This window comes from Notothenia rossii (assembly GCF_949606895.1).
Source record: "Notothenia rossii genome assembly, chromosome: 9".
Taxonomy (NCBI): Eukaryota; Metazoa; Chordata; class Actinopteri; order Perciformes; family Nototheniidae; genus Notothenia; species Notothenia rossii.
The window spans coordinates 20,801,059-20,908,146 of NC_136907.1; the positions used below are offsets into that span (position 1 = coordinate 20,801,059).

Genomic DNA, 107,088 nt, shown 5'->3' on the forward strand with positions numbered 1-107,088 from the left:
TTTTGACAAATAAAACGTATAAATATACCTCATATAGGTATGGCCCTACAATATATTATTCAAATATAGCATGATAGGTCCACTTTAAGTTAGAGATGTCCCGCCCCTTAGCCTATCACGCGCAATGTGTCTGAGGGCTAGCCATGGAAACACAAGTGACACGTATTGATTGAGGCTTTGGGATGTTAGCCTTTGCAGACCATGGATGTGCACAAAAACACTACAGGAAAGGGAAAACCCATAAAAGGATAATAGGGCCCCTTTAATATTTGGAGTCTTTAGAGCAGTGAAAACATCAGCAGGCCACTAGCATTTTTCTTTTGTCGCAAGTTGGAATAAAAGGTGAGATGTGTCCTTCAAAACATCTGTTAAACATTTGTACTTCTGGTAAAGAACGCCAACATTTCACAGCTGCATTCCAAATTACACTGATCATCCTAAAGAGAAACTGCAATTACAGCCGCAAGCGAGGGGACTGATTGGCACAGGTGGAGAACTCATCATGAAAAGAAGAATTTATTTGCAAATTATGGTGGAAAATAAGTATTTGGTCAATAACAAAAGTTAATCTCAATACTTGGTTATATACCCTTTGTTGGCATAACAGAGATCAAACGTTTTCTGTAAGTCTTCACAAGGTTTTCACACACTGTTGTTGGTATTTTGGTCCATTCCTCCATGCAGATCTCCTCTAGAGCAGTGATGTGTTGGGGCTGTCGCTGGGCAACACAGACTTTCAACTCCCTCCAAAGATTTTCTATGGAGTTGAGATCTGGAGACTGGCTAGGCCACTCCAGGACCTTGAAATGCTTCTTACGAAGCCACTCCTTCGTTGCCTGGGCGGTGTGTTTGGGATCATTGTCATGCTGAAAGACCCAGCCACGTTTCCTCTTCAATGCCCTTGCTGATGGAAGGAGGTTGTCACTCAAAATCTCACGATACATGGCCCCATTCATTATTTCCTTTACACGGATCAGTCGTCCTGGTCCCTTTGCAGAAAAACAGCCCCAAAGCATGATGTTTCACAGTAGGTATGGTGTTCTTTGGATGCAACTCAGCATTCTTTCTCCTACAAACACGTCTAGTTGAGTTTTTACCAAAAAGTTCTCTTTTGGTTTCATCTGACCATACAGTATGACATTCTCCCAATCTTCTTCTGGATCATCTAAATGCTCTCTAGCAAACTTCAGACGGGCCTGGACATGTACTGGCTTAAGCAGGGGGACACGTCTGGCACTGCAGGATTTGAGTCCCTGGCGGCGTAGTGTGTTACTGATGGTAGCCTTTGTTACTTTGGTCCCAGCTCTCTGCAGGTCATTGACTAGGTCCCCCCGTGTGGTTCTGGGATTTTTGCTCACTGTTCTTGTGATCATTTTGACCCCACGGGGTGAGATCTTGCGTGGAGCCCCAGATCGAGGGAGATTATCAGTGGTCTTGTATGTCTTCCATTTTCTAATAATTGCTCCCAGTTGATTTCTTCACAACATTTTTTTTTGTTGAGCACATTTCTTATTCTATCTGATAGGACACATTTTGTTGTGAACACCTTTTTAGTGAAAAACTAACATTTGGAGAAAAGGTTATCAAAACACATACTTTCCCTCTGCAATACATAAAAGATCCACATTTTAAATATTGCTCTATTTTTCATTTGTTGTAGCCATAGCCAGGTAGGCTGTTTTATAATAAGTCACTCATGTGACTTCACGATGACCCTTATGATGGAAATGGAAGTGTTTTCTTTTTTTTTATCCCTATATTGTCCCATCTCATATTCTTTGTCAATAGTACAATTCTTCCTCATTACTACTGTACTACATGAAAATATGTCACGCATTCCTGTAGTTTGAAGTCAACTATAAAGCACACATGTCAAACTCAAGGCCCGCGGGCCAAATCAGCCCCGTGGTGGATTTAATTTCGGCCCGCGGGATCATTTCTAATTACTATTAGATCTGGCCCGCCGGTATATTGCACGCACGTCTTCACTCAATCCTGAGGATTTCCTCAGCTCAGAGCCTGACCCTAAACATTGATGAACTTGCACCCAAGATGAGATGCCAAGTGTCTGGCTTGAACTATCACCACAGCAGCAAATTGAGTTTCAATGGATGTTTCTTTCTGCACTTTCTTTCTCACGACAATAGGGCATGTTTGGTGTTTTCATTGAGGGAAATATTTTTTTTGTAGCTGTTGTTGGCCTGTGGAAAAATGTAATCCTAAGAAATGACTCCAGAAAAGCTGCATAGAGCCATAAGAATTGAATGCAACTGAATATTTAATTTTTAATGTTGTTTTTATAGGCAATCATTTAAGCTTTGTTAGTTCCAGGTTTAATATGTGCAATAAGTTCATTTCAATATGTTTTGCAATAAACATTGAACCAGTCCGGCCCTCGACTAGTACAATTTTTTTTATTTTGGCCCACTGTGTATTTGAGTTTGACACCCCTGCTCTAAACAATGCCCCACATTGCATGCATCCATTTATATGGAAATTAATAAATTGGTGTGACTTAATCCTCTAATCTAAAAATAACTGCACAGAGTTCCAGAGATGAAATAGCATAAACTAAGTTCTTATATTTTTGTAGCATTATCAACTCACTGGCAGGAGCTAAATTGAATGAGGTCTGGCCCCAAGAGGACTCGACTTTAGGGACATTTGGCAAACTGTGATAGGAAGTTTTGTAGGTGGAGGATTAGGTGGGTTCGATGTTGGCTATACAGAAGTTAAGAGCACAGATAGAAAAGTTGAAAGCAAAGGGTAAAACAACAAGCTGTGTATTTGAATATCGTGAACAAACTCCACTGCTTCTCATCCGGACCAAGGAGATGTTTCTCTTGATCTTTAGTCGAAATGTCTCCATGCGGTGGACACGGAACTCTGTCCATATCACAGCATTTGTGTAAGAAATTGGTTTCTATTTGTAGTCTGATACATTTTGAATACACGGTTAAGCAATAATAAGGCCATTAATCATTTCTTTAAAAAAAGAAAACAATACTAGGCAGAAGGGAACAATTATTTCCACAGCATCCAAACGGTGGAAAGAATAGAACTGAGGCTTGACACAGACACTTGATGACAGGCCGGGCCGCTGACTGCAGATGTTTGGATTTGACACGCTGCACTGTGACAGCACAGCCTCCCAACCAGAGAGCGGAAATACTTTGCAATCTATCAATAAAAATACATTTTTAATACCCGCTGTCAGAGCTGCTGGGAGTCAGATATGTTTAAACACAGTCGGTTGGCATTCACGTGTTTGCTTGAACCACTCATTGAACATGCTATTAATTCTGAATTGTTAATACAAATCTTTCAAGAGCTTATTGATTGATTTTGATTACCCCATTTATTTCATGTCTTGTCTGGATTGCATTGCAGCATTAAATTATTTATCAGGTTAACCACAGCTGTGCACTTCTCTCCACACTGCAAAGGCAGGGAACATGTATGAATACATTTGTAAGGCTGGATATTGAAACATAAAACACATGGGACTGAGCAAAATAGGTGCATTGCCTAAAGAAATGTACCAGCATCATGTTGGTATGTCTGTTTTTTTTACTTGTGGAGGAACACAGTAGGCTATAACTTGAAATAGCTCTAGAAAGGTTTTCTGAATTAAAAGATGTAGGTTAAATACTGAAAATATGGATATAGGATTCATTTTCATTACATATGCACACGGCCACCTTCACTCACAGGCCTATGTGTAGCTGCAGGGAATGAATACTTAAATATCCAATGTGAATCATATTGGTCTTCACCCTATTCTATAATATTCCAAAACAGCACTTTACAAAATAAAGCCCAAAGCAAATCCTTGAAACCCCTCCATGTGCTGCTCTCATCTTTGACAACGTCGCCCTCTGCTGGTTTTTAGCTGCACATAAAGACTGATATTTTACATTACTTATTCATTTCTTTCTGCAGTAGGCCGACGTGAACATTTGCTATCATGTCTCACAATTATAAATAATACAGCAGATCATACATATTGAATGTATCACGTGCATGCTGTGATTCAATGTACAAACCCAATGGTTGAATATGGAATTTTACATTTAGTGGCAAATTATTTTAAAATGAACGTGATGCATATTGGAGCATACATAATTCCTTCCCTCCACATGTTTTTGTGTTACTGGCAACTCTCAAGCAGTAGGTATAAGGGAGAATGCCTCGCTGGATTCCAATAATATTCTTTTAAAAATATCTAATTTGAAGCATTTATCCTCTGCTTGCCGTGATGAATCACCTGGGGAGCGATGAGTGTGTCCCAGCAAATTATTTTTGATGCTCTATTCGACTTTATTTTTCTGTGCTCTCCCTCGGTACTCTGCGAGATGTTTTTACCCAGAGGCTTGAAACTTCGAACTATTGCAACATTTATTAGCTCTCATGACAACATGACAAATTACACAATTATCTGATTCATCATGATGTTTATCATCATCCATCCAATGACTGCAAAGTCATTACAATTGACCTCAATAAAGGAACTTCAAATGGAAAATATTGATTTCTTCGCAATTGTCCCTATGTAATATAAGAAGTAACAGGGAAGAAGCACCGATGGCATCAACACCGGCTTTACCATAGCAAAGTGCACACTGAGCTAATGAGGAATCCGAGGAACTCCAGTGTATTTTTAATTAACCGATGCAACCATCTTGTTTCATTAAAATATATGACTTTCTTACAAACTCTTGTAATATGTTAGTTTATCTATTTTTATTTGGACCTTGCCATTGAAAATTCAATCCAAGTAATGATTTGATATGAATGTAAAATAGTTATTTCCCAAAATACGCCACATAATCGCAATATAAAAACACTTTTATTAATGAACCAAAAGAACAAAGCGTTTTTAAGACCATCACATAAACATCTAGGATCAAAGTCCCCTGAACAGACTACTGTTCACTACAGCAGGACGAGGGGGGTTATGTCAGCTGTATTACATTTATTGCGTTCTGATAAATAACCTGACAAATATAGTCACATATTTGATTTGGAAGTAATCACCATCTGTCCAGTCATAAACATTGATTTACTTGTAGTAAAAATATAAACGTTTCAAGCATTTGATTTAATGGGAAAGGCTCAAGCTATTGATGGGCCTTTATAAAAAAAAAAGGGGGAATATTATTCAAAATAAATAAGAAAATATAGGGAACAAACAGTTTTTTCCCAATGTATTCAAAAACACCTTTCATTCTATTTTGGCTTGAGTTAAATATTATAATTGACTTTATCTAATTTCATTGACTTTAAAGTATTCGCTGTTAGTAAAAGTCATCCTGGAGACAGAAGCATACAAATGTAAATTATATTATGATTTAAATGTCAAGCATACTGTGTCTGCTTTCATCCATCATTCTTTGTATACACCCAGTGGCCGTGACATGCGTGGTTTTCTGATGTTCGGCTCAAACTAATTATCCCCAGCAATTTTTTTTCCCCAACACTGCCCACCTTATGTACAAATGAAAGGTGCTTTCACTGGCTCCAGTGAGTGAGTTATCATCAGCTGTGTGGACTGTCTGTCGATGGTCCCACGCTGTCAGCCTGTCCCCTCTCCTCTTCCTCCTCCACAGAGTCGTCAGAGCTGTTAGCCACCGCCACACTGAGAGAGTGGAGCCCCTCCAAAACAGACAGCAGCCTCCCTGACAGGAAGCAGACAGGCCGCTGGTCAAATTAGTCATGTCTGTATGGATATTAGGATGTGCATGAGGACACTACCTACCGTCTGCAGCTACTTTTGTCTCCAAAGAGCGGGCCGGTTTTTCTTCATGTTCTCTGTAAGCAGCAGCTTTTTCTAGAGCTCTTGTATACTCACGTGTCAGCCCTCTGCCAGTGACAGTGTCCTGGAACAGATTCAGTTCATCAGCAGAAATGAACAGAGTAACAACATTTTTTCCCAACTGTCTTCTGCTCTAAAAACTCTCACCAGCAGTCGTTTCCTGTCCATCTCGGTCTCCTTTAGTTGTTTATTCTGGACTTTCCTCTTTGTGTGTTGCTGGGTTTCTCTCATCTCGTCCTGTTTCCTTGATGCCTCTCTCTCAAACTGCCGCAAAGTCATAACTGCAAGAGACAACACAGACAGTTCAAAAACCGGGGGCATATGCTGCTACATACTGTGCAAACATTTCCAATGATATTATATTTGAGTCTGCATTACAGATATGAATCCCCCCCCCCCTTAGTTTAGCTGCTGTGGGCATCAATCCTGCTACCTGCTTTAGTGTGCTCTCTCCTGGCAGTATTGACTTGAAGCTCAATCTCCCTCAGCTTCTGAGCACAGCGGTCCTCTATCTCAGACACTCTCTCCTGCAGGGCTGAAGGGGAACAACAAATGCACCATACTTAAACATTATCTCCCACACTGAGAAACAGAGTCTAATGCGTCATTTGTGTGTACCACTGGGGATAAACTGGATTTGATAGCATCTGATTGCAAATGTTCCTAGACACCAAGCTGGTTAAATCAATTCAAGATTGATCAATTGTTATGATGTAACCACAGTAGAGCATAAATGACAGCAAAACAGCAAGGTGGCACAAGCCTAAAGGCAAGAAAAACATCATCATCATTTCTTTGTTTTTTGTTTTTTTAATCACAGCTACTGGCAAACATTTGTTCAGCTTTTCTTTCAATAAGGACACAGAAACCTCTGAGCAATATAAGACTTTAACATAAATGAAATCCAATAGTGCGGATTTGATGTCTGTATCATTGAAGCAGCTATAAACTCATTTTAGATGAGTTTATAGCTCATATATATATATATATATATATATTTCCCATGACGACATGTTGAGTCGATCATAACAAACCCCCAGAGTAAATGAACAACAGACTTAAAAGACTCCTCATCGACTTTTAGATTGATGTTTTCTTTTTTTCTCCAGCCTGCAACTTTACTGATTTGGTTGACAGAATCTGAGCTACTTGTCCACCACTTTCTGGTTAAAATGGTTCAGCATTTGGCAGCTAAGGAGCCAGATATTTCCCTCAGGAGTAGGTGTAAAGCAAAACAGAGCTAAAGGTAGAGTGAGTATTGGACCTTCATTCATTAGGTGGACACAAACACTATGGCCAAGGAATGCTAATGTTGCTCTGAATTTGATGAGTGTGTGTATATGTGTATATGTGTATATGTGTATGTATGTATGTATGTATGTATGTATGTATGTATGTATGTATGTATGTATGTATGTATGTATGTATGTATGTATGTGTGTGTGTGTGTGTGTGTATGTGTAGGCCACTGGATGCTCTTAAGAGGAAAATACATGTATACCAGCAGTGTTTACACTTGTTTCTGCCCACAAGTGGACAAACAATTAGTCAAGGGATAGGTTTGCAATTTTTCAAATATGGATCTCCCAAAGTTAGTATTTTTAGAAGAAAATAACCAAATTGTGTTACTATCCTTGCACACCAACAGGAAAACACAATAATTGTATTTATGTAACCTGTTTCTTTAAGAAGATGATTTGTCTATCCCAGATGGCTCAAGCATTTATTATCTTTAGATAACCATTTAGCTTTTTTGAAACAAAAGCCTTGTTTTTTGGTCTCCCAACACCTCAGTAAGGGATCTTTTCATAAACAGTATGAACAGAGAGAATGATTACAGCCAACAAACCATGTTACAACGAACGCCTAAGCCACGTAGGTCACCTGACTATTGTTTTAAGAAACACTTGAAAGAATTCATCCCTATTCTTTAATGTTAGTTTAAAGCCAAAAAGCTCTCTAGTAGTGGCTAAGTGAAATCCTTGAAACAACTGGAAAAAAGGAGACTCAGTAGCTCTCCATGAGCGACTACAGTCAAGGTGCTCTTGAGCATGTCACTATATCCCCAGCTGGGCCAGTGAAGCTACCAAGGAGAGCAGAGAGGCCAGGTGTGAATGTGTAGAGAGACATTGATGAAGGGCATTTCTGAAATAGAGCGGGAGTGCTCGGTCTGCTTTTCCTTGATAAGTTGAGTCTAAAAAAAACAGTCATGCAGCTAAAGGTGGCCGCTGCCTCACCACATTCGCTGTGTTCCTGCTGGCTGAGCAGCTCAGCGCCGAGCTTCTCCAGGTTGACCTTGCTCTCTTCCAGCTGAGCCTGGATCTGCTGCAGACTCTGCTCGGCCTCCTCTCTGCCAGCCACGGCCTGCCGGACCTCTGCCCGGCTCAGCTCCAGCGCCTGCTGCTGCTGCTGCCTCAGCCTGCTTTCATCTGAGGACGATGTATAAAGATAAACTCAGACACAGCTGCCAAAACATGGATACCCAACAGATAATGTGTTATAATAAGATGTCGTGAGTGGTAAGGGTGCTCACACTGTTCTTTCAGATCAGCCAGAGCTCTCTCGATGAGCTCCGGGGTTCTTTTGAGCTCCTGTGTGAGCTTGTCTCTCTCTTCACACACCAAGCTGAGCTCCGTCTGAAGGTCTGTGGTGCTGCGGGGCAACACAGACAAGATGGCAGAGCAAATAAAGGAGCGGAAAGTCAAGCAGAGGCAACTGCACGCACGGTGTATAAAAAGAAATGCAAAACTCTTTTATATGTAGACTACTATAATAGCCACTTTGCATACAAATGTCATATTGTGACATAAAGAGGTAACATTTTTATAATTATAAGGCAATTTTGATTTCAACCGTGTTGCCCTGCCCCATTTCCAGCCTTACAGAGCCAAAGGAGATAAGACCACTTCTTGTTTTTATGCCTGCTTTGTTAAGCCTTTATTTTGGAAATTGTAAACATTAAGCTTATAAAAACAATTCTTATAAATTCTCAGAATGAATGCCAAAATGGTTCTTTGATTAGATGAATGCTCTCACAACTAAAGCACTCCACAGTGGATTTATTTTAATCAAGGAGCAAGTGCTAAAACATCTGCTGTTAACAGCTTTTTAAAAAAGCAAAGAGATGCTTTACTATAGTCATTCCACAATTTAAGGACTGTGGAAAGATGTACATAGTGCATTGCTTTTGTCAATACAGAGTATATTGATCGATTAGTTTTAAATAAATCATTGGTAGTTAGTTGCAGACATAAAAACTAAGTACAAAATCTCTTCTAAAAGCACACATATTGACAAATACAAAAACAATTAATACAGACAAATACCATACACCACTGCAGTCATTTGTAAATTACTTGCATTTAGTCTCAGAAAGCTTTTTATTTTGTATGTAATTGTTTACTGACTTCTTTGTAACAGAAAGAAAGCTTTTTTGCATAGGGTAAAGATTGTTAAACTTCATTCAATACGTATGACTGACTGGTAAAACCTCTCACCTGTCAGCAGCTTCTTCTGTCTGTTTGCTGGCCTGCTGAACTTTCTGCAGAGCCACCTTCCTCATGATCAAACCTGAAAAACAATGCGACATTCTTTCTTTCCCGGGAAAACATGCAATTCAAACTATACTGCGATCACCTGCTGAGATAAACCCATCCCCCTCCAGTCCCGTATGACTGCACCTTGGATTGTCTCCACGCGTCTTTTAGCAAAAGTTAGCCTCTGGGTGAAAGTGTTGAGCCTCGCTTGAGCTGCGTCCACTTCTGCCACCTTGCATTCAAATGCCAGACTGAACCTGTAAGGCACAACCATAATGTGTGAAAATAAAGTGTAAGCTACATTTGAATTCTGCATTTCATTCCTCCAATTTATCTCCTCATGCTCTATTTTCTTAATTCAGATAAATGTGTTTACCTATGCACTGCCTCTGTCAGGATTTTAAGTTCAGCCTCTTCTTTCTGGCTCTGTGACTTTAGGTGCGAGTTCTCCTTTTGCTCCTCCGCCAAGTCCTGTTTCAATGCCTGGGAAGAGAATCACACAATCCATACTATAGTAAAGTTTCTCCGCACACAGCTGCTGTTCGTAAAAACTCAACTGCTTTTGGAACCTAGCAAAGTTTTCATATAGTCAGCATCCTCTGCTGTGGTAAAAATGTATGAGTGTTTATCACTTTCCTAGGCAGACCCACATTTATCGCGCATCATCAAAAATTCAGAGTCACGTAAATCACCTCTTTTTCCATTCTCTCCAGGTCCAGCTCAGCTATCCTGTCATCCAGACTGTGCTGGAACACATTGGCCCGGTGCTGCTCCTGCTGGACCTGCTGCTCCATGAATCCGACCTAGAAATACAGTGCCACACTTTAAACACAGATTCAGCACAGTGGATTTGTTTGTACTGTGGTATACTAAGAGATGAAGGTATTCCTACATTTGAAAGAATTGTATCCTTCTCTCCTCTTAGTTCAATATCCTTTGAGCGAAGCTGGACGCATAACTTGAACACTTTCTCTCTCCAGAGCTGAAGCACTTGAAGGCCTTCAGATCCATTCTTCATAAGTGGGTCTGTCATGATCTATTGAAACACACGCGCACACACACACACACACACGTATAGTCAAGGCACACAACACTTGAGCAAATGCTTCACAAGAGCATGGGTAATTATTGCATGCAAATTAGTCCTGATGTTTTCCACAACATATTAAAGCTTTTTTAACACAATGACTTTATTATCGTCAAGTGAAACGTGCTATATAAATAACAATTGATTAATCAAAACAGACATTTTTACTTAACGAACCAAAATCCACTTAGAAAGAAAAAGAGAACACATTCAGAAGTGAAAAAAAAAAAGGCCGGGGTGGTCGGGGAATATGTTAACTGCAGAGTCATACTGCACACAACATTTGGATAGAGCACCTCAGTTCGAATGTTCAGCCAACTGAAATATTCCTGCGGGGCTTTGCCATCCTATCAGGAGCCGCTCCATCATTAATCTAAACCCAGTGGTCTCTCCGAGAGATCCATTAAGTGCATCCACACTTCAGACTATTTCGTTTTAGATAAGTAAAAGACTGCTTCAAAACTTAACAGCTAAAGCCAACAACACACACCGATAGGTCGCTGCTTGGTCTAGATCAGGGGTGCCCACACTTTTTCAGCTTGGGAGCTACTTTTAAAATGACCACGCCCAAGTGATCTACTTACAGGGCCGCCCCTGCCCAATCTGTGTCGTGAGCGGGGGCGCATTTGCGCTTCAGATGAGGAGGTGAGGCCCCCTCATAACTGCATGACCCCGTATGGCACAATACAACTCAGACTGGCTTACCTGTACGTCAATCAAGTGGCAAATGCCATAGTAAGCATGGATGATAGGCTAACTTTGAAAAAAACTTTTCTTAGTTTTTTTTCAATGCCATGCGATCTACCCACACTACCCTTGCGATCGACCGGTCGATCGCGATCGACGTATTGGGCACCCCTGGTCTAGATAGAAAACCTGACAGACGCAGTGCTATTTCTCACCATGCGTCATAAGCAGAGGCATGTATCATGCATTGCTATGCGACACTTACCTTCTTTGCCATTTTCTCTTCTTGGAGGGCGAGTATCTCACTAACAGAGTTGAACCTGACTGTCAAGAGCTCTGTCGTCTTCTGAAGAGCTACCTTTTCTTTTTTCAGCCTCTACAGAATGGAGAATATGAGAAAAAAAGTTAAAAAGGATAGGATGACATGCAAATTAACTAATACATTTAACACTGCTTTTTTCCACAATCATTTCCTTAACCCGCCCAGAAGAACAAGATATCAAGTTGTTGTTTTTTTTCTTGTGCAATTACTTTACAGTCGAGTGATTGCAATCAATACTGTTTATATTGTCCTCACCTCAACAGCTTCATTTAATTGTTGCTTTTCTTCTTTCTCTGAGCCAAGTTGGCCGATGTAATTTCTGAGGCTGTGCAGAGTGGCAGATTGTGTCTCAAAAGCTTGTTTCATTTGGCTGAAAATTAAAAAGCCCGCCCCACCCCCAAGAAATGTCAGTGAATCTGGATACAAAGTGCTATAAATGCTTAGTTCTCTTCAATTTAAGATTGAATGTGGCACCTTAAATGTTCTTTCAGCCCATCTCTCTCAGTAGATGCCTCCATCAGAGTGCTTTTTAGCTGCAGCACTTCTGAGTTCATCGATTGAAGTTTATCCTGTAGTTCAGTGATTGTGTTTGTTGCGATACCCACCTCTGCACAGTGGGAAGCATTTAACAGTTGGAGCTGAAAGAGAGAGCCAAACAATTTAAATTCAAGGCAGGAAGTTATGATGATGTTATGTCTTTTTGACATGGGTTTCTTGGATACAGGGGTTTTAGCTGAAATTACTCAAATCAGTCATTTCCTTGTAGGATTTTGCCACACACCTGCATTCCCTGCTTCTTCTGCATTTCTTCCAATTGTTTTGATAGTCTAAGAGTCTGCTGTTTGGCCTCCTCCAAAACCTGTAACCTGCTCATTTCTGCCTTTAGAGTGAGCTCCTGGGCTTCCTCCTCGCTCCTCGTTGCATCCCTCCTCAGTTTTGTAATTTCCTCACCAGACTCTCTCTTAAGTCTTTCGAGCTGCAAGAAACAAAAGTGTTAAGATAAACATATATGGAAACAAACAAACCTCTCAGGTGATCTTTTTCCACACCAGTGCCTAAATGAAATGTTGTGTTTGTAAATAGTTTTACCTGTGAGCTTATGTTCTCCTTTTGTGCATTACTGTGAGTGAGCTCCATTCTGATTTGCCTGAGTTCAGTCTTAGCCTTACGCAGCTCCTCACGCACTGCCTCCAAATCATGGCTCTGTCTGTCGTAAGAAGATTATTAACCATATTTAGCTTGGTCAAAATGGCGCTTTGTTAATCTTTATTAACAAACTGTAATCACTTAATTTCACAACATAAGCATATATTTTACCTGTTGATGGTGCTGTCTCTGTCTCTCATCTCCTCCCTGTGTCTCCCTGCAGTCTCCTTCAGGGCCTCCACCTGTCCTTTCAACCTCTCAGCTTCAGCCTTGTGCTTCTCTGCCTCCAGACGCCACTCTGACTCCAATCTGGACCACTGCTCACTTCTCTCTCCACATCTGTTTTTGAGGAAGAGGAGCCTTAAATGTACCAAATATACAACATAATTGACAAATAATAATATTATTTCTAAACATATAAACCATATTATGGGATACCTTGCCATAATGTCTGATGGGTGATCCACAGAATTTTTGTCTCTTATGCTGTCTCCTTGCAACATCAGGATCCTTTGATTTTCTTTCCTCAGTTCCAATATTTCCTGTTCGGCCTGAGATAAAGCGAGCCATGGATTTGCAGGACTGTGATCCTCTGATGGTACACCTTGTTTTAACCAGGAGAAGCGTGGTTGTTTCCCTGCAGTTTGAACCCTTCTTTGTGCCCCGGCAGAATGGACACTTGATGTGAAATGCGATGGAGGTACCAAGTCATCCTGGATATTCCCTAGATTAACATGACATAATGTATATCGTTATGTGTGTGCATGCCTTGCATAAGCTATTTATGATTAGTCCTACGTAAATGTAATGGGGTTCATTCTATGTTCCCAAAGTGATCAATGTAAAAGGTTAGTAAGGGCCATCTTTTCAGTTCAGGTTGCAAATGATGTAGGGAGTTGCACGTTTCAAATGTAGTTTAAATGGTAAACATCCGCTAATTTGAAGGTAAGCCATAACATGTATGTAGGTAACATTTGACCTACAGTTGTAGAGAAAACGTTGCAGACAACATTAAACACTACGAGTTGTGATATTATAAAAGGGTATTTATCAGGGTAACGTAGTAGCTTTACCCTGGGAACACTTACACACTCCCAATGTAATATTTTCCAAAGTATTTGTTTTCATATTGGACTTTCAAGAAACATGACAACATGAACATGAAAACTTCGCTCACCTTAATACATAATACTGATACATACATGTTAAATCATAAGGCTTGAGCTCACAAATGGCGACTAACTTAGCTAGAGCTTTGACGTTAAGTTAGCTAGGTAACACTGTAGGGCCTAGTGTAGGCTAACGTTAGCTAGCATTATCTTAAAATCAACATTAGCTTGAAGTTGGCAGCAAATGTAAACCAAAAATGCAGCTACATCAATACACTTACGTGAAACGGTTGGTGTACTAAAATCATTTGGCGCTATGAGTCTTTCTGTTCCCACGTTATGTCTCTCCATGTTCAAAGCATTAGCTGTCCCTGAAAGTAACAAACTACACAGTAGTGCCTGGTTGTTTTGAGTTGTTTGGGTGACGTTTTACCGTTGATTCTCCCGCGAGATCCGTCATTGGTGGTTGCCCTTAGTTACGCGTTATAACGGCAACATCCGGGGCTCTCTCATAGACGAGTTTTAATGTGTAAATTATACGTCAGTTATATTCAACTTATTAGAATCACCGCAGCAAATGTGCATCTTTATGAACTCAATATAAATCAAATAAAAGTAGTTACCGAACATAACACATTACTCTCACGCACTGCATCATGGGAAATAAGTGGCAACCTGAACATGGTGGTGGTTGAAATCCCAGAGCTATGTCTTGTAGGTTGTTCCTCCCCTCAGGCTGACTCCAATATCCACTGCAAGAACCCTGCATTTGCCATTATTGCATCTATTGGCTGGTACAAGAACGCCAGGGGCGGTACACAAGCCCAGTATATAGCCTGGATATAATGTTACCTGAAAGACAAAATTATGGACAAAAAAGTCCATATTCGCAGTTTTTGATGCAGACAGACTTTATGCACAGGTCTGGACCATGGGAGGTTTTAGTGACACACTGTATTGTATATGATAGGGATCTATAATGGGGAAGATTTTACATATATTTATGTCAAATTTGGTTTGACGACCATGTACCACTATATTTTTCTGAAGGTGGTTTGATTAGTCTGTTTAATCAGATATCATTAAGATATTGAGAACAATTATAGTGATGATGTGCAAAAGGTGCTCAGTGAAAATGCACCTATTTATGACCTGAAACTAAGCCATTCCAACTTTACCTGTGATTCTCTCACTTCAAGAACACCCCGGGGCTATCTGACAACCAGACAGCACGGAGCATGCTTTCTGAGCAAATAATTGCAGCTTTGATTGGTAATTGCTAATAATTTGGTTATGTAATTGAAATCTTGGTTTAAGATGCATCTATAAATATGTTACCTCCAACTGTAAAATGATCAGTAGGTCTACATGAATAATTTACATGTGGCATTTGCATATTTTTGACAGTTTCTGTGTGCTTATGTTCCTCGAACTGCAGTGATGCACATATTGCACACACTGCATTTGTGCTGTAAATCTATAAACTACAACCACGAACCATCTTCAAATGAAGGATGTTAGCTATTGTTTGTTATATGTCTGGCATTATATTCCCATTTTAGATGGCTATATTCACTATACCATATTTTCTATTTCTTCTTGTGTTGTTTTCCTCTATCTTCAGCAGCCATTTCTGTTTACTCTTACCTAAAGTACACCCGCCTCGCTACAGCTACCGTGACCCACTTTCCCCATGGGGTGCATTAAAGTTTCATATAATCTAATCTATTTATGGGGAAGAAATAAGCATTTTACTTTGATTCATTTATGTTGCATATATTGATACAACCTTACAATACAACAACATACTGTAAGACAAATAAAAGAAAGTGGGGATGGCTACATAAGTATGATGTATTGAAACAAATGTACATTGAATGATGGCAGTCCAGCATGCATGAAGGACTCTGGACCTTTTATCCATAACTTAGTGAAGTGGTTTTTGGGGGAGAGCATTAGTAGTGCTTCTCTTCGTTATTTGTTCCTGTTGGTATTGTATCCTCCATGCACTCGACAGACTGCAGCAAGAACAAAGTGATCAGAGCCACCGGGAATCCAGAAAGCATGGACAATACTGAACCTGTTAAGAAAGAGAGCAGAATGTAGATGTAGATCTGTTTCTTAGAGGGCGATGAATCTACCAAGGTTGACATTTACTGATTCAAACCCATTATTCAAGCTTAAAAGAGCATTTACGATTAAATGAGACAGCTGATTAAGACAGGTTTGTAAATTGTAACTGAAAATGTTTAATATGTGAAATCCAGTTCCTTGGTGGCACAGATATTTCTCTCCCCAGCCCCATCCTACAGTTAGTCCTGGTTGACACAGGGGAGTATCAAGGTCACATGGGCGGTGTAATCCCTTTATTTTTTGTTCTGTCTGTCCCAAGCTCTCCTCCCAGTTGGATATGCCTGGGCGGTATGCTTATCATCAAATGGCCTCAACTGGATCCTTTAAATTTGAGGGAGAAGTACATTCAAAGCCCCTTTCGAAGAATGGTTCGGCAAAATACATTGCCACACAAGTTATTTTGGTCCTTTGAACCTCAGTTTTGTTGAGTACTCGTGACGACAGAAGCCACATCAACTGGATTCACGAGTTTTTCAAAGTTCCGCTTTCAATAATACATTGTCAATACAGTATTTTCTACACCTGCTTTCTATGGCATCTGGCATTGTTCTAAAATCTCTCTGAGGACTTAACGTCCTTTTTTTCACAGCATAACCAAATTCCTCCCACTCCTGAGGTTGCCCACCCAAAAAGTACCTTTCTCGAGTGAGGCCTGCATGCTTATATAAATGTCTGATGGTGTGCAATGTGTGGCCCAGCATTAGGACTGCATTTACTGTATATAGCCCTTTTCCATTCTTTTGGGACTACTCAAAGCTAAAGTCAGCATTCCCCCATTCACACACATTCTTACAGGCAGAGGCTTCCATACAAGATGCCACATTAGGATAGACATTCACAGACCGTTGGCCATGCCATCGGGAGCCATTTGGACTTCATCTTCATGCCCCCCCCTCTCAACCAACTTACTCCTGACTGCTTTTCTGTTTTGTTTTGTTTCTTTGTTTCTTTTTGGTTTTGTTTTTGCTTTGTTTGTCTACCCTCCCTCCCAAATGTAAAGCGTCTTTGGGTTCAAGAAAAGCGCTATAGAAATAAAATGTATTATTATTATCTTGCCTAAAGACACTTCGACTTGTTGACTGCAGGGGTTGGGGAACAAACCACTCCACCCCTAATCCACAGCAGGTCTTAATCTGAAAATATAGTGCAATAGTTGTAAGGCTTAAAAAGACAAAGGTAGAAGCCGTGGAAGGTACATGAGCTGGAGAAAATGCAGACATTACATATTATGGTGATTGACAGATTCACTTTACCATGCCCATGGGATAAGTCCTCTTGATAGTCTTCATCTACTTTTTAGTTCAACCCTAAGTGAGATTCTTTCCATCAATAGAGAATGAAAATATTTTTATTATTTATAGGGATATCCTGGCACACCCATGGCCATGGAAACAGCTTTGTCTTTGTCCTTTATCAAGCTGACTCAGCCCACACTTACTTGATGTGGAGAAACTGTCCATGGCTGCAGATCTGGACTGGAAATGGTATCTTTAATTAAAATGTCTTCCTTTCAAAATGTGCTTGTTGAACTTTTCACATGCCACAAGGGTAATATTGGTGAGTCCAGTACACACACACACTGAGAAATGCCCTTATTAAAAACGTAGTGTTGGGGCTGTATAAGATGCTAAAAACACCAGTGACATAACAATCCACTATCCTATACTAACTTCTTTAAAAGATGATAATAATCTCCTTGCATTCAAAATATCTTTATAGGTTTTATCTTCTTTATGTATCAATAAGACATTGTTCAGGCATTTCTTTTATCAATATAATTTCATTTCATTTTTATTTGTCCCGCTCATGGTATGCAAAACCAAATGTACAATAATTGCCACAAAACATGACTCTACCAAAACACCATTGAGCGAAAAGGAGCAGGGAGAAGAATAAAATCTTATGTGACCTGCCCCTTTCTAAAAATAAATAAATAAATACAAATAGATGGTCTGCCCTTCATAAAAATTGCTTTTTTTTTTCTTTTTTTTTCACAGCCAAACATAACAGTATCTTAGGATACTAAGAGAAACACAAACAAAAAAATACTTATTTCCCACTTGACGGTTAACGGAAAGAAACAAAACAACACCAAAACATCACATGTATAAGGAAAAGAAAAGGAAAGTGCAACACTCTCATCTGAATCCTACTGGAGAAGAAGGTGGAAAGCGACGCATGATGATAATAATAATAACAATAACAACAATAACAATGGCAATGGGACCCGCAAATACAGAAGAGACATCACATCAAAAACATCAAAAACATGAAGGACCTGAGTAAATAGACTTATTCACATTCTGCTTCATATAGTCCCATCTTTCTGAATTTATACAACTTCTTTAATTGATAAATACAAATACAATTCTTTAGATCCTTTTGTTGAGAATTCCACAATTGTACACCAACCACCGAAATACACATTTGTTTAAGATTAGTCCTTGCATATGGATGTTTAAAATTTAATTTCCTTCTGTGGTCTTCCTTGTCTGATCCAAAAACAAACAACTGTTGTAAATATGCTAGTAACATTCTGCTTTTTGCCCTGTGCATTACTGATAATGTCTGCAGCTCAGCTATGTCTTTGAGTTTCAAGAGTCCTGACTTAAAAAACAGTCTGTTGGTGTGTTCTCTTGAGTCAGCTTTATGAATTATTCGTACTGCCCTTTTCTGTAATATTGACAATGGCTGTATGTTGCTCATATACGTGTTGCCCCACACTTCTATACAATAAATGAAAAATGGCAAAATAAGTGAACAGTACAACATCCTCAATGCCTTGTAATCTAGCAAATACTTTGCCTTGTTTAGAACAGAAATATTCCTACACACTTTCGTTTTAACATGTGCTATGTGTGATTTCCATGTCAGGTTTTCATCCAGCGTCACACCTAAGAATCGAAATTCAGAAACCCTTTCAATAAAAACTCCATCATTTTTCCATAATCTATTTTTGCTTTGTAACCAAGCTTACAAAAGATATCAGGCAGCATCTCTTCCAGGAGTGTGAGACGATCCCTGGCTCTGCACATGCATAAATCATATCATCACAGCTATTGCCTCTGGGCATTATACAATAAAGCGTATGTGAGAAAAAATGTTTGCTCTGTCAGCAACTGTCTGGATCTCGCCTCATACCTCATAACATGTTAGTAGATTTCTAGTTTGTGGTTTGGGCGGATTTCAGAATTCATTTTTGTGATTTCAAGATAATCTTAAGAATACATCTGAAGAATAAGCTCTATAAAGAAATACATTTAGGACAGCAAGAAGAGCGAAGCAACAGCTACAACACAACCATTCCAAAGATCTTAAGTTTCTAGGACAAGTGTTCCAAAAAGAGAGGAGCAACATCAGAAACTGATGTATGTACTGTATGAAAGGAAAGAAGACTCAAAGAGAATGGAGGTCTTTTGATGGTGCTGCAGTGTTTATTGATGAAGATACTGATTTGAATGTGTAAAACTTCTTTATGAATAATTAGGTTTTATCTTCCATCTTATGTTAAGTATTGTATTTATTATTTTTCATCTTATTTAATCCTTTTTATTTGTACTATCATTATAAAAAGTGTCTTATTTTCGACACCATTTTCCATTCATTTGGCCTTCTATCCATGTTTTTATATTGGTTTTATGTCAATTTACCTTATTTTGAAGCCTTCTGTGCTGCATTTCTTATTTGAATATTGTTTTGCATTTATAATTTATTGTAATAATTAATTTCTAGTGTTCCCTTTCCTTCAATTGGCTGATTTTCTGTCACTTTTAGTCGTTTTTCTATTTGTGTTGCCTTAGAGCAATTCATTATTGTGTCCTAATAAGGGACGGTCTTTCTATGTATTGTCTCTATCCAACCTGCTTGTTAAACATTGTGGACCTGGTGTTCCAGAGCTGTCACTGCAAGGCTCTCCAGCACTGCTTCCTTTCTCTTTTTTCAGATACAATTCCCTTAGTGATGGGAGAACAGACGTTTCAATAGCACATTCATATCGTTTAGGACTCTGCTACAAGCAGATGAGTTGATTAGGAATCTAATTTTAAAAATATTACCAAGCCATGTGGGAAAACACATTGGAGGGATATTTTTCTTGTCCTATCTTAATTTCCTTAAAAGGATTATGCCAATGAAATAGCCTAATGTATTCCAAATGCACATCCTCCTCCTCTCCATGCAGGCCTGCACTCTGCTTCAATAGCCTCACTTGTTTATCTGGTCAAAGGTAGATGAGATTTGCAGGAGCACAAAGCGCGTGAGTACGTGAGTGCTGTCCGAGGTTACGGTAGTTACTTAATGGTTTCTAAATTGGGATTTTGTTGGTTGTTGGAGGGTGAATTCAATGCACTGGCGTATCCCGGTGGTTGCCTAGTAACGCGCTGGCAGTGGGCGCCGTACAGAGATCTCTATGGTGGGCGCTCCATTAAAACCGTTGGCGCTCCTGACCTTGGCTGTCGTATATGCGCAAAGCACACAGTCTGTGCAAAGCAGGAGATAAGAGTACAGATCCGTGCGTTTGATAGCAAACCGGGGGACATATTTCACACACAACCAGCCCCATTGTATTGTAGCGACACTGACGGGCATGGTATGGTGGAAATCTGGAGATGGAGCGCGTATCAGCTTGTGTAAAAGCAGGTGAGTTAACCTAATGATTATGCCTGTTTTTTTTTTTCTTCCTCCGTGGGATGAATGCTTGTCCAGATTGATCATTTGCATCTTAGATAATTGTAACGTTAAGAGCTATTCGCGATAGAATGTTTTGTCTTGCTATGTTTTTCATTTGATCCAATATTAAATCGTCCTAGACCTAGATTTAATAAGCTTTCCAGTCACAACGTGAGGTTGCACACACACACGCACACAAACACACGCATACACATACAGCAGTTTGTCGATGCTATCTGGGCTGTGGCTTGCTTTGTGGGTCTGGATCCGTGCATTCATTTATTAAGCTCTGATCATTATGTTGAGTGCTACCTGCATGCATCTAGAAGGTAAAGTCAATGCGTCAATCCCTGCTCCTTGTTATTGCATTGCTAAAATAAAGGGATCTGGGGAATCCACTAAAATGGGTTTGATCCACACCAGTCGAATTACAAGGGCATTGGGAGTCCAGTCCTGCTGTCTGACTAGGCTTCTTCTCAAATGCTTTCATGTCGAGGGCCCCCAGGCTAGCAGATTCTGATCGATAAGATGTTGTCCGAGAGATTTTTACAAGTGCTGAATTGGTGTTGATTTGTGTGCCTGTCGATTATGTAGGTGTATAGTAATAGTGGGAGAGAAACATGATTATAGTAATCATACTAATAGGTTTGTAAATGGGATCAAGTCAGTCATGTTTAAGTATTTTGCAGAAAATGTTTGTAATGTATTTTATAGCAAACAACATCTGTGATGCATAAACATCTGGCTGGTTCAAAATAGTCAAGTAGAATTATATGTTATGGTTGTAAAACATCTTGATTTGTTTGAACTTATCGCTCATTTACTGAGTTATTGCAAGCATTTAATTGGAAAGACAGACTGTATTTCACCCATGTTTCTTTCTTTTTCTGTTGATGGGCGTGATGCCAGTCTAAATTGCCCCAAAACTTGCAGTGCATCAAACTCGACTGAGTGATGGCTCGTGTTTATTACATGGCCCATTTGGTGTAAGCTATAAAGCTTTTATCCACATCTGCCACATCGCAGATCACAAGTTGGTAAAAGAATACTCTGCAGCGCAGGCAGCATCCAGATGCTTTAGTAAGTCTGCAGTACAATCAGTTAAACAAAATGAAAGTACACATGTCATTCACAGCTTTGTTCTAGTGATTTATATTAGAAATTTGATGTCAAATAGCACAAAGAAAGCACATCCACTGATACTAATATCATGAATGCATGGGTAATTTTAAAAGGAAATGCTGTTCATTTTAAGAATTCATTCATAGTGTCCTTTTGATCTACAGCAGCACAGGCAGTGGGAATGCTTTGTGGGCTACAGACGACCAAGTGTGATTGTTGATGCCAACTGTTCAGACCATATCTGCTATTTAAGATCACTGACAGTGATTTCCAGCAGGTTTTGTGAACATTGAGTGATTTATTATCAATTTCACTTCCGAACCATGAGATGTGCCCTGATCTAGGAAGAAAATCAGGCTCTTTATCTTTTAAAATGTGTTAATGTCCTGGGAACCGTACATCATTGTCACATAACAGATAGTAGATTGAAAAAGTTTTGTCCTTTTTTTGGCTATAGGGATTTTTCATAAGTGTTAATTAATACAGACAAATCTGGCCTAGGGCAGACTGGTACAATAATTCTCCATCGGACGTGATATTCATTTGATGTGTCTTGTTCTTTAAAAATGTGGCATACTATGGTGTTTGTATCATGTAATGTGTTACATTACCTGAAAGAGAGAACGTGCACCCTTTAGACTGCGTGGACGTCCATTCTTGTGTAAACAAAATGTTGCAGAGAAAAGCCAATGCACCACATATGCTTAATTAGTTCCTCTAAGGAGAAAGAAAATTGTCCCACTGTCCTAATAGATAGGTCCGTCAGATTGACAGAGAGCAGTTTAGTTAGTCTTTCACAAAGCTCCAGTACTCGTCAATAGATTTGATTAGTTTAACAAGCTTGTTTTTGCTTTGCTCATTGACGAGCCAGTGAGAAACCAATGCCAAGCATAATATGCTTCCTGCTACCCTACACAATAAGGACTAAGACGGGATGCACTTTGGATAACAAAGTAGCTAATTGGAAGACTTGCAACACAATTTGCTCTCCGGAGTTCTCCACGGGTGAGCTTACATTTGATACCTTATTTGAATACAGTATACACATGTGATTAGGGGTGAATGTATTCCCTTGCTTACTGAAGCATTCATAATGGTATCTTAGCATCAAGCAGTGCAATATTCCCTAGAATAATTAACAGATCTGATTTTTTCAGTGAGAAGTAAGAGAAATCAGTTGAATCAACAAGAAAGCATTTAGGGTTTCCATAGCTGTAAAATAAAGACTTACCCGTTGAAAGAAGTGGAAAAATAGGGAACAAATCGATTTCAGCAGGTGAAGACTCCCACAAATCAAATCCACAAAAATAAGTCAAAGGCTCGTTTTCCCCTGTTATTGAACTCAAATGTTTTTTGCTGCCTAAAAGCCTCCCTCAAGTCTTTCAATTAACCTGCAATTACTCTGCTTTATGAGGAGGGCGTTGGTGCTACTGCAGTCCCATCAGACATGTTTGTTCTGGGACACTTCTCCATTATGCTTCTTCAAGTCAGTCACTGCCAGTGCTGCTTAGATGTAAGACACAAAAACACATTCAAACATTCCCTATCTATGATGTGAGATATGTGGTGTTGTTAAAATACCAAAGACAAACATGTAATCAGATATTTATTTCCCAGAAATGTCATTTTAATCTGTCTTCAATGCATTTGTAAGATTTGTCTTTCCTTGCTGTTCATTTTGTTGATTTTAGAAGAAGAAAAGTGCTGCTTAACACCTTTTAAGAGGAGATGTTTTTCGCAGCATCACTCCAACATCCCAGCAGATGGATTTTTCAGATTCATCTCCTCCCCCACTGATGCACAGATCAGTATTCAGTGATTTGAACATGTCTAAGCATACATTTTCTCTTTTAAGACAGCAATTTGCCCCCAAAAGGTCATTATTGAAGCGTTACATCGGATGAGGCATACTGATATAAAGCTATATAAAAACTATGTATTTATAGCCCCAAGATACAGGATTATGATAATACATTTATCAAAACATAGTCAATTATGTAGAAACTGGCTATTTTCTCATAGTTTGATGTTTTTTTTCCTCCTGTTTTCAGATTTGTGTGCATTGCAATGAAAAGTGGAGGTGGTGGCGCTCCATACCTGGCTGAGGTGCGTTTGGATTTGATAACCGTCACTGCCAAAGGAATAGCAAGTGATGTCTGTTTGATAGGCTCAGCGCAAAGGGACTGAGCGCACACTACAGTGAGCATTTGTGCTGTGCAAGGGCACTGTCCTGCCCAGACCATGTGGCTGGCTACATTCAGAGACCATCTGTTGCCTGCACACCTGCTGCACCATCAAGGGACTGTAACCGTCACCCATTGTGCTCTTCTTTGGTGGATACTATGTTCCTGCTGGTCCTTCACCAAGTCCACAAGTCAGAAATTCTACCCGACAGTGACTACTCAGTTTGGAAAACTCCGAGGTCTTCGGGTCCCCGTGCCCAGCGAGGTGCTCCGGCCCGTTGATCAGTATCTGGGGGTCCCCTACGCTGCTCCACCAATCGGTGAGAAGCGTTTCATGCCCCCCGACCAACCCTCCTCTTGGTCCGGAGTCAAGAATGCTACCCACTTCATGCCTGTGTGCCCTCAGAACATCCACAACACCGTGCCCGAGATCATGATGCCCATATGGTTCACCTATAACCTCGACACAGTAGCCACCTACATTCAGGATCAGAGCGAGGACTGTTTGTATCTAAACATCTACGCTCCGACGGAGGATGGTGAGTTGGTTTGGTAAAAGGCAGCAATGGCTTTTCATATCTTCTGATCATTATTATCGATGTTGCTCTGTTATCATCATAAAGCATGTGTGCGGCCACTGCTCATGTCAATGCTGCCACCAAGGGCTGATTTACCATCCAAAGCAATGCTTTGTTTTACTTGTTGCAATCCATTTGAAATAACAATCATGTGCCCATTGATAAGCGGGAGATTATTCATACATTTGGAGTTGTGGCAACTGAAGATACTCTTATGCCACTGAGGCGCAACTGGACATAAATGTACCCGGGCTTGTGCTTGTTTCTTACAAGCATTAAACACCCAGCTAAATATCATATCGCAATATCTCTATTTGTCCAACTAAACTGAGGAAAACATTTCAGTATTTGATGAACAATGAGCCTGGTTTGCCATCACCACTGAGCATCAAAGTTCATCCTGAAGATTCACTAAGATCTGGTAAAGCTAGAACAAAAAAAGGAGATTGCTGCATATTTTTTAATGAATCTCATCTTTTCTCAGGCATTGTTTCTGTTGGGCCAATTAGTGGGAGTCAATTCATGTTTATCTCTAGTTGAATCCCTCCTTTGTTTTTATAAGAACTGTGAAATGAACAAGGGGACATTTTGTGTCTCAGTCGTTAACCTGTAGTTGACTAACTTAATTTAATTAATTTCTCTAATTCAGGTCAACATGTTTTTTCTCCCTCAAGCATTTATTATAACATGAAACATTTGTCATTCAAAGTTAGACCGTGTTCAGCTCTCAGCGGTTAACCTGAAAAAACAACATAACAGTTTGTTCTAAAATATAATTGTTTAGAGCGATAATAATGAACCAAGAAAGATGTATTACTCCAGTCAAAGCCGAGGCAGCTGGATCAATATAAAGACAGATAATAAAGCATTCATAGGTAGCAGTGTGTGCGTGTGTGTGTGTGTGTGTGTGTGTGTGTGTGTGTGTGTGTGTGTGTGTGTGTGTGTGTGTGTGTGTGTGTGTGTGTGTGTGTGTGTGTGTGTGTGTGTGTATACACCTGTGCCATTTCCTACAAATATCTAACAAGGACAAGAATCTGTTTAATTTATGAAAACAGAATAACAAACACTTATTTTGCATCTCTACTCTAGCTTATAACGTCATTTTGTCATATATCTGTAAAGATTTTGCATAATTTCATCTGCATTTTGTCAGTAGGAATAACAGGTAAAAGTGCAACATGCAAATGGGCTAATCTTCTTTTTGCCTTTAATTTATGGATCTTTTTAGCTCCCGGTTCAGTCAGTTTAATTGGACCGGATTTTCTTAAGCAAAAGGCACAGTCAACCATGCTATTTTGAATTTTTGTACTTCTTTTTCCTTATGTGAATCGCAGGGAGCCATCACAAGAAAAAGGGGGCGGCTTTCTCACATGCTGAGGCTCATATATCCGAAGGTATTTTTTTAAGAGTTCAAACTCTTGATGCATGGATTATTTTTATTTTAGTTAAGTGAAAAGAGATCTAACACTCTTAGCTTCTTCTTTCCTCAGAAACAAGTGGGGTTCCTTGTACTTGAGTGAGATGAGACCATTTTGATCTGGTTCTACATGAGATCGCTTTTGCTGCACATTTGAGCTCTTTTACGATCCTTTTAGTAAGAGCTACATCTCTGCTGCCATGCACATTGATTCACAGATTTGCATTTTCTATGTCTTATAGTCTTTTTAAAGACAGCCATTGGTCGTTGTAAAAAATCAAAAAATGCACCATAGATTTTCCTTTTTTATTGAAAGAAGTAACCATTCCTATTTTAGCATTTGGTAACAAGAGCTTGGTGTAGTGTGGACTTTTTCAGTCCAAGTCTACACACATGCTTTTTCTGCTTGTGCATGCTTATTATATCTTCAACTATAAAAAGTCATCATTACAGCATATTTTTCTCAACTGACATCAAACCGCGAATCAAATAAATATATGCTTCTTTCTTTTTACCTTTAATTTTAAAAATTGTCAATGAGGAAGTACTTTAGAGAGTATTTACCATGCATTTTCTAAATATCATTACACTTTCCAAACCACAAGCCTATCACTGCTTCCAAGCACCTTTTCTAATCTGTCTTTACTCATGCTTGACACTGAACAATTGATATAACATTTTGATATCAGTGCGACATTCATTATCCATTTAATTGTTGTTTGCTCAGCATACAGTATGTGTGTGTGTTGACCTTGCAGATATAAGGGACTCTGAAGCTCGACCTGTGATGGTCTACATCCATGGAGGCTCCTATATGGAGGGCACCGGGAACATGATGGACGGCAGCGTGCTGGCCAGTTATGGGAACGTTGTTGTGGTCACGCTCAACTACAGAATCGGAATATTAGGTGATGAAAACGGGTCTGTTTGCTAACAGTTAATGGTGTTTTAAATGGGGTATTTAGCCTCTTAAATGTAGGAGAATAAACATTATGGTCATTTATTTCCACTTATAGATAATAGAAGAGATGAGAGAAAAATGCACAGGAGTATAGGTTAAATACTGTATAGGCAACTGAGATATTGGCAGTGTGGCTTGATTTGCATAAACATGTTGTCCTCAGAGGAAAAGCGATGCAAATAAGTATCGTGGTATGTCCTTGTTACATAAAAAGCTGTTTTAGACCCACTTTGAAAATGCTTTTATCTTCCTTCAGATGGATTTATCTAATCTGTTATAAAAATAATAAGCCTTCTCCATTCGTAAAAGAAAACAAAATGATTTAAATACAGTTTTTGAGGGATGTAGTATTCAAAAAACATTTGCAAGGTTAAGAGTTTCCCTTGTGGTAAACATTCAAAACAGTACATTGTCGAGATCAGACTAGACAAGGGAATGGGTAATTGGATCAATTGTAAGAACACAACGGACCAGTGTGCGTTTTTTGGGGGGAATACATCTAGAGTAAAGTTAATGATTTATTTATTTATGCACATTGAATTTTATGTTAAGTCACATGCGATGAAGGAATTCAGATTCAACTAGCTGAGCCCTTATTACTTCCTGAGGGGTGCCACTGTTGGAGTCAGTATCACGAGAAGTTGACTAAAGCAGTCAAGACACTGTTGGAGAGAGCAAAGGCATATTTGCACCTGAGGGGAAACGGTGTCAGCTCACTCAGATGCCCTGCTGGGCTACAACTTTAGATCAAAGCTGTGGCACAGACTGTAGATCTCTTCTTCAGCACTTCCTCTGAAGTCTCTCTGTGTGCTTCAGGCTTCCTCAGTACTGGTGACCAGGCAGCAAAAGGAAACTACGGACTCCTGGACCAGATTCAAGCTCTCCGCTGGATCAGTAAGAACATCGGTTACTTTGGAGGAGACCCGGGTCGCATCACAGTTTTTGGATCTGGAATCGGTGCCTCCTGCGTCAGTCTGCTAACTTTGTCCCACCACTCAGAGGGTAAGTATTCCCATCTCAGTTATTTACGACTTCAGTTATTTCATAATTACTCCATTTTCACACTAAAGTTTAAGTAGCAATTAATGAAATCATTTAGCAGCAGTGTCAAAATTCAACTATATTAATTGCTCATCCTGAGAATTCCAAAGTTACTTTTTGAACAATACATTTAAATTATTTTGGACTTTTGTTCTTTATTTCAAGTGGGGCTCTAAATGGTCTGTCAGGGAGATGAAGTGTTATGATGTGGGAGTTGGGTATAGGGGGTATTTGTTAATTAAGTAAGTGATAGCTTTTGTTCCCCACTACTCAATCTAATCAGCCTAAAAGCTTTGCCTCCTAAAATGTGAAACTCTTAAAGAAGCCTACTGGCATTATAAAGTTTCACCATGACTTCACGTTCATCTGTGTCCATCAATTTCTCCATTTGGACTGACTAATATGTCCCTATTTCAGATTTGTTTACCCTTTTTTACCCATGTATTGTCTTTAAAATATAAAAATAGCACTCATTTCTTTGGCATTAGCATTTATTTGCATTGAGCAGACGCTGTTAGCCAAAGACAAAGCCACATTATTTAAATATTTTTTTTAAAGATATTTCTACTTTCTAACATATATTTGCAGTGAAAATGTCACGATGTAGTACAGCATGTTCAAACTGATGCTTTATTTTTATTAACTGAATTATTCTTTGAAACGACAATATAAACCAATATGAATTCAATTTAAATACCTCTATTTAGAGTATCAGAATCAGTATCATGAATAATTTGTTGATTGAGGGGGCATACAAGGATACTAATGCAGATGCTTTATTCAAGAAAAAACATACTGTAAAAGTTTTAAGAAAAATATAAATGAAATTAAGTAAACCTGTCTGTATGGTATTACAATATATGAAAACAATAAAACTGGAAATAATACAAATCAAAATGGGTAAAATAAAAAGTCTATGTTAATGTCGACAGTAGTGTAAACATGAATGCTGAATACCCAAAGGAAACGGATATCTGATTATCCCCGGTAAAACATTTTTTGTTGGAACATACTTTTCTTTGAAGTTAATATTATGCTATTTAGTGAACAGTGATCCAAAGCTCCTTGCAAAAAAATAGGGGTGCACATTTCAAAAGGGATGGCCCACAGAAAATGGAAACTCTTATCTTTGCCGTATTATTTCCCCGACCCTCCCATTGTATGCTGGACAGAATCACAAGAAGGGCACAAATTGCATCTTTTCGTCAATGCCAGGGAGGCTGCGGCAACTGTCCTTTGTACGGTTTGTATTTGATGCCCTAGCTCGGATGCAGTGAATGCACAAACACCTCCAGCTGTCTTTGAAGTAGACTAGCTAGCTGCTGCCCTAAAAAAAATTCAAATAAATGACAGTAAAGGAAGGAGAATGTGACACTGCCCATGCACTCTTTTCAGCGACTGCTGTGCTTTAACCTCAGCAGAGTATTTTTTGACTTGATACATATCACTTGTCATTTTTAGGTGGTAGATACAAAATCCCTAGAGACAGAGGTGGCGTGCTGCATAAAAACAATTCAACAGAGCATCGTGTTCACTGTATCAACATTAGAGGATCAGGGTTACTGCATATTCAGCTCCCTGAACAGACCGTCCACCGCACAGTTGGAATCAGAAGCCTGTATGTAAGCTATACAGCTTGTTAAACACACAGTATCACTATTCTACAATTACAGAATGAGTGTATACACTGGCAGAGGGAGAACTAGACACCTCATTGAAACAATCCTGCAAATTGATCATTAATTTGACTAGTGTCCACAGTCATCCGCACTTAGGAATGACACCACCTAAACGAAAAAAGGGATAAACAGAGAAAATACGGTATTTCTGTCTTTTTCTAAAATTGTAATGACAATGGAATGGGACAACATCCTATTAGCAGCTCATTTCTCCCACCAGCTGCTTTACTGAGCAGCTTTTCATCAGCAAAGCTCAATCTGGCCTTTTCTCTCTTTCACACTAATGCTTTATCTGCCTGGCAAGTATTCAAAGTACATGACATGTGGGCTTATTTGCTTGTATCTACCTAAATGTTGTGTGTCAACAAACCTTGGATTTAATTGGGAATAGCAATTAGTTTAAAGTGAGTCATGTATTTGCTTGGGGCGGTTCAGTAAGCTCTTAAGGTTTGCAATGAAAAAGGAATACTAATACTAACCACCGTTCCCCTGGCTTCTGTTGTCTTCTGTGTCTTTTTGTTCTGAATTTTTGTCTCCCAAGGTTTGTTCCACAGAGCAATTATCCAAAGCGGTTCAGCACTGTCCAGCTGGGCTGTCAACTACCAACCGGTCAAGTACACTCGCATGCTGGCCGAGAGGGTTGGCTGCAACGTGCTGGACACCGTGGACATGGTCTCCTGCCTGCAGAAGAAGAGTGCGAGGGAGCTGGTGGAGCAAGACATCCAACCGGCTCGATACCGTGTCGCTTTCGGTCCTGTCATTGACGGAGACGTCATCCCAGACGACCCAGAGATCCTGATGGAGCAGGGCGAGTTCCTAAACTACGATATAATGCTTGGTGTTAATCAGGGAGAGGGACTGCGCTTTGTGGAGAACGTGATGGATCTGGAGGACGGCGTGTCTGGCAGCGACTTTGACTTTGCAGTGTCAGACTTTGTGGACAGTTTGTACGGCTACCCAGAAGGAAAAGACACACTGAGGGAGACTATTAAATTCATGTACACTGACTGGGCTGACAAGGACAACCCGGAAACCAGGAGGAAGACTCTGGTGGCTCTCTTCACCGACCACCAATGGGTGGAGCCCTCAGTGGTGACCGCTGACCTGCATGCCCGCTACGGCTCGCCTACCTACTTTTACGCCTTCTACCACCACTGCCAGAGTCTCATGAAGCCAGTGTGGTCAGACTCAGCACATGGAGATGAGGTGCCTTATGTGTTTGGCATCCCCATGGTGGGCCCCACTGACCTGTTCCCCTGTAACTTCTCCAGGAACGACATCATGCTCAGCGCAGTGGTTATGACTTACTGGACCAACTTCGCCAAGAGTGGGTGAGTAACAGCAAATCAAGGGACAATCCAAAGTACATGTTAATGTTTAAAGAAAACATGAAAAAAAGTAACTTTTTCAGAGATTTTGCGTACATTTAGGCATCTGGAGAGCCTATCAACCAAAACTATTTCAAATAAGACAACCCGGGATGTTTTTTAAGGGGTCCGACTCCTATTATGCTTATTTTCAGGGTCATACTTGTATTTTGTGCCTCTACTGAGACATGTTTACATGCTTTAATGTTCAAAAAGGTCTTTATTTTCGTCATACTGCCTGTGCTGCAGCACCTCTTTTCACCCTCTGTCTGAAACCAGAGCCCAGTCTGCTCTGATTGGTTAGCTGTCCGACTCTGTTGTGATTGGTCAACCGCTTAGAGGTGTCCCGCCTCATAGCCTATCATGTACAATGTATTGAAGTGCTAGCTAATAGAAGCGCAAATATGAATTAGTGATGCCACTTTGTTGTGGAAGTAAACAAAGGAGCCCATTTGAGGCGTTTCAGGCAGGCGGGATTGTGGAGGAGATACTTTTCTCCTACTTTGGGATTTTAATGGTTTCAAGCTAAATAGGGCCCCTTTAATAGGCTGTCTACCGCAGGAAAAATGTATAATTCAAATTTGGTTACCCTTTCTATGTCCCATGTAGACTTTTTAGAATAAACCACCATCTGAGTGTCTCCACCCATGGCTTTAGAGCCAACTTAGCATTTTCTTCCGATAAGCCAATCAGAGAAGACTGTTTTTTTTAATTAGCTTTATATGTACCCTTTAATATGGCTCATTGACATATAGTAGTGCCATCAACATGTGCTTAATATGTACACTTTAAAGGTAGGGTAGGTAAGAATGGAGAAACCAGCTTGAGTGCGCTAGAATTTGAAAATACACAACTGGAATAAATCTGCCTCTTCCTTCAGACTTCCTTACAGAGCCCCTCCTCCAACACACACGAACGCGCACATGAACAATGAGGGCACGAGATAAGTTTGTGCACAGATGGAAGGCTGACAGGCAGGTAGGCCATCCACTTATTTTAGCCGGGCTGGCTAAAATGATTTACATATAGTTGCATTCAGTTTCCTATTTTACAACCCTCACATGGCCTGTGGATTAACATCACTGACCTCACTCTATTTCCGTCGACATGATCAACCTCTAACTCCTGCTGCATCCACTCTTGTTTTATCACACTGATTAAAGAAACATAGGATTCAGTAGTTCCTCCTGATTAAGCCTGAATTCCCACTGTCTTGTCATCCAGCCTCTATCTTATTCTCCCATTTGTTAGTTCACAAGAACTCTCTCATGGTACATTGTGCTTCAGTTATTATACATTTAAATTAATTTCCTCGTTTGTTAGTTCTGCCATACCATTGCCAGATTTATTCAGTTTACGTACATATAGAGAACAGTACTCTTTTACTCACATAACATTTGTTCACACTAGATATTCAATTAAGTACACCACCCACACAACTGTGGTGAGGCTTTACTGTACAGTCATAGAAAATAAGCACACTCCGTCTAATGAAAAGCTGTCTCCTTTAAATGCCCTGCTGAGCTAATGTAGGCTTTCGTACAGTATACGCAATATATATTTTCACACATAACAATTCATACGGACTTCCTGAAGGTTATATATCTAAAACTTTACAGCCTAATTATCATAAATGTTTACAGTAGTCACTCAGGGTTTTACAAAAAGGTTAAGTTGATCAAATTTGAGGAGACGGTTAAGATGTTCTCCATAAACCTCCGCCATCTTATGTCTATGTCTGCTTATATATATTTGAAGTGGGAATCCTTCAAGTAACAGTTTGCTTTGGATTATTATTAGAAGCAGTGACATTTAAAGCATTTTAAGGAGACTTTCTCTGCTAAATAAAGTTTTCTATCTTTTCACAAAAGAGCGTTTATTCTCCAAGTGAAGCTATGGCCTGGTATCGACCGGATATAACACTAACAGAGACTCAGCACTAAAGAAAAATGCTGTTGAAACAGAGTAAAGCACTACAGCTTGTTTAACAGTTTGTCATACAGAGGCACAGATTTGCTGTGATGAGAGACCACTAAGTGAGTTGTAGTGTAGTGGAGGACTCAGCTGCTGCTGCCCTGCTGGAGTCTTCCTGCATATTAAATGCAAAGCTGCAAAGAGACTCCGAGGTGACGACCCTAGCAGAGCCCGGGTCACAGTAGGCGACTGTTGTAGTGCGTATGAGGGAATGCTGAGCTCTGGAGGAAAGATGGTGATATTACATTGTGTTTGACAGATTGTATTCTTTCTTGACCCTTCAGTTTGCATTTGGAAATGATGTGGTTATCTTATCACAACTTGAATGAGCCTATTTTCCATTCAAGATATACATCATGTTCTGGCAAATATAAGCAAAATCACATAATAATCAACGTCATGTTCAAAAGAAAGAACTGTAGAAAACAAAATGATGTCAGATGTTAGTTTTTTTCATTTCTAAGAGCTATTTGTTACAGCCTGTTCTGAATCATTCAATTCTACATCAATGTTCCTCATGCAGGAAGTGATATAGGAACATATTTCCTCTAATTTCTCTAAGCATCCCTGATTTGTTCTCATCTGTTAGTACCAATTGATTTCTGGGACTCATTCATTAGTTTGGCTCTTCACTGTTGTTAAGAGAATATTTTATAGGACGTGAGGAGCAGTTTTAAAAGGATACGAAAGAAAAAAAAATGTTTTTACCATCCACAAATAGTTTGTCCGAAAAATAATAATACGAGTTTAAAATATAGGGACATAAAGGACATGAATATTATGTAATCATAATGCTTTCAGATGGTTTATTATTTTCTTGAACGCCAGTGCTGACGCTCTGGAACTTATTTTCAGTAGTATACGTCAATTTCACTGCTGCTGGTTCTTGTTTTTGCAGCCTTATTTTGTTGGCAGCTCTCCAATTGTTTTGTCTAATAACGCAAGTGTTTTTGTCTCATGTGTTTGCAGGGATCCCAACAAACCAGTGCCACAGGACACTAAGTTCATCCACACCAAGGCCAACCGCTTCGAGGAGGTGGCCTGGTCCAAGTACGACCCATACGACCAGCTGTACCTGCACATCGGCCTGAAGCCTCGTATCCGTGATCACTACCGCGCTACCAAGGTGGCCTTCTGGAAACACCTGGTGCCCCATCTCTACAACCTCCACGACATGTTCCACTATTCCTCCACCACCACCAAGGTGACGCCGCTGGATCCCACCCAGTCCAACGGTAAGAGGGCCGGCAGCACAGGCCGGACTCCTGCATCCACCTCCAACAACGGTGAAGGGGGGAGAGAGATGGGCCCTCTGATCATGCCGAACCCGAGAGATTACTCCACAGAGCTCAGCGTCACCATTGCTGTCGGGGCGTCGCTGCTCTTCCTCAACGTCCTTGCCTTCGCCGCCCTGTACTACCGCAAGGACAAGCGCAGTCGGCAGGACTTGTCCCAGCAGCACAGTCCCCAGTGCGACAGCAAAGGCAACAACGTGAGCCACACCACCACTATAGACGAGAGCCTGTCCCAGCAGAGGAACCAGTGTGAGGCCCTTCACAATCCTCTCCACGTCTCGCCAAGCATGGACTACTCTCTGAGCCAGCGCCGCTCCCCTGACGACATCCCACTGATGACCCCCAACAACATCACCATGATCCCCAACTCCCTGATGGGCCTCTCCAACATGAGTCCGTACAGCACCTTCCCAGCTGGGTACAGCTCTGCAGGCCTGCCTAGCACCCACTCCACCACTCGGGTATAGCCTGGCGGGAGAGGAGAGGAGTAGCGTGACGTACATAAAACGTGGAAATGTAAAGCTGTATTTAGGGTGTGTAGGTAAAATAGGATTGAAAATGTTTGTTCTGTCTTTTCCAAAGGTGTACAACCGCCAACATCCTGCCTTTGCTCTCTCATAATAGGAAGTCTAACTGCAAAGTCATTTTATATAATAATCATTTTCAAAGGCAGACAAAAAGAAAAGTGCATTTCATTTTCCACTTTGGCTTTTTTGGAACTTTACCTAGCAAGAACTTAGTATAATGTTTATACAGTTGGATTTGTATGGGAAGTTTTTTCTTACTCTGCTGATAACTATTTTGATCTCGAGGAACGAAGTGACATTACGACTCTTGGTGGACAGAGATGAAATCTGGGAAAAGCTGAAAAGCAGTATTATTATTCTAACTATTATTATCAAGCTATTTTATACATATTTCTCATGGTACATTGCTTAATATGAAAATGGATTTTTACTGTTATTACTTTAAAATTCCTTGTAACTCACTCGCAAGGATTTACTGTGGAACTATGGATTGAAATGTAACTGGTCACACACATGGTTAAAAAAGAGTTTATCCAACGTATTTCTATCTGCGAGTGTAAAATAAAGCACTCCAATGTAAGTGTGTGTGACTGGGCGTGAGTGTGTATGCTGAGAAGTGCGCTACAAAAATGTAATTAGGCATCGTTCAATTTAACCATTTAGTTTCGCATATGTAGTGTTGTGTAATCTATTGTAGTCTATTTGAGTATCCTTGCTATATTTTTATTTTACGTGTCTAAGATTTTGCCTAATACATTGGAGTAATATAACTTCTGCTTTACTATAAAAAGAAAATTGCTTAAAATGTGTTTTCCTACTCCAACCAACTCATGGTTCTTTTGGCTTGGCTTCTTTGTACAGAATAAATTTAGGCCAACATTTTATTTGTCGTTTGTTTATGAATACTGTAAGATCTTCGGAAACATAAATGTAATTACGTTGTAATTGTATGTATACCAACTCAATTATTCACATTTATGAAGGAGTATCACAAAACGTACAGATGAATGCGCGTACTCCCAGTGGTTTGGACCCCGTGCGTAACAGGATATATCCAGGGGTCACTCTTTACTGAATGGACATGATGGACGTCAAGCTTCGAGTTTTGATTTCTTTAAACCTACCATAATGTTGTTTGATCTAAATAAAACGACTATTAAAAGATTTTTGAAAAAATAAATGAGTCTTGTCAAAAGTTGGGTTAATAATGTGTCATTAAAGCGTACAGAAATTAAAGGGTTACTAAAAGCGTGTGAAATGTAGTCCAAAGCTTTACAGTGGGTTGAATAAGACCACGTTTGTTCCCCTCATATGGTAATGCATGGAAATAAAACATCAAAGTCTGTTTACAGTTCATGGGGAGTACTGCATATGTGCAAAATGTTGCATCAAGCTGTTCAGGGGCTCCAGAGGGGGGGCTGGTAAATACTTTTTGGGATTTTTGGATCTGTGTTAAAGACTCCAATTTTGAAAATGAAAAATAAATCTGCGTGTATGGATAAAATATCGCTTAGGAAATCTCTTCTGATATCAGTTTATGCTCTATCGATCCTTTTGTTAACTGTCCATGATGAGCCTGATGGGAGGAGAATGCTACCGTTTTGGAGTACTTTGTAAATCATAAATATAATCAGATTGGGTTTATCTAGGGAATATAATTGAATTGGGTTTAAGTTTGAGTTGACTTGAGCAAGATTATGTATATTTTGATAAATGTTCCTCTTACAAATGAAAAAATAATGAGCAAAAATATAAACTTTCAATTCCATACCCAATATGTGGGATTGGTCGTTGTGTCATTGGGCAAAGATTCCATAATGCCCTTTAATTACATTGTAATTCACGTGGTGTGAGAAAAAATCTAGACATCTGCATCTTGGTTTTGTTTTCAGACTTTAGAAAATCTAGCCGGTTACGGAAGACTTTGCCAATCACAAGTCATTTAAAAAAAAGGCTGTGTCTATTGGCTATGTAAAAATGCAAATACATTTGCAAATTCCTTGTAGGACAGCCTGCAAAAAATGTTGCCAGCAATGGAAACACCTGTCTAAAAGCATAGGTGTTTTTCAAGAGTTTTCAGAAAATGGCCCCAGCTTAAAGGGTTTACCACCAGTGTATTTGATCTGTTATGTTCAGAAGCTTATGATGGTTTATATTTGCTATGTTTGCTAATGTACTGTAAGCAACCTTTTTATTTATAATGCAGTGGGTTTCTTGACTTTTGCTTTTGTTAGATGACATGTTATAATTTACTATTATTGTGTGCGGGGGATGATTGTCACCGTGCTTACTGCTGTGAACAATAGTCTGTGATTTAAAGGGGACCTATCATGCAAAACACACTTTGTGATGTCTTTTATACATAAATATGTGTCCCCAGTGCGTCGGGGAACTCACGCAGTGTCAGAAAAGAAAACCCTCTCTTTTTTCCTCCGTACCCAAATCTTTTAAAAATGGGTGTACAACAAGCGGATACAGATTTGCTGCCGACCTGATTCAAATCGGCAGCGGACCCACAGAAAGTTGCTATCAGAAACAATGCCTGACGTGTTTTGAACGTAATCTCGTCTTTGTTTACATTAGCAAGCCTCCCTAACACTCAGAGCTAACCTGTACTGTAGAGCACATGTCTTTAAAAAGCAGGAAATAAAAAAAGGAACTCACCTTGTCAAAGCATTTGAGCTCCATACGGTTTCAGAGATAATCTTTGATGTGGTTTAGAACAGGATGGCGTTTTATCACAGCAGAATTTAACTTTATGTCCGGTAGAATTCTGACCAGGCATTAGTTCCGCCTCCTAAAATCTGCGTTTCTCTAACAGGGCTGCAAAATAGGGGTATGAGCAGTGTTGCCAACTTGGCGACTTTCTCGTTAAATTTGGCGGCTTTCCAAACCCTCAGGCTACTTATTTTTGTCAAAAGCGACTAACGAGTAATTGAACGACTTGTAATGGTGTTATTAGGGACTTTTCTGGTGTTTGGAGACTCACATATTGTTCAGCAGTTAACAAGGTGCTGCCGTGAGCCCCTCAGCCCTCCCATAGTACTCACAGGCGCTCGACTCACAGTTGCCTCCCGCAGCAGCTCAGCTGCAGTCAGAGCAGAGAGGAGACAGCCACACTCTCCCGCGTCGAGACTGCAAATGAATTGCGCATGAGCGGGATTTAAATGTAAAATGTAAATGTTTGTCACACTATAATAAATAACTGCCTTTGCTTTGCTTTGACTCACGCAGCCTCAGTCACTTAATCACCTCGTCCACTGTGTGTGTGCCTGTGACAAGCTAAACATCCACGTAGGTCATCATGTCACAGTCTAAACTGTATTCACTAAAGTACAGAAAGGAGTGGGAATCAAACCCTGAGTTTAAAGGATGGTTGAAGCCATTTATTGGAGATGACACACGGGCATACTGCCTTTATTGTAACTAAAAACTACTACAACTATTTCTACTTTCTACTTTTTCTAATAGAGACATTTCTGATCTACTGTCGTCTCGATTTACTCTGGTGGTTTCAAGTTTTGATCCTCCTTGAAGGGGGTGGAACCAAGCCCCCAGGAAGTGCGCCGGACTCAGATGAAAATATTTGTGGTGGCCAAACGGCGGTACTACACTTCCGTTTGGTTGCCAGGCCCGGAAACACTTTTCCCCATTGACTTACATGGGGAAAGAGTGGTCTGTAAATCGTTGGATAATTTTTTTAAAACTAAATAAACGACCCAGTATGAACACTTGTATAGCCCTTATTAAAAACATTCGTTCCTCAAGTTGTAATAATGTGCTAATAACGTTATTCTGAGAGCTATAACCCTCTGCATTATGAACGCGCATCTAACCCACGTGACCGCGCCGCCCGGCACGTTCATGTTACGTGTCCCGACCAGTCAGAGCACACTGTGCTCACAGGGAGGGTGGAGCTATTGGAGCTACAACAAGCCGTTAAAGGCAGAGAGTGAAATTCAGTGAATACAAGCAGTTTACAGAGATGCTGTTTGAGAAACCAATGTGAGTTGCGTTTATCCTTACCCATGGATGCACAATAAGAACGGACCCATATCGTCTTACTGCCATCCCACGGAGCTGTAATAATGGATATATTGCACATGTTTGCTGTAATTCATTATCATACTACATGGCCTGTATGATTAAATCTTGTACTGTAAACGTTGTATTAAATAAAGTTAATATTACCGACGTTAGATTAACGTCCCTGTAGCTTCTTATTGCACTAAGAAGCGTATTGCATATGCAATCATACTTTCATGCTAAATTTAGCTCTGTTGCTTGGATATCACTAGATCCTGTTACAGCGTAATATAAGTAAATAACGATTGATGTCTACATTAGCATAATTACTAGCTAGCTGCTAACTGCCGCCTCGTTAATATCAAATCCATCATAATAACAAATCATTACCATGCTGTCATGAACGTGCGGTGCTGTTACGTGTACGCAAATTGACGTGCTTGATGTGTGAACGAGCATTTTGGCTAAAGTTGCGCATGCGCTATGAGCGCACATACGGGTACTTCTCAGGCATGCCGGGTAATCTGTGAAGTTTCGCTCTCTCAAAAGTTGGGCCCTTTTATCATCATGCGCCATTGAGCAACTCTCATAGGAATGAATGAGGCCCCGCCTCCCACGCTGTATCCAGTTCTTATAGAGAGGCGAAGTCCCGCCCATCTACTTCCGACCCATGGGACCCCGGAAGCGGAAAATTATACATTGACGTCAATGGAGAGAGAAAAGTCATCTTTCGATCCCGTTTGAATTGTGCCACGAATGACACATATGATGTTTGTCAAATTAAAAGAACATTTTGCAAGTCAAAAAAATAAAAATGTGTCGTAAAACTGTTAAGTTACAATTTTTTTTGTGTGAAACCGCTCAGTGAACTACAGGTCTCTGGTCTCGCACAATACGCGTCACCATCACAAAGATGGCTGTCACGTTAGTAAATTTCACCTGTTTCTTTCAGAATGAGGCGAAAAAGTATAAAACGAGGTGAAAATCACTACAAGTCTGGGCATGTTGAGAGCTGTACATACACGAAAGGGAGCGGTTCTGTAAGAGCCAGCATGCGGGACCGGCTTTACAAGGTTTCAGTGAGTAATATGAGTGCAATGTTTAAGGTTAATGTCAGCTAGCTAACAAGGTACACTAAGGTGTTTTGTTTTAGAAACTAGTTTTCTCCTTAAGAACTTTGTGGTGTCTGTGTATGCTGTGGATAACATTAGTGTTCACAAGAACAAGATACACTCCCGTGTTTTGTTTTAGTTGCTCTTCAGATTGAAGCGGCCAGTTCTATATCGACTATATGTGTGATCTCCTTTTTACATCTCGTTGTGTCATTTGAGTTTATTTGCTGTGTGTAGATTCAAGGATTTTGGTTATCTTGTCCAGGGATGCAAACTTGTCACCTTTCGGCGAAATTCTCCGTTTTGAATCCAAAATAGGTCGTTTTTGTGATTCCTGTAGATCTGCAATAAAAATATTTTTTGGGTATGGGAGGGGGTCTGGGACCCGGATTAATGTGCGGCCGCGAGCTTTTTTTATATATATTATAATGAAGCGCGAGCTGTGTGCTCGAGTCTTCCTGCCTGTCGGCTCTGCTCATGATGTATAATAAGCCTCTGCTGCTCGGCGATGATGGTCTAGCTTCAGCAGCTACATTACCTACGGTGCGTTCGTTAATATTAACTGTGCGTCCGGAGTCCCTGTGGCACAGACTGGACCGCTGGTGAACAGCTGTTAGAACGGGCCGTTCAGGTGTTCACAATAGAGCTCCCTGTCGGAGCGGCAGAGCGTGATGTGCACTGAAAAGTTTTTTTTTCCCGTCGCAATATTATCGTTGAGCTAGCTAACTAGCATACATTGTCACTATCTGCTAACGTTAGCTTTAGCCTTCGTTTTCTAATCGTTTTTTTCATAGGCTATAAACAGAGGTGGTATAAGTATATATCTTGTAATTGATTAAAATTAGAAGTACTCAGTTCTTGTACTTGAGTAAAAGTAGAAGTACCAGAGTGTAGGAATACTCTGTTACAGTAAAAGTCCTGCATTCCAAATGTTCCTCAAGTAAAAGTAGAAAAGTATTATTATCAAAATATAGTGAAAGTAGCGACAGTAAAAGTAGTCATTTTGCAGATTGGTCCATTTCAGAATAATATGATACGTTTTATAATGATTGATCATGAAAGTGTTCTCAAAGCTGGTAAAGGTGCAGCTAGTCTGAATGACTTTGTATACTGCAGGGTAGCTTTTGGATTTACTCCAGGTGGAACTAAAGTCTGATTTAACACTTGATTATATTTCACATCATTCATCCACATCTGTAAAGTAACTAAAGGTATTACACACATGTAGTGGAGTAAAAGTACACCATTTACCTCTGAACTGTAGTGGAGTAGAAGTACAAAGTAGCAAAACATTGAAATACTTAAGTAAAGTACAAGTATCTCAAAATTGTGCCCAAGTATAGTACTTGTTGAGTTTATGAACTTAGTTACTTTACACCAGTGGCTATAAAGATAGAAAGACTAAGCCTTGCACAGAGGCCTGAAAATACATTTTCAAAATGCTCAACAGTGCTGCCAAAATTATAAACTGACTGCTACACAATTAAAATAAATGCTTTTTATATATTTCTATTAGATGTGACTCTATGGCGTTTCTGTTAATATTAACACTGCTGCTTTAGTTGTTCTGACTGCTAAAATCCTCTGTTATTCCTCATTTTAAAGCCGATATTCTGTGGGGTCAGGGGGCTCGGATCCTTGTCACCTTTTTCATACCTGATGAGTTTGCATCCCTGTTGTCAATTTGTTTGGTTATCTAGGCACAGCTGTGTGTGACTCCCTCTGGTACACTGGTATGTGTTTTCCTAATGTAGAGAGCATTGATTAATTAATAAACTACACACTGACTCTAGATCCTGACCAAATCCTTATTTTTTGATCAAATGTTTTTCAAAAAAATGTATTGTATATTATATAACAGCTGCAAATCACAGACCGGAGTCTCTGCTACTGTGGACCACGAAGGAGGGGATCATCATCCCCATCCCCAAAGACCCTGCATGGCATGGAAATCTCCTCCTCCTGGAACAATTCTACACCCAGCATATGCTCCCTGTGTTGGCCAGTAGAGAGGAGGACATTTAAATAAACATACTCTTAACACCCTCGGACTCTGCGTTGTGTTTCGTATGTGTGATGGGGTGTTATGCAGAGGGGAGGAAAACCGGACACAGCAGATTGGGATTGTGGTGGAGATGCTGAGCAGTTATTTAATTGTTGCGTGTAATTATTATTATACTGTGTGCTTCTTAGTTATTCCATCTTTTGCTGTAACATGGATCTGTATGTAACTCTATATTTAATTGTTATCTACCACACTTCCTTCTACATCATACACCATCATTATACATGATGGTGTATATAGGATATGTATTTATTTGTATACATATCTAAATTGTATAATTTTATTTTTCGTATTTGGGATTTCTCTTTTGTCCACTCAAATACACTTGGCCCTTTCTCTTTTCCATGTGGAAAATGGCAGCTGCATATTCTGCTTTTCTCATCTGCTCCCTGTCTGCTCATCTACGATGAGAAAATTATATAATTTTTATTTTTTATTTAACCTTTATTTAACCAGGATAGGTCTCATTGAGATTAAAAATCTCTTTTTCAAGAGAGTCCTAGTAATTAATTACTAATAATCATTTAAACCTGTTATTACCAATATTTCACAAATTCTTCATGTAAACTTAAGAGCACAGCTGTATGTTGAGTATGTCAGCTTTGCTTGGTTCATCTTACTGGGGGGGGGGGGGGGCTGCTACATGGATGTCGGTGCAGTCCACAATAATTTTGCAGCTGAAGGCAGAATGAATTTATTATTGACTCAGAATGAAGCACAACTTAATGTCATACAATACATTGACTTTATTTGTAATTGTGTAAAAAAAATATGAGCATTGATTAGCAAGCAGGACCTGGCAGGAACAGAGAATGGTGATGGATGGAGCTGGGAAGAGAGAAGAATAAAGAAAACAGATCAACTTTATTATCGGATATTAAAAATTCAATTTCAAAACAAGTTGCCGCTCCTACAGTTTTCTAGTGTGTAAAGATGATTTCACATGACCAATGCAAAATATCACACTCAATACATGTGTGTCTCTGAGGGGTGCATTGTGCCTTTGATGTATATAAATAATATACCATAACCAAATACTATTACGTACAGTGGAAATCAGGTTACCAGAGCAGGTCAGACCAGTGTGCATGTTCCTCAGGGTCTCAGCAGTTACAGGTGAGGTAAAGAAAATAAAAGAGAAAAAGGTCAGTAACAACACTTTAAAGTAACAACACTGAATAATTATCTCTTTTAATAATTTTCTCTCAGTAATCACTCAACTACTGTCTTTCCAACAAACAGATTGACTCACTCTCACTATCATCACAATGAAACACGTCCAGAAGAATGTCATGCAAAGCTGCCTGCCTTCCTTCCTTCGACTCTCCCTGAACTGCCTGATCTTTTAATGGTCAATGTTAACCATTTGTGCAGATAGCATTAAGTAGAAAAGATCGCTGATACTAATGTGGCGTTAGCCTACCTCCCGCCCCCTTAGCACCTGGTGGAGGGGGCGATAGGCTACTCTTCAAATGTTTCACAAAATACTTACCATCATGACTACTCTTACTGTTTAACATTTTGGTTTACTTCATGTTAAGGCTAATACAAATGACAAGGCTAAGTAATGTAATATAATGCTAACTAACATGCTCGCTACTAGCTAGGTAGCTAACTTGACTATGTTCCATGCAAAACATGTATATTACCTGATATGTTTGGTCCAACGACTCCTGGTCCTTTCATCAGACGGGAAGCGATAGAACGAGCAAGTGGTATGATCTCTTTTGTGATTACAACCTCGTACAAAGCACACAGGCATCTTGTAAAAGTGAATTTATTGGAGCAATCTCTTATATTTATTGGAGGGAATAAATCAGTCTTCTTCTTCCTCTTTGCTTTGCGAGTCACAACCAGTCTTGGAGCATTATCGCCTATGACATCACTTACGCGACCCAGAATGCATTTGGGATTTGTAGTCTTTCTAGTTGCGTATTATTCATAGTCTTATATTTCAGCATTTTTACGACAAACTGTGACTTTTTTTGCATGGAAATGATTGTTTAAGATTGACAAACATCATATGTGTCATTCGTGGCACAATTCAAACGGGATCAAAAGATAACTTTTCTCTCTCCATTGACTTCAATGTATAATTTTCCGCTTCCGGGGTCCCATGGAGGCTCCCGGAAGGGGAGGGACTTCGCCTCTCTATTATAAATCCATGGGTGGAACGTTTTTTTACCGCCATTACATGATATTCAAATTAGGCAATGACGTCATTTAGGGACTTCTGGCGACTTTTCGGACAGCCAATAGCTACTTTCCTTACTATGGAGTTGGCAACACTGGGTATGAGCAGTATGAGGCATGGCTACAATGGGTGAACTGTTCGGTATTTTAAGCAAAAGACTTCACAGACATGTTTTGTATAGGTATGGCCCTACAATATATTTTTCCAATATAGCATAATAGGTCCACTTTAAGGCAATCAGAATTAATTGACAACCCAAACCTCAATGAGTTAACTTACCTATCACTTACAATCCAATGTTTATCTACCTCTAGCAACCCCACAGTCCTCCTATTCCATCTTTCCTTAATGCTCCACTCATGCCTCTATCTGTTGTTGCTCTGCTCCTCCAGCCGTTTTAAAGTCAATCTTTAAAAATGTTGGAACATTGCGCCTGGTTGCAGTTTCCCCAGGCTTCAAACACGCAGCCAGCAGAGTCTGAGATTATCATGAAAGACAATCAAACACGTAAGCAAATAAACACGCAGTTGGAGATGCGCTCAGTCCTCCATTTGATTCATCATGCAGTAAAACAAATAATTTAGGCACTCACCACAGGAGGTCACCGCCACTGAAATCACTTCTGACTGAGCCTGACGTGTTTTGTCCTCCAAGTGCTTGTTTGTTTGTTTGATGCCTGTTTGTTCGCTTTGTCACAAGATAACGTACATTACCATAACGGGGAAGGTGGTGCATATATTTTTAACAGGCCCCCCTCCCCCTGTACAAACACATACATATTACCACCTCCAGTGTGTAAATATTAGCGAATTAATCAGAGCTCACAATTATAAAAAGGTGTGCCATATCATATATACATACTGCATGCATGCACACTGGATATATATATATATATATATATATATATATATATATATATATAACATTCGCTGCTGTCCAGGGTGCTGAATATCAAACAATTTCCTACATTATTATGCAAACATACGTTGATATATTCATCCCTTATAGCATTTGCAACTTAAATGAAAGCTCTGAGAGTAATGCGGTGGTTCAAAATCATTTCATGCATTAACTGTCAGCCAATCATATTAAGGGTTACCCAATAATTCATCATCTGAGCTGCGCACATCCCTGACCACCATCTGCATCAGCTTTGTGGAATATAGTTTATTCATAAATGCATGAATTACTCTCGTCATTCCACCCAAACCAGCAAGCCTTTAAAACGTGTTCTTCTACCAAATCCCGTCCTTTGATTGTCAACATTAAGGTTTATTCACATCTCGAAAGCAAAGCTGACAACCGTTCTACTCAGCTCAGAGGTAAATTAATGCTCCTCATCTCTTTTTCTCTCTCTTTCCCTGGCATGGTTTTCACTGACATTTCAAAGGCATCACTCCTCTCTCCTCTCCCTCACTTTATGATTTCATTCATCCTTACATGCTAATTACTTGATGTGTTATTGCTCTGGGTTTTCAAGAGACACAAGACCACAGACTGTAAACTCACACCAAGCATTTTACTAATCCTTGGGGATATTACTTTGTGAACACATCATCTTAAAAGGAGTGAATGTATGTTCAACAACCGATTAGTCTCTCAAATGTGCTGATTTGTGAGGGGACCAGAGGATTTTCTGTGGATTATCTGGCCTAATTGGTAGAATGGGAGTGTGTCTGTAGCTCCCTTAGCAATTGATGGCACCTCAGAAAGTGTGGTGTCTTACACATATTAATTTATTTTAAATGGAACATAACGGAATGAAAAAAGTAATTAAGTGTATTTTTATAACATTCAGCTATGTCCATTTTGAAAATGGTTTGGAGGGGCTTCTCCAAAAAAAAGAAAAAGATAGCATGGTGTTTTCTCCCGCTCCACACTGGCTCCTTTGTACCGAACCCAGCTTTGACATCAACTGGGTCAAACATTAGGGAGGGAGGGCAGCAGCTGGACCCGACCCTCAATGTCACCCTTGTTAGTCGACCTCATCCATGTCAGTCACTGGCACTCCGATTGATTTCCCTTCTTTTGTCTGTGCATATTATCTCTGTGTGTTTCTGACCAGGGCCCTCAGACATGTTTCTTGTTTCCTGCTGACATCACACATGTGTGTGCAGACAGGCAACACATGCATGCAGGCATTAAAAGGGTATTATGTATGAAATAATTAAACTTTGATGTGAAAACATGTAAAAAGGCTGTCTGGATAGACAAATGTTATTTCATTTGCATTGTGCACATTAAGTTAGAGAAATTAAATGAAAAATTAAATAAATCATTTGAGACTATTGACACTGATTTAATCTTTTGGGCTATTATACTGTTTAAAGTGAGCATGCAAAAACTCCCATTCTAATCTATTTATCCATATTTTTGTCAAATACATTAAATATTCTCAAATGCCTAGAAATAAAAAACTCATATGGAAACAAATAACTAATTCTCTATCCCCAGTTCTGAACCCATGGCACCATAAATAATGACTGGCAGCTGAAATGGGACTTTGTGACTTTAAGATGTGTCTCGGGGAGATGTGGTCTATCTATTGTTGATGAGACAAAAGCGTGAGTCAGATTCATATAGGAGTGGCGGGGAATAACTTCTCATATCCTCATATCACAGTCACAAAGCCACCCAGCAAAACTTCAATAACCCCCACACTTCTCTCTGGACATGGGTGAGTGCGCTGTATCTTTAATAACTCTTATCATCTATTATTAATGTGATTTCAAAATGTGGATTTCAATAACTGACTAATGTTGCCTTTAATATATCCTTTCTCTCCTTAGACATCATGTTGCCCTTGTGCACTGGGGGCATAAAGTGCTGCAAATTAATTCAGAGTTTTCATTCATCACAAGCATTTTGATATCTACAGATGGATTATAGATGTATTGATGATACACTCTGTGCCATTATTCCTAATATATGATGTACTTTAACAAACAATGATGGTTTCAGAAGGAGCACAAGGGCTCAGCCAGGATGAATTGCTTCTTAATAAAGAAAGGACTCCCCGTTTCCTTGTCTAAACTTTTTACAACAAGTATCAGTGTCTGACAGAGATGGCATTGACTCTCATCATGCCAAGGCCGTATCGGGTCACTCATGTCAAAGAGGTCGAATACTCCCACGAGTGTCACGGGTATAAATTAGCAAATGTCCAAGAGAGATATGGACCCAAACAACCTTTGCTAATCGTCTTTTTCCTGACTTTCACACATATTTAACAGCTTTTGAGTCATGATTGATAATTTGACTGTGACTTAAGTTGACTTAAGTTTTTCATTGCCATATCTACACTCTGCAATGTGCACATGAAAATAAAGCCTTGAATCTTGAATCTACTGTAAAAGCTTTAATGTATTTCAAATTGAGGCTATGGTGGCCTGATTACTTTATCACTGTAAGCACTGTTGCAGCAGGGCACAGCTGAAGCGTGGGTGTCTGCAGGCGCTATTATTTTTGGGACTCTAGCTATCTTCCTGCTGTTACTATTTATACTTTTGAAGCAGTTTGTTGAACTTCCAGCCTGTGTTTCCTCAGACTTAAATCCAATATGTTGTGAAATTGGCATCAGGTAAGCTGGCTGAAACCCTAACCCTAACCTTTGTCAGGATAAAGCTCGCATGTGTATTATATAGTTGTTTTTGACCCAATAATTTCCCCTAAATCCAAGTCAATTTTGAAGGCGTCATAAATCACCAGAATGTTTAATCGTATTGTGATGATTTAGCCATCTAAGCATTTCTAAATATGTATCGAAACAACTCTAGTTTTGAGTGGGTTTTTTGTTGTTGTTGTGATAATATTCAAATTGCCCCTCACATTCATTATGCCTCCACCCACCCTTTGAACACTTGAACCCACATCCCACCGGCATTGACACTCAGTAGCATGGTACCAGTCGCAGACAGCTGTGGGGGCAGGGTGGCCTGAGTAGAGAATTACCACTGGTGATGAGATTGTCCTGGTGACCCCCTGCCACCATATACTACGGTGCGTGTGTGTGTGTGTGTGTGTGTGTGTGTGTGTGTGTGTGTGTGTGTGTGTGTGTGTGTGTGTGTGTGTGTGTGTGTGTGTGTGTGTGTGTGTGTGTGTGTGTGTGTGTGTGTGTGTGTGTGTGTGTTTGTGCATGTGTGTGTGTGCGTGCGTGCGTGCGTGTGTGTGTGTATTGTGGCACTATGGCCTTTGTTTGTTTGACATCGCTGCCCTTTGTTCCTCCCTGAACATGGCAAAGACAATGGATATTTTATCTGGAGTCACAAAGAGACGCTTTTTCTTCGGACCACCATCTCTCTCTCGCCTCGTGACGCCTGTAATCGCCAAAAGAGAAAGAGGGCAGGACCAGAGTGAGAATAGGGCTGAGCTGTGAGGTGTTGGTACCAGCAGAGGAGCTTTTCGCATACAGATGAAGTCAGCGCAGAGACCTGTTTTACTGTAGCAGCAGCTTGCAGACAGCACTGTTCATCAGTGGTTGGCATTGGGTTCTCTCTTGTTGTGGAGTACAGGATCAGAAGCAGCAAATGTTTCCGGTCAGGCAGCCTTGGCTTTGCAAAGCCTTAGGTGCTTTCCTCTTCCCATTTCTGTCAATGCATTTATTAACACTGGGGATGTTTGCTACCTGCTTCAACAGCACAGCTTACACTGGAGGAAGTGCATGAGATTACTGTGAAGTCAGTGCTGGCTGATTTTGTTTGGACGCTTTTATTGGGAACGCTGCTTGAACTCAATTTTTTTTATTTTTCTGTTGCTTTCATGCCTGTTGGCGGAGGAGTGGTGTGTGCTCATGGATTTGCAGACCAAGCAAGGCCTTTTCGTAGCTCCCCCACCGGGTGAAAGAGTTCCCCGTCGTGTCGTAGATGTGTTGTGTGATTATTTGTGCGGTGTGTGCCGCCTGTGTGCTGATGTATTATGCCCCCTCAGGTTGCTATGATTGCTGTATCCGGTGCTTTTGGGCAGTGCCCTACCCATCCCTGGTGGCCACCCTGCTGTTATATGCCGGCATGGCGTTATTTTGTGGCTGTGGGCATGAAGCGCTGTCCAACACCGAAGTCCTTGTCGAGACTTACTTCGCCCGCAACACTCAAGACTTTACGATCATGGCCTCCTTGTGAGTGACACTTTAATGCAACTTTTGACCTCTCATGAGTTGTCTAATATGTCTAACCTGACTTTCCTTCCTGTGTCTAGCATCAAATACTTCCAATATGTGATCTATGGCCTGGCATCATTTTTCTTCCTCTATGGCATCCTGCTGCTGGCCGAGGGATTCTACACCACGAGCGCTGTCAAGCAGACCTTCGGTGAATTCAGGAGCACCCACTGTGGCCGCTGCATCAGTTTGACGGTGAGCAGTGGGAGGGCAAACATGACGTCAGTTCACTGTTTAATGCTGAATGCTGGTTGGTTTAAGCTCTATAAGCTCACTGAAGTGTTTTCTTTGAATCATCTGATTCACCTCGATTTTGAAATAATCTGTGACCTGCTTTTTATTTCGACAGTTCATCATAGTGACATACATCTTGGCCTTCATCTGGCTGGCAGTGTTTGCCTTCACTGCTATCCCGGTCTTCTTCTTGTTCAACATGGAGCAGACCTGCCACAACATCAACCTCCTGGCTGAAACCACCCCCAGCATTAATCAGCACGGCTGGATTTGCATTGACGCCAGGCAGTATGGTGCGTTGTCCTTATAAATGCTGACCCTCTACCTGATGAGAATGCTAATGTGTCCTATAAAAGCAATGAATAAATCATTTGGAGTGGATGCCAAGCTGCTTCTCTAATTAGTTATGAAATAATGCAGATAGCTGCATCTTTATCTTAATTCCTTCACACTGAGGCTGTATGCAAGCGGGAACCTTAGTGCGTCATAACTCATCATGATTCAGAAACGGTAAGAGATACTTACGTCATGTCTCCGTTTAAGGTCTGCTTCCTTGGAATGCAATGCCAGGCAAGGCTTGTGGGATGACCTTGGCATCTATTTGTAAAACCAGCGAAGTGAGTAGCTGAATATGAAATTCCCTTTCACTCAGTTCTCAGTGGTCTATTGGATACTCAATATATAAACTAACTAACCTGTGTTTATGTCTTACAGTATCACGTCACCTATGACTTGTACATAGCAACATTTGCTGGTGCAGGTGTCACTCTCTTAGCCCTGGTGAGCAATTGCTTTCATAATTGTCTTTCTTTCTTTCTTTGTTGATTTGTATTGTCCTGTGTTGTTGTTCCTTGGGGACAAATAAAGGTCATGAATATGAACTTGATTTAAGGTGCCCTTGTAAATATTACCTTTGTACTCGTAAATGAAGGGTCACTCACTCAAATACCAGAAATACATAATGAGCTTTATATAGCCATGAAGAAGGCTTTGGATTAGTGTGGTCAGGTTTTGAGATGTTTGAGGATGACTGATGTCCCAAAACAATGGTATTTTTTTTTTATTCTGTGATACTCAAACCATTGAAAAATGACTTTCAGGAGAAAAACCTCTTTTAAGGCCTAACTATTATCTCTCTCGTTGGAAATCCTTTCTGTCAAAGAAAATTGTTCCAATAGTACCAAAACTGTTCAAAGCAAAGTATGTGGATTATCCTGAGAAACAAACACACATCAAAGTTTATTTTCAGTGATTACAAAAATCCACCTGTGTGTAGTAGGCTGGCAGCTAAAATCCCAGAAATCGATTTCTCAAATCTTGGAAAGCTCATTAACAAAACAAAACTTCCTGCTTGGCTGTACCATTTGAGGGAGGTAGGATTTATTTGGTGTGGATTTGGGTGAATTAACACTTTAAAAAGATGATTTAAAAAATTTGTAGTGCGAGATGTATCCTTGCCCATGCTGTTTTTTCATCTTATGTTTCAATATTTTCCTTTGCAGTTTGTGTATCTGGCGGCCACCACCTACAACTACGCAGTTTTGCGGTTCCTGGGCAGGAAAGGGGTCCGCTAAGGTCAAGACCTCCGTCCCAGTGAACCCCCTCCTCTAGCCTTGAGATGGACAGTCAACACCAGACTTCCTCCTGGGAAACAGCACCTTCCAAACCTGCTATAATATGTCTTTATACAAATGTTTCTCATCACTGAACAACAGACAGAGAGATGAAGATAATTCTCACCCGCAGCGAGCTCCGGCCTCCTCCTCACATCCTCCTCTAAGATGATTCTCTCAGCTTTGTTGTTCATTTTTTATTTCGCAGGTTGCATTTCAGTTTATTTTATGAAGCTTTATTGGTGCTGATGCTGTTGTCAGATTGTGATGTATGACGTTTCATGAATAATTAAGAGCAATGACTGCTCGCCTTGCAAATCATAACTGCATGCACTCGGCTCAGTGTTTACTGATGCATATTTTGGATCTGAATATGATTTTGCTGCTGCCTCATTATCACCATCTTGTGTAGCAACCTCATGTGAACTAAAGCAAGGGAACCAGAGATCTATGTTTGGGTTAGGTGTATCGTCCCATCTCCCTTTGTGCTTTCAGTTAGAATACATGTACTTTGCATTCACTCAATGCATTTCTGCTTAGTTTAAATGCCACTGCTTAGGAGGGGAACAAGGAGGTGTATTCTTATGGATGTTTTGGGGTTTCTGCTTGAAAACGCTGTTTTTATGTTACTGGGGTGTTGATGCTTCAATAACGTGCCTCCAGGTGACTCGTGTTTAATGTGTAGCCCTGCTACTTAGTGAGAAGGTTGTGTTTTGTGTTTTTAATTAAGGCTGAATAAACCATTTACAATTGGGACAGTTAAATGTGATTTTATTCAATCATTATACAGTTTGTCGCAATACAAATATGTTATGTTGATTGTATTTTAGGCCAGCATCTTTGGTTATTTCTACTAAAAGTAACATGCTGCCAAAAATCATTACAGAACTCTTACATTCAATAAACTATGTTTTAAATAAACTTTCAGAAGGTAAATTGGTTCAAAAACAATACAGGATATTAATCACTTTGAGTCTTCTCCAGCGACACCTTGTCCAAGTTAGGCTTCAGATCACGAGAGTTTTATGAAAGCAGCCACCACAATGGATCACTTGGCCTTGCAAGAAAACGGCGGTCAGCAAATCTCCCAGGGCCATAGCACACACGCCACACTGCAAAAACATACTCAATATTAGCAATGCAATCAGGAAATATAATATTATACATATATGTTGCCGAACTAACAGAACAAACCTTTAGACAGTCGGGGTGGCAGGTCATCACAGGTTCATTGAGGAAGAACTTCACATTTCCATCAATGAATTTGTCACAGTACGAACAGACATTGGTATTCCTGCAGTAAGGACAAAAGTTAAAATAAGATTATTACCAATGTTAACCTTTGTGTATAAACTTACGGTCTATAATAGAGGTTTTAATAAGTTATTACATTAACGCTGTGGAATTTTGAAATATGTCAAAGATTTTAAAAAAGCATCAGCAAAAATGAATTTAACAGTGGCTCTTGAGCTTTCAGAGCTAACTCACTTGTTGGCCTCATTGGAGTTTTGGTTCTGGTCGGCAGGTTTAGGATCATCTTGAGGCTCGGGTGCAGCTGCAGTTTTGGGGTGCTCCACGTCCAATGCCTTTGACTGTTCAACGGGACTGTCAGAAGACTTATCCTGAACGTCTTCTAAAGCTGGTACAGGTTCAAGAAGAGCATCCTCGATGTTCAACTCCGTCACAAGATCTGCTGCTTTCTCAGGTGTCGGTTCAACTATTTGCTCGACAACAGTGTTATCAACAGTCTGGACTTCAGCTACCTGTTCGGCTTTGGTCTCCAAAACAGTCTCTGCTGAGGGTGCAGACTTGACCTCACACTCTACAGACTTGACTGCAGTTTCAGCTTTCGTAGGAGATTCAGAAAAAGTATCTGCCACTACATCAGGAACTTGTTCAACTCTGACTTGGAGAGGAGCCTCTGTTTCTGCGGCTAATGTCACAGCAGGTGTCTCAGGAGATGACTCCACAGCAACCTCAGCTACAGCCTCAACAATATCTTGGACAGCAGCCACTTCTCCTGGTGTTGCATTAACAACGTCACTCGTGTCAGATGGGGACACTTCAGTTACAGTTTCAACAACTTCTACTGCAGCCGGTTCCCGGGAACCTTTGTCAAAACTTCCCTCTGTAGCCATTTCAGCAGCAGGTTGAGTGGACACTAAGTCAGGGACTGTTTCAACACGGACTTGGATAGGAGACTCTTCTCCTGCTGCATCTGTAACAGCAGGCCCATCTGTTGGTGACTTCACAGCAGCCTCAGCTAACGCTTCATTTTCCACAACCTCAGCCACAGCTTCAACAACTTCTGCTGCCTGTTCTGGAAGACCTTCCTCACAACTTTCCTCTCCAGTTTGAGCAGTTGATTTTGCTCCTCCCTCCTCCAAATGTGTCACATTTGCCGACTCTGTTTTGATTGAAGGTTGCTCTTCAGGTTTCAGTTCGACCACAGGGGCCTCAGGGACTTTAGTGATGCCTTTGCTCTCCTCTGTTCTTGCCGCAGCAGAGGTTTCTGCAGCAGGATCTTCCGAAGGAGCAACTGTAGCCACCCTGGGCTCATCGAGTTCTATTTTTGGCTGCTCAACTGTTGCATCAGCTTGATCTTCCTTGATTTCTGCAGTTGCATTGGCAACTGATTGCTCAGCTGTCTTCACATCAGACACTGCCTCTGGAATTTCCTGTGTTGAAAAAACTGTTAGGGCTTCATCCTTTTGGATACGTTCTGCAAAATGAAGCTCCGCAACAACATCAATTGGTTCTACATTTGCCTTGTTCTCTGCAGCATTTTCTTGCTTGTTTTCTGCATTTGTGTTGGCAACTGATGTTTCTACTTGTGCCTCAACATTCAGTTCTTCAGTGGGTGCTTGGGTCCTGTAATAAAGGGTCTTCATTATTTTTCAGAAAATACATGAAAAAAAATCCTTAAAATCAGAAGCAGTTACAATCAGTAGAGAGATGCTCTAAAATACTGACTTTGCATCGTCTGTGGGCCCCACTGTTGACCCCTCAGGCTGAGCATCTTTTGGGGGAATAACTTCACCATTTGCATGATTTGCTGAATCGCTAAAAACATAAAGCAGAATATTAATAATGATCATGTAATATATACACATTATTTAAAGTTTACATTTTTAGAATAATTGAGAATAATAATGCATTAATGCTAGAAACAAGTGGACTGTGGATGCTTCTCATAGTTTGCATAAATTATTTTTTCATTAAAATGCAGCCCATATACTACATACCCTTCAGATGGAGCCGTTTGGAGGGTAGTGCTCGGTGGAGAGTCTACTGCTCTAAAGGGGGAGAATATGAAACAAACTTTGAAAACGACCTTAGCATTTACAACCTTAAAGCAGACAATACCAAAATAGCTAAATATATCTTGTTAATAATTATTCACAAACAATATACACAAATCAGGTTTAAACTACTAAAGCTGGAAATTGCCATTAAAACCAAATGCTCCATATCGAGATGGTTTAAATTCTGTGCACGTAAAGGTGTTATGCACAACATAACAACAGGTCACTTCTTTCTTACTGTATAATGTTAACAGATAAAACCTCATCAGTAAAGGATGTATGAGTTATGGCAGTTCCCAAATATGACTCTTCATTCTTCTTTTATCGCCTTAGTGTCAGGTTTAGCTTTATAACCTATAAAAACTTGCATAAAAAGTCTGACCTGCATTAGACGATTAGCACAACAAATCACAGAGAAAGGACACAAGCATGCAAAAAGAAATATGAAAAAAATGACCAGCTACATTGATTTATGAAGCAAAGCTGCCAAATAGAGCTTTAAATGACAACAGAAATCTTATTAACGATGTAAATATCACCAAACACCTTGAACAGTGTGGGGGTGGACCTGTTTTCTTGCACAAGTTAGAGGCATGAGTCAATTGGTTCCAGTGTTTGTCTCTCGTATATTGACATTGCTGGTAATAGATGGCAGCCGAAATTGGATTGGGTCAACCATGCTTGCAGTAGCAAAACATCTTGATGACCACTACATTAATATGATAGATGTTAAGGCCATGGTCTAGCTGTAAACACTAAAATAAGAGTGTGAACATTTGCAATGATTTAGTGACTGAAACTAATCATTCAAACGAATTGCCATTGTGTCATAGCAATGCATATGTATCTTAATCTGTCATGGAAAAACACATAGGCCTACATTGTGTAGCATCATCTATAAAAGTACAGTCTATGGTAAGGTGGTGTTAGAATGTGAGGTTATTTTGTGTTGTTGTTTGTTTGATTCTACTTAGCAATAATAGTTCCACGTCATATAAGCATTGTGATGTAATGAATAGATTTGATCTGAACTTCTATACATTTTGACAACTATTTGTGTAACAGGAACTTCAAAACTTTTATTTTGGAGACACTAACACTTTACTTCCGGTTTTCTTCCGCTTTCCCTGGCTTGTGATGCTAGCTGCTAGCCGTTTCATGCTAGACAGTGAAAACGTGCGTGCTGGTAAGACTTGACCGCCTAATTTAAACTTTTTGAAACCTACAGAAACTTAGCTACGACTGTAGACGTTACACTGCCAATGGGTTTGTATTTTTGAGCGCAATTTAGTCATAAAAAACCACCAGGCTTCACATTATTCTAGGTACCCGACAAACAGTATCGTTACTGTGGGCGACCATTGATGCATTAACAGAACTCTCAACCAGCACAAGACAGTGATCATCTGTCCCCCAGTAACTAAACATTATTCCAAAGACTCCCAAATTAGGAATCTGGTATTTTTAACAGGTTTCTCTACGCACATGGAGAGCTTTAACGGTTAAGGAATTTACTAGTGCAATATTATTTTGAGTAGGCTATAAAAATGCATGTATGCCTTTACTAAAATAACATGGAAAGTGTAAAATCGGTGGAAAACAAATGGATTTCCATTATTTTTATATAAATAATGTTGAAGATAAACATGTTTGAAACATTATCTTCAAATCTCTCAATATTATAATTTTTTTTAATTAAACATAAACAGTCAATTGTTTATTATACTGTATTTCAAATTTGACTTGACAGCATTGCATGTATCGTGCATGTGGACCTTGAGTTGTGTGTATTGTTACCACCGTCTTTTCACAAATAATCAGGACGAAAAACTGATTTCTAGGTTTTTATCCAGAGCTGGTAATGTGTTTTGGATGGATAAAAAATTGCATCCCTTTTCTGTCTTTACACAACATTACTTAATTCATAACAACCTTTAGTATAAATGATTGGTTATATTAAGCTTTGTGATTTTCCTTACACTTTTTAAAAATAATTATGCTTTTTATCATGTGTGTTATTCATATTGAGTGTCCTGTGCCTTATGTCCTAGAAAAAATGCCATCTAGAAATCATCTCGACAAAATCGGGAGGAAGAAGAAGAAGAAATGGACGGAGGAGGCCATGGAGCGTGCGTTGATCGAGGTGAAGTCTGGGAGGTGTACGGTGAGACAGGCTGCCAAAGAGTTTGGAGTCCCTAAGTCTTCCCTGGGGGACAGAGTGAGTGGACGGGTGACACCGGGGAGCCGCAGCGGGCCTGCTCAGCTTATAACATCTGCGGACGAAGAGCTGTTGGTGGAGTTTTCTTTATACATGTCCAAGCATGGCTTCCCTCTCACAAAGCAACAGCTGGTGTCTTTTGCATCATCCATTTACAAGCGGCAGCATCGGAGGGTGGCGTTTTCTAAACTAGGCCAGACCTGGTGGCTCAATTTTAGAAAACGTCAAGAAAAGAATATCACCATTCAGCCAGCAGACAATGTTGTTCGTGGGAGGACAGTGCATGTGAGAAAAGAAGCATTGGATCCGTTTTTACACTTACTAAGCACTGTCATGGACTCTCGTGGGCTCCGAGACAAGCCTCATCAAATTTTCAACTGCAATGAGACGGGCTTTCAGCTGGGCAGGAAGAGGGTGATTCTGCCTAAATCTGCCAGTCTGGGCTGCAAGCCAACGTCAGGCTCCAGAGACCACATCTCCGTCCTGGCTTGCTTTAGCGCAGCTGGAGAGGACATTCCCCCGTTTATTATCTACTCAAAGGCATACCCAGGGGGAGTATGTTACAAGACTCAAGGGCCTCCAAACGCACTCTATGGATGGTCCAACTTGGGGTGTATCAACTCTGACCTTTTCAAGAAATGGTTCCTCAAACACTTCCTCCTGCACGCACCAAAGGAGCGTCCGCTGCTGCTGATTTTCGACGGACACAAGTCTCCGGTGAACCTGGAGGTGGTGGAAGCAGCTCGTAAGGAGGACGTCATCCTTCTGTGCCTCCCCCCTCACTGCTCTCACATCCTGCAGCCACTCGAAGCAGGCCTCTTCATTCTCCTGAAGAAGCGCTTTGCTGCCCTCGTAGGCGATGGTTGTGCCCCTGATTCTCACTTTGCTGTCAGCAAGAAGGAGTTCTCAGGTGTGTTTAAAGAGACATATCAGGTGGTGAAGGAAGAGGAGGGTGTGAGGATTGTGAAGGACGGCTTTAGGAAATGTGGCATCTACCCACTGAACCACTTTGCTTTCAACGAGGGTCATTTAATGGCATCGCAGAGCATGGGCTCAGAAGCTGGATGCTCCCTGTCCCCATCAGCTGAGGGGGAGAGCTCACAGCTGCTGGACCCCCATTCAGACTCATAACTGCACAGTCGGACATCAGAACCTTTAAGGAATGAGAGTTACTGCTTTATCTAAACCTGGCCGATCATTTTAAAAACTAAAGGATGCAACACCTCCCTCAGCTTTCTCTCAGAGAGCCAGAGGCTAGCGGTGCGTTTATGAATTAAATGTCAATGTTTTTCTCAGATTTCAAATTTAAATGAAAATATTTAAATGCTGCCCATTAGCAGTTTCCAACCTGGGGGAGATTTCTCTGAAATTACATTTTCATTAGTCAATTAAGGGTTTTATTGGGATATGAATTTTAAAAATATATTCCCGCTGAAGAAATTAATATATTCTTATCATTACTGTTCTTTACATGCTTAGATAAACGGAAACATTTCAAACTTGGCAACACTGTATTCTCTTGTTTAAGACTTACAGGAAGTAGTACATTGGGGACATTTCTAAATCTATTTTGATCCATGCAGAGGATTTGCAAAGAATAAATACTTAAAAGTTGTTTCTAAGGGGTTTCTTTCCAAAATGTTGAAATCTGCTATAAAACAAACAGCGAGAACATGAGGGATTATAACAATGTCCTTTTGGTAATAATGATAGGACGCTATGAGGCGGCTAACTCATCTCAGTCGTGCATCATATTCTTCCTTTGCTTGAGCATGTGAATGTACTACTCGGCCCATTACGAAATGTTCAGAAAAGTTGAACCCTTTTAAAATTGGGGAGTGTCTCAAGATAAATGTGTTGAAATATTGTAATGTTCTCCATTCACACAGATGAATGAATAAGCACTGCAGTATTATCTCAGGGAGAATAAACAGAATAAATATATTCTTTGAATATTTCTGCATTACATATATTCCATAATATAAGCTTAACAGTGTACTATTAAGCAAACTATTTAGTCATCATTCTTTGATGTGATTACGTGTGGGTGTGTGTCTGTGTTCCATTCAGATGATGTAATCGCAATGCAAGAGGTACAGCTGGCAACAAAACACAGGTGGGGAAAACTACTGCAAACATTAAATTAATGTTTCAAAGCATATTTAAACAACTTATATAAATATGATCATTTATCATGATGGTGACTATATGCTCAGCATAACACGATTCTTATTAAACTCACACACTCAAATTGATTCCTGGTAAATAAATACATTATAATTACATTTTAAAATGTACATTTGGAGCCATGTAGGTGTGGAGTTAAAGCAGTTGTTTTTCTTGTGTGCCTTGGGGGGGAATACTGGAGTCAGAATGGCATTCAGATCAATGCTCCATCAGCCAGCTACCGTGGGCCTGCAGTGCATTGTGGGTCCTTATGGAAGCAGCAGCTGCCCATGGCTAAGTTAATGTTTATGTATGTTATCATCACAGATGGGGATTAGTGCCTGCAGCCTTCATAGTTTTTTTATTCACGGACGCAACAGTCAATAGGAAAAGTTCAACGCCACCGTCCACGGTGTATCAATATGGCTCTCTGCACAAATATGTATAAACACAAGATGTGGCAGACTGGGGTCTAGTATATAACTGTTACAGGATTCAGCTTTACTGCTTTTTGCATACCTAAAAAATAACTAGTTTGTTAAATCCATAAAAGAAAAGACCAATTATGCATTATATTTTTGAATAAAATAGTGTCTTATATGTTTACTAGTGATGTGGAGAAGCTTTCCAAATCACTGTGAAGCACTTGATGTTGAAAATAAATCAGTTTCAAAGCTTTAGATACTGTTAAGCATGGCGCCATCTGCTGGACAAACCTTGGTATGGGTTTTTATGAATGTTTTGGTGGTTTTATAGAATTACTGTATGCGTGTTCATTTGCTTTCAAGGCAACAACATGCAGGTACTCACTCAAATATCTTGACTTTGGACAGGACGTATGAGCTCAGTCTGGCCGGAGAGGGTCTGCTCTCCACAGCCTGGTTGGTACTGCAAGACAGAAAAAAGTTGTTAGTTTGCAGCATCTTTGTTGCACCATTTCTCTGTAAAAAAAAATCAATTATTGCAATGAGAAAAGATAAAGAGTACTGAGAAAAAAAACATTAACCACGCCTTGCAACTCTATAGCACATCTGTAAAGTGCAAGATAGAATCAGATTTAAATTTGTGATAATTATATTGATTTAAATCAAAATTTCATGATAAATCTAGAATCTTAACCACTCAGAATACCTTGCTAGTTCTTCCTCTTTCTTTTCCTGTTTTGCCCTCTGGATCCAACACTCATCATTCTTCAGTGAATTCCGCACCCTGGTGGTTTTGAACACCTTGTTCCTGTCAACCGCTACAAAGACACACACACACACACACACACACACACACACACACACACACACACACACACACACACACACACACACACACACACACACACACACACACACACACACACACACACACACACACACACACACACACACACACACACACACACACACACACACACACACACACACACACACACACACACACACACACACACATACACACTTTCTGTCAGCACTAGGTTGGTATCAGCAATACTCACATACTGTTTTCAAATCTTATAAATGGATGAAATAATAAAATATTGAATTCAAGTGTGACTTACCTTGTGACATGATGTTGATATTTGCTCAGATGTTTAACCTGATGAGATTTAAAAAACACAATGTTTTATCCCAGATTTGTATTTTTAAGTTAAACAGCAAATATAACAGCAATACAACTAATCTACAGTATATATCTTGTACTTTAGTTGCTTCCTTTTACCTTTTTCTCTTTCTATATGCTCACAATTCAAAGACACAACATCTCATACACGACCCGTCCTACTGCATTCTGATGTGAAACCACCTACTCTTCAAAGTGACATTCAAGCACTTGTCATGTATTACACTGACTAGTGTCAACATTTGGAGCTATGATATATTATAATTAACTATTTCTATGCTAAACTGAATAATTTCACCTTGAGTAAAAAAAGAGGTGACAGAGTTCTGTAAAATTCTCTCCCACATATTAATTCTCCATATTTACTAGTTGCTCTTTTGCTCAGGCTCTCAACCCGCTCTGTGTTTACAGCTGGTGTCCTATCAGTGTTATAGGGCTAAAAGAGAATTTAGATATATGCACAGTGTATGCATTTATCTAAATTCTCTTTTAGCCCCCCTTGACATTTTGACCTACACTTTGTGCTTTAATCTCCTTTGGTGGGGCTGTGTCAGCTCCAATTAACCAGGTCAAACCCATTATGCATAGAAAATGAAAGCAATTCTGACTTTGTAATGAGCCCTTAACCCTGCGTAGTCAATGAAAATGAAATTAGAAGTTGAAGACTTTTTCTGCACCATATTTTTGTTCTCACCTGTTCAGGTCAGCTGTGTCAGCGCAGAGTGAAGTGTAGCCTCCTCTGGGTCTCTGTCTCAGGCAGCTAGAGTCACTTCAGCCTTAGCAACCACCCCGCCTGTCACTTAAGTCCCCTCCCCCTGCTGGAGTGAAGGATGCTGCCATGCAGGTTGGGTGGGCGGGATGCATTTAAAAAAATGTGTTGTTTTATATTTTCTGTTTCCTGGAGCAAGAAAGGTAACCTTCTACAGCCTCCCAAGTTTTCACAATCACTATATCCTGACCTATAGCTTTGTTCACGCATGTGTTTTTCAAAATGTGGCTAGAAATGAAACCCTGCAGACTATGAGCTAAAAAAAATTACAAAAACATTTAAATGTCTACATGTTAATATTTGAGTCCTGCACCATTTTAGGTCTTAGATTCTCATTTTGAAATTCCATTTCATAGATTTGTATCCACTGCCAATGACTGCTTCTCTGATATGGTGCTCATATGACAATAAGGCAAGGAAACATTGTTAGTCATTTTAGTGTGGTTTCCCTCTTGGCTCCAAAGAAAAGTATTCCTTCAAAAACATGCAGTTACAGAGCGGGGCTGTCTAGGAATCAAGAAAGACCTGATTTCATACTACTAAGAATTGTATACTCCTTCATCTGAGATGTCACCTCACCTCTTTGCACTGGTGTTTAATACTAGTTTAATACTAGATGAACATTACATTTTTACATTTGTATGTGTTTTGTATAGGTTTCTAGTTATTGTACTTTTTATCATGTTTTTAATTATTGTTTTATTATTGTGCTCCCATTGTGTTATTTAATATTGTAGTTATTGCCTGTACAGCACTATGGTCAACGAAAGGTTGTTTTAAATGTGCTGTATAAATAAATAAAGATTGAGATTGAGAATTCCAGTGCAAAACATCTGGATCTTCTCCAGTGAAACTCAAACTGGCTCATCGAGAAAGTTAACCTCAGTCTTTTTAGTTATTTTTTCTGCTTTGATTTACTACTACTTATTTACATGCCCTTTTTTTAATTGACTCTACTTTGATGTTGCACACTGCTAAAGAGCTTCCAAACACATTCCCATAAATCAATGCACAATAACAATATAGATGTATTGCTGTTAATTAATTTGCCAATAACTAAATTAATTACTGTGTCTGTAAGGAGATGTTTCATATGTTTTTTTTAATGTAATTTAAGAAACTCAACAGAACCTGGAGTCAAAAGGATCTGCAAGACAAAATGACAAAATACTTCTATCCTTTGGGTAATGTTCCATAAACATGCCCTGAATCAAATGAATATTCAAAAGGATATTGCACATATTATTCAGCTCTTAAACACAATCAAGCACACACACAAACATACTCACAGCTTTTTTTAGGAGCATGTCAGCATGTCGAAACTTTTCGTGTTCTCGTGTGAACATTTGCATTTGAACCTATAAACGTATAATCTTTTAGGAATCCAGCAGAACCTCCTCTGTATGTTTTCCTCTTTGGACCTCAGCCAACAATTTCAGTAAAGCATTCCTACAGCACATTATCAAAACAAGACGAATGCACTCAAAGCCATAACATAGACAGTATAGTACATACTGCGTCATCAATCTGTTCCCTCTGTCAAGAACAAGCAACAAGAGGAATCAAAACAAGAGAAAGAAAATGTATCACTGCACCCGCCTGAGGAATGTCTTGATTATGGGAGACAAATGGAGGAGTCTCCACCACCCTGCACCCCCCCCCCCATCACCTTTGAGGATACTCTTCCTTCACCCCACAGCTCTCTCTACTCTCCGTTCACCCTTTCACCCTAGCCCACCCTCCTGGAGATCGCTGAACACACATGAAGGAGATACAGAGAGTTGGCACCAATTCCTTCCTGGAGTTCAATGACCAAATGAAGGCGATACACAGGGTTGGCAGCATGTCCTTTACCCCCGCCCCTCAACGACGGCCATCAAAATCACAGAAGCAGAGACGCGCACCATCTCCCTCGTCTTCATCACTGTACCTAAGTCAACCACCTCCCCCCCTGGCAGCATGTCATTTACCCCCGCCCTTCAACGACGCCCACCAAAATCACCGAAGCAGAGACGCACACCATCTCCCCCGTGTTCATCACCGTGCCTACGTCAACCCCCCCCCCCCCCTTCAAGAAAGCATCTGCGGTCTCCGAAGCCTGATAAGGATGTGTGTGTACAAAACGCAACAAACTCTAACTGATATGTGCTGGGTCCAGGCTCAAGGGCGTATGGCACTCTCAACTCTTTCCAGGACAAGCCGGGGCCCTGCCTGCCTGTAGCTTTGCCTATATCTGTGTTGATAGCTAATAGATTAAGGGCGGTGAATCAGCTTAGAAAGAGGAAGTGCTCAAACGTTTGTGTGAGTTTATCAAATTTAGCAGTGATTCCATGTCAGCCACAGCTTGTGGCAAAAAATCTTACTGATAGTGTATTTAACAAACTTAAACTAGCTTTATTAAATGTCAGGTATTTGCCAGGAAAAACATTTTTAATCAATGATTTTATCACTGAGCACAATCTCGATTTTGTGTTTTTAACGGAAACTTGGATCGAACAAAATAACAGTGCAGCTGTTCTTATCGAATCAACCCCTCCCAACTTTAGTTTTATGAGTCAGGAAAGAATTAAAAAGAAGGGAGGTGGAGTTGCTATTTTGTTCAATAATTCCCTTCAATGCAGGAAGACATCTTATGGGAACTTTGCTTCTTTTGAATATGTGGCCCTTCAGCTGAAATGCTCCTCTCGAGCTCTGTTCCTAAATATCTATAGACCACCCAAATACTGTGCAAGCTATTTTGATGATTTTACCGAGTTGCTGTCTTTAGTGTTTATTGACTTTGACTGTCTAGTCATTGTTGGTGATTTTAACATCCATGTTGACAACCCCCAGGACAGAGGGGCTAAAGAACTGTTTTGTGTTCTTGATAGCTATGGACTGACTCAGCATGTAACGGAGCCCACGCGACTTAATTATCTCAAAGGGTCTAAATATCTCAACGGTTGTGGTGACTGATGTTGCACTCTCTGATCATTCCTGTGTTTTCTTTGAGAGCTCTATTTCTGTTCACAAAAATGTTCAAAAAGAGGCAACCACAAAGCGATATTTAACTGAAAATACTAGGGAAATGTTTACTCAGAATTTTTCTTCCACACTTGCCGCTGCTAACATCATCATAATGCCATTACTCCAACTAAGGTAAAGGAAGTGGCTGGCAAGAAAATATCTCCATGGAGAAAGGCCATGACCGTGAAAACAGAAAAAAGAGAGTGTCGAAAAGCTGAACGCAGGTGGTGAAAAACAAATCTCCAGGTTCACTTTGAAATCTATAAAGAGAGACTTGGCCTTTATAATTTGGAATTGAAAATTACCCGACAGTCTTTCTTCTCTGACATCATTACCAAAAACAAAAACAACGCACGTGCCTTGTGTGCTACCGTCGACAGACTAACAAACCCCCCAGTGTCAGTAGTCTCTGAATTTCTATCCACCTGGGCCTGCAATGACTTTGCCTCCTTCTTCACTGACAAAATTCAGAAAATCAGACAAGCAGTCAGTTCCTCTGTATCAGGTACAGCAAATGTGTTGTCCCTATGTCCACCTAATATCCATTCAAACACCATGACACAATTCCATCAGATTAATGATAAAAACCTAGAGGACATTATTCAACTTCTGAAATCCTCCTCCTGCTGCCTTGATATTATTCCAACAGGATTTTTCAAAGATGTTTTTCATTGCATGGCCTCAGATCTACTTCACATAGTAAGTCTCTTTACTCATGTGTTTTTCCACAGGCCCTGAAAACTGCTCTTAAAATATAATAATCTAGATGCTTCAGTAATGAACAACTACAGACCCATATCAAACCTCCCATTTCTAGGTAAAATCATTGAAAAAGTAGTTTTTCAACAGTTGAGTAATTACTTGCATTTAAATAACTGTTTCGATTTGTGTTCCAAATTTTTAACCAAACCACAGCAATAAGACTGCTCTTGTAAAGGTCTTCAATGACATCCACTTAAACACAGACAGTGGCAGAACTTCAGTGTTAGTATTATTAGATCTCAGTGCTGCATTTGACACTGTTGACCACAACATAGTATTACTAGACCGTCTAGAAAACTGGGTGGGACTTTAGGCAACAGTTCTAAATTGGATTAAAGGACAGAAAGAACTTTGTTTCTATAGGTAAATACACATCTGAGTTGACAAATATGACATGTGGGGTTCCTCAAGGCTCTGTCTTGGGGCCTCTTCTCTTTAACATCTACATGCTAACACTGGCTCAGATAATGAAAAACAACAAAATAAGTTACCATAGCTATGCGGATGACACACAAATGTACGTAACCATTTCACCAGGAGACTATGCTCCAATTCAAACACTGAGTAAGTGCATTGAACAAATCAATGACTGGACGTGTCAGAACTTTCTACAATTAAACAAAGATAAAACTGAGGTAATGGTTTTTGGAGCCAAGGCGGAACGTATAAAAGTGAGTGCTGAGCTTCAGTCTGCAATGTTCAAAACAACAGATAAAGCCAGAAATCTAGGTGTCGTCATGGACTCTGACCTGAGTTTCAACAGTCACATTAAAACAATTACTAAATCAGCCTACTATCACCTAAGGAACATATCTAGGATTAAAAGACTAATGTCACTGCAGGATTTGGAAAAACTTGTCCATGCTTTTATCTTCAATAAGCGCTCAAACATTTGTGTGAGTTTATCAAATTTAGCAGTGATTCCACTTAATTATCTCAAAGGGTCTGAATATCTCAAAGGTTGTGGTGACTGACATTGCACTCTCTGACCATTCCTGTGTTTTCTTTGAGAGCTATATTTCTGTTCACAAAAATGTTCAAAAAGAGGTAACCACAAAGCGATATTTAACTGAAAATACTAGGGAAATATTTACTCAGAATTTTTCTTCTGCACTCGCCCCTGCTAACATCTCAGTAAATGAGCTAGTAGATCATTTTAATTCAAAATTTCAAAATGTTATAGATGCCATCGCTCCAACTAAGGTAAAGGAAGTGTCTGGCAAGAAAATATCCCCATGGAGAAAGGCCATAACCGTGAAAATAGAGAAAAGAGAATGTCGAAAAGCTGAACGCAGGTGGCAAAAAACAAATCTCCAGGTTCACTTTGAAATCTATAAAGAGAGACTTGGCCTTTATAATTTGGAATTAAAAAACGCACGACAGTCTTTCTTCTCTGACATCATTACCAAAAACAAAAACAACGCACGTGCCTTGTTTGCTACCGTCAACAGACTAACTAACCCCCCAGTGTCAGTAGCCTCTGAATTTCTATCCACCAGGGCGTGCAATGACTTTGCCTCCTTCTTCACTGACAAAATTCAGAAAATCAGACAAGCATTCAGTGCCTCTGTATCAGGTACAGCAAATGTGTTGTCTCTGTGTCCACCTAATATCAATTCAGACATCATGACACAATTACATCAGATTAATGATAAAAACCTAGAGTACATTAATCAACTTCTGAAATCCTCCTCCTGCTGCCTTGATATTATTCCAACAGGATTTTTTCAAAGATGTTTTTCCTTGCATGGCCTCAGATCTACTTCATATAGTAAACAAATCTCTTCACTCAGGTATTTTTCCACAGGCTCTGAAAACTGCAGTCATTAAACCGCTCTTAAAAAAGAATAATCTAGATGCTTCAGTAATGAACAATTACAGGCCCATATTAAACCTGCCATTTCTAGGTAAAATCATTGAAAAAGTTGTTTTTCAACAGTTGAGTAACTTCTTTCATTTAAATAACTGTTTCGATTTGTTCCAGTCAGGCTTTCGACCAAACCACAGCACTGAGACTGCTCTTGTAAAGGTCTTCAATGAGTATTATTAGATCTCAGTGCTGCGTTTGACACTGTTGACCACAACATATTACTAGACCGACTAGAAAACTGGGTGGGACTTTCGGAAACAGTTCTACATTGGTTTGAATCCTACTTAAAGGACAGAAAGAACTTTGTTTCTCTAGGTAACTACACATCTGAGTTCACAAATATGACATGTGGGGTACCTCAAGGCTCCATCTTGGGGCCTCTTCTCTTTAATGTCTACATACTACCACTGGCTCAGATAATGAAGAACAACAAAATAAGTTACCATAGCTATGCAGATGACACACATATGTATGTAACAATTTCACCAGGAGACTATTCTCCAGTTAAAACATTGAGTAAGTGCATTGAACAAATCAATGACTGGATGTGTCAGAACTTTCTCCAATTAAACAAAGATAAAACTGAGGTAATGGTTTTTGGAGCCAAGGCAGAACGTATAAAAGTTAGCGCTGAGCTTCAGTCTGCAATGTTCAAAACAACAGATAAAGCCAGAAATCTAGGTGTAGTCATGGACTCTGACCTGAGTTTCAACAGTCACATTAAAACAGTTACTAAATCAGCTTACTATCACCTAAAGAACATATCTAGGATTAAAAGACTAATGTCACAGCAGGATTTGGAAAAACTTGTCCATGCTTTTATCTTCAGTAGACTGGACTACTGCAATGGTGTCTTCAAAGGTCTCACTAACAAATCTATTAGAAAGCTTCAGCTGATTCAGAACGCTGCTGCTCGAGTCCTCACTAACACTAAGAAAGTGGATCACATCACTCCTGTTCTGAAGTCTTTACACTGGCTTCCTGTGTGTCAAAGAATAGATTTCAAAATACTGCTGCTGGTTTATAAAGCACTGAATGGTTTAGGCCCAAAATACATTTCTGACCTCCTGCTAAATTATGAACCATCCAGATCTCTCAGGTCTTCAGGGACGGGTCAGCTTTCTGTCCCCAGAGTCAGAACTAAACATGGAAAAGCAGCGTTCAGTTATTATGCTCCAAATATCTGGAACAAACTCCAAGAAACCTGCAGGTCCGCTGCAACTCTTACTACTTTTAAATCCAGGCTGAAGACTTTTCTTTTTGTCGCTGCTTTTAATTGAACTATTCATATCTTAGACTGTAGTGTAACTTTTATCCATGTATTTTTTCTTTTAATGTTTATTTTATTAACTTTTCTTTTGAATGACTGATTTTAAATGCCATTTTCTTAACGTCTTTCATTTTTTGTAAAGCACTTTGAATTGCCTTGTGTTGAAAAGTGCTATATAAATAAACTTGCCTTGCCTTGTAGACTCGACTAGTAGAGGACCTGGGTTAGATATGTATGCACTTAATTTAGGAGAGAATATCTCAACTGTTCTAGACTAATATGACCCCACTTAACAACTTGGGATGTGTGCCAAAATCTCTATCCGGGACGAAAAGCCCCAAAATTACCACGCCCTTTTTTTAAAGACCACGCCCCTTTTCATCGGAAGTGCTACTTCCGATATAGCTGTATCTTCTAAACCGTTTGAGCTACATATTTTCTGAGGTGCTCAAAATGTTCAGAATGGCAATATCTAGGGGGAGGGGGTATTCACGAGAACATTCGGTCCACTTATTACCATACAACTACCCAAGTACTGGAAATTGAGTTATCCTCTCATGAATTATGTGCATCTTAACTTAGGTCTTCTACTAATTAATATAACCATTGAATTATATAAAACTAACTGCAAGCGCTGCTTGTGCTAAATTTATCGATGAGCGACTCAGAAATAGGTCGATATCGATACACTCAACTATTAGCAAAATCGAGTTTACGTCCCCTAAGACCACCTTGAATTTGGCTCCCAAAGTAGACATCAAAGATGAGACAAACAAAGCTCTCATGTTTATTGAGTATGGGTGTCACCGGGGTTTCACTGTTGAGGAGCTACTCCAGCATGAGATCACCAACTCTGCGTTCTTCTTGGTTGACAAAGATGGTTACTTGAGGAAGAGTGCCAAATCACAACTTGGGACTGAGCTGCTGAAGTTGTGCCCACTAATAGATAAAAAAGGTCCAGAAACATCCCCACAAACCCACGCCATCATTATCGACTTCATGGCCTTGGTGAGAAAGGTCCCCTTAAAGAAGCTTGATCCGCCCGTCAAAACATTCCATGACTTTGCTATTGCCTTGACATCTATGGTCAGCAAAGCTGGACACAACTGTGATGAGATCCACATCGTTTTCGACACTTACAGAGAGGATAGCATCAAGAATGGAGAGAGGGAGAGAAGAGGGAAGTCAAAGGAAATGGTTGTCCTTGATGTGATATCACCGAACCAAAATGTCCCAGTGGTGTTAGAGAACTTCTGGTCGTCTTCCATCAGCAAAACTGCTTTCCAGGCATTCTATGTTGAGTGGCTCACCACCAATTACCAAGGTACCAAACCTCTATACCTTGGTATATCACCACAGGCATGGACGGTGTCAGCTGGGTGTGCTTCTCCATTCCCTCGGCTCAACTGCACACACGAGGAAGCTGACGACAGGATGATGTTCCATGTGCAGGACATTCTAAGCCACCGGTCAGGACCTACATCCATTACGCTGTCATCAGGTGACACAGATGTCTTTGTGTGTCACGATTCTCATGTTATGTCACGTTTATAGTTTTGTAGGTTTGGGTGTTTTTGCTGTTTTCCATGTCATGTTTTCCTTTGGGTTATTGTCTGGTCCTTTTCCCTGTGTTTTCCTCTTGTCATTAGTTTCCCTGGTGTGTCTAATTGTCTGATTATGTTCACCTGGGCCCCTGTGTTTTCTCCTCCCTCCTCACCTGTGTCTTGTTGTGTGATTGGTCTTGTGTTTATTTAAGTTCTGGGTTTTCTGTCTGTCTTGGTCGGTTCGTCTTGTTCCCTGACTAGTTCTGCGGTGAGTGTTCTGTTTGTGTCATTGTACATTTATCTCCTAGCCTTGAAATAAAGGAAGTTCAGTTTATATCTGCATTTGGGTCCTGCTTGTTTCACAAACCGTGACAGTACGAACCGACCTTAAAATGGACCCAGCAGATCTTTTGAAGCTACAGGCGGAACGTCTTGGATATTCTCTGGAATATATTTTTTATACGTGGAAAGGCGCCTCATCTAGACGGGGTAGAGAGGCTGCGTTGAAGGAGGCACGTCAGGAGGTTGCTCGCAAGCCCTGGCTCTGGAGCTTGTTGCCCGAGTGGCTTAGGATTTTTTCACGTAGCCCTGAGAGCCAGTCCTCATTTTCTGACCCTTTCTTGGGGTCTGGTCTGGAGTTTGGGGGTCCACGAAGCCTCCAAAAAACTCCTAAGAGACGCAAGGCCAGGGTTCCGCGCCCAACAGCCATGGTTCCGGCTCCAGCGCCAGACCCAGCAGCCGTTACTCCGTGCTCCAGTGCCGGCCCATGCAGCTTTCCTTCCATACTCCATTACCTGGCTTACACAGCCAGGGTCCAGGCTTCTGCTCCACGCCCAGCAGCCAGGGTTCCGGCTCCAGAACCGGACCTTACAGCCATGTTTCCGGCTCCAGAACCGGACCTTACAGCCATGTTTCCGGCTCCAGAACCGGACCTTACAGCCATGTTTCCAGCTCCAGAACCGGACCTTACAGCCATGGTCCCGGCTTCAGTGCCGGCTCCAGTAACCATGGTCCCGACTCCGGCTCCTCGTCACCTGCTGACTCATTGGCCGACGCCAGCTCCTCGAGTCCTGTCGGCGTACCGGCCGACTCCAGCACCTCGTCTCCGGTTGGCTGTCTGTCCGACGCCAGCTCCCCGAGTCCTGTCGGCGTACCGGCCGACTCCAGCACCTTGTCTCCGGTTGGCTGTCCGTCCGACGCCAGCTCCCCGAGTCCTGTCGGCGTACCGGCCGACTCCAGCACCTCGTCTCCGGTTGGCTGTGCGTCCGACGCCAGCTCCCCGTGTCCTGATGGCTGTCCGTCCGACGCCAACTCCATGTCTTGTCACGTTGGAGGTCCCGCAGACTACTCTTCTACCGGGGGTCCTGCCAACCCCATGTCCTGAGCCGTTGGAGGTCCCGCAGACTGCTCTTCTGCCGGGGTTCCTGCCAACCCCATGTCCTGAGCTGTTGGAGGTCCCGCAGACTGCTCTTCTGCAGGGGGTCCTGCCAACTCCATGTCTTGTCACGTTGGAGGTCCCGCAGACTACTCTTCTGCCGGGGGTCCTGCCAACACCATGTCTGGTCCCGTTGGAGGTCCCGCAGACTACTCTTCTGCCGGGGGTCCTGCCAACCCCATGTCCTGAGCCTCTGGAGGTCCCGCAGACTGCTCTTCTGCCGGGGGTCCTGCCAACCCCATGTCCTGAGCCGTTGGAGGTCCCGCAGACTGCTCTTCTGCCGGGGGTCCTGCCAACCCCATGTCCTGTGCCGTTGGAGGTCCCGCCGACTGCTCTCCTGCCGGGGGTCCTGCCGGTCCTGTGTCCTCTTCCATGGGGGATCTTGCCGACACCGGCTCCTGACCGGCCTCCGGAGCTGTCTGGTCTTCACCCCTCCTCGGACTCTGCCTTGACCCCGGGCCGTCCGCCCGAGATTCCCTCCATGGACTCTGCCTTGCCCCCGGGCCGTCCGCCCGAATTCCCCTTTTTGAACTCTGCCTTGCCCCCGGGCCGTCCGCCCGAATTCCCCTTTTTGAACTCTGCCTTGCCCCCGGGCCGTCCGCCCGAATTCCCCTTTTTTGAACTCTGCCTTGCCCCCGGGCCGTCCGCCCGAGACCCGTCCCCCAGACCCCCCCCACCCACACTGCTGGATTTTTGTTTTTTTGGGACGTCTGGAATCCGTCCCTTGAGGGGGGGGTTATGTCACGATTCTCATGTTATGTCACGTTTATAGTTTTGTAGGTTTGGGTGTTTTTGCTGTTTTCCATGTCATGTTTTCCTTTGGGTTATTGTCTGGTCCTTTTCCCTGTGTTTTCCTCTTGTCATTAGTTTCCCTGGTGTGCCTAATTGTCTGATTATGTTCACCTGGGCCCCTGTGTTTTCTCCTCCCTCCTCACCTGTGTCTTGTTGTGTGATTGGTCTTGTGTGTATTTAAGTTCTGGGTTTTCTGTCTGTCTTGGTCGGTTCGTCTTGTTCCCTGACTAGTTCTGCGGTGAGTGTTCTGTTTGTGTCATTGTACATTTATCTCATAGCCTTGAAATAAAGGAAGTTCAGTTTATATCTGCATTTGGGTCCTGCTTGTTTCACAAACCGTGACATTGTTTGCCTGTTATACCACATCACAGTCAATTGGAGAGATCTTGGTCTCAAAGAGCTCTGGCTCGTCCGCAACTCAGGAGTGAGAAGATCAATATTACCACTCCATGATATCTGCTTAGCGCTGGGAGACGAGCTCACAAAGTGTCTCCCAGCACTCCATGCGCTGACTGGTTGCGATACAACCAGCAAGATATCAACTAAACTTGCAGCCCTGAATGCTGTCCGCAAAACAGAAAATTCCTCTCTGATCCTGAATTTCGACAGTCCACAGCTAACAGAAAATGCAATACAGCTGGCAGAGACATTCTTGGTCAAGTGTCTCAAACCATCAACATGCCTGAAGACATTTGACGACCTGCGACTCGCTGCCTTTGATAGCAATGCCCTCAAGATGGACTTCGAGAGAACCACTTGCACATCAACTAATGCAAGAAAACATATCCATAGAGGGTATCACCAACAGCAGCTGTGGGTCCAAGCCCCATTTAGAGACGCCACCTCGATTATGAATGCCGAGAATTATGGTTTTGTAAGATTGGGTAGTTCATTAGTCCCTGAGTTTGTGATCTCAAAACCCGAAGGCCTTCCAGATCCCTGCACATGTGGCAAGTGTGCTCGCAAGAATGGGTGTCCCTGCAGGGTAGCTGGGATCAAGTGTTGCAAGTACTGCAAATGCAAGGGAGGTGATTGTTGTAAAAACCCTATCACTGAATGAGCACTGCTCATCATCCTCATAAGGGGACCTGGACTCTGTTGTCTTACTCTTCATGTTCCTCACCCTGGTTTACGTGACACATAAACAGTACTAATGTGGTGTTAAATAAGTATTGTTGGCTGTTGGGTAATTTATTTAAGCTCTCTACATGACACAAATGTTCTAACTTTGCTCTAAGTCCAGAAAGTTTAAATTAATAAATATAATGGCCATTCCAGTGTGTATAGGTAGTTGTATGTAAGTTGACCTATTAACGTTTTTTAGCCATTTCTAATAAAATATGAACATTTTGAGGGCCTCTAAAGCAGTCTTGTTGTTTATAATTCAATGGGTATATTAATTAGTAGAAGACCTAAGTTAAGATAGGCATGTATGCACATAATTCATGAGAGGATAACTCAATTTCCAGTACTTGGGTAGTTGTATGGTAATAAGTGGACCGAATGTTCTCGTGAAATATCAAATTAGAAATTTCTAATACCCCCTCCCCCTATATATGGCCATTCTGAACATTTTGAGCACCTCAGAAAATCTGTAGCTCAAACGGTTTAGAAGATACAGCTATATCGGAAGTAGCACTTCCGATGAAAAGGGGCGTGGTCTTTAATTTTGGGGGTTTTCGTCCCGGATAGAGATTTTGGCACACATCCCAAGTTGTTCAGTGGGGTCATATTAGTCTAGAACAGTTGAGATATTCTCTCCTAAATTAAGTGCATACATATCTAACCCAGGTCCTAGACTAATGGTGTCTTTACAGGTCTCACTAAAGAATCTGCAGAACGCTGCAGCTAATTCAGAACGCTGCTGCTCGAGTCCTCACTAACACTAAGAAAGTGGATCACATCACTCCTGTTCTGAAGTCTTTACACTGGCTTCCTGTGTGTCAAAGAATTGAATTCAAAATATTGCTGCTGGTTTATAAAGCTTTGAATGGCTTAGGCTCAAAATACATTTCTGACCTACTGCTAAATTATGAACCATCCAGATCTCTCAGGTCTTCAGGGACTGGTCAGCTGTCTGTCCCCAGAGTCAGAACTAAACATGGAGAAGCAGCATTCAGTTCTTATGCTCCAAATATCTGGAACAAACTCCCAGAAACCTGCCAGTCCGCTGCAACTCTGACTACTTTTAAATCCAGGCTGAATACCGCTGCTTTTAATTGAACTATTCACATCTTAAACTGCACTGTAACTATTATCCATGTATTTTTTCTTTTAATGTTTATTTTATTATCCTTGCTTTTTAATGATTGATTTGAAATGCCATTTTCTTAATGTCTTTCATTTTTGTAAAGCACTTTGAACTGCCTTGTGTTGAAAGGTGCTATATAAATAAACTTGCCTTGCCTTGCCTTACTGTATAGAAAATACATGGTTGAATGAGGATAGTGTTGACGTACTGCTCAGTGAAAAGTGTTGTTGATTTACAGAAGAGTACATTCTGAACTAAACTGTCTTTTCATAATATTATGCAATTGCATGCAATTTACATTCAAAATGAAAAGGTGAAAAGAGGAGAAAGAAGTATTATTTTACTGTTGAATCTGTCGTACCCTGCAGAATTACAATTTAAATATTTAGAGTTTGTCTTATTATATTCCAGAATCAGGTTTATTGCTATGTATTGCATTTACACACACATGGATTTAGCTTTGGTGTACAATGATGCAAACATAAACACTGAAGGAGGAATTGAGTTGTAAAATAAGAGCAAATGAAGAACTGTTATAACAAATGTAAAAAGTAAAAAATGTAAGTAAATAATGTGTACAGTATATTTGAATTTCAACAGTGGAAGAGTTTGCATTTAAAAGTAACTCTTCAGAAATATGCACAGAGGAATGTGCAAGCTTTCCTTTTTGGAGTTGAAAGAATGATACAAATGTGTCACAGGATTTCACAAGTTGTTCCTTGAAGTATTGCATGTACATTTGTGTGTGTGATCTGTAAAACAAATCACCCCCTGGCGACAGCAAAGTTAAGGTTGACAGATTAATGACCTTGTTTCTTTGAGCCATTTTGTGGTTCGGCTGTGTACTCTGTCATTATTACATGTTAGTTTTTGGAAATTGACACTAAAAATCTAATATTAGACCTCATTTTTAGACGTCTCGACTGGCCAGAAAATGTAATAATTTATCAACAATTTAAATCAGTGTCCGTTCAAATTTGTAAACACATTATACATTAAACACATTATACATTTGCTTCTCTCGACCCCTAATGTTTACATGCTGCTGAAATATTTCCCAATTGGGATCAATAAAGTGAATCTTATCTTGTCTTTATCTGTATTACTCTTCTCCTTTTTTTTTACGTAATCCGCATTTTTTGCTTGTTCGTTGTTAATCCTTATTGGCAGATTTTCAAGTTTGTGTTATGATTACATTTAATTCAGATTCCAATACTTTCAAAGCATCCATATTACTATTTTACACTCCCCCCCTACCTTCCCCAATACAACATTGCACAATAATTAATAAGAAAAATTAAAGCACTTTACTTGTTCTTACAAGCAAATTTAAAGATGATCAAATTGAATATACCGTAGAATAGTTATTTAGTATATTACTATGAGCTCAATTCACTTCAAATATATGAAAATCCTTCAGCACGAAGGGTTCAGACAGCGCCATGGGTTCAGTGTTGTTACATTTCCGAGGGCCTATGAATGCATCTTTTCCGGGTTTCTACAGGAAGTGACGACACGCGTTGTTTCGGCTTTTCTCGTGCGGTAGCAGCTCCGTAAGTATTATTTACCTAAAATCAATTTCTAAACTACTCTTTAAATGAATTTTAGTGAAATGAATTTTTGAAACTTTTCATTTTTGAGTGTTCACAATAGACAGGTTAAACAAATTAGTATTGGTGTCTTGTTATTCATCGTTGTTGGTCCAGGTTAGCATGCTAGCAACTTGTTAGCCGTAGTGGACAACTCGCTAGCTTCTGTTCTTTAGCAATAATTAGCAAACCTTTATTTGCCTTATAAAAGACAGCAGATGTCTCTTATGCAATAAGATAAGTATTACGTTATTTAAAGGTCTGATGAGCAAAACGCATACTGACAATACATTGCTTAACTTGTTGTTGGATGTGATTCTTCAATTAGATGAAATAACTAAAGCTACATTACCGCACAACCATATCACCTGAAATGTTTCCCCTTCAGACACTTTGTTGGTAGTTTCCGCACTTTTGTGTTAAAACAGACTTAGACGTAGGGTAGTGTAACATATGTTGTTAGATTCAAATGACGCGACTGCTGCCTCATTATTGACAAGTCGGCTTGATATTTATGACAGGAGCTTCATGTTTCTAGCGACCCCTCTCTATTTAAATGTGCTCGGGTCTTGGGTGTGTACTTTTCTGAACATCACTTGGTTTTTATTTGGTTTGTATCTGTTCTTCCTAGTTTGTATCTCAATGATGTAAGTTGCTTTGGATAAACATGTTAATGTAATCTTTGTTCTCCTCTCTTCAGATCTATTAAAGATGACTACAGCTGCAAGACCAACATTTGAGCCGGCCAGAGGAGGGCGAGGTAAGGGAGAAGGTGGAGGGGATTTAAGTGCCCTGTCCAAGCAGTATTCCAGTCGAGATCTCCCGGGTCACACAAAGATCAAATACAGGTCAGTATTACAAACATGCGTAGAATGATTTTTGTATGTTGTTATCTGTGTTTCACTGAGTCAACCGCTGATTGTTATCCAGTATGTTTGTTGCTGAACTCTTCCTACTTCACTTTCTACCTGCTCACTCTGAAGGAGGACATTTGCTGGAAATATAACAAATGTGTTTTCTTCTCAGACAACCTACCCAGGATAACCAGGAAGAGGTGCGTGCCCGTGACTTCCGTAGGGAGCTGGAGGAAAGGGAGCGTGTAGTTGCACGTGAGAAGACCCGAGAGAGAGGACCAAGAGGTTGGTATTTCTGCCGAGATTGAATGTTTTTTAACATGTCTTCTATTCTTTATTCCTATGCAAGTTACTGATGTTATGTAACGTATATACCCATCAAACCAATAATTGATATACTGCATTGACCCTAATTTTCCAGAGCACACCACATCATCATCTTCGTCATCATCCTCAAAGAGGCCCAGACTAGATCAGATCCCAGCAGCCAACCTTGATGCTGACGACCCTCTCACCGATGTAAGAGCATGCCCTGCAATATTTAATCACACTTTTTGGGGATTAGAACTCCCTCATCATTGATGCCTGGTTATTTATAGGATGACGAGGACGAGGACTCTGAGGAGGACAGCGATGACGACGACACTGCAGCGCTTCTGGCAGAACTGGAGAAGATCAAGAAGGAACGGGCTGAAGAGCAAGAACGCAAAGTAAAGTTTGAACCACTGCACAGCTGACAAGTGAAGACGCCATTTCTGTTTGAGATGAGGCCAATGTGCTGTCATTGAGTGACGTTGTTTCTTTTCCCATTTTAGGAGCGGGAGCAGAAGGCAGAGGAGGAGAGAATTCGCATGGAGAATATATTGAGTGGCAATCCATTGATCAATTTGGCCGGGCAGCAGCAGCTGCAGCAACAGCAACAGCAGGTTGCCCCGACTCAGACTACATTCAGAGTCAAGAGAAGGTATGGCTTAAAGACACATGAGTTTTATGTATAAAGAAAAATGTTCTCTTCACTTTCCACTTATAATCCACTCAAATTAAATTAAAATGAATATCTTTTTAGGTGGGATGATGACGTTGTGTTCAAGAACTGCGCCAAAGGAGTTGACGAAGCAAGGAAGGAGAAACGCTTTATCAATGACACACTGCGCTCTGAGTTCCACAAGAAATTTATGGAGAAATATGTAAAGTAAAGACTTGATGTTTTTTTGTTTTTTTTTAACCTTTTGTTTAGACTTCGCTCTCCTTTCCCTCAATCCCAAGATTGACAAATGGCATTCACATACATTCTGTATTCAAATGCATTAGTATTTGTACAGTCAACAAGTAAGATGTTGTATATAAATGAGTGGGAAAGATACATCCTTTGAATAAAGCAAATTAAAAGTTGAAAATGTCTTTCTGTAGGTTTTTCTTTTTAAATAAAATTAACATTTCAATAAACTTTAAGATTGTGTTGGCTTGCAGGAATTTATTTGAGGAAATCCATGTCATTTTGAAGGATTCTCTTTTAAAGGGCATTGTTCCTTAAATATGTATTCTACCTTTTTCCTGAAATGTGGGGTTTTGGTTTTAATGTCCAATTGTGTGCACGATAACACACTTAAAACTGTTAACAGAATGGGTTTTATGCAATCATAATTGAATGAACCTTTTGAGATAAAGGAATTAAATAGGCAAAAAGATTTGAATGATGTAATTAGTTCATCAAATTCTTCTAAGTTTTCTTCAAAGTACAGTCGCATTATTTTGAAATTTAAAAGGAAATTCATTTGGGGTGCGAGTTCTGATTTCAGGCTTTCTGTCCTATTTGTAATAGAATTGTATTTTCATTTGGCTAGTTGTGTAAAGCACTGTTTATATCATCCCTACTTGAAGTAAATGTACAACTAATATTTGGAAAGATATTTATAAATCTCTTACTTTAAAAAAAAAAAAGTGGTTATAGTTTCATCTAGTTTTTAGTGGCATTTCAACATAAAGATAGCTGGTGAAAAAAACATTTTATGTTCATTGCAGCCTATAATCACACACGCTTAATTCTATAGTAGAATGAAAACCTATGTTCCAACATGAATATGATAAAAAAAAAACAATTCACTTTAATTATACAATCATGTATTGTTAAAATGTTGGGGTAGACATTTTAAACACTTAAATGCTCACATTCAAGCTTCAATGTTTGATTGCAAAGGATATATTTAGGTCCATGTGCAGAATAAACACCAGTAAAATGAGTGCTGCATTTTTTATTCCAAGTAGATGCAATGAACCCAAAAAATGAATCAATGATTCTTTGCAACATGGATAATTTGGAACGCAATAAGTGTGTACGTGTTGTGTTTCTCGAAAACAGTTAGGATAATACAACTATAACGATAATGAGTTGATATTATCCGCGGTTTGAATGCATTTAAGTCCCTGACATTTCTTTAAAAAGCATTTGCCACCAAATGCCTCTTCCAGATGTTTCTGAATCAAATCAGAATGTCCACAGCGCATGCAGCCCTCCGGCAGGGGGCGCCCTCTCCAACAATCGCTCCATTGTGACAGGCTTTGGGAGGCTGCTGGGAAAACATGGCAGCTTCCTTTCGTTGGTGGGGATTTACTGAACTCCGAGGGGGGATTTAAAGACATTCTTCATTGTATACGGGGATCTTTAGAGCATTATTCGGTGCCAACAGCACCAGATATCCTAACGCTTGAAGCAGGAGAACATGGAGAAGAGCGGCAGCATCGACAGCCTGGGCTCGAAGTGCTCCTCGTCCCGACAGCCAAGTGTTGATTCATTGTCCAGGTAGCTAAACGCACCACAACACGCCGCTTTTAAGCTAGCTAAAAGTTTTTAAAACAAAAAGACAGCTGTGTATTTCAGTGTTGTAACGTGACTTGACATGTCTAATACTAATGTTATTTTACTAAAACTTCAGGAGCGTCCGTTAAACCACAAATAATGCAATTTGCGATTAACAAACTGCCATGAAACGAACCCTGATGTTGACAGTTGGGCACCATTTAACTAGCCTGTCATTATCGGCCATTATCCCTTATAATGAAAAGGTCCAACAATCTTTTATAATGTAGGAGGGAAAATGTAAGCAAATGTCAATCAAAACAAATCAGATTCCAGAGTAATGCCACCCATTGTGTATTTGAATATTCAATAAATAGTTTAGGCTTTAAAACTTGTGAAAAACCAGCCCAAGATGATGCCTTCAAGGTTCTTCATTCATACTTCCTCAGTATGCTTTACAGTTACACATCCTAAAGAAGAGGTGGAGGATGTATGCAGATCTTTTACTTGATTAAAAGTAGCAAAACAACAGTCTAGCAATACTCTGTTTTAAGTGAAAGTCCTGCATACATTATACATAAATACGAGCATTATAACATAGGCTACTTAAAGTACCAAAAGTAAAAGTTGTCGTTATGCAGAATGGCCCATTTCAGAATCAGAACATTTGATTATTATTAATGTGAACATCACCCACATTTTGAATTGATAATGTCTTATTTTATTCAATAATATTACACCATTTACTTGTTAATTATATTTTATATTATTTAAGTATATACTTTAGATGTAGTAAAGTGAAATGAACAATATTTGCCTTCGAGGTGTTTTGGAGTATAAGTATAAGTAACAGAAAATGGAGTAAGTACCTAAAATTATTCTTATTGAGTAAATTCACTCTCGCTGTTCTAAAGTTGCTACTCGGCTTATACTCAGCAATCATTTTTGTTAGGTGGCTCATATTTAATCAAATAATGCTTTCAGCATAAGTACAATGAGAATAACATGGCTGTAGTTACATTTTACTCTGAAAAGTTGTATTTCTTTTTTATAGTTTGTCCTGTTATCTCTCCACAGCACGTCCACCTCTCGCTCTGACCGCTCTGCCCAGGCCAAAGCAGCCTCTGCCATGTCTTGTGACTCCGGGGCCACTCCTACAGAGCTCTCCCCAGAGCTCAGGGTCAGTTACATGCACAAATGTCACTTACACAATGCTGATTTTTTTTATTTACTCATAAAAATGTCCAAAGCATGACTCTCCTCTTCTCTGCATTCTTCAGGTCAAGCCAAAAACTGCTGCCAAGGTACGCCTTCTTGTGAATTACAAACTAGACGAAGCAGTCTGAATAATAATAATTCCGTAGCTAGTTTAATATGTTCAGGTTAAGAGAGCGCTTCTCCTTTAGGTATAATATGTATCTTATCTTTTAAGCAGGTGCCTAGAGATTCAGACAAAGAAGAGCCACAATTACTTCCAAATGAAACTGTTCATGACATGGGTATGTGCTCTCTTTGCATTCATGCATTAAAGGCAAATTCGTTTTTTCCTATATGTGTTGTGCTTGGCTATAAATCATTTTTTATTTTTTATTTGTGTAGCCCAAGATGTCACCTACTTCTGTCCTTTCATCGGAGCAATGAGGGGGACGGTGACAGTAACCAACTACAGACTTTTCTTCAGATGCATGGACAGGGTATGGGTTTTAAAACATTTAAAAAACAGTATAAATTGCTCCAAAAACGTACAGTTTTTGTTAATGTGTAGTTTGTTTCTAGGAGCCATCATTTGTGTTGGACCTCCCCCTCGGGGTGGTGAGTCGTGTGGAAAAGATTGGAAGTGCCTCTAGTCGCGGCGACGTGTCATACGGGCTAGTATGCAAGGTGAGTAGGATGAGGAAACTAAACCTGCTTTATATGGCAACTCAGTAGATGGAACAGTGCACAGGCATAACGAATCTGAAATCACATTTTTTTAAGAATAAGTCAGTCTATGAACATGCTATATTTCTACAATAGCATAGCAAAGATGCTTTACTGCTATGAAATCATATTTACATGTATACAACTATAGACCTCTGAGTATGTCCATGACCTGCTGCTCTGCCTATCTGCAGGATATGCGTAATCTGCGATTTGCTCACAAACAACTGGAGGACACACTGAGGAAGTCCATTTTCGAAGTGCTGGTGAAATTTGCGTTTCCTGTTTCCAACGGGCTAGTGAGTGATTTTTAAGCCTTGGTGTCTCTGTCACTGTTCATCAGCTCTGTCTGCTGACTGAACACCTCTCCCTCTCTCCACAGCAAATCTTTGCCTGTGAATATGGCCAAGTGTTTCCTGAAAACGGATGGAAGGTGTATGACGCTGTCTCAGAATACAAAAGACAGGTATTTAAAAACAACATGGTTCGACCGGCATATCTTAATTAGATTGTTGGGAATGTTTAAATTAGGGCGGTATGAAGTAATTGCTCCATTGTTTATTTATCTCATACTGCCTGTGCTGCTGAACCTCTTTTCCCCTCTGTCTGAAACCAGAGCCCAGTCTGCTCTGATTGGTTAGCTGTCCAGCTCTGTTGTTATCGGTCAACCGCTTAGATGTGTTGGAGCGCTAGCCATAGAAGCGCGACAACACACTTCAGGAAAGGGGAAACCCCAAAACAAAAAATAGGGCCTAGTAAGCAAAAATAGCGGCTTTAGTTCCATATCAGCAAGGTCTGTCCGACATCTACTGTAGGTAATAAACTGAATGTAAATATGTAACACATTCAAACCCACTTAAAAAATCTAAAATTCCAGACGGTTTATTACATTAGTTCTTTGTCTGTTTTTATTAAATTGGTACCTTGTGTGTTTTTAAAGGGTATACCAAATGAAAGCTGGAGGGTAACAAAAGTCAATGACCACTACGAGGTTTGTGACACCTACCCATCAACCCTGGCGGTGCCTGTGAACATACCAGACGAAGAGCTGAAGAGAGTAGCTGCCTTCCGAGCCAAGGGAAGGATACCTGTGAGTGACCTTTCTTCAGCATGAACCACTCCTCATCATATTGTCTGATTGTCTTTGGTAACATTCTGTTATACTCTGTGTGCAGGTGTTGTCATGGATCCATCCGGAGAGCCAGGCCACAGTTACGCGTTGCAGTCAGCCCATGGTGGGAGTAAACGGGAAGCGCAGCAAAGAGGATGAGAAATACCTTCAGGCCATCATGGATGCTAATGCTCAGTCCCATAAACTGTTCATCTTCGATGCCAGGCCCAGTGTCAACGCTGCTGCCAACAAGGTATATAATACTGAAAATCAGCCAAAATCGGAATCAGCCAAGAAAATTGCAATAAGTGCATCTCTATATGTAAAGAAACTCAGGGTCTGCTTGCTAAATGTCTTCCCTTGTTTGTTTTAAAATGTTCTTCTTCAGATGAAAGGGGGTGGTTATGAAAGTGAAGATGCGTATCAAAATGCTGAACTGGTGTTCTTGGATATTCACAACATCCATGTGATGAGAGAGTCCCTACGCAAGCTGAAGGACGTGGTCTACCCCAACATCGAGGATTCCCATTGGCTCTCCAATCTGGAGTCCACTCATTGGCTTGAGCACATCAAGGTGAGCGAAAGACTTGGTGTTATATACCGGATCTCCTCTCAACTTAAGGAGAATAACAACCACTCTGTTGTGCATGTGTTTTTACTTTTAGTTGATCCTAGCAGGAGCCCTGCGTATAGCAGACAAGGTGGAGTCTGGGAAAACTTCAGTGGTGGTGCACTGCAGCGACGGCTGGGACCGCACGGGCCAGCTCACCTCCCTGGCTATGCTCATGCTGGACGCTCACTACCGCACCATCCGCGGCTTCGAGGTGCTGCTGGAGAAAGAGTGGCTGAGCTTCGGTCACCGCTTCCAGCTGGTAAACACCTTTTATCAAACTATTTAGACGTTTGGTAAAAATACAAGTGCTTTGTTGGTTTATCAGTTGCATCGCTGATTATCCTTTGTTCTTCTTTTAGCGTGTTGGTCACGGCGATAAGAACCACACCGACGCAGACCGCTCACCTGTTTTCATTCAGTTCATCGACTGTGTCTGGCAATTGACTCGCCAGGTAAGCAATAAATGGAGCTGCTCTTCAGATCAACACGGTCTTTCAATGACACTAAAGAAGCTGTTATTATTTTAGTTTCCTGCTGCCTTTGAGTTCAACGAAAACTTCCTGGTGACCATCTTGGATCACCTGTACAGCTGCCTGTTTGGGACATTCTTGTGCAACAGTGAACAGCAGAGGCTGAAAGAGGTAAGAGCATTTTCTTTTCTCAAAGCTTTGTTGGAGGTCTGAGTCCAACATCATGTCAACCTCCCCTTTTTATTTTACAGGAGATTCCCAAGAGAACAGTGTCGTTGTGGTCCTACATCAACAGCCAGCTGGAGGACTTCACCAATCCCTTGTATGTGAACTATACCAACCACGTGTTGTTTCCTGTAGTCAGCTTACGTCACCTGGAGCTTTGGGTTGGCTACTACATCCGCTGGAACCCTCGCATGAGGCCTCAGGTATGGCAATAGGCTTTTTAAGGCCAGATACATTGGGCCAAAACATTGTTTCTTTTTATGCACTGGTCAATCTTGAGATTTTGGGCTGCTTTTTAACTGCTTTCAGACTAGTGGAAAGAAAACCTCAAATATAAATTTTAACAGTTTATTTCACTAAATGTCTTTATTTGCATGTGTAGCATTTAACAAATTCACCAAACCAGCATAATTAATCATAACATATTTTCCATTGAATAATCCACTTACAATACATATCTTTGAAGCCTCAAATAAGTTTTGTTTTGTAATACTCCAGAAATCTCCACTTCAGTGGCACTTACACACACAGACTGCAGAGGGGTTCATTCATATATCATTAATAGCCTGATTGATTTAGAGTTTTTATTCCTAAAAATATGGAATAAATCTAAAACACAACTTAATGTAAGTAATCTGCTGAAGTTTCCAAGTGGAATTTATTTGTTAAATCTTTACATTATTTAACAGGTCTCCCCCCTTTAGATCGGACTTCAGCGTTTCAAAGAATTTCATGCTTCTCTGAAGTGTTTGAACTTGAGATTTACAGGTCAACCTATTTGTTGTTACCAGGAACCTGTTCATCAGCGCTACAAGGAGCTGCTGGCGAAGCGTGCGGAGCTGCAGAAGAGAGTGGACGACCTGCAGCGAGAGGTGACCAATCGCTCGGCCTCTTCCTCTGAACGTGCCGGCTCCCCCACACGCTCCATCACGCCGGTGCAGACCTTTGTTTGACGTAACTGTGACCCTCATGACGGTCGCGGAAGCTAAACACTACCTGTGAGAAGCTGACAGTAGTCATCTGTAGGCCACGCCATGAAGGACCTGGGTGCTAAACTGGCTCTTTGGGTGAAACGCCGCGTTACACACTACCACCAAATGTCTGTTTGTGTTTGCACATTTTACAGGGAATATAGAGTCTGCTTACAACCGGAGACTGTCTCTTAGTGCTTTGACCACAGCCATATTGTTCTCTGCCTCCAGAGTCAAGATGTTAGTGATAAGAATAGTGAGTACTGTCATAGCTCATCGACCCACCTACAATCAGTGTTGGACCATTTCTGAAGTACACTAAAATATTACTCTGGTGAATTATGTATGCCTTATACACTTCATAGGAACACTCACTTCATTCCTCTGCAAATGTTAAGAGATTGATTTAAATGACTGCATTTGAGCTCTAGTACTTAAACTAAGTGGTCTGTGAGATTCAACAATGTAGCTAAAGGGTTGTTAGCTTCTAATGTTAGGACAAATACATAGCATTAAAATAAGTTGGCAGATTGTCTTCCGAAGTCAGTGCTTTTAGATTGTTGTGACCAAATATCACAGTTTTTTTATGAATACATAGACTTATGTCTTGTATTAATCTCATGTTTTGTAATTTTCATTTTTCTAACTAGTTATTTATTATCCCTCTTTCCAGACTTGTATGCCTGTCTAATATCACAAATGAATTAGAAATGTTCCCATTCAATATGAATATGCAACAGTTAATTTCTCCAGTTAATAATTAACATTAAAAGTTAGTGTGTATCCATTTCTTAATATTCTTCTTTTTTTTTAAACTAGTAGCAGCCAATGTGTTTTTATAGGAAGCAGAATATGTAACAATAGTTTGCCTTGGGTGTTTATTTCACATTTTATTTTAAATATCTGTGCCTTGGTCTAATTGAGAGATAGGGGGATAGCACAGTTTTTAAAATGTCAACTAATACTGGTGAAGCGGTTAATGCAGTGTCAGCCTTTCCACTGCGTATGTAAATACTTTCAATAAACAAAGGACAGGAGTCGGTAGGATTTCCATAGCGTGATGTGTGAACACAGCTTCTTTCCTGACTTTAATCTTTTAGTGTTTCAAAGGATAGCAGAACCCCAACGACATGAGCAATAACTGTAAAATATGAGGCACGTTATGCATAATTAAGATAAAGCGTACTTACATTTTTATTATTTATAAATGTCATATTCATTAACCTTTATTACACTCGCTGAATAATTCCTTTTTAGACATTTGAAATGCTGTTATACCGTTTATCATTAGGTGGTGCTGTACGCTAGCAATACAGTCTCTGGTGCTAGTTAGTCAGGAGTAACGAAGCCGTTTCCAGAACAGTATGCACACTAACGAGTGTGACTTTCTTTTTTCTCAGCAGTCCCAATACTGATACCGCTAACAGTGATTATGGTCTCCATCTAATATAAAGTAATATTAGACTCAGTGGCTCTGGAATCATTTTTACATGATCATATTCAAGCGGTCTCTCATACCTGAATATTAGATGACTGGCCATAATTGAGCTTTAATGCATCCTTTACCCATTAACAGGCTTATCATTCCATTGACTTTACATTGTAATTCATACATTCTTACCTATAACTTCAAATTAATTGATATTGCCACTAAAATTGCTTAAGTTAGTCATATTTCTATTACTGGCATTACTTTTTATAATTCAAAAGAGCCTCATCCAAATGAGTATTTTTATCAACAGAATGTGACTTTATGTAGCTGCTGCACAGAATTAGGTTATATTAATGTTGATTGAAATGTGTCACACATGTCAGAATTAGGATCCAATCTGTTCGATGAGGCACTGAGCTGCAAACAGGGGCGCCGTAAGGGGGTGAAAAGTTAGGACGATTCTAAGGGCCCGTCACTGACAGGGGCCCAAACCATTTTAGAACATTAACAAAAAAGATGTTTAAGTAACCAATCTTAACATGGGGCCCAAAATCACTGGTTAATACCCTCAATAAAAGGATGACAGACAGTATCAACAGTACAGGTATCGAATTCATAGTTGTGTTACAGCAGCCACTTTAGTATCAACTGAAGATTGCAGGCCCTCTTATGAATGACAACTTTTCTGAAACAAAACATATCGATTTCTAATAATAAAAAATAACATTTGTAAGATTAAGATTAATCGAGAATTTGCAGAATTCCTAATAATGATTGTTTCCATTTAAAACGATGCACCTATCATTTAGGACTCAATGATTATATACACACACACACAAATTCTTCACAGGCAAACTGGATGGAATAAAAAAAGAAAAAAAGTAGTGACTTTAGTAATTAAATCAAGTTCAAGTTCAAGTTACTTACATAATACCTGATCATGGATAGTGGCCAATATAATTAAATATAATAGTATGCATACATAAATAAAACAAATAAAATAGATGAAATAAGATTGTATTATAAACTAAATACAAAATAGATAAATGATGGTAAATAAATATAAAGTATCCACGCTTGTGATTGGCTCTGCGCATTTCAAACAGTAAATCCCGCGGACGGATGTTGTGTCGCGATAGGTTTCCTTTCTTCTTCTGGAGCTCACTTCCTGTTACATGACGACGACGGCGTTGATACAAAAAGAGAGAAGGAAAACAGGAAAATACCTTTCTTGGCGAGAACAGTGGAAACTTAATACAAATAGACAGATATATGTTAACGGGTTGCTTATTCCGCGGCATTAGCAACGACTCTTCGGAAGTTGGTCGGGTTGGATAACTCGATAAAGATAACAAATATTTTGAGTTTATTGTTCTTCGGCTGCTCCCTCCAGCTAAGCTATTTCTGTGTTGCCCAGCGCTACTTAGCCGAGCTAGCTAACGTTAGCTAACAGTGGATGCCAGCGCTGTTTGAGTGTTCTCAGTCCTGAATTAGCGAAAGGGCTAGAGAGGAAATAGCGTCGGTAATCCGGTCAATTTTCAGCTGGACTCAGCTAACCTCATCTAGCTCGGTGACATCAGTTCAGCGAGAATGGCAACGTCGGCTCTGTACGCCTGTACGAAGTGTAACCAGCGGTACCCCTTCGAGGAGCTGTCGCAGGGCCAGCAGCTGTGCAAGGTAACTGGATGTGTGTGTGTGGGGTCGAGGATGTCTTCAAACAATACTCAACAACAAATCCCAAGCGTAAAACCGTTGATGTTTTGTGAGGGGTTGATGCCGTGTGGTGTGATGCTCTTTCGACAAGCCAGATTATGTAACAGCATTGATCTGTCCAACCTGGAAGCGCTAATACAGAGAGTGTAATCTTGTTTAGATCATGTCATACGTCGATCTTGATTATTACAGAGTTAAAACTCAGTCCTACTGAATCATTACACACTGAACAATAATTACTAAGGGTTTAAAATAATTTTAGTTTTTAGGAATTGCCATGGGTGTAAATACTTGCTAACGTATTCCACTTGTTGCCTTGTTAAGAGATTATTTGTATTCTAAAGTGTGTTTCTAAACATCCAAGTCTGCACTGATTCATATCTTTTAAAAGAAGGTAGTATAGACTAAATGGACAGTTTTATCACTGCATTTCCTATAGTCAGAACTTTTCTTTGTACATGATAGTTAAAGCACAAGGTCAATGAAAACTGCAAAAACATTACAGTTGGTTTATCATTGTTTTACCTCACTATTAGATAATGCCACTTCAATGTATCCAACATCGGCTCTAGTTTATTGAGCTTATGTTTCCTACTCTGCCCGCCCCTTCTGGAATAATATCTTCTGTTGACCAACCTAAATCAGTCAAATTAAAAACGTATTTCTCTTCTTGTATACAGTACACCCAAATAGTTGGGTGTTATTGCGAAACACAAGTTGTTATGAGGCGAGGCACTGTTCTTTCTGACGTGCCCGTTTTAATAGCACAATAACACATGAGAACATTTCTTTGTTTTGTTGCCACAGGAATGTCGCATTGCACATCCAATAGTGAAGTGCACATTCTGCAGATCTGAGTTTCAACAGGAAAGGTGAGACATTTCCTCCTTGTGGTGAATTTCAGCAGTAATATATGCTATTATTAATAGAGGATGTGCGCATTTTTTTGGGTTCTAACCCCGGTTTATTATTTACAGTAAAACCAATACAATCTGCAAGAAGTGTGCTCAGAACGTAAAACAGTTTGGAACAGTAAGTAACAAGTTCTTCTTGAAGCACTTTGCACTCCAGTTGTATTTATTGTGTGGCACTCACATTTGTTTACAGTCGATGATGTCTCTTTACAGCCCAAACCCTGCCAGTACTGTAACATCATTGCAGCTTTTATCGGGACAAAATGTCAGCGCTGTACTAACTCAGAGAAGAAATATGGACCTCCACAGACCTGTGAGCAGTGCAAACAGCAATGTGCTTTTGACCGTAAGGAGGAAGGCAGGAGAAAGGTACAAACCTCACACACTTGCAGCCACATCTGACATTGAATGTCAAGTTTCCTCTGGTTTTGTGCAGATTCCCCACTTGTAAAGGGACTTCAGGCATCTACTGGACTTTGAGAACAGGATTCCACTCCAATGACACAGCTTTTCTTTTCAGACTTTTTATTTAGCAGTTAACTTAAATGTCTTTGCTGACTACTTTTTATTTAGCAGTTAACTTAAATGTCTTTGCTGACTGGGTCACTTTATGCAGGTGAAAGACCTTTGAAAACAAGAAAGGTGCATTTTAGAATTTGTAAGTTATCAAAAATAAATAAAGCATGTAAATAAAGCATGTAAACAATACATTTGTTTGTCAACTGCTGCCTTAATCATGAATATGTTACACATAGATTGAGCCGACTAAGCACAGAAATATCCATTTTAAAAACATAAAAACATTTCTTTAAACCCCAGCTCTTTCAAAATCTCAGCAGATTTAATTAACTGGACTTTACTAGAAATGTTAACAAATCAAATTAATTATTTTGAAACAAGAAAATATTCTTTCCTCCTTTTAACAGAGGTATTCAATGAATTAAAACAAGACTTCACTATCAATCAATTCTTTAACAAGAAAGATTATGTTCTCCCCTTTTAGCAGGAATCTTCAGTGGAATAAATTAACAGGATCTTATTAGAAAGGTTTTTAGCAAATCAAAATAATACTTTTTAAGAATAAATATTCTCCTTATTTTACCTATCCTTCCGACGATAAATAACAGAGCGTGTTCCGCACAATTAGCGCACCACATTGAAACCTACATCTAATCAACGCTGCGTAGAGTTCTAACAAGACACGTGGGACACAAGCAAACAATCTAACAGAACATAAACATTAGCGGCTCTGCGGAGCTCTCACACAACATTATGGATCGGATCTTACCGGCTGCCTGTCCTGACTTGGTAGAAATGCCTCCCGTCTACACGCTTCAGTCTACCAGGATTGCACACAGCAACTATTTAAATCCTTCTCCAGGATGCAGCTCTGTGATTAGGGTGATTGCACCCAGCTTGCCAGAGGAGGCAGGACCGCCTGCAATCATTACACACCTGTTGTCTATCCCTATTAATTGGTGATTTGTATTTAACTGAAACATATTTGTAGCTCTAATGATTTAATTTCTGATTAGAATTAAGCTATTTTGTTATTGATATGTATCCATATATATTATTTTTCTACTACTTGTAATCTGTTTTTTATTTTATATTTATTAAAGCCTTAGGCTCTGTTTGACTTAACAGTGAATATGTAACAGCTAGTCTAATACGGAGTACTATATCCTTCTTGTCTTACAGGTGGACGGGAAATTGCTCTGCTGGCTCTGTACCTTGTCTTACCGCCGTGTCCTGCAGAAGACCAAGGAGCAGAGGAAGGGCTTCGGCTCCTCCAACTCCTCCTCCCTGAATGAGAAAGACCACCACTCCAGACCTCACCATCATCACCACCACCACCAACAACACAGACACAGCAGCTCTCATCACAAGTACGTCCTCTGTCGGGTCATTATTGGGCATTAGTAATGACACTTGTGTATAGTATGCTATAGATGGTTGTTAATATGAAGCATTCAAAAGTAGGAAGTAGATCGAGGGAATTAATGGCTACATTATCTCACACAGACTAAGTGGGAGCTTAAGTCCAGAGCAGGAGCAGGGGCTGTGGAATAAGAGGTAAAACTTCCCTTTTCACCTCAACTTAGACCCTCCAGAAAAACCGGATTCTCCGATCGCAGAATTTACCGCATAATCAGCAAAATTACGCAGATTTTTAAAAGGCCGCATATTTATCAAAAGGCCGCATAATCCCTGCATTTTTCCACACAAAGTTGAGAAGAAAAAAAAGTTAACTCGTCTTGACGTGGCGTCATCAGCTCGCGCATCACAGAATGTAAACAACACTGTATAGAGTGAACGTGTGGAGCTCACACGATAGAGAAAACACCAAGATGAACAAATCTAATCCATCTCATTTACCGACGAACATTTCTACTAAAGACCGGACAAAAAGTGGGGGGGAACTATTCTGCACCCCGTGCAACTGTGTGTTGGAGCATAAGAGAAAATCGACGGTGACGACCCACTTTGATTCATTCAAACATTCGAAAATGCTTTCTGCTGCTGCGGACAAGAAAGCCAAACAACTCACGTTCAACAAGGCATCAACATCCAAAACCCTTTCGAGGGCTACAAGAAACGAAGTGAGTAGCCTACAAGATTGAAGCTGGTCAGATAACGAACGAGTAAATGAAAACAGAATGAGGCGGAGAAGTGTGTGTGTGTGTGTGTGGGGGGGGGGGGGGGTGAGATTAAAATAGCCCAATTGCTTTTACAATAAATAAACATTGAATGTGTTTAATTGAATAGTAAAGGGGTTTAACGTTAGTGGCAGGTTGTGTGTGAGAGAGAATCAATAAGACAGCCCAATATTTAAAAAAATTGTTATTATTTTTTCCCGCATATTTCGCAACTTTCCGCATATTTCGCAACTTCCCGTAATTTCACCGCATAAAATCACATAAAAACCCCGCATGTTTAATCGCATAATCAAGGAATTTAGCCCGCATAATCAAGGATTTTAGCCCGCATAATCAAGGAATTTAGCCCGCATAATCAAGGATTTTAGCCCGCATAATCAAGGAATTTAGCCCGCATAATCAAGGATTTTAGCCCGCATAATCAAGGAATTTAGCCCGCATAATCAAGGATTTTTGCCCGCGTTTTTCTGGAGGGTTTATCAACTGCGTAATAGAGGGGGAAAAAGGCAAACCGTTTTAATTTACCATTTTGATTGTTCTTTGCAGCCATAAATCTTCTTCAATCCAGAAGGAGACTCCAAAGAAAAAACCAAAACTGGAGTTAAAGCCATCCAACGGGGACAGGTATTGGTAAAAAAAGATTTTTTTTTTTAATGGAAAAATGCTCATTCCTTTTGCAATCATCCTGCTGAAGTGCTTCTTCTTCAAAATGTTAACTACCCATCTTAATACTGGCCTTGTTTCTTTTCCTTTCCCCATTCAGTAGTTCCATCACCCAGTCAATGGACTCTGGAGGAACAGATAACTTCATTCTCATCAGCCAGCTGAAAGAGGAAGTGATGTCACTGAAGAGAGTTCTGCAGCAGAAGGATCAAACCATTCTAGAGAAGGACCGAAAGGTATGTTATCACCCTCTAATGAGTCATGCTAAATCAGCGTTGGTTCCTTCTATGTGTTTGACGTATTGTTTATTCATTGCCCCTCTAGCTCACAGAGCTCAAAGCAGACTTTCAGTACCAGGAATCCAACATGAGAGTCAAGATGAACCAAATGGATAAATCGCACAAAGAGTCTATGGAGCACCAGCAGGTAGGAAACACCAGATGCACACATGACAGGTGTCTCTTAAACGTTTCAACTCCAAACTCCACACCTTATAACACCTTCAAACAATATTGCAGTCTTACACAATATGCTTATCCTGCAAGTTGACAACAGTGACAATAAAAAATCATATATTGTGCAGCCCTAGTTGATTCTAATTATTATTATTTAGCTCCTTTTGCTTTTTGAAGAGGTTTACAGAGTCCAAACATTCAAATGCACATCTTCCAAGGAGGTGTGTTGCATAGTATTTGCTAAAGCATGCCTTTTAATGTTAGTCCTGTCAATCACTGACTGTCAATCTTGTCAGTTCAAATAAAGGTTCTCTTCTACGACTTAAAGGCCCAGTAGAAATGAGCACACGCTAAATCAATGACATCTAAGTTTGCTTTCCTTGAATTTGAAATTCCTTGATTGTTTCAAGTACCTCTTGTAGTTATACTTACGACAATGTTGTTTTTTTAATGCGAAAACCTGTTGGGGAAACACTGCATGATGACCCTTGTCTGTTATTGTCTTCTTGCCTACGTGATTTTAAGTACGGTTGTACGATGTATAACGTTGTATAACGGCAGCTATTGCAAAAAGAGTTGCTTTAAAATGTTAAGCAGTATCTGGACCCATATCCTGCTTGTGTGTCATATGTGCCAGGGATGAGTCACTTGTTGCATAAGTTTGGAGACTGGTGTTATGAACAAAATGCGTCATTTAGGCCATTTCCTGTTAAACTCTGATGTTATTTTTTTTATTATGATTGCTATTTTGTTAGTGTCACCGCTGCTGCTGTTTTTTCATGCTGATTGGACTTACGCCATTTTTATCAGAACACTTTTAACATTTAAAGTTAACCCATGTTGGGAAACCATTTAGGGTCAGATGAATGATGAGAGTGTTGGGTATAAAAGTACATGCTTTGCAATTCGTGTCATATTTCTTTACATGTATTTATAGCAGCCAAATTGAAATGTTAATGATTTTTGTGAGTGCAAAAATGCCAGAACTATGCATTTACCACCATGTATCATTTGTTTCCACAGGGCAAGAACAGGGAATTGCTGAAACAAGTCGCCTCCCTCTCTAAAGGAAAAAAGTTTGACCGGACAGGAAGTTCTCTGCTGCCCTAACAATGGGTTGGCCAGCGGGTAACAACACAGAGCGGCTTCATTGTTGTGACACTGTGAAAGTCTCCCTCTTATCTCATTGCCATCAACATTGATTACTCCTGAAATGGTAACGACAGAGACCATGTTGTACATGGAACTAAACTGTTGAATCAAAGAACCCTTTCTCTAATATCAGCATATTTTAGATATTTTATGGCAACTTTTCCACTGGCTCATGAGATGTGTGATTGAGTGGAGGATGGAGCCCTCGTTTTAACACTGCCGGGCCAAAACAGAACGCATGGTGTGCATACGTGGACAGCATTCTGTCAACTCGATGTATCCACTTGATTTTTATGGATCTCATGCAATTTATTTATTCAACTGTATTTCTTAGCTTTTTTATTTCCTCACAACATACTAAGAGAATATCCACATTTTGGGGTTTTCTTCAATAGCAATTAGTTATATTTTTCTAAATGTATGTTGAATGCAAAAGACAAGTTCTCTTCAACAGAGATCCGGCGCAACTTTACAATGTATGCAAACGTGGGAAGGGTGACCACAGAGCTGCCTCTCAACAGTTGAGAACCCTCTCAGTAACAATTCACAAAACTACCAATGAACACTTTAAAAGGCTGTCTGACAGAGAGACACCTCTTGGCTGCCCTCTTTCTCACTGTGTGACAGCCGTTGTGCTTTGCTGTTTCTCTTTAGTGGAACATTTGTAATGCATGATTTTACTGCCAGACACCGGTTGGCATTGTGGTCAGACTTCTTTTCTCCCTCTCCCTTTTTAATTAGTTTTTTAAGAATCACTTGTAAATGTATTACTGGGGTCAGCCATTGTATTTAAACTATTGCTTGTATCTGTTTTAGTGAGTACAGTATGTGTACGGTAAGGCCAGTTGAAATTAACATGTCTGTAGAAGATGCTTTTTAAGGAACACATCTATCATAATGCATTATTGGGCTGGTTTCATACCGTGGCGTCCAGGATCACTTTTGTACTTTTTTCCAAACCAACTGTTTTAAAACTATTAAAACTGGCTAAACTGTTATTGTATGCTTGTTTTTATTGACCAGTTAAGTGTTTAACAGTTATGTTTTGGATGTTAAAACAAAAACTGTTTTATTCTCATCTAAACACAGAGGGATGATGGCTCATATATGAGATTTCAAAGGTCTTTTATTTTGAAATTCTGCATCAGAATGTCCTGATTTTTTCTGAGTGACTAGATGGGGTGTCCTGCTATCACCCTGGAGTGAGATGAGTCTTTGATACTGGAAGGTTTTTGTTTTATTCTCATCTAAAAACAGGGATGATAGCTCATATATGAGACTTCAAAGGTCTTTTATTTTGAAACTGTACATCAGAATGTCCTGATTTTTTCTGAGTGACTAGATGGGGTGTCCTGGCCCTGGAGTGAGATGGATCTATGATACTGGACAGTTTTTGTTTTATTCTCATCTAAAAACAGGGATGATAGCTCATACAATAGAGATTTCAAAGGTCTTTTATTTTGAAACTACATCAGAATGTCCGGATTTTTTCTGAGTGACTAGATGGGGTGTCCTGCTATCACCCTGGAGTGAAATGAGTATCTGATACTGGACAGTTTTTGTTTTATTCTCATCTGAACACAGAGGGATGATTTTTTTTTTTTACTCTACCGTAATGCATAGGATTTTCGCGCACCGCAATATCACGTGCGGGCTGGCTTGACTAGGTTTTGCCGAGTGGAGGCTGGCTTGACCACAGTATTTATTTGACATTAAACGTTAGCAAGCCACAAACCGAAGAAAGGACTGCGGCTTCCACTGGTGTCAATAATAGTGGGGAAATAGGTCTTTAGCGTTTTTGCATGCAGCACACTGTAATTTTTATTTAAAGTAATTGGGGCTCTGTTATTTATATTTATGTTCAGCTTAAAAAATTACTTTCTGAAAAACGACTATTCACTTGACATACCCGGCCTTTTACCACGTTACAGTGAGTACCTGAACGCCTCAATCTTCCCATCCGGTTAGTGACTTTCCGCTAGCTAGTTAGCTTAGCTGCAGTACACTACAGTGCCCGGTTCATAAATAAAAAAGGAAGTTTGTACCGAACATGGCAGTGTAAAAACTGCATAAAATGCATTTTTTGTACATTTTATTTTGACCTCACATTGCTGTTACAGCCAAAGGAAGCAAATGTGTTTACATACATTTGAGTTAACGTATTACAAGTTATTTTGTCTAGCGAGCGTTAGCTAAGATAGCTAACGTAATACGCTGCCTGAACTGTGTTTAGCAGGTTAGCTGCTAGCATTCAACAGCTACAGCAAGCTGGCTGAAACAAAAGCGTACTAAACCTGAAGTTTTGTTACGAAAGGTAAGTACATCTTATACATTTATGATATTTAGTTTGTATCGTAGTACATTATATGAATCGTTACTTACACAACTTATGTTAAGGAACGCACATAGCTAACGCTATAACGCTTATACCATTGCAATACAGATGATATGGAGTTTGCCTAAAATCTGTTAGTTCATTTAAGCAGTTTATTGTCCATATTGTCATGATAAGAACGTCCTCTCACTAGCATTAATACAATTGCGTGATTGGCACACCACAAAATGAGCAACAACATCACCTAATATTAGTTTTAAAATATTTGTCAACATTGTTTAAACGTTTTCTTGGAACATAAATGCTAGAAATGTATGTATTAGAATTTAGCAACGCCAAGTAGGAATGATTATTCAAAGTTATTTCATTCTATATATACAGTCTATGAACGATAAACATGCATCCTGATGGATTTCAGTATGAATGTATTGCTCAGGATAATTCACCAATCACTGAGATGCCTGTCACTAAACTGAAAATGTTTCCGTTTAGTATGTCTGATTCAGACAGCGATGAGGACCAAGATCGCCCTTTCTCTATAACTGGCTTCCTCTTTGGAAACATCAACGAAGATGGGCAGCTAGAGGATGACAGTGTGCTGGACGATGTGGGTGTTTTACGTTTACCAATGCAACATTTAACATTACATGTTAGGTAGTATCATCATGCATAGCAATTAAACAAAGATGATTAGGTTCACGATGGAATTTATGTATATTATTAATATATTTAAACAGCTTACTGTTTACTGTATCACAGCTTGTTGCATCTTTCTGATCTGTTTCTGTTGTTTATTTTCACCCAGGAGTCCAAAAAGCATTTAGCTGGTTTGGGTTCTCTTGGTCTGAGCTCACTCATTACAGAGATCACTGCAAATGAGGAGGATGATCAAGACGAAGGCAGAGATTCTACAAATGTGGACGCAGATGGTCAGTTTGAATATAAAAAAATGAATCTTGCATTAATTTATTGAGTAACATGATGTATTGACATTCATATTATTCTCCTCATTAAGGTTGGGTGAAAAGCACAGACGATGCTGTGGATTATTCTGACATCAGTGAAGTTGCGGAGGATGAGACAAATAAATACCGTCAGGCCATGGGGTCTCTGCAGCCCAGCAGGCAAACAGGTGATCCACACACAGCCCTTAAGACTCACATTTGTGGTTGATTGTTGACAAACTGATATCATCTTTAAAAATGCAACTATTTATCTATATTAAAACACATTTTTCACAACATTTTGCAAAGTCAAACCAACACCTTTTGATTCTAAAATGTTTTCCTACCATATTGCTTTTTACCACAATTTTCATCATCGCTACCACGGATGACAAAATACTGTTAAACTGTTGGATTGTTAACATTTTCAAAACATTTGTAATCTTAGATGATGAGGAAGACTACGATGCCGACTGCGAGGATATTGATTCTAAGCTTATGCCTCCTCCGCCACCACCCATTGTTCCTACCGCTGCAAAGAAAGAGGAACCCGTCTCTCAGAGCCCAACTGGTAAGGGCATGTTTACTCAAAATAATGTCCTCTTCTACAGCGCTGCAACTATTGAGTGTATACACGGATCATATTGTAAACTCAATACATTCAGATTAGGTTTTAGTACTTAAGATCACAAATATCCAACGTCGTCTCTTCTTAGTTGGGGAAGAGGGTGATGGCATCATCCTGCCCTCCATCATCGCGCCATCCTCTAACGTCGATAAGGTCGACTTCAGCAGCTCTTCAGACTCTGAGTCAGAAACTGACCGTCCCTGCCAGGGCTCAGGGGCTGGAGGCCCCCCAGATAGTCTCACCCTCCCCCTCGCTGGCATCATGCAGAAAGATGCTGCCAAAGCACTGCCAGGGGTCACAGAGCTCTTCCCAGAGTTCAGGCCTGGAAGGGTAAGGGACTGTCCTGAACTGAGTTGTATCATTACACATTCATATTATCGTGTTTAAATCAAGGAGTCCACTGACGCCATCTGTCTCCCGGATGTTACACCAGGTGCTTAGGTTCTTACGCCTCTTTGGTCCTGGAAAGAACATGCCGTCAGTTTGGAGGAGTGCTCGCAGGAAGAAGAAGCGGAAGCACCGAGACCCTCAGCCTGGGACGCCTCCGCCAGAAGGAGAGCCCACAGAGACAAGCCCCGATAAAAAGTCTGGATGGATTTACGAGTATGCGCTGCCTCCACCACCAGAGCAGTGTCTCTCTGACGATGAGGTACATTTTCAAATGTTACAGGCTATTGTAGAATAGTTCCCACAATTCATTAAAAATAGCATTGATTTTATTAATCTAAAAATAAGAGCTTAATCAAAATTTCTTTAATCAAATTGAATATTGTACTAAAATTGTTAAAACATATGAATTAGGATCTAATTAAGTGCTTATTTTTTCTCTTACTGACTTTGCATTTTAAAATCTCAATAATTTGTAAGATAAAAAAAAAAAATTACATTTAAATATACCCAAAGCCTTTTGCATTAATGTAACGACGACAATAACAATGAATTAAACCTTTAGTTAAATGTTTGCGATCGGGATGCTCAGAGCAGAAGCACTATTGCTTTGTGTTACAACTAACTTTGAAAAACTCTATCCCTTTGTTGTTTTAATTTGAAATGGCTTACTGTGAAGTAGGTCTTGCATTCAATTCAAGTAGCAATACAAAAAGTCTTAAATATTCTTAAATCTAACTTTCCCTAAGCTGTGGGTATCCCTGTATAGACTCTCAAAGCATCTGGTATTACTCTGGCATAAGCCATCGTATCCTGCACTTTACATGCTTTTCTTTTCCGTCCAGATAACCATGATGGCTCCGGTAGAATCCAAGTTTTCCCAGACTTGTGGTGACGGGGACAAGGAGACAGAGGCTAGACCTAAAGTAGCAGAGTGGCGATACGGTCCGGCCCAGCTCTGGTACGACATGCTTGGCGTCCCAGAGGATGGAAGCTACTTCAACTACGGCTTCAGGCTCAAAGAAGAGCAGAGCAGTGAGCATCAGGAGCACGACACGCTTACAAAAATAAAAGAGACTTCACATAAGGTAAGCAGACGTGAATATCTGTAGCCCTAACAAGATAATATGGTGATTGTGTTATTTACATTGTGTATCATATATCCCTAGATTCTGAGGCGAGAAGAGGACGACAATAATGAAAATAATGGAGGAGATAAGGACGTTTCAGACCTTGAGAATGAGCTCTTCCTGATGGTTACTCAACTGAAATGGGAGGAAGATATTATCTGGAATGGGGAGGATGTAAAACACAAGGGTGCAAAGACTCAGAGAGCTAGCCTGGCAGGGTGGCTGCCCTCAAGCATGACCCGCAACGCCAACGCGTACAACGCACAGCAGGGTAAGAAATCAACAAGAAACACAAAGGTTAATCTTGCGATATTATTTTTGTGTGTCACCCAAACTAAACCCAGAGGCACAGGCGGGGACACAATGTAATATTGTAATGTAAATACATGTATTATTATCGATTTAATCTTACAGGTCTGACGAGAAGTAATTCCCTGTTGGTGCCACCCACGCCTCCCCCCATGCCAAAAATGCCTTCAATCACTGGCTCGAAGCGGGAGAAAAACAGCCATGACCATCATAGTGAGTTAATGTTTACGTCCCAGTACACATAATATATTCAACAGACCTTTGTGTCACAGGCTAACATCTCATTTGCCTTTTTATTTGTTTTTTGTTCCACCTTCAGCCTCTCATGAAGAAGGCTCTCCCTGGTTCTCCATTTTCCCCATTGACAGCGAGGAGTTGGTGTATGGACACTGGGAAGAGAACATTATCTGGGACGACCAGGAGATGGATCACATGCTCATGCCACCTGTTCTTACACTGGACCCCAATGACGAGAATATCATCCTAGGTATATTCAGGATTCACATATTGTTGGGCTACATATTACCTTATTATTATTATTATTATTATTATAGATATTATAACATCTTTCCAAATTTGACATCTTTCATTGAAAATGGGCATAAATGTCCAGAAGGACTTTTCCATAGTTTGTTTTTGAAAGTTGAATAATCACAATAACAAAGACAAATATCACCTGTATGAATACATGTCTAAATGTTTATGTGACTGTGTGTAATTGACATCATCTACATAAACAAAACATCTAATATTAGTTTGTAGGTAAGCATGCAAATCCTGTGCACCAGTATATGCAAAATAATTTGACAACTATTCTACAAACTTTAACTAAAGTTTGTCAGAGCACTGAGGTGGATTGTTGGCTTATTTTGACAAATTCCCTGTAGAAATGCCAAATGAAAAAGAAGAGATGACTTCCCACTCCCCGTCAAAAGAAAATAAGAAGGAGACGGCAATCAAAAAGAGCCGCATCCTGCTGGGGAAGACAGGGGTGATCAAAGATGAGCCACAGCAGGTAAGCTGCCTCCTCAGGGCAGAGGAAGGAACATGTTGGATTTTATGAGATGGCAGATCACAAGGTCTGTTGCTTTAGTGAAGATGTGTCATTTGTATCAGAAAATGCAAACTAGATACAAATAAATTGACAGAATTAAGACTTTATTTGATAGTTCCTAGCCTCTATCAATCATAGACTATTTGTACAATTGGATTCCAGTCGTGGCTGTAGGATTGTTTCCAACTTTTGTCATCCAAACACTTCCAAGAACACTGTAGTCCAAAAGTCTGAAATTATTGAAAAAGTTGGATGTCATTTTATGTTTTTATTTTACAAATATTTGGTACAGCTGTAGACAGGACACTTGCCCCTGAGGATTCACATGTTGTTGAGCACCATCAAGTGTGAGAAGCAACTATAACATTTCTAAAAAAACATCAACATGACTTTGATTGGGAAATATGGTTTCTCTCCACTCAGAACATGTCCCAGCCTGAAGTGAAGGACCCCTGGAACCTCTCCAATGATGAGTTCTACTATCCCAAACAGCAGGGCCTGAGGGGGACGTTCGGTGGCAACATCATTCAGGTCAGTGGAGCCCACAGAAATAAAGATAGAGCCAAACGAGCATGATCAAAATGGGAATGCTTTAAATTGTTGTCATTTGAAGTGTCGATGTCTTATAATTTGAGTGAATATGTCAAACAGCACTCCATCTCGGCCCTGGAGCTGAGGCAGCCCTTCTTCCCCACTCACATGGGGCCCATGAAGCTGCGGCAGTTCCATCGCCCGACTCTGAAGAAATACTCGTTCGGATCTGTGGCTCAGCCGGGTCCTCACGCTGTGCAGCCGCTGCTCAAACACATTAAGAAGAAGGCCAAGGTGAAGCAAAACAAGCACTTTGTATTCAGAGCATTCAGAAAACCTTTTTGTGCTTTTGCTCATAACCAAGTGTGTGTGTGTAAAATATATTTGTTTTGTATAGATGCGAGAGCAGGAGCGACAGGCAGCAGGAGGAGGAGACATGTTCTTCATGCGAACCCCGCAGGACCTGACGGGTAAAGATGGAGATCTGATCCTGGCAGAGTACAGTGAAGAGTACCCGCCTCTCATCATGCAAGTCGGCTTGGCCACTAAGATCAAAAACTACTACAAGAGGGTAAGTCTACTTTTAGTTTTTCGCCTCGTGATGTTGCGATTTTCTTTTAGCCAAGACTTGCCAACTTGTTAAAAATTGTCAACATTTTGATTGTCCATTTTTTCCATTTGCAAAATAGTTTTCTATGTTATTATGGTGTTAGTTTAATTAATTTAAATGACAATTGCAAACTACATATTTAAATAGAGGTGGAATAAAACACCAAAAAAATGCAATCTTTGAAAATATACCTTTCTTACCCAACTCAATCTTTTAATTGAAGATATTCCACATGTTCAAAACTATTTAAATGAAAATCATGTTTAACATTGAACAATCATCTTTATGGCGTTGTTATTTGTACTCTTCAGAAACCTGGAAAGGATCCTGGAGCCCCCGACTGTAAATATGGAGAGACCGTGTACTGCCACACATCCCCTTTCCTGGGTTCCCTCCACCCTGGACAGCTCCTGCCGGTCAGCACCATCACAGTCAACGATTCAGTTCTCAGATTAGAGTCAAATATATGCAGAGCCTCACTGCTCTGTTATCATGGCAAACAGTGTGATGGTACATCTTTGTTTCTTTCAGGCTTTTGAGAACAACCTCTTCCGTGCTCCTATCTACCTGCACAAGATGCCCGAGACCGACTTCTTGGTTCTGAGAACCCGACACGGCTACTACATTAGAGAGATTGTTGACATATTTGTTGTTGGTCAGCAGTGCCCCTTATTTGAGGTTCAAGGGCCCAACTCAAAGCGAGCAAACACTCACATCAGAGACTTCCTACAGGTGCGCTTGATTGCCTGAACTCTCCTAGATACTTGCGCTGCTGATTGTTCCAAATTCTCACTTGTCACATGTCCACACTCTGCAGGTGTTTATTTACCGCCTGTTCTGGAAGAGCAAGGACCGGCCCCGGAGAATCCGCATGGAAGATATAAAGAAAGCGTTTCCCTCACACTCAGAAAGCAGCATCAGGAAGCGGCTGAAGCTCTGTGCTGACTTCAAACGTACAGGTAGACCACGCTCAGCATTAACCCCGTCCGCCCGCCATTCAGTGATCATTATCATGTGTTGGACTAACCTAATCCAGTTCTGCTATGTCAGGGCCATGTTGAGGTTATGAAGTTGAACTCAGCAGTGTGTGCCTTGAATTGACAGACAGGGATCTAAGCAGGGAAAGAGCTTGTTACAACTACTATGGATATTACACGAAAGGTAAGATTTAGTATAAGGACAGTATGAGGTCACATGGTAAAACATGCCAAGTCTTTAAATAAGCAAGTTATGGTTTTGTGTAATGCTTTTCATTTCATAAGTCTTACATACTTGTTCCTGGACTTGTTTGTTGCCTTTAATATATGGAGTCATTAAAGGGTCAAATAATGTATCTCTGTATAACCATATCTGAATATATGAAAAGGGTTTTGTATGAATACATTCAAATGTGTGAATGCTTACAAATATTTCGATCAAATACATTTATATATTTAAAAAATGTCTGAACATATTGATTACATCTTTTTAATTCACAAAGAGCTGTGTAGCTTTGCATGACATTTTGTACGACATTTTGTAAATCTGATGGAAACAAAAAAAGATTTAAACAGGTACATTTCAATGAATAACAGCGAAGCTTTGCAAAATATATTTTTCATGCGCTCACACATTGGAAACATTTTGAGCAAATCTCTCTTTTTTTTTTTACTACAAAATGTCATGCACTACTCGCAGATTTAAAAGTATAATTTGTTCAGATTCAATGTGTACAATGATGTGGCGATGCACGGGTACAATTTATATGACCTTCTATTGACCCCGTACCAATACTACATTATGTGTTCAAAGTTAAGGTTGTAGATATGAGAAAACCCCTAACGGTATCTTGTCGTCACGCCAGGGATGGACTCTAACTGGTGGGTGCTGAAGCCGGACTTCAGACTGCCCACAGAGGAGGAGATCAGGGCCATGGTGTCTCCAGAGCAGTGCTGCGCTTACTACAGCATGCTGGTGGCAGAGCAGAGACTCAAGGTAACAGTATCCGCCTCTCAGAACGGTAAACACAGGTGAGTGTCAGGGCACGGTTCACTATAACTTATTTTACCCCATCAGGATGCTGGATATGGTGAGAAATCCTTCTTTGCTCCAGACGAGGAGAACGAAGAGGACTTTCAGATGAAGATTGATGATGAGGTATGTGTTCCTTCCTAATTAAGTTGTGTCTTTGTCATTTGAAATACGAGAAAACATTTCAGATTTACACAGTGCTGATCCTGTGTGACACATCTTAGGTGCGGACAGCTCCTTGGAACACAACGAGAGCCTTCATTTCGGCCATGAAGGGGAAATGCCTGCTGGAGGTGTCGGGCGTGGCCGATCCTACAGGCTGTGGAGAGGGCTTCTCCTACGTCAAAGTGCCCAACAAGCCCACTCAACAGAAGGTCAGACTGCTTAAAGCTAAATTGTGCTAACCCAATATTCTGCCTTGTTTAAATATAAAGACAAACTTTGACCTAGTTTGGTCTTTCAGGACGACAAAGAGCCGACGCCTGCCAAGAAGACAGTGACGGGGACAGACGCTGATTTGAGGAGACTCTCGCTGAAGAACGCCAAGCAGCTGCTGCGCAAGTTTGGAGTTCCAGAGGAAGAGGTAAGACCTAAAGCTGAAGTGGGACAGCCTAGTGATTTAAATCTCAGTAGAACAAAACAAATCTGCTGTCTACTTCTCGATCAAGCTACCTCAGATTTTCAACAACTGTAACCACTTTTAAAAGAAAGCCATTTATGTTCATGAAAGTCTTCTGAAATTGCTCTCTGTTGAATGGTGTGCACTCTTTTTTTATTCTCACCAACCTGTCTTTTTAAACTTTTGTTTCCTTTGTGTGATTTAGATCAAGAAGCTCTCCCGCTGGGAGGTGATTGACGTGGTGAGGACGATGTCCACAGAGCAGGCGCGTTCAGGCGAGGGGCCAATGAGCAAGTTCGCCAGAGGCTCTCGTTTCTCCGTTGCGGAACACCAGGAGCGCTACAAGGAAGAGTGCCAGAGGATCTTTGACCTGCAGAACAAGTGACACTCTAATTTAGAATCTTATTTTGTATGTATCATTCTGGATTCGGTCTGAGCTCACCTTAAGTCCCTTTTCCTGTTGCACATCCACCACAGGGTGTTGGAGTCGGGGGAGGTGCTCTCTACAGACACAGACAGCAGCTCAGCGGAGGACAGTGACTTCGAGGAGATGGGGAAGAACATCGAGAACATGCTGCAGAACAAGAAGACCAGCTCCCAGCTTTCCCGCGAGAGGGAGGAGCAGGAGAGGAAGGAGCTGCAGAGGATGCTGATGGGGGAGGAGAGCGATCGTGATCACAAGGGACGCAAGGAGCGACGCAAAGGCTTGTGTGAGTCTCTGTTCCTAAAAGTCACACGGTGCACCGAGGACATCTCTATCAGCTGTGTTGGGTTCAAAACAGTTGGTCTCTTACTGTAATCGCTCCTTTCCTTCACTCTGCAGCCAGCTCCTTATCCACCAGCTCCCACAAGGACGACGACACCTCCTCCGTCACTAGCCTGAACTCCGCGGCCACAGGGCGGAGACTCAAGATCTACCGCACCTTCAGGGATGAGGACGGCAAGGATTATGTCCGCTGCGAGACGGTGCGCAAGGCCTCCGTCATCGACGCCTACACCAGGATCAGAACCACCAAGGACGAGGACTTCATGTGAGTGTCTGTTTCAATTGGGGCTTTGATTTGGTTAAAAAGTCTGCCCTTTACATATGAAGTTTGCCTTTTTTTACTTCGGGTTTTCTCATTTTTGGAAAGTTTATTACAGTAAATAAACGAGTGTACGGAGGTAGAGTAAAAAAACATTGATGTTCAAAAGGGTACAAAAAAAGTGTAGATAAAAAAAAAGCCTTAAATTGTAGATTACACTCGACGCCTCATCCCGATTGTACCAGTGAATTTAAAACAGTTGTCATTGTGTGTCTTTGTTGTTGCAGAAAGAAGTTTGCCGTCTTCGATGAGCAGCACAGAGAAGAGATGAGGAAGGAGAGGCGGCGTATTCAGGAGCAGCTGAGGAGGCTGAAGAGAAACCAGGAGAAGGACAAGATTAAGGGACCTCCAGAGAAGAAGGCCAAGAAGCTCAAAGAGAGGCCAGACCTCAAGGTCAAAGTAAGTCAACGGATCATTCCTACCCTCCTCTGTCACTTTGCTTTTCCTCGCCAGGCTTGCATTGGTGTAATGTTGTTCTCTCTGTATTATGATCACAAGCACAGTCAGATCATCTCTAATGTTATTCCTCTTTTCCTCAGTTAAAGTGTGGAGCATGTGGAGCCATCGGACACATGAGGACCAACAAGTTCTGCCCGCTCTACTATCAGACCAACGCGCCGCCTTCCAACCCTGTTGCCATGACAGAGGAGCAGGAGGAGGAGCTGGAGAAGACCGTCATCCACAACGACAACGAGGAACTGATCAAGGTGGAGGGCACCAAGATCGTGCTGGGCAAACAGCTCATCGAGAGGTAAGGGATTCGCCTCCTTCCTCCTCTCTTACCATTGAAAATAATTGTGAAATTCTTCCAGTTGAATTAATCAATCACTGCAGCATTTTCTAAATGTGAGTCACGCTTATATAGTGTTTATAAATGTTGTGTCACCTGTATCCCCTCTTGTTCCTCATGTTTTTATTCTCTCCTGCAGTGCTGATGAGGTGCGCAGAAAGTCTTTAGTGCTCAAGTTCCCCAAACAGCAGCTCCCCCAAAAGAAGAAGAGACGCGTAGGCAACGCGGTGCACTGCGACTACCTTAACGTAAGCTATGTTTCACAGCTTCTTCTAACACATTTGAATCTGGGAGTTACTAAAGTTTACAATTTACACTGTTTTTGTTTCATTACATTCACAGAAACCACACAAGGCCATCCACCGCAGACGCACTGACCCCATGGTGACCTTGTCTTCTGTGCTGGAGAGCGTCATCAATGACATGCGGGACCACCCTAATGTAAGATCTGGAGGCATTCTCCTCGACAAAATGTCATTGACTAAGATTACATCCTCAAAGAAAATGCTTTCACCTCCATTCCGAAAGGGGTCCGGTGTTTTTATGGCTAATGATATTTCACTCATATTCCCCCTTACATGCTATTGTTCTGTTAAGACTTTCTTCTGACAGTGGAAGACTTGTTTGAGTGTGCACACACAGCCGCTTTGTTTTGTTCCTTCAATCAAAATCATCCATAATATTTCAAATTAGCTGTGCGTGTCCATTTGACCAGAAATGTGGGCATGTATTTTGGGTATGCACCTCTAATTAGTTTGTATACAACACAGTATTATGGATGGTTAACCAGCAGGAGGTTGTAAGTCGCATACGGAGATAAGAACCACAACATAGAAGCATATTGTGAACACGTCATATATCCCAAAAATGCTCCTAAAACCAGAAAAACATTTGCATATCCCACAAAGTATAAACAAAATATTATTTTTGAAAAAGGCCTTTCTCTTCTTGACTTCTTCCTTCTCTCCCTTGCAGACGTATCCGTTCCACACACCAGTGAATGCCAAGGTTGTGAAGGACTACTATAAGATCATCACGCGGCCCATGGACCTGCAGACGCTGAGGGAGAATG

At 40.4% G+C, this 107,088-nt stretch overlaps 9 protein-coding genes and 1 long non-coding RNA gene across 22 annotated transcripts in view; 7 read left to right on the forward strand and 3 right to left on the reverse strand.

Moving 5' to 3' along the window:
• Positions 1-4,830: 4,830 nt before the first annotated feature.
• cchcr1 (coiled-coil alpha-helical rod protein 1) lies at positions 4,831-14,360 on the reverse strand. 4 transcript variants are annotated; one of them, XM_079648803.1, is made up of 19 exons: positions 13,984-14,360; positions 13,032-13,317; positions 12,765-12,932; positions 12,537-12,654; positions 12,229-12,423; positions 11,922-12,085; positions 11,703-11,817; positions 11,391-11,501; positions 10,244-10,387; positions 10,044-10,154; positions 9,728-9,834; positions 9,496-9,608; positions 9,313-9,385; positions 8,349-8,467; positions 8,053-8,244; positions 6,249-6,350; positions 5,963-6,096; positions 5,759-5,879; positions 4,831-5,700 (listed from the first exon to the last, which is right to left on the reverse strand). In XM_079648803.1, the coding sequence occupies exons 1-19, from the start codon at positions 14,051-14,053 to the stop codon at positions 5,624-5,626; spliced, it is 2,520 nt and encodes an 839-aa protein (XP_079504929.1). In that variant the 5' UTR covers positions 14,054-14,360; the 3' UTR covers positions 4,831-5,623. The 4 variants fall into 4 exon arrangements, with proteins under 4 accessions (XP_079504929.1, XP_079504930.1, XP_079504928.1 ...); XM_079648804.1 differs by having other exon boundaries at positions 4,831-5,678; positions 14,136-14,358; XM_079648802.1 differs by having other exon boundaries at positions 4,831-5,678; positions 13,984-14,358.
• A 1,010-nt stretch (positions 14,361-15,370) lies between these two features.
• On the reverse strand, positions 15,371-44,690 carry LOC307017786. Its single transcript, XR_013802254.1, has 3 exons — positions 44,637-44,690; positions 44,335-44,521; positions 15,371-15,782 (listed from the first exon to the last, which is right to left on the reverse strand). It is a non-coding gene; the product is annotated as an uncharacterized lncRNA (long non-coding RNA).
• nlgn3b (neuroligin 3b) lies at positions 19,999-35,827 on the forward strand. 2 transcript variants are annotated; one of them, XM_079649797.1, is made up of 7 exons: positions 19,999-20,473; positions 23,677-24,347; positions 25,721-25,780; positions 26,562-26,711; positions 27,581-27,766; positions 30,026-30,815; positions 33,795-35,827. In XM_079649797.1, exons 2-7 carry the CDS (start codon positions 23,867-23,869, stop codon positions 34,585-34,587), a joined length of 2,460 nt encoding a protein of 819 aa, XP_079505923.1. In that variant the 5' UTR covers positions 19,999-20,473; positions 23,677-23,866; the 3' UTR covers positions 34,588-35,827. The 2 variants fall into 2 exon arrangements, with proteins under 2 accessions (XP_079505923.1, XP_079505924.1); XM_079649798.1 differs by lacking the exon at positions 25,721-25,780 and having other exon boundaries at positions 20,000-20,473.
• A 1,877-nt stretch (positions 44,691-46,567) lies between the features above and the next one.
• On the forward strand, positions 46,568-51,800 carry plp1b (proteolipid protein 1b). 2 transcript variants are annotated; one of them, XM_079647560.1, is made up of 7 exons: positions 46,568-46,721; positions 48,971-49,157; positions 49,238-49,394; positions 49,549-49,726; positions 49,977-50,050; positions 50,148-50,213; positions 50,936-51,800. In XM_079647560.1, exons 1-7 carry the CDS (start codon positions 46,718-46,720, stop codon positions 51,005-51,007), a joined length of 738 nt encoding a protein of 245 aa, XP_079503686.1. In that variant the 5' UTR covers positions 46,568-46,717; the 3' UTR covers positions 51,008-51,800. The 2 variants fall into 2 exon arrangements, with proteins under 2 accessions (XP_079503686.1, XP_079503685.1); XM_079647559.1 differs by lacking the exon at positions 46,568-46,721 and adding an exon at positions 48,224-48,610.
• LOC307017783 (uncharacterized protein) lies at positions 51,437-62,586 on the reverse strand. Of its 3 annotated transcripts, XM_079647556.1 has the most exons (10): positions 62,405-62,586; positions 61,041-62,262; positions 60,285-60,322; positions 59,867-59,978; positions 59,546-59,623; positions 54,292-54,342; positions 54,020-54,109; positions 52,535-53,917; positions 52,241-52,340; positions 51,437-52,158 (listed from the first exon to the last, which is right to left on the reverse strand). In XM_079647556.1, the coding sequence occupies exons 3-10, from the start codon at positions 60,292-60,294 to the stop codon at positions 52,054-52,056; spliced, it is 1,929 nt and encodes a 642-aa protein (XP_079503682.1). In that variant the 5' UTR covers positions 60,295-60,322; positions 61,041-62,262; positions 62,405-62,586; the 3' UTR covers positions 51,437-52,053. The 3 variants fall into 3 exon arrangements, with proteins under 3 accessions (XP_079503682.1, XP_079503681.1, XP_079503683.1); XM_079647555.1 differs by having other exon boundaries at positions 51,437-52,340; XM_079647557.1 differs by lacking the exons at positions 59,546-59,623; positions 59,867-59,978; positions 60,285-60,322; positions 61,041-62,262; positions 62,405-62,586 and adding an exon at positions 55,450-55,547 and having other exon boundaries at positions 51,437-52,340.
• Positions 55,306-58,524, forward strand: LOC307017784 (uncharacterized protein). Its single transcript, XM_079647558.1, has 2 exons — positions 55,306-55,537; positions 56,403-58,524. Exons 1-2 carry the CDS (start codon positions 55,489-55,491, stop codon positions 57,698-57,700), a joined length of 1,347 nt encoding a protein of 448 aa, XP_079503684.1. The 5' UTR covers positions 55,306-55,488; the 3' UTR covers positions 57,701-58,524.
• A 12,879-nt stretch (positions 62,587-75,465) lies between the features above and the next one.
• cwc15 (CWC15 spliceosome associated protein homolog) lies at positions 75,466-77,940 on the forward strand. The gene is made up of 7 exons (XM_079650570.1): positions 75,466-75,598; positions 76,335-76,482; positions 76,661-76,773; positions 76,910-77,007; positions 77,088-77,198; positions 77,304-77,452; positions 77,555-77,940. Exons 2-7 carry the CDS (start codon positions 76,346-76,348, stop codon positions 77,682-77,684), a joined length of 738 nt encoding a protein of 245 aa, XP_079506696.1. The 5' UTR covers positions 75,466-75,598; positions 76,335-76,345; the 3' UTR covers positions 77,685-77,940.
• Positions 77,941-79,011: 1,071 nt separating this feature from the next.
• On the forward strand, positions 79,012-85,637 carry mtmr2 (myotubularin related protein 2). Of its 2 annotated transcripts, none has more exons than XM_079649799.1 (16): positions 79,012-79,288; positions 80,363-80,465; positions 80,566-80,589; positions 80,718-80,784; positions 80,885-80,979; positions 81,062-81,166; positions 81,400-81,504; positions 81,588-81,671; positions 82,146-82,295; positions 82,381-82,569; positions 82,705-82,890; positions 82,982-83,188; positions 83,289-83,381; positions 83,457-83,570; positions 83,651-83,827; positions 84,416-85,637. In XM_079649799.1, the coding sequence occupies exons 1-16, from the start codon at positions 79,209-79,211 to the stop codon at positions 84,575-84,577; spliced, it is 1,941 nt and encodes a 646-aa protein (XP_079505925.1). In that variant the 5' UTR covers positions 79,012-79,208; the 3' UTR covers positions 84,578-85,637. The 2 variants fall into 2 exon arrangements, with proteins under 2 accessions (XP_079505925.1, XP_079505926.1); XM_079649800.1 differs by having other exon boundaries at positions 79,013-79,288; positions 80,721-80,784.
• A 1,542-nt stretch (positions 85,638-87,179) lies between these two features.
• Positions 87,180-94,582, forward strand: fam76b (family with sequence similarity 76 member B). Of its 5 annotated transcripts, none has more exons than XM_079650683.1 (10): positions 87,181-87,704; positions 88,548-88,612; positions 88,718-88,772; positions 88,868-89,023; positions 90,356-90,543; positions 90,680-90,730; positions 91,861-91,944; positions 92,078-92,213; positions 92,302-92,403; positions 93,456-94,582. In XM_079650683.1, exons 1-10 carry the CDS (start codon positions 87,618-87,620, stop codon positions 93,540-93,542), a joined length of 1,011 nt encoding a protein of 336 aa, XP_079506809.1. In that variant the 5' UTR covers positions 87,181-87,617; the 3' UTR covers positions 93,543-94,582. The 5 variants fall into 5 exon arrangements, with proteins under 5 accessions (XP_079506812.1, XP_079506813.1, XP_079506809.1 ...); XM_079650684.1 differs by having other exon boundaries at positions 92,081-92,213; XM_079650685.1 differs by having other exon boundaries at positions 91,861-91,938.
• A 963-nt stretch (positions 94,583-95,545) lies between these two features.
• Positions 95,546-107,088, forward strand: part of taf1 (TAF1 RNA polymerase II, TATA box binding protein (TBP)-associated factor) — a 17,686-nt gene continuing 6,143 nt past the window's right edge. Inside the window, exons 1-31 of the mRNA XM_079650937.1 lie at positions 95,546-95,898; positions 96,412-96,526; positions 96,725-96,848; positions 96,935-97,051; positions 97,312-97,434; positions 97,580-97,821; positions 97,925-98,140; positions 98,724-98,966; positions 99,048-99,279; positions 99,423-99,530; positions 99,637-99,804; positions 100,205-100,332; positions 100,795-100,902; positions 101,023-101,196; positions 101,300-101,473; positions 101,824-101,928; positions 102,044-102,244; positions 102,330-102,471; positions 102,617-102,673; positions 103,356-103,486; positions 103,568-103,648; positions 103,747-103,896; positions 103,986-104,105; positions 104,347-104,522; positions 104,619-104,851; positions 104,965-105,172; positions 105,454-105,625; positions 105,766-105,977; positions 106,156-106,264; positions 106,359-106,457; positions 106,992-107,087. Of these exons, the coding sequence (XP_079507063.1) occupies positions 96,413-96,526; positions 96,725-96,848; positions 96,935-97,051; positions 97,312-97,434; positions 97,580-97,821; positions 97,925-98,140; positions 98,724-98,966; positions 99,048-99,279; positions 99,423-99,530; positions 99,637-99,804; positions 100,205-100,332; positions 100,795-100,902; positions 101,023-101,196; positions 101,300-101,473; positions 101,824-101,928; positions 102,044-102,244; positions 102,330-102,471; positions 102,617-102,673; positions 103,356-103,486; positions 103,568-103,648; positions 103,747-103,896; positions 103,986-104,105; positions 104,347-104,522; positions 104,619-104,851; positions 104,965-105,172; positions 105,454-105,625; positions 105,766-105,977; positions 106,156-106,264; positions 106,359-106,457; positions 106,992-107,087 (4,563 nt within the window). The 5' untranslated portion in view covers positions 95,546-95,898; position 96,412. The remainder of the gene's footprint in view (positions 95,899-96,411; positions 96,527-96,724; positions 96,849-96,934; positions 97,052-97,311; positions 97,435-97,579; positions 97,822-97,924; positions 98,141-98,723; positions 98,967-99,047; positions 99,280-99,422; positions 99,531-99,636; positions 99,805-100,204; positions 100,333-100,794; positions 100,903-101,022; positions 101,197-101,299; positions 101,474-101,823; positions 101,929-102,043; positions 102,245-102,329; positions 102,472-102,616; positions 102,674-103,355; positions 103,487-103,567; positions 103,649-103,746; positions 103,897-103,985; positions 104,106-104,346; positions 104,523-104,618; positions 104,852-104,964; positions 105,173-105,453; positions 105,626-105,765; positions 105,978-106,155; positions 106,265-106,358; positions 106,458-106,991; position 107,088) is intronic.

Bases quoted from the DNA above. Each gene is read 5' to 3' on its own strand.
- cchcr1 (XM_079648802.1), bottom strand. From the start codon at position 14,053: ATGGAGAGACATAACGTGGGAACAGAAAGACTCATAGCGCCAAATGAT. The intron at 12,086-12,228 runs GTGTGTGGCAAA...TCTCTCTTTCAG, and splicing joins AGAAGAAGCAGGGAATGCAG to CTCCAACTGTTAAATGCTTC. The intron at 8,468-9,312 runs GTGAGAGGTTTT...GTTGCCCCGCAG, and splicing joins ACAGAAGAAGCTGCTGACAG to CACCACAGACCTTCAGACGG.
- nlgn3b (XM_079649797.1), top strand. From the start codon at position 23,867: ATGTGGCTGGCTACATTCAGAGACCATCTGTTGCCTGCACACCTGCTG. The intron at 24,348-25,720 runs GTGAGTTGGTTT...TGTGAATCGCAG, and splicing joins CTACGCTCCGACGGAGGATG to GGAGCCATCACAAGAAAAAG. The intron at 25,781-26,561 runs GTATTTTTTTAA...TTGACCTTGCAG, and splicing joins TGAGGCTCATATATCCGAAG to ATATAAGGGACTCTGAAGCT.
- plp1b (XM_079647559.1), top strand. From the start codon at position 48,571: ATGTTTCCGGTCAGGCAGCCTTGGCTTTGCAAAGCCTTAG. The intron at 49,158-49,237 runs GTGAGTGACACT...TCCTGTGTCTAG, and splicing joins TTTACGATCATGGCCTCCTT to CATCAAATACTTCCAATATG. The intron at 50,051-50,147 runs GTGAGTAGCTGA...TATGTCTTACAG, and splicing joins CTATTTGTAAAACCAGCGAA to TATCACGTCACCTATGACTT.
- LOC307017784 (XM_079647558.1), top strand. From the start codon at position 55,489: ATGCTAGCTGCTAGCCGTTTCATGCTAGACAGTGAAAACGTGCGTGCT. The intron at 55,538-56,402 runs GTAAGACTTGAC...CTTATGTCCTAG, and splicing joins CAGTGAAAACGTGCGTGCTG to AAAAAATGCCATCTAGAAAT.
- LOC307017783 (XM_079647555.1), bottom strand. The intron at 54,343-59,545 runs GTGAGTACCTGC...CTCCCCCTTTAG, and splicing joins TCCAAAGTCAAGATATTTGA to AGCAGTAGACTCTCCACCGA. The intron at 52,341-52,534 runs GTGAGTTAGCTC...TCCTTACTGCAG, and splicing joins AACTCCAATGAGGCCAACAA to GAATACCAATGTCTGTTCGT.
- cwc15 (XM_079650570.1), top strand. From the start codon at position 76,346: ATGACTACAGCTGCAAGACCAACATTTGAGCCGGCCAGAGGAGGGCGA. The intron at 76,483-76,660 runs GTCAGTATTACA...TTTTCTTCTCAG, and splicing joins CACACAAAGATCAAATACAG to ACAACCTACCCAGGATAACC. The intron at 76,774-76,909 runs GTTGGTATTTCT...CTAATTTTCCAG, and splicing joins CCGAGAGAGAGGACCAAGAG to AGCACACCACATCATCATCT.
- mtmr2 (XM_079649799.1), top strand. From the start codon at position 79,209: ATGGAGAAGAGCGGCAGCATCGACAGCCTGGGCTCGAAGTGCTCCTCG. The intron at 80,590-80,717 runs GTACGCCTTCTT...TTATCTTTTAAG, and splicing joins AGCCAAAAACTGCTGCCAAG to CAGGTGCCTAGAGATTCAGA. The intron at 81,167-81,399 runs GTGAGTAGGATG...GCCTATCTGCAG, and splicing joins CATACGGGCTAGTATGCAAG to GATATGCGTAATCTGCGATT.
- fam76b (XM_079650683.1), top strand. From the start codon at position 87,618: ATGGCAACGTCGGCTCTGTACGCCTGTACGAAGTGTAACCAGCGGTAC. The intron at 88,773-88,867 runs GTAAGTAACAAG...GTCTCTTTACAG, and splicing joins ACGTAAAACAGTTTGGAACA to CCCAAACCCTGCCAGTACTG. The intron at 92,404-93,455 runs GTAGGAAACACC...TTGTTTCCACAG, and splicing joins AGTCTATGGAGCACCAGCAG to GGCAAGAACAGGGAATTGCT.